General features: G+C 42.5%; 3 protein-coding genes across 3 annotated transcripts; all 3 read right to left on the reverse strand.

Moving 5' to 3' along the window:
• Positions 1 to 53521: 53521 nt before the first annotated feature.
• Positions 53522 to 81367, reverse strand: dbpa (D site albumin promoter binding protein a). The gene is made up of 5 exons (XM_041053065.1): positions 80362 to 81367; positions 74788 to 75056; positions 74049 to 74247; positions 57559 to 57812; positions 53522 to 55614 (listed from the first exon to the last, which is right to left on the reverse strand). Exons 1-5 carry the CDS (start codon positions 80555 to 80557, stop codon positions 55399 to 55401), a joined length of 1134 nt encoding a protein of 377 aa, XP_040908999.1. The 5' UTR covers positions 80558 to 81367; the 3' UTR covers positions 53522 to 55398.
• Positions 81368 to 85134: 3767 nt separating this feature from the next.
• On the reverse strand, positions 85135 to 96185 carry LOC121191958. The gene is made up of 3 exons (XM_041053452.1): positions 95637 to 96185; positions 95116 to 95240; positions 85135 to 91056 (listed from the first exon to the last, which is right to left on the reverse strand). Exon 3 carries the CDS (start codon positions 90572 to 90574, stop codon positions 86423 to 86425), a length of 4152 nt encoding a protein of 1383 aa, XP_040909386.1. The 5' UTR covers positions 90575 to 91056; positions 95116 to 95240; positions 95637 to 96185; the 3' UTR covers positions 85135 to 86422.
• A 3968-nt stretch (positions 96186 to 100153) lies between these two features.
• Positions 100154 to 114705, reverse strand: shisa7b (shisa family member 7). The gene is made up of 7 exons (XM_041053479.1): positions 114290 to 114705; positions 112241 to 112483; positions 111831 to 111947; positions 111207 to 111352; positions 106949 to 107185; positions 103258 to 103636; positions 100154 to 102511 (listed from the first exon to the last, which is right to left on the reverse strand). The coding sequence occupies exons 1-7, from the start codon at positions 114703 to 114705 to the stop codon at positions 102055 to 102057; spliced, it is 1995 nt and encodes a 664-aa protein (XP_040909413.1). The 3' UTR covers positions 100154 to 102054.
• Positions 114706 to 137781: the final 23076 nt, after the last annotated feature.

Below are 137781 nucleotides of genomic sequence, written 5' to 3' on the forward strand. Positions count from 1 at the left end.
CCTAATAAAATAATGTGTGTACGTTTTCATCTTTGTGCCTTCAGCATCTGCAAACAGTAACACTCAGCTATAACAGCTGTATTTTGGTGCTTGTAACTTATTATAGGCATTTGTCATTTCTGTTATCATGGACAAGTTAATGACTAATGAAAAAATATATAAACTAATTAATAAAGGAACTATTATGAGGCTAACTTCAGCCCCACACTGTTTGTATTTGGACGATTCTCTTAGATTTTAGGTGAAGCTGCTCTACACCTCACTCTCCCTCTTTCTTTTCCCTCTTGTCTTCGTCTAACTTGTTAGTCTTCATTACGCTGCCATGCAGTTTTAACAGGAACAAGACGTTTCCCGTTTCAAATGCTGATTTTGAATCAGTATTCAGGCGCTGTAAAGATTATGAATGAACTCCCTGTGAAAAACATTTACTTCACTTCTCTCGCATCGTGGCTCAAATTCACGTTTTGTAATTTCGTTTCCTGACTGTGGCAACAGCGAAACTTTTCATTCTCGCCGCTGCTCTCTCTCCTGCTCGGATGGGGCTGGATGATAATTACCACGGAGGTTTGTTCTTTACAACCAAATCTGCCAACTTCTGTTTTTTCCCTCTTCCGCTCTTAACATATTCCATTCACACTGAAGATGATGACGGTTTCAGATTTAGCTGCCAAAAAGAGAAAAATCTCTGGTCAATTAGTTTAATCTAAAATCACTTGTATCTCCACAAATTATTACTTTCCTCTGTTGTCAAAATTATTCTGCTCCATGTGTAATCGCCACAAAACATTCTCATCTGAAGACACTTGCACAAAAAAACCTCATCACTGTTTTAACTCACCCCATCGTCAAGTGCTCAAAGGGCATTACTTTTTAAGATTCAGTAACTGTCAGTGTTGGAGATTATTCTTAGTGTTTTCCCAGAAACAGTGAGCAGTAATTTTATCTGTGAAAGGTGAAAAATGTGCTTTCATCTGTCTTTATCTGGACTCAAACCCTCGCCTTGTTCAGGACAGCCGAGTGTATGAAATGATCCTTGCTTTTATCTTCCTCCAGCCCATCATCATTAATGGATCTGTGTGTGTGTGTGTGGTGTGTGTGTGCAAAAATATAAAGACAAAAGACAAAAAGAGACGTTGCCGATGTGCGTGTCTCCCGTCCTTCCCTCTAAACACTTGCTCTTCCCCTGGCTGCCATGGTACATGTTGTCTTCTCGGCATAAATATAGAAAAGGGGAGCAACAGCCGGTAGCTCGGTCAGCCGGCCGACACGGAGACATTTAAAAATAGGCCCTAATTATGAGAGGAAGGTTCGGACGGACGGACGGGCGGCCATCTTTACTCTTGTTCACGCTGCCGAGCTGCTGTAGTAAATTGGACACCGGGAATCAGCCTCTGGGCTTTAAAAAGCTCGTCTGCGTCCCAGAGTACAAATAAACCGGACAGAGACCAGTGAGGAGGGTGTCCGGGTTCAGATTGAGACACTACATGGACGCATGCACGCACAAACACAGCCCAGTATGCACAGCCTCACACGTTTGCATGAGCAGGCAGCACTCACACTCTGACGTGAAGACTCACGGGGACACATCCATGAGCATTTCTAATTAGTTGTAATGTTATTGTCTACAAAGTTACGCGATGCTCAAACCGATGCGTCACTCCATCATCAGTCACCAACATTAGAGCAGTATTTTCATTTTAGTTTCATTCATAGTTTCATTCATAGTTTGCAGAAAAAGCACAACATTCCCTCTGAAACGTTGTAAAGCAGAGGTATTAAGAAGAATAAAATGGAAGAACTTCATGTACCTAAAACTGTAATTTACTCATGTAAATGTACTTAACTACTTTCCACCACTGCCTCCAGGAAACAGGCCGACACTAATCACATCAAGTCTCCCTCCTACTGCTGCACAGTTGGTCCGAAACCGGTCTCAGCATCCCATTAGGCATTTGAAGGTCAAAACACGTCTAGACATCTAGTTTAAAACTGGGAAAACTTTGCCTGAAAGTTAAATATTTGTTGGTTGTAAAGTTACTTACTTAAAATTAATATTTTTGTGACATGATTTCAGTGAGCAGCAGTTCCTGTCCACATATTACAATAAAAGCTGTAAAAACAATGGTTATATGCAGCCAAGACGCCTGGAAAACATTTTTCTGCCACTTGTTCCACGTCGGCATGCTCTGCTGTTTCAGACTCACTTCGATATATTTATAAATTTCATCACGTCACACCTGCTTCACTTCCAAATATGTTCACCAAAATTTGTCGAAACCTAGCCGCCTAAAGATCACACATCAGCCATTAAACACACATATCCAGACATCTTTTCACCTACCAGTGTTGTGGCACGAATCTAAAACGATGAGATCTCCACTGATCAAAGAACCCGCTCTGCCAAACTGGACGTTACAGCTGTCGAATGAAAAAGCTACGGAAGATTAACTTTTTTCTTTTTTAGACAGAGTGTGACTTCATTAAGATTTAATTCTCCTAGACTGTAATGCAATTTCCATCAAACCAAAAGTCACAACATGAAGTTTTGCATGCACTTTGTAAGGTGTTTCCCTCAACACTGTAACTAGTATGCAGGCACGGAAACACGCTTCAGTCCCTGCAGGAATTTGTGAACCTGCTGTTGCAAGAGTTCAAAGAGTTTTGAGCAAATTGAACCAATTTCCACAGACATGTGAGACCACAGTCTTTCCTCACTCAAGTGGTGAAACTGGAAGGAAGCTTGTCAGTTTTACCAATGTGAGTTGTTTTTCGCATGAAAACTAATCCAATTCAGAGCCGCATTTCTACAATCCAATACTCACAAGGAGCGAAACACCTGGGGCTTCAAACTGACCAAGAGCAGGTTTCCCACGGGCTGAACAGCACTCAACAAGTTAATGCTCTGACACTGTGTCATGCCTCTAGCATGCAGAGACAGAGGGTGTGTGTGTGTGCATTTCTTTCCTACATTCACTCAGTACCTGTGGGCTACAACTGTGAGGAAATTACCTCCACAGCTGGAGGAAACAGGAGAATGAATCACACTGGACTTAGTACACAACACATACAAGGAAAGGCCAAAGTTCGCACTCACTGATTACAGGTTGTAAATAGCAGCATTTTACTGCTGTGCTGAAAACAGAACTGATGCAGATGATGAACCAAAACTTCACACCTGCTGCAGGAAAGAGGGGGAAACACTGGTGCATGTGTCAGACAACCTAATGTGAAAACATCATCACGTTCATCTGGAGGTTGGGAAATGTACATAATATGCGTGTGTCCTGCTTCCACTGCTCCGCTGCTTATGCAGCGTACACTGATGGGTGAGCACCACGGTCTGAAAATAGCCTTTCCCTTTGACCCGCAGGATGGGTTTTATAATAACATCCTGTATAATATGTGCCGTAATGCTGCCACGGAAGATGATGTATCTGTGGTTGTTGGCAGAGGGAAAGGTCTGGAAAACACTGCTCCCGTGACCTGCGTACAGATCAAAACCCTGTTGTGACGAATGGTCAAAACAGAAGCCATTAGGGAGATGTATTATTAGTCACACATACAGTATTTCAAGGGGTTGTTTCCTCACTGTGGCTCTGATGATTTGGGATGTTTGACGTCAGACACGCAGAGCTGCTGCACGCGGTTTAAAGCTGCGGAAATGAAACAGGTCCTGCTGATGTACTTTAGATTTCTGTCATTTTGTTTGCGTGATGAATTTGCTTTAATAGCGGAAGGTTTTTCAGCAGCACTACACAGCAGTGATTTTCTGAACATCAAGGTTAAAACTGGGCTATATTTGTGTGTGACATGTACACAACAGTTGTTTCAATGTCATTTCAATAACTACAGACCAACAAGTAGTTAAGACCCTACTTCCTGGCCTGACTTCACCCTGTCCCTCCTCCTCAGCATCTGTAGTGAAGGGTTGTAAAAGCTTCTCTCTGCTTCTACAACCCGCAGCTATCTCCACGTCCTGTGCTCTCCCCCATTCCATCTGCCGTGACTTCTTCACCACAACCACCTGTGCTTCCTCGTCCACAAAGAGCAGCTCAGCTGCATCCAACCAGTTTGATAACCGTCTGCCCACAATGCCGTCCGAAGCTTTCCATGTGCAGCGGAAACCCTGCGTGTGTGGCCTGCGATTTTAATGGTTGGAGACTCCATCATTAGACCTGTAAAGCTCCATGAAACTGCTGCAAGCTGCCTTTCAGGAGGCAAGATGGCTGATTTTTCCAACTACTTCCAGCTCTCTTTGACATTCACCCCTCTGTCCAAACTGTAAATGTTCATGTTGGCACAAATGACGCCATGTCCCGACAGCTGGTCCAGATATTTTGACCTTACCTGACTGCTCTCTGTCTACTGGCATTTCTCCCTTAAATTTTAAACATGCATTTAGTCCCTATCGGAATCGTCCTTTGACAGGCAGCTGACTAAAGCTGTACAATCCTGCTTTGTGCAGCTGAGATATTTAACCAAGATCAGGTCATTCCTTTCAACTGCAGATCTAGAAAAGGTCATCTGTGCTTTAATCTCCTCCAGACTCGACTATTGCAACACCCTTTATTCTGATATCAGCAGGCGAAACATCCAAAGACTACAGCTGATACAAAACGCTGCTGCCAGGATTTAAACTTCTCTAAGAGAAGCAACCACATCCCACCAAAAATACAGACTATGAAAGCCTAAAACCCTTTGACTTAAAAAAAAAAAAAAAAGTAACTACTGTGCCAAAGTGCAGGTTCACAGATCCACTACCACTACAGCTGTGTACTCCCCATACTCCTTCTCTGACCCGAAACCTAAACCAACCTGAAAGACTGCTGTGTAAGATCACAAAACAAAATTCTGAAATTACAAATGTCTGGTGGACTTGTTGAGATTTAGATATGCTGCTATTACAACATGCTACATTATATGCTGCTACTTGCTATTACACTTTCTATATTTCTTCTATCAGGTAAACATATAGTATAACCTGCAAGATTCAGTAAGTTCAGTAATGTTTTTCTGAGGGAAACAATATGTTGGCAAATGTAGTAACAGTGAATACAGAAGGTGAAGGTAATAGCGTCACCAAGAAGGTGAAGTACAAAATATTTCATAGAACCTTAAAGGCTGATGGCACAATGTTTAACAGTGTAAGAGGATCAGAGGATGGATATTTTAATTTAGATTCTGAGCCTGAAACCGTCAGGTTCGGGTCGGCTCTTGTTCTGTGAGGTTTGATCAGATCAATTCTCATTTCATTCATCTTATATTTCATTATTTTTAGTCGAGAATTCGGAGCATGTTAAACACGTGCACCCCCCCAGTCCTTGTCGGGTGTAACACCATCAGAGCCTAGAAACCAAAATGCTCGCTGCAAATGCAGAATGATTACTATACACATTTTGCATTCACATAATAACCCATTGCATGTGGTTTGGCTGAGTGAACATACAAATACACACATTCAACACACATTCAACCTCGCACACGTTCATAAAGTGGCCTGAACACGGCAGGTTTGCCTGAAATCAAAGCCAAAAAGCTGGCGAATATCGGCCAAAGCATCTCAGCTGTTACTGGTCAGCGGGCAAAGTGGGAGATGCAGCACTTTCTTTAAGTGCAATCCACTGAAACAGCTCGTTGCTGGTATCTGAATCCTGTGCTCCACAACAGAAACTGGGTTCAAACAAAGCATTTAATGAATGCAGAGGTAAGAGCCGCGTGCGTGTTCTCTGTGCCTAATGAATAAAAGCATCACATTAAGCTAATCCTAAAGCTGCACATTTATCATCTTGGAAATTTAGACAGCAAAGTGGTGAAGTCAAAACAATCAGGGAAATGAATTAACTTGGAACTCTGCCACTAAAAACATGAATGCCTTCCTGGCCTATTTTAAAGGATTTTCCGTCTATATGGAGGATTACAGTGTACAAATGAAAACAGTATTTACATTTAGTTTCAGGCTCAGCGAACCCTTTAAATATCTCTGATGCATGAGGCACAGATATGGCACTCAATATTTGGCACAACATTTTATTTATTTATTTTTTTTTTCCCCTTTTCATTTGATTCAAAAACTATTATCTTAAGTTCAAATAGACATTCGGCCAATAATGTTTTAATTTGTAGTAAATGAAACGTGGACATCAGTTGCTGGGAAAATGCTTTGTTTTGATTTCAGTTTGGGAAAGTCATGAAATTCCAAATTGTTTATCTGTAAAGATTTGATTTTGAGATTTGCTTACACAGCTGCTGTGATACCAGAAATAACCACAGTTGGTTTGGAGTTAAACAGAAGGGCAGCTGCCAGTTTTATTGGCAGGGTGGAAAAAGTTTGTAATGATAAATATTAAAGAGTGGAAAAAGCCAATGTTCCTACGCCTTGTGTTGCTGTGCTGTTTTTAAATAGGCGTAGTAATTTCATAAAAGATCTGTAATCTTTAGCAACACTTACTCTAACAGGAGTAAATAGTGTATTCGTTGGGGACTATTCTCCGTTGGGGAAACTCCTGTGCAATCTTCTTGTAATACAGCGTCAATCTGAGCAAAACATCACAAACATATTTCAATACAAATCAATCCCACACAGCAGCAGCAGCAGAGTATAGCCTCAGAGTGTTCCACAGCATTCAATCTAAAGTGCAAAAACTACTTTGAGCTTTTCTAATGAGACAATATTTATCATAGAGCTTTTTTATAACTTTATTTTAGCATTGTTTTAATTATTTTACATAAGGAATCCCTCTTGTAAGATCAGAATGTCGTTTCAGATCAATTCTCTTTACAGGATTTCAAACCTAGTGTCAGGTGATAAATATAAGGAACATTTTATCTGCCACCTGGGTGTTTCCCCCGGGCAGGACTGTCTTCGTCAGGTCAGACCTGGCTCAGAAATCATTGACAAAAAGCCATTTGTGAAAACAGCGTGTCAGAGCTCAGAACAATGACAAAATATGTCCCGGCCGAAGCGAACACAGGGAGACGACTCTCGCCGAGTCTGCCTCAAGATCCTTCGTAATCACTTTAAACTCACCACGGGAGAAACTCCGAGAATACCACCATCACTAACATGCTTATTCGCCAGATCAAATCCCATACAGCTCTGATCTATAGAAATGTCATTGGAATGAGTAGAATGTCAGTTAGCCGCTGGTTGATGGATTGTATTTTTTATCCCTGCTTTTCGGTTCTTCCAGCTGCAGTGGCTGAACACCAGCGGCACCGCACTTATCAGCCACACTGATGAAAAGTGACTCCAGGCTTCCTCTTTTGTCTTCTTAATGGCAAATGTCATTTAAAGTGATAATCCATGATGTTATCATGTAAGTGCATGTCAGCTTTGATACTGCAGCTTATAAAACACAACAAGGATTCAGTTTCTATCCGGTTCATCAAAGCGTTTCTGTTCATTGTTCTAAACACTTGATGTCTTTTTGGTCTGTCTGTGAAAAATCCTCCGTCTCCCAGTTCAACAACAGTGAAAAGTAACTAAGTACATTTACTCAGCAGCCACAGCTGTGAAAATTTCAACATGTGGGCAAGAGAAACCCCAACCCTGCTTAGTCACAGCTAGCAGGAGATGAAACAGCAAGTTTCATGATACCTGTTTCATTCTGGGTGGAATATTAACTTTGAAATATTCGAAGGAGTTTCATCTTATCAAGCTGAGGAGGAGGATCACTCTGGCCTTCAAACCGAGAACCAAGGGAGAATTCAGCCTCTGAACTGGAACATCATCATGTGAAAGTCCATGACTCCTGCTCAGCAGCTGCTTTAAACAGAGGGAACTGACATTACCAGCAGCACAGGAAGCTGAATCTGGAAAGAGCCTCATATACAATAAACGAGTCTGTTGTGATGTTTTTTTTATTTCATCTAAAGATACTTAAATAAATTCAATGAATTCTAATTAAAACTAACTTTCTCTGAACAGTGAATTTCTCATTTTGAAGTGAAAAAGTGAACACGTTACATTTTCCATTTCACGTGCCGCAATGGTTTGCAACTGGTTCGTGAAGCCTGCCAGTCATGACTAACTCATGGCTGAAGGTCATCAAGCAGAGAGAGGACACACCACAGATGGCTTCAAGTACACTGAGGGGACATTGGAGCCATAAATGCTTCATTTGACGTATACTAAAAACACAGAAATATGTCCAGGTGGGATTAGCAGACCTCCAACATACATGGTGTCACGTGTGCTGGAAGTACAACTAGACGTCGCACACTCCTGGAGTTCAGCTCACAAATCATGAAACCTCAAAAATTAACCTGAGAAAATGGTGATTTGAGAACAATCACAGTTCTCATTGGTGTCAGTTCAGTTATATTTGTTGTAAAATAAAACAAACAAGCTTTTTTTGTTTTTGATCTTTTTGATGAGGCTGATTTAACCCAAGAAACTAGTCTGTTCACTGAAGCAGTAGATTGTTTTCATTCTAGTTTATCGATGAACTTAGAAATCATTATCCTCACAAAAGAGAAGCCATGAGGGCTTCTCTTCTGTCCTGTTTCCTGTTTGAGTTTAGATTAATGGGATCATTTTAGAATAAGACAGCAGCCGAACAAAGTCAGAGAAAAGTGAAGGGGTCTGAATATTTTCTGAATGCACTGTACGGTCCGTCTATCCCCCCTGGATAAATGAAGGATGAAAAAAATATATATATCCATCTATAGTCTGAACATACAGTACCTGTATAATCAGTATTATTCAATACAGTCAGACCCGGGAGAAAACCCGTAATTCAGCCTACTTTGACTTGGACCCGTGACCAGCGTGCTCAATGAGATTCCCTCCAGGCAAAGAGGGAGAGTTTTGGACTCATAAATCCTCAGACAGGGCTACTCCGCTACAATCAGTCAACACGGATCAATCCACATCATTTACAGGTGAAAAGCATATATCTAGAAAAAGCACTTCTCAGTAAATCACCAAAGAAATTCTCAGTCCTTTCTCTGATGCCTGTGTGTTTTCAAAATTTACTGGTGACCATTTTTTTTTTTTTTCTCCAAAGTTTCAAGTACTTGAAGATGAAAAAATTTGGAGCTGGAGGTTTTTATGTCAGTGCTCATGCCACAGGTACTGCGGGATGTTGTCTAAATCCCCGGCCTCGGAGGACGTGGCGTGCGTCTGGCGTGCATGCCAGGGCGTTTCTAATGAGGCAGATGGCTTCAGCTACTCTCTCCAGCTTGACTGTGATTTCACCATGTGGAGGAGCCTCAAAGCTACTTTAATCACAGAACATGACAAGGTCCTGGAGCAGAAATGCTGTGTGTTGTGTAAGTGGGCTGACAGATTTGTAAACTCGACATGAACGTCAATTTTTACCTTGTTTACTGTATCTTCCCTGCCATTATAAATTCCTAAAGTTAATAAATAATGCCTCTCCCTTCTTTCTTTCCTTTGTCTCGCCTTCCTTCTCGCACTTTACAGGTCTGCTTTCTTTCTATCCCTCCTCTCCGTCTTCCTGTGTTTTAATTTATTCGTTTCTCTTTGGTCCAGGTGAAGAAATGATAAGTAAACTGCTTCCTCACATGCAGGAGCATTTGTATGCTGCTGTGTGCGTTTCTGTTTACACAATCCCAATATGCATTCGCACTTATTAAAAGTGGAATTCAGGTAATTAGGATGCGGTTTTCGAACATGAAAATTTAATCCACTGCCTTTGATTCAAGGGTTCATAAGGGCGTGTGTTTGTGTGTGTGTGTTTGTGTGTGTACATGTGTTCTTGTACTTCTTTGTGAGCACATTTTATTTAGTCCTTATCAGAGTGAAATTAAGTCGTGGTTGTAGGGTTAAGGGTAGAAACAGGCGGCACTGTGGGGATGTAAACTGCTCACACAGCTGTGCTGCAGGGACTCATCTCCCAAAACGTGTTGGTCTAAGGTCAGAGAAAGGGTTGATAATATTCATTACAGGCTAAGGAATAATTACATAAATGTCCTCATAAGTATGCAAGTACAAATGGACGAGTTTGAGTTTCAGAACTCGGGTGTGAGGACATTTTAGGAAAGCGAGGACATTTTGGCTGATAGGAGGACCGTGCGAGGGTTAAGACTTGGTTTTAGGATTCAGGCTGGTGTGAGGTTCACGTTCAGGTTCAGGTTAGGGTAAAGGATGGGGTTAGGAATGCAGTAGTGATGGTTGGGGTTAGAGTAAGGGGCTAGGGAAAGCATCATGTCAGGTGTCCTTACAAAGACAGAAGCACAAGCGCGTGTGTGTAATTGAGATGTTAGATGCTGCAAAAATAAGAAGTAGTTTGACAATTATGCTGCGAGCAAACTCCATCTCTGTCTGTCAATTAACCAATGGCACTGCCTCTTCTTTAATGAAAGTCTCTCTTCGCCTCCAGCCAACATCAGGGATGATGGATTTGATTTCCAATGAAGTGGTCGTGTCCCTGACAGATTGGCTCCGACGCTTTTTTGTAATACTCGGCCAAGATGTGGTCACAGATGTGGATCGAGTCCAGGACTCGGGCAAAAAACGTACTGGCATCCGTTTTGAATAAAACATGAGGCACACTTGATTTGTCTTATCTTGTAAGCGGATACATGCACTTTTTGAGGCTGTTTCAGAGTCGGACAGTGTGGAAAAAATGTATTACGGATGCATCGCCCGTATTGATCTGCACTGCCTTCACATAATTAAAGCCTCACCTGATTTTCAGGGCTTTATATGCTTCTTTTAACCGATTCTCTCTGCTTCATCTGCATCAGTGAGGATCACAGCTTTTACCTGGATACGACAGAGAGGTCTATTAGAGGCTGTCAAACCTTTTTGGATGCTCGGCAGAGTTGTTACATACATTTTGATAACAACCATGAGGGTTTTATTTACCGTACTATACAGTAACCTGATGTAGGCTTTGCAGCTTTTCCTGTTTTAAACTCTAGCCTGTAAAAACGAATCCTCTTTTCTAAATAACCCTGCCATGACCAGCTCACCTCTGACCTGCAGTTAAAGAAAGTTTATTATAAATTATGAAAACATTTCACTCACCGCATTAATTGCCGAGATCTTAGGACATGGTGCGACAGCCATACAGGCTGAAAACAAACCCACAGGTTTGCCAAATTTAATTAGGAGGGAAACACAGAGGCCGGTCTCTGTGGTCTGATGGTCATTTTAAATCTAGATCCAGTGATTAAATTAAACTAAAACTGCTTTTTTATTTTAGATCTTTGCATCAAAGAAGTGACAGCGAATGTTACCTGTGTTATCTCAAAGAGTAATGAATAGCAGGGAAATCCTCCCATAGGTTAAATATACTGTGTAATGGTGGAGAATATTTAAGTCTACTTCTCAGTCTGGTCTCACTCTTATCTGCTTTATGAGCCTCCATATCTTTCCTCTGCATGGCATTATGGGTAACTGTAGCCTGATGGTACAGAGGTTTTAAACATCCAGTGAGGATTTTGTGAGGACTTTCTCAGCACCACCTTGAATCAAATTAGCTGGACACCTTTTCAGCGTGGACACTGTCGCCATCTGAACATTTTACTGATATGTTCAGTGTGAACATTTCTGTGACTTGCCACGAACAGCATGAACAGCCTGGGTTCATTTCCCTGCTCAGTGGCACTGCGGCAGCTCTTGACTGTGAATAACCCACATTCTCCAAGCTGCTGTGGGATTCATACAGACTCACTTCCAGTGATAAGCTCGCCTGTCTAACCTCTGTGGCAACTTTATAAAGATGAATTAAGCAGGAAGGAAACGGAAGAAAGAAGTGACTACAAAAAAAACATTTCCCTTAAGGAACATGTGTCTCTGCCATTTCGCTCCTGTAGTCTCACTCGATTATCCCTGTAGACAAAAAGAAAAATCACCCAGCGCTGTTCCCCTCTTCAGTCTTTGGTCGCCGGCTCCCCCGTTGCTGCTGCTCGGGATGTTTATAGATCTGAGAGGATCTGATGGGACTGCGTGGATCTGACAGCCACGGGGGATTCAGGCAAGAGCAACTGAAATGGAGAAGTCTCAACTGGAGCGACGGCTATAATGCAATCACTTGCTGTCTCGGTGGAATAATGATCGCAATTAGTGGTGAATAAAGGGGGGGATTACTGAAGGAGCTGCTGCTCTTAAGAGGATGTCTGGTTTTCAGCAGACTCCTGTCAGCCAAACATTATGTATCAGCTTTGGGGGAGAAAAAAAGAAATCATCACCTCGTGGTCATTTTACTTTGTTCAAAATTTCTTAAAAGTATAATTTCACATTGATAAATGTGTCACCTTTCCACTAACTCAGACCCTGTAGATTAATTGCTCAATTTAAAGTCTTTTAGTGGGTGTCCTCAGTCTGCAAAATGAGTCCAAACACTTAGTGCTCCATGCAACAACATTAGATTTCTCTCTCTCGCTCTCACTCTCTCTCTCTCTCTCTCTGCCTCGTACGTCAATAAGCTATTCATGTGAGGGAATAATAAAAGATGGTAAATGAGACTCAACCTTGGAGAGAAATCTGGATTCTTCTGTTTGTGAGGAACAGCTGATGAATGTGAAGGTACGTGGATGTAAAATCAACTGCAGTGTCAACAGGGGTCAGTCAGAGGTCAGTTACTGTTAAAAGGCTAAAGATTGGAGCCTGTTATCATCCGCCTCCTGGTTTCTACCTTTGAGACGGTCATTAAAGTCCTCCACACGCTCTGGCTTCAATGGTATCCTGATTATATTCTTAGCATTTAGTTCGTCATCATCAGACGTTTTAGTTGCCGTTTAGCACAGCTCACAGTAACAAAAGGGACTGATCTGACAGATGATCTTATAAAAATTATTTGTAGTATTTACAGTTCTGAGATACCATCAGATCAAATTATTATTATTATTATTATTATATTATAAGCGTTTTGAGCTCATGTTTTAGTTTTAGTCAAGAATTTTGTTAAAACGGGACAAATTGCAAACACAGTCTCATACTAAGGACTTTTGATCCAGGACAGTTTTTTCTCATTTCAGGAATTTGAGAATTAATATTAAAGACAATTAATATTCTAAAACAAAGACTGCTGCACAAGAAGTGCAAAGCACATTTTTTGTACACACATTTTTTGTACAGCACATTCAAGTTTTGTGAACTCAGCTCAGAAAAAAAAAAAAAAAAATGACGTGTTAAAATGAACTATTTCTCTGTTAAACCAAAAGCCTAAACAAGTTTTCATTTTCAAAGCACACCACACTATCTCCTCACAGCAGAACAGACTACCGTACGGTGCAGACTGATACCACGGTAACTGACATGTTGATGCGTTAACACTACTCATCTGGTGCTTGTCTCCATGAGGGAAAGCAGTTACAACGTTTTATATGAAAATTACAGTCGCAAGGACATAAGATGGACTTCCACGCAGCCCACACTCCCCACTCGAGTCCTCGGTTTTGGTTTTCTTGTCTGTCAAACAAGAAATTAGCGTCACCATGACTCAGTTCACAGCTTACAGCCGTCGTGAGGGCGGACAACTCTGCGTCAGACAAACTGAAATAAACAGGATCGTACCTACATCTGAAACTTTCATTCACTTTTTCTGTTTCCCCTCCTGTGAGAAACTTTCAGGTGTGTTTTAAAGCCGCTGTGAAAAAAAAAAACAAACTGTTTGAGAACAGTGGCGTTGGTCCCTGACATCTCTGTCATAAAATGTTGGTCTCGCTGCATCTCCCAGGTCCCAGCAGTGAGCTGAATAACGACATTATCTACTGCTTTTCTGACGTCTTTTTTAAAAAGATCTAAGATTTTTTTTTTTTTCACTTTATCACCAGGCAGCTGCAGGCACACAGAACAAAGAACATGTCTTTGTGAGGAGACGATAATGTCAAATCTGCACTGTCAAAAAATGATGACATCTATATATAATTCATCACTTCACATGATGTAGTTTCTTATGTTTAGTATTTATCAGTGCGATAATCGTAATCACGATCATCACGCTGAAATGGAAGGATCATACACTGAAACACACAAGTGACACAAAGTTATAGCACTAATTTTTTCTTTCTGTCAGAACTGAAGGATGTGATGGATCAGACTAATCATCAGTCTCGTCTGTCATGTGATATAATGATGTGCGGTCACACAGGGAGGTTACGAGCGCCCTGTTCTCAGGTGCGGCCTTCGCATCGGCCTCGAACACGCGCGGTGCCTGTCCTTTTCAGTGCATCGATTGCCCGCTCTGTAATAACACGAGCTCCTAATTCACAGTTTATTCATGTACAGTGAACAAAGTAAATATGGAAGCATCAAAGCAACGGCTATGAAAGGATCCAAACAGCCCGATAATTTCCAATCATTTCAGTTACAGGTTTTATCGACTTGGCAGGACACGCACAGAAAGATCAGTGTTAAAAAAAAAAAACACTTTGGGTTTGGCTTCATTTCTGATCTCATTGTGTCCGGTGGTCCATTATAGGACAGCTGCTGTCAGTGAATGAATCAGAGTGATGGAAAAAATGTGGTAAAATGATCTGATACTGGTTATTGTCTCAGAATTTTACAGTGAAAGACAATATATCTATTTATTGATCCACAGAGTGCCTGCAAGATTCATCACTTTACACTCAAAGTGTTTTAAATCCAGTTTTTTGCCAATTAGAACAGAAAACCTGCACATAAAATCATCACGCAGGATTTGATTAAAAAAATAAATAAAACTAAGCATAATGCTGGAATCAGACTAAACAATATTTTGTCTTTTGCAGTGATGACTAACATCAGATTGGACGATCATAGAGTCATGAGACGTGTTGGACTCTGACCTATCAGAGCTTAGAATCATCTTTCATGACTTGGTTTGAACCATTCGTGTTCACTGTGCAGTGAAGATGAGCCCCGTCTGTTTCCTCTGCAGAGAAAAAGGTGAGTGTGTGGGCAAACAGGGTGACATCTCTCACACAGCTGGCATAATGCTCCTGACCTGAGGCTGAAGGTAAAATGGCTACAGGCTCACTGAAATTAAATTATGCGTCATTGCTCTTTTGTTTTCTGATGAGCATGAGGCAGGGACACGGCGCTGCCAAGAAAAACTGCGTCAGTCATTTCAGCAAATTCCCAAGAACGACATGTTTAAATATGACGCTTTGTACATGAAGAGCAAAGCTGAGAGTGACGTTAAGTTACAGAGTCACAGAGGAAGGACGAATAAACACAGGAGGCAGCTACAGCGGCCATAGTTTCTCTTAACCGTGATGACAAAGCTCGCCTCGCCAAACGGGTGTCGTCATGGCGACTGTGGGCATACAACGCATGGGCTGATTTCATGCAGCCTGATCTCCGATCAGAAGTCTGGTTTGACTTGTCACCAAAAAGAGAAGCATTCAGAAAACTTTCGGATTCATCTGTGCTGCGTGATCCTTTTCTTCATTAGCGCTTGTTAGAATCAGATCAAAGGTTACAGACAGCAGTCTGCTGGTAACACACTGAACAGCAGAGAGGATTAAGTTAAAGAATGAATATTCATTTAATCAATAAAGCCATCACTGTGATCTGTGGAGTAATCAAAACTCAACCCCCTCCCACACACACACACACAAAAAAATAAAAAATAATAAACAAAGAATGAGGGCGGTGATTGAAGCGCACACCGGCTTACGAGGGCTAATAGAATGAGTGACTCTTGGGCATTTAGACGAGTCTCGTCTTTAATCAGAGCACAAACTAATAACACGTTTGCCACTGAAGACACAAGAGGATGAAAGACATGACGCCAGCCCCCTTTTGTTTTATTCCATCACTCATCTCGTCCCCCGGCACATTAAGGCACTCGTCGGCCCTAACAAGCTCTCCCACGACATTCACTTGGGCCTAATGGATAGAGAATGTGTGTCTAAGTGTGCAGCGCACATGTTTTACTTTTCTCTGGTAATGAATAGAAGCTTATGACTTACCTGGGCATTCTAAAGGCTACAGCTTGAATAGAAAGGAGTCACGAAATTGGTGTTTTTCAGTGACCTTAAGACGACTGTTGACGCACAAATAACAGCCACCACTGACGGTACAGTTAGGCCTTACTCAGGCAACACATTTGGCTTTGTGAAGAATATCATGAGGCAACATGCCCACATGGGCAGACAGTATTCTCAGAAACATTACTTATCTTTTCCCCTGAAACCTCATTCACACAACATTTAGATCCGTGTTCTCGCCGTGAGTGAGCTGCATGTGCAGCAGGCTGCTACAGCATGTTCCACTGAACCGTGTCAGAACAAAACACATGCGAATAGATCCATCACACAAAATCTACAGTAAATAAACTGAGTCTGAAGTACATTTCAGTGAAACACAGTCAGTCTATGAAATAATGGGAAAGTCTGAGGCTGATTTAGGTTTTGAAGTAAATTAAAATGACCTGGAAAATTTGAAAAGTAACATCAAAGAAAACAGGCGCAGGATGAGAAGATCGACACTGACTTAATTTCTTTCATCTACGCTCTTCAAACACTTCATTAATAAGAGGTCGTTCCCTCTTTGCTCTCAAACTCCTCAGTTCTTTGTGGAGTGTTGGAAACTTCCCTCTGAGGTTCTGCTCCATGTTGACATGACTGCATCACATCATTTCTGCACATCTGTTGGCTGCACATTCAAGCTGCCAATCTCCTGTTCTGCCACATCCCAACGGCGCTCCGCTGGATTCTGATCTGGTGACTGACCTTTTCACAAAAAAAAGAAAAAATACAAACCCAATCCGAAGAGGAGCCAAGGACAGAGGGACACAATCAGAATACATCCGAGACAAATTACACGCTATCCAAAACGTGTTGCACCCAAAACAGAGAGAATGCCAACAGCAACTAACAAGCAGCTGTGGTCAAAACTGCACAATTACATGTAGTTTTTTATGACTCCACTAAAACCTACTGAGGGAACTACAAACCCTTTTTTGCACGGAAATGATAACGATCTTTTTATTTCAGATATTTCAGATTCTTTATTAATTCTGTGCCAATATCTTTTGTTTGGTCATTTAATGTTCAAGGTGCCAGTGTCCTTTCATGTTGCCTCCATAGATAAATACATATAAATAAAGGCACTGTTAGAACGACGAAGGAGGATCTTCCCTGTGCGTCCCAGCCTCTGAAATATTTATTGGAGTAAAGACATTTCCCGGTTTTCTCTGGGCTCATTTTACTATAGATCATTAATTCAAGCTATGTTCTTTACTATCTGGGCCTCATTATAGAAAAAAGGCAGTAACTCTGATTGATGCTACATTCAACAGAGGGGGTGAATTTATATTCCATATTTAAGAAAAAAAATTATAAGATTCTCAATAAAAAATTCAAATAATTTTATTGAAACTGATGTGTAGCAGAAATTATATTAAATTATTGCATGCTTGGTGGTTTCACGTCACACACTGATGAATGTGTGTGAACGTCTTTCAACATACGTATCACTACCGTTACATGTAAAAGCACATCCAACATTTTAAGTGGAAACACATTTAGATTCACTTCCCATTGGAGCTTAAGAGGCAATTTAGGATTCCACTTATTCCTCCTGACACCAGAGGTTTTAATCAAAATATTTCACTTATGGTGAAAAACCAGGACCTTAGCAGAGACGCAGTTCCCATCTGAAATGCCCTCTGTTCCTATGAACACACTGAAAACATGTTTATCCTTTATTTCTTGCACTTCCTGTGACACAGGAATTCAATAACCATGGAGATACTGCATGAAAAATGTAATCCTGAAATGGATGTTTTTTTCTGCCACCGGTAAAATCTCTCTCAAACCTGTGTCTACTACAAAAACCTAGCATTTGGAGTGAAGTATTTTGAGTTTGGGAAGGTGCTGGAGTGGCCTTTCAAATAGTGCATTACTATTTGAAAAGAGGAGCCGGCACAAACGTATGGGGAATACTGCTGAGCTGATGTCTGACTCTGAAACCGCAACACTGCTTTAACACGTGAAAATAAGTCGTGTAAACGTCGAGATTACAATAACAATCACAGTTTCATGTCAGGCCAACAACCACCAGTCGAGGCTTTCAGAGCATCTGACACATTGTTATGGCAGCTTGTGCACCACAGTCCTGGAAACATCATTTCTTTTCATTCAGGGAGACTTCCAGCTGGCATAGCTGCCAGTGAAAATGTAATTTTCCAAACCTCCCAATCTCAGATCTGCTATCAGCCAGCGATAAGCTGGAAAGCCATTTTCTAGGAGCCCCATTCAGGAATAAAAGTTCTGGCTCCTGATGAATCGCTTGCTGCTCTCTCTCTCTCTCTCTCTCTCTCTCTCTCTCTCTCTCTCTCTCTCTCTCTCTCTCTCTCTCTCAGATGGCCTCTGATGAAAAAGCAAACAAATTCAAATCTCGGCCGTGAAAAACCCCGGAGTTTGTGAATTAAATATGAACAAAATCTGCCATGTAGACAGACGGGTGGGCTGGCAAAGAGGCAGACAAGTTGGAGATGTCACTGAAGATGTGGATGGACAGACAGACAGAAAGACAGGGAGACAGACAGTGGCAGAGAGAGGCGGACGTTAACAGGGTGAAAGGAAAACCAGCAAAACGGCACCCAAACGATGGACCTGTGGGAGGGAGGGAGGCAGTCTGACAGACTCAAAGAGGCGGACAGACGGACAGCTGCGAAGGTCGACAGGTTCGCGTACAGTGAGACCGTGTTACCACGGCAACGGACAGCCGATCAGTCTTTCACCGACTGCAGAGTTCAGTTCCGTAAATCTTTATTGTCCCCAGGGGATAATTAGGAAGGGCAAACAGGCAACACACGGGCAGAGCGACAGAGAGGACGGACAGGACGGCAGGTACAGACAGACAGAGACAGACAGACAGACAGACACTGATGCACAGTGCTGCAGCCATGCCGCACGCCACGCTGGTGTTGTCATAACAACTGAAATTTAAATCCACCTCAACAGCGTTACGGGAAGCGGGAAAGAAATTTTTAGACTGAGGTGTCTTGTAGGCTTTAGACGTGTCTGAGTCTCCTGTGAACTTTGTTTCTGTGCGCACGTGAACTGGGGAAGTTTCAAGAACCAGATGTGTCAGTGTCCCGTGCAGCTTGTCCAACATGTCCCTGCCAAAATGCCACCAACAGCTTCCCTGTACATTTACTGTACGAACATACATTCACTGGAGAGGAATTTGGGCTGTGACTCCTCTCTGGTGCCGTTTCAGGCTTGTTTCAGTAAAGAAAGGACTGGACTTTGATCTTTCTTTTAGCCGATGGCGATCCATTAAATTTTCCTGGATCAGCCCCGATAACAATGCCTCAGATCGGCTCAGGACATCTGTACTATTCACACATCCAGCAGACATGAACTAATGCCATTCATTTAGAGTTGTGTTCCTGAAGAACTGAAAAATACACATCCAGTATTCACTGTCCTTTAAGCTCTGTTTTAGTCTCCATCAGCTCCTGAGGAAAATATCTGGCTCTTTAGCAGCTAAATGATCCATGCTGTCTGTTTATTCCTAAAAAAAAGTGGCCTCTCAATCTTATTCCTGTAAAAAATGAAACTTTAACTGTGTCTCTAAATCTTTGTCGACGTCCCCAAACGAAAAAATATGAACAGAGCGGCCTTAAAGTCAGACGTGTTCATAAACAGGTGCAGAAGCAGAGAGGTCAGCGAGTTAATGTGGGATCTGACCGACGAGACGAGTCAATGACATCGACAGCAACAAAGAACAGCCCTCAGTAAATACATCGGCTGACCTTTGACCCTGACCGCCTGGGTTCCTAATGCAGCCTGGAAATGTAATCCCTCTGATTAGCATGCTGGTACTCCGCTAACACACACACATACACAAGTATACTTCCACACCCACATTTGGAAGAAAGTGCACCCAGAGGGTTGAGTGAAACACACACGAGCGCAGATTTACCTGCAAACACACACACACACACACACACTCTCCCACTTGATTAGCATGAGCACCTGTCCCACCCGCCTACAGCAGCACACGCTCCATGTTTACTGCTGCCATACGGACAATACACGGAGCTATTATAGCAGCTCAGTGACGAGCGACAAGGTAATTTCCTCCTCCCTCAGGCCTCCTGTGAAGGGAAAAATAAACAATGCATGGATGCCTCTGGAAGTGTGATCTGCACAATAGACCACAGGCACTGTCTCATTCCATGTGCTGCTCGTTTTCGACGCACAGTCGTCGAAGAGTTTGGATGGTTTGAGTTCTCGAGCTGCTTTGGCAGCGAGTTATCATGAATCATCATCAGAGACGATACTTTATATTCACTCTGGGAAGAGAACGAGTTGTTATCACTCAGTTTACTGATCTTTAGGACCCCCCCCCCCCCCCGACCCCCCCTCCCCGTGTATCACAATACACCGAAAAACTAAATACACAAAAGAAAGGCTAAGTCATTCCTCATTATTCTGAATACAGGTTTTTGTGTTCATGTGTCAGTTGCTGTAGTTGCTTTACATGTTGCTTTACATGTGCATGTTAGAATATTTATCGACAGATCCCTGCAACGTTTCCAGTTGTAAAGGCGTCAGTGCTTCTTGTATCCACATTTTAAATGAATCATGGATGACTGATTAACTTTTCATGAGAAAACGCCAAACATTTCTTGCTTTTAGCCTCTCAAATGTGAAAATATGCTAATTTTCCTGATCTTAAATTACAGCAAGTTTTTTCAGGTTTTGACTGTTGGTTGGACAAAACAGGAAAATCTGAGCTGTGGGTAAGTGGGATGGAAATTTCTCTCTGTTTTCTCACATTTTACAAACCAAACAATCAATGGATTGATCAAGAAAGTCCATGATGATACACAACCACAAAACAAGCTCAACCAACAAGAGTTAAATTCTGATTAAATATTAATGTATGACTAATAATCATCTAATTATATAAAAAAATAACTAGCATAACACACAAGAGCCCTTTCTCTGCATTATGAGTATTTTTACTTCTGACACTTTCATGACTTGGTGTAATTTCTTTTCTTAAATGCAGACGATGATTTTACCAGAGTTCATGTCGCTGTTTTCTGTTGGTGTGTGTTTCCTGCTTTGCAGTGAAGCTCAGTTCAGTTGAAGTGGCTCCAACAGCATCACTCAGAGTACAGAGGGGATTATTTCTCCAGAGCCAGAAGAAAACAATCCATCTTCTTCCAGCATATTGTTGTTCCAAACACAGATAAGGATTGTTTTGAACACAAAGTTTCGATAAAGAATGCAGCGGCTTCATAAAGTATTCAGACCCCTTCAGTTTACTGTTGTAGATTTAATTTAAATGTATAAAACAGCCGTTCTTGTTCATCAATCTACACTCAATAAGACAAAGTGAGACTTTTTTGCTAATTAATTGAAAACCAAAAACTATAATCTCTCATTTACAAAAATATTCAGACATGTTTTTATAAAAACATGTTTTCATTTTGTCATTATAGGTTATTGAGTGCAGACTGAAGGATAAAAATCAGAACAGGGTTTGTAAACGGTGAAGGGGCCTGAATATTTTCTGAAGCTACTGCAGGTCCAGTTGCACCTTGTTGGTTATAACATGAGAAGAATTTCGTTCTAGAAGCAGAAAACCACCAAGCGTCTTTTCCAAAATGTACATCACTTTAAGTTTGACATTTCCAATGGCCTGCAGATTCAGCCAGACTTGACAGGCAGATATATTTTTACTCTTTATAGTGGAGCCACAGTCTCGTGTTATTGCATTCTTCATCTCTTCCCATGAGGGCAAATAATGAAGGCCGCCGTATTGCCACCTCAGTTGGAAAACAGATTTACGCGCCCCATAAAGCGACAGTCCATGATTCTTGAAATACAGGAGGGTGTCAACATGTCCGTCCTTGGCTGGCCAAACTCCCCCACCGCGTGGCTCTGCGAGGACTTTGTGCCGAGGCTGCCGTTTGCCACGCCTGGTCGGCTCGCTCTATTGTCAGGCACCGGTGCCTCCTGGCCGTTCTCACTCGTTAATCATGATTAACATTCTGCTGGAAGCCATTCATTACCGGCTACCTCCCAAACACCTGTGGTTCTGGACCCCCAACACATCTCCATCAATTCCCCCCGGCTAACAGAGAGGATAACAGGAGGAAAGAGCAGAGAGCAAGGAGAAAAAAGGGAGGAGGGGAAGTAATATATCCATTTAAGTCACTAAAAGTGTTTAGTCATGCTACGCAGAGTTAACGGTCAGATGTGGCTGAAGCTCGTTTCAGACTGACATATGTTGCTGCTTTGAGGACTGAAGCTGTGAAAAACTGTTTTAGCAACGTGTTTATTTTCAAGTATAAATGTGACGAGACTTTGACCATTTCTACACACAGACGTTCCAAGACTTTCATTCTTATCAGGGTGGAAAAAGCTCTGAACGTGTCTGTGCACTGAACCACAGACGGAAGAACATCTGGAAGGAAAATAAAACTCATCACCGAACCTGATTTGACTTAATTTCACGTGTTGTAAACGTGGCACAGACTGTGGCCGCCGCTGACGGCAGGGCATTTTAGTACAGTATACACGTTAAACCTTCCATCCATCCATCCATCTTTAATGCTGCTTGTCTGGGCCACAGTCACAGTGGCAGCAGGGCCAGCAGAGCAGCAGGCGCCCTTCTCCCCTGCAGCCTCCACCACCTCCATCACCTAATACATTATACAACATATACAACAAACACAGCAACACTATCCACAAACTCACCGCACAGACACTTTGAGTTCAGCAGGATTGTGCCGAGGTTTGCATTTCTCAGATGAAAGGAAACAAAAATTCTCCACCTAATTTGTAACAATAAAAACGTCTTTTTTTTTTTTTTAAAAACAAGGTCAACGCGCTCGCTTGCCTCGTGGCGTTCCACGAGAGGATAAAAATCTCTCATTTGCGCTGCATCCTGGAGCCCATTATTACCTGTTCTGTGCAGTGGTAAACCAAAGGAGGCACTTTCCTGTACATACCCCTGTTTAATCTGGGGAAGAGAAATGGAAAGAAAGTGCTGATGTGGAGAACTAAATGAATCCTATACATAACAGCTCTCTGGCCTCTGAAGGATCTTTTGTTCTGTGCCAGGAATAATAAGTTCTCGTTACACTGTGTTCAAGGCAAAGAGCTGCTGTGACGGGTGCAGCCTCTTAACCCTTCCTTGTAACTCATTAATGTGGTCTGTGTTCATGTTTAAAATCTTCTGGGCCTTATAAAACGCTGTGGTACTTACAGAAGGCCAGTATCAGTGTTTACGACATTACTGAACCTCTGTCAGTGAGTCACATCTCCACTTCCACCATAAAGCCATATAATGTGGACATCTGTCTCATCCAGCCAACGGAAATCTGGAGAAATCCAAACAAAGAAGTGTGGAAATGCAGTTTGCATTTCAGTTACGCTACAGAGAAGCTGTTCGTAGAACAAACAGAATAATCAAACTGCTTCGTCATTTATTTTTGTTTCAGCACTTTTCTTTTGTTTTTAAATCTTTGTGCTTCAGCACATTGGAAAACCCCTTTTACGACCGCACAGCAAGTGGAGAATGCTCTCCAGTAAACAGGCGTGGAGGTTTCCTCCTCAGCGATCAAGAAAAGAGTTCATGACCCTAACTTCAGAGGATTCAACACAAGATAAAAAGACAAAAACAAAAAAAGGCCACACACAAAGAAAGCAGCAGAGTTCTGGAACAAAGTTCTATTAACTTACTCAACAAATATTAATTACTAACAAAATGATGGAAAGTGGAGAAAAAAAAATGGAACAGCTCATGATCCAAAGCCACCGTCTCATCTGTCCAACGCGGTGGCTTGGACATGTGCGGCGGCCAATGGAACTGGCACACGCACACATTTATTGATGATTTCACTGCTGACAGAAGTGACAGGATGAATGCAGAGGCACCCAGGAGCAAACTGTGCTCAGATTCAGCCAAATGCATCAAAACTCACTGGACAACATTTCATCATTCAGCAGGACAACAACACTAAAAACGCACAGCCAGAGAAACCAAAGAGCTTCTCAGGGTGAAGAGGTGGAAGATCTTCGATGGGTTGAGTCAATCGCCTGATCTCACTCCAGCTGAGCTGCATTCAACTGGCTGATGACCGGACTAAAGGCAGAGAGACAACACAACAGGCTGAAGGCAGCTATGGTGAAGGCCTGGGCGAACATCGCCAGGGAAGATGCAACGTCTGCTGATATTAAATAGGATTATTTTGTTTGACTTCACGTGTAACTGTCCAATTACTTTTGAACCACGAAACTCTGAGCACTTTGTGTTAAAGGAGCTCCCACACAGTTCTTTCTATATCAATGTGAGTCTGCTCAGATAAAAGCTGAGACTTGGCACTTTAATGCAGTATCATTATTTTATTTCAAATTGAATGTGCTGAAGCACAGAGCCTGAAGAGCAACAAATGTGTAACTTTCCAATTACTTACAGTCTGAACTGTAGAAAGAGCAAAAACAAAAATCAATTAAAGGAGGGAAAAAGCCAACAAACCTAAAAAAGAAAAAAAAAACATAGAATAAAAATAAACTGCTCAGTGTAATTACAACATTACAAACTCCAAATTCAATAAAAGCAAATAAAAATCAGTGAAAACACCAGCTGGAGTAAGAAGCTGATTCCAGAGCAGAGAACAGACCGAACAGCAAACTGAACACGAGACACTTCAGCACCTGCTAAAGCGTCTGTGGTACCAGTCAGGAATTCATCCCGGTCCACAGACACGGCCATTTTGTTTGTGTTTAGCGAAGGAGCAAGTTCAACCTTATTCTTTGCTCTTTTAATTTCTGTCAACGTTCTTCTGTATTTTTGGAGAATGGGAGCTTTGTCAGCTGATTTACACACTCTGCACCCTGCCAGTGAGGGGACTCCCTGAAATCTGGTATAAGAGGTGATTCCAGGTGAAGTGGAGGGGCGGATGGGCAGGTGTGTGTGTGATCGTGTGTGTGTGTGTGTTGTAATGAGTGCAGCTGCCCCGGGCCCTGAGCCCAGAAGAGCGAGCAACACAGAATCAAAATCACTTCATTCGACAAGCACAACTAATGAAGAGCTTCACTGCAAAGGAAGACATCTGCCATTTGAATCAGAATGAGCATTTCACCCCGTCGGCACATATTTGTAAATGTATGTTAAACAAGCAAACAACTGCAACGGGACATCGCTGATCCGTTTAGCAACCGTGCAGTTCAGCTTCACTTTACGTCCCCGAAAGCTTTCTGCGTGATTTTCAGGCCGAACATCTGCTGATCTGATCTGGGTTTCTTCGATGCTCCAACATCCAAGATGAGAATTTACTGATGAAAACCGCTGCATTCACACGCCGTTCTAAGCTACGCACACGGAAAAACCCGGAAGTCAAACAACTCTCAGACAAAGTGAAGAGGATCTCTGTGGTTTCTAGTTTTGTGTGGTAAACTTGCTCCAGGTTGTAGAATGAAGCCACCGGGCAAAGAAGCAGTCTGGGTCGTGTGCATTCAGATTCGAAAAGCATGGCTGCTGTGTGCACCAACAACCACCAAGAGGCATCTGTGAGCAAGACGGAGCTCTTCATCCTCCATACTGGGACCCTGCTGCTAAAAGGACACAGAGACTAACAAGAAATGTCTCATAAGGAAAAAATAAAGCTGGACTTCCAGCTCAGTGGTTCCTCTTCTCCCTGTTGTCCCTCCGTGAACACCAGCAGAAGAGAGTGACGCTCAGAGACTTTGTCCTACCTGCTGTATTTACCGCCAGTGTTGATTTACAAGGACGTCAATACTCCACAGCATGCTAATGCTCTCAGCTGAGCTTTGCACTGATGTCAATACACAATGCTAATGAGGTTGGGTGATTGTTTGCCGACAGCGTGTCATGACAGCTCGCAGGAGATTATTTCAGGGGCAATTTATCAAGGTGTCCTCTGCAGCTGAGCGGGTGAAGTAAGAGAGTTAACACGAGCAGAGTTTAGGGCTCGACTCGCTCCGAGGCTGAAGAGTAACTGTGCTTCTCCTTCTCCAGATTCAAGCATGTGTGGATGCGTCATGAGGCTGAAGAGCTTCCATTAAGCACTTCTTGAACTGCACATCTGAAATGTCTGTGAAATTAATTTCTAAAGGTCAGCTAATGATCCCAATTTGCTCATCCAGCAGCCACTTTTCAACTCAGTTGCGCTAGAAGACTGATTTCCCACTTCCCGTTTCTCTGAGACTGCTGCTAGAAACTTCTCTCTCTCCTTAGCTGAACGACTGCAGCGTCACTGGTTTCCACAGAAAGCTTGTCATTACAATATATGGACGGTGGTTTTATCAATAGTGTTACTACCATGAAAACTACATATAGAATAAATTTGGATGGGCTTCTTGAAGATGTTTTGACATCCAAAACATTTTAATGAATCATATTTCGAGCTCAGGAGTTCTCAAACTCGGAGATGATGACATGCTTGGCCAATTTAGGCAAAGTACACGCTGCATCTGACAGGATGTCAGTCCGTGGGACGAGTTTGCTCCCTCCCACCCGACTCCCCCGTTGATCTGTAATAGGACTGAGGGCTGAGCAGACAGGCAGCCTCATTTCCCAGGTCTTTGGCATGATTTGGCCTGAAGTGGAAAGTTTAGCAGTGTCAGGACACGTGCTGCACGATGACCTTAAGATGCACAGATGCCAGATGCTCGTCCTCCTGCATAAATTTCATCTGTGACACAAACATTTTGGGGGTTTTTTTGTGTTTTGATTTTTTTTTTAAGAAGTTGAACTGAAATTTGAATTCTGCTCGTCTGTGTAACATAAAATAAACTTCTGCAGCAGCTGTTGTGCATATTTCTCAATTTTTCAAAAAAACTTTCTTAAAACTGTTTTCAAGCTTCAAGCCAGCTTTACGTGGACATTTCTCCCGGCAGATGACTGAGAGTCATCTCACTGTATAACAGGGCTGTTCACATTTTCCAACCAGCCGCCATCAGTTCAACAATCGTCAATATTTTTCAATTTGCAGGCATCTTTTGTCCTTCTCCACCCACAGTACCTGTACTGTCGTAAGCCATCTGTCCCTTTACAACATTCTGTGTTGTTAAGTCTGTATTACAGAGGAGGCTCGCGCTTTCTGAGTTAGCCCGGCTTGCTATTGTTATCACTGAATCCCAACAGACATCACTTTTTGTTCATGTCATTTCAACTTATGCTGAGTCACCGGCAGCTTCCGCACACTCAGAGCTGTGTTTGTCCTGTATATCGAACTGCATTTACAGCTTTTATCTGGGAGAACTTCACAAATATTTTTTTTTAAAAGTAGCTTAAAAGATCACAAATGGCTCACAGAAAAAAAAAAAAATAATATATAGAGAAGATTTCTAAGATTTCTTAGGAAAAACAGTTTTTAAATTTCAGCCTGAATTTAACAGAAATTTCAAGGACAGAGAAATTAGAAATAAAGTGTCTGACGAGCATCTGAAGCTCGAGTACCCTCATTGTTCCAAACAAGACATCACGGCGTAATTTGTATGTGGCGAACAGCGAGGATAATTATCTCAATCATTTGGTCCAAAGGTTTCGTGCACCTGCACCCACATAAGCAACAAACAGACCACAACACAAACACAAACACACACTATGGAGGCAGGCTAATTCAAATATAAATCCTCATAGGTAGTCTCTCACACACCCACACACACACACATTCCCTGACTGTGGTCCTCTGGTAAACAAAGCCGTCATCTCCCATTAGCATCCTGTTGACCTGCTCATATCTGATAATAATCAGCCAGTGATTATGTGATCAACTGAAGCGCGCTCTCCTGCCCGAGAAAAAAAAAACAAAAAAAACAAAAACAGCATCGCTCTCACTTTTCCAGAATATTATCTGAGCATGTGTTTCATTTTGTTTTGCCGACTCGGTTCTTATGTTCAGCACCGCTCTGGTTTTCATTAATAAACTTTTACACATTTATACATGGACGCTTCTGAACTACCTCACCAACCACCGCCTAACCTCCAAACCAGCTCCACCTCATGTATCATAGGGGTCATTCAAGTACTTTTACTTTTGATACTGTGATGTGTATACTGATGTGCATCTTTGATCATTCTTTTCGATTTTTTTTACACTTTCAGTGTGAGACATTTTCTATGCTGTAAAATCAGCCATAACACGTGAAAAAATTCAATATAATAAGTAAATTAGAGTCCATTCATTTTCAAATTGTTAATAATCAGTTAAAACATCCTTGATTTGCAACTCAAGATATTTTAGACACACTGTGCAGCAGTGAGTCTCTGGATTTGGATTTAGATTTGCAAAAAAAAGGGGGAAAGAAATAAATAAATAAAATGGATCCCCGAGCTCCCATAGCCTTCTATTATTAATTCTTTCGTAGGCTCTTCCCTCATCTGCAAAAAAAATCCTTTTTCTCTGAAGCAGATTCTTGTTTCACCATGGCGCCTTTCTACATGCGCTGCTGCTATGTATAACACTGGTTAACTGCAGAGAGTCCACAGTAGATGTTTTTATAGAACAATGTTTAAAAAAAAAAAAAAAAAAACAGGCCCATCCCAAGACTCAGGAAGATGCTTTTTTTTTTTGGCAAATTTTCTGTAAGAAAACGAGCTGCTGGTTGACGGTTGCTTTTCAAGTTAGGATGGTCACACTGGTAATAAATATTAATGGAGGTAACAAACAAGCTGTAATATCATTAGTACTGTTACTGTCATACAAAATTTGTGGACACCAAACAGTCTCTGGGACAAAAACGCTGCAGCAACAGGTCTGATCAGGTCTTTGAATGACCTCCAGGGCAGGGAAGAGATCAAGTTTACAGAGTAAAAATGCTTTGAATAAGTGTGAGAAATGTTTTTTTGCACTCTTTATGCAGAATAATAAATTGTATAGCAGAGAAAAGTTGTGCAGTGTGTTTTAATTTTGATGGATTCGCACTGGTCCACTCCTCAAACTGTGAGTTCATCAAGGTTAAATGTTGAAGATGAGTCCTAAAAATGTTTTTATGAAAATAATCTGTCAGTGCATTAAAAATGTTTCGCTTTGTTGCTATAATTTTCTAGAAACACGTGTTTGTATCTGGAAGAATAAGCACTGCACGGCCACATTCTTTCCACTTGTTTTAAGAAAATAATAAATAAGGACTCAAATTAAAGACGGTGAAGTTTTCGCAGTGTTTTTCTGTGGTGAACTGGCAACTTTGATCAAGGATTTTCCGAACAGTACTATGTGTAAAAGATTTTCTTGAGCAGAATATAATAGTATAATAAAAAGTGAAGTGTAATAATAATATAAAGAAAAAATATAGCAGTTTGTATTAAAGAGTTTCTGCAGTGGTGAGAAGACACCAGAGGGTGGCAGCACTGTGCTGCAGAGACGCCAGAAACAGCATCCACGGGCTGTTATTTCCTGGGGTTTGATTAGTTTGTGTGGAAGAGAAAGAGTCTCTCTCTCTCTCTCTCTCTCTCTCTCTCTCTCTCTCTCTCTCTCTCTCTCTCTCTCTCTCACACACACACACACACACACACACACACACACACACACACACACACACACACACTCCATAACTATGAGAGACATGAAAAGCAACGTGCAAAGTTGCTTTTCCATCACATATAACTTTGTCCCACTCATGGTTTCTCTTTCTCACACACACACACACACACACACACACACACACACACACACACACACACACACACACACACACACACTCTTTTGTATATTTATGTCCATGTGTGATGTCTATACTCCTTTTGGGAAGTTGTGTGTAGATGTATGCATCTCCAGTCATACATATTCCCGCACACTCGAGCATATACATAAATACATAAGCAAACACACACTGAAGCCCTCCTTCACAACTGATGCGTTACAGGCAGCCAGTCTGTTTCTATGTGTTACACACACACACACACACACAGCGCACATCAGTGTGAGTGACTTTTTACACTCCCTCTCTCTCCCTCTCCCTCTCCCTCTCTCTCTCTGTCAGCCACCTTCCCTCTAACAGATGGGATGATGGGATGGGGCCGATGCCAGATTCGGCTTCCAGGCTGATGCCTGACAATCTGAGAGGTGACAAAGAGGAGAAATATGGTGAGGGACACGAGGGAATGACAGAGGAGAGGAAAGGCGGATTAGAGGGAATGTAATGTAAGAAAGAGAGACAGAAAGAAAAAGAAAAGAAAAAACTCTAGCTTACAGGTAACATACTGGGTGGTTTAAGTGTAAGAAAGCAGCTACGTGTTGCTCTTTATCCGAGGCAGGGACACGCATTTGTCAAACCAAACAGTCTTTATCCTGAACTGCTCTGTCTTCTAAAACTGAAATATATTTTTCAAGTGCAGAATGGGGTCGTTGTTACCACTCTGGCCTTTAGGAGAAGTAATGAGCCAATTACGTCTCTGCGCAGCAGCGTTTCTTTCTGGACCTGGCTTTGTGCACGAGGCCATTGTCATGTTGAGATAGGAACAGGCCTTCAGTGTTATAATAGCAACAAAGTGCACGGAATTCACCAAAGGAAAAAAAAACTGAGTCCACATACTGTTCAGCCTTACAGCCTCTTTTTGTTATTCAGATGAAAACGAAGAACGTTCAGACCTTTGCTGAACCATTTATACTATTTTATAGTCTAAGTACACACTTCATTCCAACTTTAAAAAGGGTCACAGCCCTTCATACATCATGACTTCAGTTTCCTGATAGCTTTCATACATTTTGAGAAATCAGCGTTTTATGAGTCTCGTTTTTTTTTTTTATTACTTCTTTTGAGACTTTTTCAGACTTAACAGATCTGTAGGTGATGGTGTATGTTGGTGTGTGGTACAGACCGAGACAACCACTCCAGCAGCTGCTGTGGTTTTCATATAATGTTTTCGTGTACACCGCAAAAGAAAATCTACCTGACACCTTAAATGAATGATTAATCACCTAAATGTAAAGACGCCTGCTGAGGACACGGCTGGCATCAAGACCCGGCATTAATAATTCAAACAGCATTTACAAGTAAATTAGAAGAAAAGGCATAATCAGTGTATTCATCACGGATGTAGAACTGGACACTGCATTCATAGATGGCGTCTCATTCATTCCTTTGAAAGCTGCGGCATTCGCTGAAAAGTGTCCTCTATGTTTCCGTGTTTTTGAGACGTGTGCACAGGGGTCGACTGTAAACAGCCGAGCTGAATTACTTCCTGTTGGCTCAGTAGATTATCAACTAAATGGACCTTTAAGGCAACTCAAAAAAAAAAACCAGTGAGACACCAAAGGCTTCTCTGGATGGTCTTTTCTGCTTCTTAAAGAGTTTTGCAATTTGTTAACTTTCAATTTTTCACTTGCTGTGGGTGGACATCATTTCCCACTGGTGTCCACACTTGACATTACAGTTTCATTTGGACAATTACAGCAAATCTATAGAGTCTCAATTACTTTAGAATAAACAATCTTTGCTGCCAAGTCCATAGTTTGTCATGGACTTAGCAGCAAGACAGAGAAGACACGGGATACAGAGACACAGGAGGTAGGAGAAATGAGACAGAGGGAGTTTGTTTGATGTTTGCTGCTGGTGCTGAGGGTCCACGAGGCTGCAGACACATTATAGATATGATGAAAAACACAAAGAGAGGGGAGGCAGAGGACAGGCAGATGGAGAGAGGACATTAAGGACTCAAGGAGGAGAGTGACCACATGGGAAATTTTTAAAGAGAGCAGAGGACAGAACATCCTGGTGGCTCTGGGGGGCCCAAAAAAAGTCCTATGTTTACTCTGTTAATTGCTTTTTGGCAATGCAAACAGGTGCTGCTCTCTTACCTAATGCTCAAAACAAAACTTCCATCGTAACTGGTTAAACCATTGCCATCCAAAGAAATCCATGTATCTCATCATCCTCTCTTTGATTTAACTTTTTCTTTGTGTGCTGGGAAAACCGTCCTACATGAAAAAACTAAATAAACCATTTAAAATCCAAGTGTTTAGCTAAAAAAAAAAATATTGTCTGAAAGCTGAAAACAAAGATGTTTTTGACAAATGCTACGAGAAAATTACCTTGGAAAAACACGCTCAGTCGTGGTTTATGTGAAGCACAGGTGAAGTGAAAAAACTTTGAATCTGAAGAGCAACAGAGAGGGAGAGAGGGAGGAGGACAGTTCAGCAGAGGACAGGCGCGAGGGAGAAGCACCTTCATCTCCCTTTCAATCAGCGTGTTAGCGACTGGCTAATGGCTTTGAAATGACAACCTCGCTGACACGCTCATCACGCATTTATTCAGCTGCAGTTAGCAATGCAAATAAGGAGGGTAAGCAGGGGGTTATGAGACAGAGAAGGGGGGATAATTTACATACTAAAATGTTCCCAATTGTCGATGTGTAGAATATTTCAGAACACTGAAATATGAAATCTCTAAAGACAGAGGCACTCCAGTGATGGAAGGGCGGAAGGCAGCTTAGCTTCTGAAAAGCCTAAATGAGCACAATTATGCGCAGGCTGGTGCTGCATATTAGTAAGCAAATGGGAGAGACAGGATTTATGCAAAGAGGGGTCTGGGAAATTATGATGGTTGCAGCAGAAGAAAAACACAGCATATGCATGTCAGAAGGAAAGAGGACGAGACAGATGCATGGAGATGTGGTGTGGAGGACCCTGCAGCACAATCAAATCAGTCTCATCACAATCAAATCACCCTGGCTCTTCAGAACAACGCGTGACAAAAGTGCTGCGGTATGGAGACACTTTAATTGTACTAATGACAAAACTTTCATGCAAAAGATGAGACGGCATCAGAGAGAGACACTGCGGTGAAGGACGCAGTGGCAAACGAAAACCTGAAGCATTTAGACTGCTCTGAGATTTACATATGTAATTTTAATTTTAAACAAATCACTTATTATCATTTAAAGATTTAAACCACTCCCGTATCTGTCCATTAAAGAAAGGTGACATATTATATCCACAGTTCCCTGTTTGAATGAAATATCTGAGACATGGTTTGGTCAAAACGCCACGAGGATCAAGCTCCTTCTCGCCCTGTGTGAACAGCCGTGTTCAGAACGGGCTGTTTGAGTGTCTGTTCCTCAAAATGATAATGAGCCACTGCTCGTGGGTGGATACTCAGCAGGTGGGTGGGTGGGTGGTGGCACGCTCCGATGTCGAATGCCATGTTTTCCGACCTGGGCAGAAAATATCCAGCCTGGCTCTGTCCAAACGTAGTAAAAGTCTCCGACCACCTTTGCGGTTCGCTAACTAACATTACTCATTTGCTCAACCTGTACAAATGTGCAAAGAGGACTCATTGCAGTTTTATTGGTGATTATACGTCAGTCAGTTTCTTGGCTGGGAGCAGTAACTTACCGTTGACTACTATAGTTCATGACTAATGACTATAATACAGCACACATGCAAACAATAAAGGGAATTAAACAGTCTCCTATTCAAATACCAGGTACTCTGAAATCCCAGGAACAATGGATCCAATCTGCCAATTGATCCCACTCTGACCACGCTCACCACTCTGCCTTTATTTCCATATTAATTACGTGAATTTGCAAAGCTGTTAGGGAACTCAGTGTTCATTCATTTCAGCTGAACGCAGCTGAATAGGGAAAGAGACTGTAGAAGAGCTACATGTAAGGGATTATTTATTGAATTGTGTTAAAGCAAGAAGAGTGAAGAACAGGGCATGGAATGAAAATGGAGAGGAGAAAACTAGAGAGAAAAAAGGTAGGCAGGAGGTGTGTGTGTGTGCATGTGAGAGTGTAGGTACAAAAAAGGGAGGAAAGCAAGGATGGAAGGAGGAAAAGGCCACAACAAGAGCAGGAAAGGTGGAAGAGAAGAAGAAAATGCAAGTGATCCACCCCTTCCTGCCTTCACTTTATCAGAAAGAAATCATCAGATCTCCTTTTTCCATGGACTGATGCACACAAATCAGTATGTGTCTGCATGTGTTTGACTGCTGGAGCTTCTTCTAATAGTGCGTCCACACTGAGCCACGCTAAATCTCTACAATGGATAAATCTGAAAACCCCAGCAGCAGGTTTTAGTGTGAACAAGAAAAAACGAGGCCATAAAGCCATCAGTATGTTTCGTTTGTCGGATCATCTAGTACTATCTGTGTGTGTGTGTGTGTGTGTGTGTGTGTGTGTGTGTGTGTGTGTGTGTGTGTGTGTGTGTGTGTGTGTGTGTGTGTGTGTGTATGTATGTGATAAGCTTCTGAAACATCTTTAACATGGACAATGGGTAAAACCACTTAAACTGCCCCTCTCCTCCCCCTCTCATCCGGCAATGGGCTTCTTCCATGAATCCTCTGTGGTCTCCTGGCATTCCATTCCTACCCATTCCTCTTCTTCTTCTTCCTCACTGAAATCCACATCTGACATCCTGCTGTGGACAGATGTAAGCAGAGGGGGGAGGGACATAACCAGAAGGATGATGGGGAGAAAAAGAAAGTGGAGGAAGGAAGGGGAGATCCTGAAGAGAGGAGGTGAAAGAAAGAGGCTTGGGCAAGGAGGATGGAAGATGAAGGCTAATGATGCATCATGATGAGAGGAGATGGAAAGAGTGACGAGTCACGGCGAGTGGAGAGCGAATGAAAGAAAATGGCAAAATCATTAAGGGAGATGCAAGAAAGCAGTCGCCACACTCAAAGAGGGGAGGCACTTTGAGGATCACAACAGGAGGAAAGTGGTGGTAAGATGGAGTGAAAGCTGAGAGAGAAGCCACACACACACACACACACACACACACACCATGCACACACATACACTCTCACATGCATACACACACACCTCCTGCCATCTCCCTGAAAGCGCACAGACCCATAAATCCCCTCTGAAGCCAGCAGCAGCGTGGCTCAGCTCCCAGCCACTGTATCCTCTCCTCTCTCCATATTGCAAATCCCATGATGGTCTTATTATTATAATCGGCTCTGAACAGAAACACTACCATCACACACGCACACACACACACACACACACACAGACACACACAGCCATCCAGGGGACCAGTCAGCAACGCTCCCTGTATTTTACCTAAATCATAAATCGAGTAACGTATACACTGTTGTCAACACAGGGAGTAATGCAGCATTAATGTGTTACAGCATAAAGTAAGACTCACTGCATGGTCACAACCTGTGGCCACGCCAACAGCGCACACTTCTGGTTGTTCTGGGCCCCAGAGGGTCTGTGGCCCCGGGGCAGTTTCCCTAACATCCCTGGTTGGTAATCCAGCCCTGCTTCACTCAGGCACGCTGTCAATCACATGTGTGGTCGACTGCTCTCAGCCTATGAAAAGGCTGAATTCATTTACATTGGATTGTACATTATATTTATGTATGTATATTTACAGCTAATTAAGAGCTAGAAGCAGGTAAACAGGCTTAATAAATCCCATGAAGTGGTTTGAGACCTTTCTAGCATGTTCTAGCAGGTCTGGAATCAGCCTGTGAATCAGCCTGTGAGTCAGTCAGTCAGTCCATTAGCTTGTCAGTCACCACAACAGCCAAACAGCCAGACAGCAGAACTTCGTCCTGGCAGCCTCTCAAACAGCTGACCTTGTTACGGTTTCACCTCGATGACATAACGCAAACACAAACGTGCTCACACGGACTCAGCTAGATAACAAGGCCTGCAAATGAGGCTAACCTCGTGTAGCAGAGCAGCCAATTAAACCCCCAGCAGCCTCACGCTAAACCGCTGCTGCTCATAATAACGATGATGACAGTGATGATGGCGCCTGCGCCGCCGAGACCAAACAAGACGTGCAACATCACCTCCCTCTAATCGCGCTGCGATTCCCCACAGAGACAAAAACATGAGGAGAGCAGGAGGAGGAGGGGTGACGGGAGAAGAGTTGAAAGGGTTCACTGAGGCTTGGTCTAAAATATGCTTTTTTTTTTTTCTTTCCATGAACTAAATTTAGATGCTCATAGAGCAGTCTGGCACTTAGCACAGCAAGTTAATGAAGCATGCAACCCCCCAACACCCTCCACCCCTGTACCAACTCAGCCCACCCTCAGCCAAGCAGTTATGAGCACAACTAGGAGGAAAATTGTAAATTTAAAACTGGGCCATAGATGCTTGTATGAGTGATTCTGATATTTGGCAGCTTTGGGTATGTTCACAGACTGTTCGGGTCATGTTGAGGTTTGTAAGAGCTGGGTTATACTATAAAAGACCATCAGACAGCCAAGGTGTTTATACCTGAGAGGACAGCCGACTCATGGAGGGAGGATGCACATGAGGATCTACAGGATCACCACTTTAAATAATTTCCACACTTCCGCTCTAAATCTTTTTCTTTGCTGCTGCCTGGACCAAACGTTCCCTTGAGAGGCTCATAAAGTTCAGATAAATATTTCACACATACTTCCAGGCAATCCTGGACAGTTCTTAAAATTCTATAATAAAGCTTCCACCTTATTGAAATCCTGTATTATTAATATTTCTACATGTTCTCCAAATGCATTAAGAAAGCCTGCACAAATGTGTCTTTTGTGTGTGTTTTATTGTATTTAATGTGCATACACAGTCTCTCAATTTAAAGATTAAGTGTGTTTTTGTTGTGCTCCTCTTAAATGTGGCTTTGAATCCAACAGAAAGCAGGAGTGGTGCTGCTGTTCTCTCTCTTTACAATCCATTCAATCCAGATTTGCATTTTCTATCCATCCGTGTTTTTCCTCAGATCGTCACCTCATTCTTCCTCCAGCCCTTCTGTGGCAGCTAAGGCCATGGACACATGCACATACACAAACAAACAAACAAACACACACACCCAGCTCCAGCTGAGCTGCTCCCTGATGTGGGGAAGGAGCCGAGGTGTGTGTGTGTGTGTGTGTGTGTGTGTGTGTGTGTGTGTGTGTGTGTGTGTGTGTGTGTGTGTGTGTGTGTAAGCTCATCTTGCCTTCAGCTAATACCACCCACTCATACATGGACACACACTCACACATGCAGAAAGTATGATTAGGTGGAAATTCAACACACAAGCACGTTCGCTGACATACATGAATATTGATGTGTGAACAGGCGGGCTGCTGTCTCACTCACACACACACACACACACACACACACACACACACACACACACACACACACACACACACACACACACACACACAACACACACACACACACACACACACACACACACACACACACACACACAGGTATGGCCAAAAAAGCTCTGCAGCAAGCACACACAGACTCACCATGGCACAGAATACTAATGTAAAGCAATGTGGCTGCCAAACGTGACATTAGCACATTAGCACACATACAGCTGTGTATCCAGAGGTGTAGGACATGCCTACACACTCATCATCCCAGGTGACTGAGCAAACAACATCCTCTCTCTCTCTCTCTAATTATCACTCCCTCTCACACACACTCACTTAAATCCATTTCACCTGCATCATTACATGCACACACACTACGCATGCATGTCAAGTACAACAAAGTTTTACACACTCATCAAGTACAAACACACACAGACGGACACATACAACACGTGCTCATGCATGACAGAGTATCACCTCGTCCACCGTCCACCGCCGCCCCCCCAACCCCAAACACAACCCCCCTTAAGCAGGCGTTTCCATGACAACATCCAATTGCCAGCCTGGTTGTGGAGAAAGAGCCAGAAGCATTTTAGAGCAGAGTGAGGCTGATGAATTCCAATGGAGAGGAGAGGAAGAAAGGGAAGGAAGGAAGTGTGGAAACATGTAGCATAAGTTCGGATAAGAACAAATCAGGAAGGGAAAGAACGATGAGAAAAGGATGGAAAGGAGGAAAGTGTAGAGGTGATGGAGATAAGGAAGAAAAGAAAGAAGAAAGAAAAGTAAAGTCTAAGGAAGGTAGAAGGAGATATGAGATGAAAACACAACACGAAAGATGTGAGGAAAGGAGGAAAGGAGCCAAAGGAGGGAAGGGTGGTAAGAAGGAAGAAATAAATGTATGAAAATTGGGGGGAAAAATTAAGACAAATTAAAGGAGACAGAGACCAGGGAAGGAAAGGGAAGGGAAAGGAATGTCAGGGTCAAAGGTCGAGTAAATGAGAATAAGAAGAAAAAGAGAGGTGGAGATCATAAAAGGGTAAAACGTGATGTAAGAGGATAAGGAAAAACTAGTGAAAATACAGAAGCCGTGTGTGTGTGTGTGTGTGTGTGTGTGTGTGTGTGTGTGAGAGTGTGTGTGCGTGTGTGTGAGAGTGTGTGTGGTCCCCGGTGTGATGTAACAGAGAAAATATTTATGGGGTCCCTTTTTCCTAGAAAACCTTTTCGCCTCTGAGAAAAGTCTTTTCAGGAAACGTGCCTTTGACCTGCGAACAGTCTGCGGAGTGTTTTCACCTGAAACTCTCCAAAGGACAACGATTACAGGAACGATTACTTGACTGAATCTGCAAAAGCAAAAAGTTTAAGATGCTTAAATTGAAGATTCGTTGTCTAATGGTGTGGTTTAGGTTTCAGTGCCTCTCCTCAATAAAACATTCATCTGTACAAAAAAACAAAACTTTGGTGACTTCCAGGTTTTTCCCTGAGGACTTACGAACCTCTTTCCCATCACTTCAGTCTAGGAAAACTTCATCAAGTGAGAAACATTGCTTTTATTCTGTCTGATGACGTTTTTTGGTGATCAAATGTTTTTACTCTGCATCGGCGATAATCTTTTTTTTTTTTACTAAACAACAAAGTCTTGACCTGCATCACTCCTCAGTTCTATCACTGTGACTGTGACAGCATTGTAATTAGCCACAGAGCACGCAGTGGTGATGTAGAGGCAAACGACTCTCTCAGAGGCAACACAACATTAATTAGAATCTGTGAAAAAGAACAACACAATTCACAGAGAGATATGGTTCAGTGGGCAAATGAGATGGCAAATGGGGCATACCAAAGTGGATGAAGTATACTCAGCATCTGTGTGTGAGTGGGTGTGTGTGTGTGTTCATATGCTGGAGGGAGGCCATGTATGTAAATTTACATGTGTGTACTGATGTGCATATACCTCATGGGGGGCATGTGAGGCAGGACCCAAAAGCCCCCCTGTTTGTAGGAGGCAACAGCTTCTTCAAAAGCTTTTCTCAGAAACCCATTAACATTCATTCACACAGGCAGCCTTCCATAAACAGTCATTAGAAGAGGAACACTTACTGTAACACCGGATCACTGAGCCTCTTCACACTTCACATCACCGCCTTATTCCTAAGTCACCAATTTAATTTGAAAATCTATCACGCGGCGTATGAAATGAATGCTTCCAGTCTGCGGCAGAGCTCGAGTTTGCAAACTTTTTTTTCCCTCCATGCCGAGGACCCCCCGGACAGAGACACGTTACGGTGCAATCACACAGTTTGTTCTCTTTGTTTTCTGGGAAGGAAACATTTTTGCTTTGTTGCCTTTCTGTTTTTATTTGGCTCGTTAGCCAAATTACTGCCTAGTCTGAAAAATGAAGCAGGGTTTGCACAGTTTTGGTAATCTGTCGTTGGGTCACATTCAGCAATGAATGATGGGCCTTTTTTTTTTTTTTTACTCTGAAGTTCAGATTCACTTAAAGATTAAAGCCCAGACGACAAATACCATGAAAAGACCAAAACCAACGATCATAATCAGCATCATCTGTGTGTTCAAAGACTTTTGCAGTTACTGTCAGAAAGGACTGAGACAGTCTACCCAGCTACTGCTTTCTGTTTTCTTCTGAGATCAGCAGACAATACGAAAAAGTAAGAATAACACCACAGCAGCTCAGTATGATGAAGCCTCAGGACAGATTAAAATTCATTAAAGCTCTCCAAGTATTCGGAACCAGGCGTCAATAATCCTTCTCTATTTTAACTAGAATAGAACATAACAGAAACAGATCCAGAAGTGATGTGCACATAAAACACACACACACACACACACACACACACACACACACACACACACACACACACACACACACACACACACACACACACACACACACACACACACTCTGATGGTCTTCTAGAATATTGCACATATTGCCTTGTTATAAATATTTGACTATGTAATATTGCACCAGTCGGAGATATGACTCTGGAATAGTGAATATATGCAGAGACGTTATGCTACAGCCCATCCACTGGTCAGAGTGACGGTTCCTGGCAGAGGGAACGGTTACAGATAGGTGCAGGTTTGGCGGAGTTCAGTTCACAGATGGCACTGAGGTAAAAACTGTTCCTGAGTCTGCAGGTGCAGGACTCCATGGCCCTGTAGCGCTTGCCAGAGGGCAGCAGGGCAAAGAGGTGATGTCTGGGGCGGGTTTGAGCCTTTGAGGATGTTGGTTGCTCTGCGAAGACGCGGAGAGCTGATAATAATCACAGAGGAGCCAGTGAAAAATAAAATAAAACTATTCTTCAAATATCTCTTCAAATTCTGCTCCTGCTGGGTTCTAACAAAAATGACTGCTACAGTCTCAGTTTGCTGAAAGTTTTTGTCAAAACTCAAACTGGCGTTAGCACTTTGTCCTCATCACAAAAGCAGCCCAGAAACCTCCCAGCATTGCTAATGCAGGCAACGATGCTGGAAGCTCCTCTATGTTTTTAAAGCCTGTTTAAAGGGCTCTTCTTCCACGTAAAGCGCCCTTGGCCGTTCCCTGTGGACCAATTAGACTCTAACTTGGGGAGTATCCTCCCTTACTGCTCAAAGCGATCCCACTGGCCCCATTTACTTTCATTTTATTTAACCGGGATAATTCACTCAGTGGTAAATTGTTTCTCGGGGAGCTGTGCTCTAAAATCGGCCAGTTTGAACTGAAAATCCACAGATGTAGTAAACAGAACGATTCGGATGTGTGTTAAATCCTTCACTGCTGCGGGAAGGGTTCATTTATCATCATAGGATAGTTTATAGCCTTTGGGAGGAAGATGTTTTAACATATTGAACCATCTTTTGAACATATTCACCTATTGATCATCGACAGCAGAGGACTATTAGATAACACTGCTGACGGGAGACCGATGAGAGGTAATTTGAAATTCGCCTGTAAAACCTGTAACTTTTGTGTGTTCTTGGCTGATTTGGCAGATGTTAGCCACAGGTGTGCGTACACACAGGAGTCACCTCTTTCTGTTTGTGTCACTGCTCTTATGAGGTGATGGTCTGATGGTCAGCAAATCCCTCCAACTTGTACGTCTGCCTGTTTGTTACCTGTTGTTTTCTATTTTTACATGAAGGCACAGCTGAGTAACCAAAGTAACGATTAATTTAAGGCATTACTTCTTCAGTGAGTAATGAGTAACTGATTACAGTTTAAGCAACTCACCCAACACTGTTTTAATCTTATTTAGACATTTGAATTCTAATCATTAACGGTGTTTGACAAAACACGAGCACAACAACGGACAATTCAGAGTTTTCAGTTCAGCCATTGGTCGTGTGAACATGGAAAGAGAATGAAACTGTTCAGACAGTGACTTTCCAGCTGTGAGGCCAAAGAGACGAACACTGAAACCACCAATGTCCACTGAAATAAGAAGGTTCACTCCCACTGCTCTCAGCATTGTTTTCACAGCAGGCAGCTGTTTTCTGTGAAAGAGCTCTAAAAACCCACAGCAGCAAACAGAACACACAGACAGAACTCAACAAGCCCTTTGAATGAGAGGTGAAATGTCTTCAAGAACCTTAAGAAAGTCCAGTTGCCTTTGAGACAACGCTTCTGAAAAGACACTGTTAGTGAGCAGCTGGTGAACATGGTGAAGCATTTAGCAGCTATAGAGCCAGACATTTCCCTCAGTTAATTGTCCAGTAATATGTTCCGTGCCGAACAACTTCAGCACGAACAAAATGACTCCACAGCCTGTCCGACACAAAGTGGAAGCAAGAACGAAGCGAGTACGAAGCAGCTTTTCTGTGAGTTTCAATATGTGGCTGGTGAAAATACAACTTTCTGTTTCCAGCACAAACAGGAGAGGAATCAATAGACTCCCTTAAATCTTAAAAATCTCCTTCTGTCAACAGTAGGTTTAAAATATTTAGAAAACCAAGAGTCAGACTAATGATGTAGTTGGCACTTGCTCAGTCTTTACAGGTAAGCAGTATTATATTATTATCCAAAGACATTTTTTTTTTACCTTCTGTCTAATAAACATTCAGTCCTAGAGCTCTGCCTACTAATACTGCAGGATTCTTTTCAGTTTTGTATTAAGGTGGATTTCCACAGCACCCACACACGATTATATTTAATTACACTCTATATAGCTTAAACCAGCCTTAGTTCAACGCACTCTAATGAAGAAAACTGAAACTAATTAAAGAACTCTCCCTCGGCTGGTTATTTGCACCCATGCAGTTAGCTGCGCTTGATTTACCCGTTTTCCTGTGTCTAATAATTCTTGTTGACAACCAATATTGGCAATATTCACTGTATATTTGGAACATTTCCAGCTGCTGTATTTCAGAAGTGCACCTAATGAGGATAAATCAAGCAGATCGAGGCCTCCCACAGCTGCAGAAACGCACAAATAAGCGCTCCGTCACATCGTTAGCAGCCCCCAAGTCCACGTTGTTATGAGGCTCAGGAACAAGAGAAGGACAATTGATTTATCTGTGGTCACATGGAGGGATGGTATGGAGACTATTGAATGTGTGAGACTATATGTATGGGTGAGTTTGATTGACTGTGTGTGTGTGTGTGTGTGTGTGTGTGTGTGTGTGTGTGTGTGTGTGTGTGTGTGTGTGTGTGTGTGTGTGTGTGTGACCCAGCTGAAGCCCTAATGAGCTGTGGTTGATTTTTCTGTCAGTTTGCAGTGGATGAAACCTCGATGGGCCTGGTTCTCAGTATTTACAGCCACAATGAGGAAGATTTTATCTGGACCAAGGCAAAAAAATAAATAAATAAATCTCAACTGAAGCTCGTCACAGACTTTCACAAAGATTAGATGTTTGGGAGTGCCAGTTTCTACCTAACATGCAACATACACAACTCACGAGTACAAATGTTGCACAGGACATTTTAATTTGTAATGCAGAATAATAATAAGTGTGCACAAGTTATTTAAAAATTTAACCCTAATATGTGTCAGGCAGAGCTGAAATCTCAGCTCTTACCCAACAGTTTTGCCCACTCTCTCCACTTGTTTGAGCTTGTTTTGCCCGACACTTAAAATGACTGCACTCTGAGCACCTCATTCTAAAGTGGAGGTACTGGGGATCGAAAAGCTACGTCCCAAAAAAATAAATCAGTAGCAAGTATCCTGGAGCAAAAAGCTTTTTGGATGTGAAAACATTTACCAGCTGTGGACCTTTCATAAAAACCTCTCAGGCTAAAAATCTCTGAAATGAAATCAACTATGCACTGAATTACTCTGTGCTCCATTTGGCATTAGTTTCTGGGTAATGATATTCCCAATATATATACTCAAAGTTTTGGTCTCATTAAAAAAAAAAAAGTCTGGTGCACTGTCAGTGTACAGGCTTTTTTTCATCCCACCATCATAATGTTTTTCACAAAATACAAGAATTGTTTTTTCTTCTGGGAATAAATTCAGAATCATAGAAAAGAAAAGTGATTCTCAAGAGAAACAGTTCTTTCCCTCATTCCTGGCACTGAGTAATCAGTAACCAAACTCACTGGTCTAACTGGACAGAAATCTAATGAACCAGTCCTCAAAACAGGTGAACTCTGCCCCAATTCAAGCGTTGAATCACATCATAATGAGCAAAAGGTTTAAGTCATCATCCCTGGAATGGACAAAAATACAACCATCCCAGCTTCCACGATCATTTTTATCATTAATAAAAATAAAACATTGTCGACTCCTGTAATACAGCAGGTCTTTGGCTGATCAAAGTCATCAGGAATGAATGAAATGCAGTATCACATTTTAACTGTAATTACATTCGTTCACAGGATCTCCAGCTGTGATTGGCTGGAGGTCGCTGTTGCTTTTCATGTACAGATTAATTGAGGCTAATTGTCAGTGCGCAGAATGACTTTTCAGTAAAGAGGCTTATTGCTGCCTGTCATCAGGACACAATGGGCACTTTCTTTTAGTCATTCAGCTTTTCATCTCACTGGGTTTCATTCTGCAAAACCATTTTCAAACAGTCGCCACGTGTCTCTTTGGGCTGCAGTCGGGATATGAATGCTTCATTCACGTTTTCTGTCTTTTCTCACACGACAAAGTCAAAGTACAAAGGAGAAAGGGAAAAAAAAAAAGGTCGGCCAGATTTTGATTTTTAGCAACATAATGTGGAACTGTTGTTGCTGAAAATGTCGAATGACAAAAAATGCTAATTATATCAGTAAATTGTTGACAATCTATTTCATTTCTTTTCCTACCATATTCTCTCACAGCAAGTCGGTTAAGGCCTGGCAAAGATCACGGTCTTTGGTTTAATATGAGAAAGATTAACAGTGGTTTGAAGCACAAGACACAGCAAGTTGACTTGATTAACATTTAACTGAAATGACTGTTTTTTCCCCAAATTTAACCAAAGTGCTTCTGTGTCCTCAGCCTAACCACAGCCGGGACACGGATCTGAAGCCCAGGCTCTGGCATCAGGAACGAGAACCCATCCACAAAAAAAAAAAAAGAAAAAGAAAGAAAAGAAGCGAGTTACAACAGTCAGTGAATCAGAGCCGCGGTGTAAAGTGTTAATAGCATCATTATGGCTTTAAAAAAAAAAAAAAAAAAAAGGCCACATCAAAGGAGAGCATGTGAGAGTGCTTCAGGCTGCTCTGTCAGAACAAACCACAGAGATCACATCTGTCTCCTCCGCACATCAGCACCGACGCCCTGCTGTTTCAGATTCATCCCTACCCCTCCTCCGACACTCATCTCTCATCCCTCCCTCCGCTGTCGTCCCCCCGTCCATCTCCTCATTAATCACGCTTCACCTTTCTGTTAACTCTGGTCCATCCAGAGCCTCCACAGAAACCAGGAAATGTCAGCAGGCCCCGACAAGACCACGTCATCACAGTGGAAATGAAGGTTACTGGGACTAAAACCACTGGATTTTTCACTTTGATCAGGTTGTTGTCATTAAAATCCGAGCTACGATGTTCCCACAACTGAAAATAATTTCAGTTTGTAGCGCTTCAGCTCTTACTTTCATTAAATTGGGTAGTTATGTCAACACTAGACCCACTTTGTTAAGAGCTGTGACCTGTGAACAAAGCAACTTCCCTGAGAAGAAGTCTGATGACGTCAGACAGGTTGTAAACAAACTCACAGGCTAGTCAAACTTATCTGAAGAAAATAAGGTGCACAGTCAAATGATTGCCTGGTGTAAACTGCCAACTGAGTATATAACCCAGGGGAAGTAGGCGCGCTGAGGATGGTGCAGTCCCCAGCTGGCTTTTCTATTTGTGGACGGTTGAAGTTCAAGGATATTGATGAGGTGTCTAACTTTATTCAGGTTTCTGGAAAAAACTGTACAGGCTTGTCTTTGACTCCGTTACATCTCATACAGCTATTCCACAGCTTACATTAAAAAAGAAAAAAAAATCTAACCTATGTCTAAAACTTTTTCTGTTGTAGGTTCCCATTATATCTATAGGTTACAGGTGCAAAGCCCTGTGAAAACCTCGTATCTCAAAAATGTTATCTTTAAAATATAATTAATTATCAACTAAATAAATATATGTACGACACAAAACAAACAAACATTATGTTTTTCAGTTTCTGATTAGACAACTCATCACCGAGTTATCAGAGTGAAAACCTGAAGACTGAGAAATGCATTGTGGGACCTGGATTCTGTCTGACTGAGGGCCGGCTGCAGCAGCCCAGAGACAATTAGATCAGACCACCTGATTCTCTCATCAGTATGCTGCCACTGACATCTCACTGCCTGGTTCATCATTAAATACACGAGCACACAGACACACAGAAATACAGCAGACCAGTCAGGTAAGAGGAGAGGTGAGTGTGGGAAAAGTACACAGAAGTATGTGGACATCCAAAAATACAACAGCAGCATATTTACTGTGGTTAGAGACTCGACTCCACACTCTGATAATGTGACTTGTCATGTTGCACCTGTACCTGGTTGCTAATGTGTTTTCATTCCGAGATGCTGAAGCCAAAGATTGGAACATTCATACAGGCTGTCTGAGTAATATGCATCAGCACAGAGCGCCCACAACTACAGAGCCACTGCAAGCCACCATCTTGGATCGATGCTACAAGCATGTTGCCATTTCCTCTGAATGCTGGCAAAGCTCCTCTCATCTAGGACGAGCTCAGGAAACATCCTGGCTGCCCTCATAAACACGCAGCAGGGTACTAAACAGGGTCCTGACCCCTGGGGACAGCCAGATACAATAAGTTTATCAATACAAGGGAAGTATTATACAACTAAACTGAAATACTGATGTTGTGTACAGAGAAATACAAACAAGCAGGCCTACTCTCACATAAAAAAACAAACAAACAAACAGCAAAATCAGCAAAAGCATGGGTTCAGAAACAGATGCCATAATATTATGAACAGCCATTAACCATGTTTGAGTAAATACTCTTGTGATTAGTTAAACAGTTTGCAGGAAATAACAGAAAATCCCCAAAACAAAGTCCAAACCGCCAAACGGGGGAAATAAAAACACCCGAAATCCAACATGAGCATTCAAACTTATCGCTTTAGGTTTCAGCAACATGAGAGGCAGATGGCAGGTAACGGCATTTGAATGCAAATGAACACAGGAACACCTGCAAGCCCGCAGAAGCAGAACTAAACCCAGAAAACAGCCAAACAACAACGCAGCCGCAGCTGACCGGCACCGCCAAGGAAACACAACCTGTACCGAGCCACAAATGAACGACACCACAATCAACACAGCAGCAGGTAGGTACCTTAGACCCGGGCGTGGTGGCGAGTCCAAATCCAGCGAACAGGCCGCTGACAGAGTGGTGTCGGTCCGACTGCAAACACAGGAAACTTCGGTTGTGCAGCACCTGAGGCGATGGATGTGTGACGGCCAGAGGACGGTGCGATTATCTGCTCCTTCATCGAGGGTCCAAACCAGAAGCAAAGGCCGCGGCGGGTTAAGAGCGTTTGGTTTGATCAGCGTCAGGTTAGAAAGCCCGCGCTCCTCACCTGCGTTAAGGTGATTGGACGCGACAGTTTTTGAACGAGCCAATCAGTGCGAAGCATTCTGACACCTGTTCGGTGCACTGAGTGAATTAACGGAAAAAATGGTGTCAGTGCAGTGGAAGAGGAGAGTCTCACACCGCGGCTGTGTGTTCATGATTATTTTATTAAACAGCAGGTTCCCGAACAACAACTCTGTCACTTCTGAGGCAAAAATAAAGCATCAAAGGTTCATTCATGACTTTAGAAACAGAAGTTGGAGCCACTTCAGTAAATCAGACCCGATCTTTTGCCTGGAACATGAATGATCTGACACTGGCTGTAAGAAGCACCAGTTGTGAGCAACCTCATAGTGTTGGTTATCAGCCCTGTAAACACTCCTTTAATAAACTGTGTTTCATGTTGACAAACAGAAGCATTAGATCATGTGACGTGTTATTTATTTACAAAAATAAATAAAACCCTGGCAACACTGGAGCCCAGCTCAGGGTTTGTGGGATTTTACATTCCCTGACTGTTCCATCCTCCTGCTGGTGGAGGTGAGTGAATAAAAATACAGTACACACACACACACACACACCTGCCCTGCCTGTTTGTGGACCTCACAGGGCCTGGGGAGGCAGTTTGTGATTGACAGCTGGCTGGGATCAGGTGGAGCCGCCGCTGAAGGTTTTTGAGGGCAAACGGAGCCTCAGAGACATTTAGACTGACGTCCTCACAGCGAGACGGAGAGCGACACAGCAACAGATGTGACAGTTAAACCCCAATCTGACCTGCTGTCTGCTCACACACACACACACACACACACACACACACACAGATACACATAAGGTCAACTAAATGACGATGGTATTTTTGATAATATCCATGAATGATTCAAGAGTCTCCCTCCCCCTCGCTGCCTGTGTTAGACAGAACAACTCACAAAGACATGTTTACCAAAGAACGTATTGAAGTGGGCTCAGACAGCAGCTTTTCGAAGTTTGTGTATTTCGAGGAAAATAAAACAGCCTTGGCAGTTTTTGGAGATAAAAAGATGTCCCTGAATGAGTCTTTAAATGGGCCTCATCTTAGTTTCTTGACTTGACAAAACAAGAAGAAAACAATAGTCTAAAGATTGACTAATTTCATTTCTTCCACCTAAAATGTGCCAGTTCGATCCAACAGGCCACCACAAAACCAGACCTTGAACATCACAAAAAGTCCTTAAGTTTCTTATCTGAGTGAGTCAGAGTCAGAGTCATCAACACAATCCTTTAGTTTGAATTCAGCACATTTTTGAGGGAAAAAATTAGTTTTTGGTCTAAAAAGATTTAACACACACCTCACACAGAAATGCTGCAATAACCAATTCACATAAATAAGCAGAGAGTACCTGTGGAAAGTCAATCGATGCCACAGTTAAAGCTGCACTGATCAATTTTCCTACATCACCAATGGATTAGTGAAAGTTCTCCCTCAGAAGTGACAAAGCCACACGTAGTTATCTCCTGATAATTATCATTTTACAGCTCATTGGTTCGGTTTTCCAGCGACTTTTCTGTTTTGGTTATCTCTGTAAAATACAACTCAACTGAAAATTTTTTATTCAGAACTTTCATTATTAATAGAAAAAGTTCATTTTTTCTTAAGAAAAAAAACACCTTCAGTAAACAGTTCATACAGTTTTGTGTGAATTTTATTTCATTTAATTTAAAACAGAGTTGATTACACTGCTGCTAAACTGTACAACCAGCCATTAGCCTCAGATCTATAAAGTATATTTTTCTGTTTATATTCTATTGTTTTGTTGCCCTGCAGCCTCCTACTCCTCTCGGCTTCCACATGGGCTGCAAGAATTTTGTCCGTTTCTTTTAACAGCTGACCGCCAGGGGGCGCTGCAGCTTCCCAAAGGATGATTTCAACATTCACAAGTTACCCTGAAGGCACTTTCTGTGGTGGTCAAGTGAGTAGAGATAAAAGGAAAACATTTCCTAGAACTGGCCTGAGGCTGTGCATGTATGTGTCTCTGCACATACATGTGCTGCCTGTGTGGTTGTCAAGGCAACCACAGAGACTAAATGGATGTTTTGAGATCTTTCTTTAAGCCGGAGAAGAGGGGATGTATGTATTTGTTGTGTTTCTACAGTCTCAGAAATAAATGACTGACTGATGGACTATTTACAACATCTTAAACACTCATTTTAATGATTATAAAAAAAGCTTTAGTTAAATTAATGATGTTACAGCCGGATAGGGAACCCTTACTTACACTGAACCTAGGGAAGAAAGGCATACAGAGGTAGAATGCCTAAACTCCACGTGGGTATGTGTGTGTGTGTGTGTGTGTGTGTGTGTGTGTGTGTGTGTGTGTGTGTGTGTGTGTGTTTCACAGTGAGGAAGGTCAGCCATCTGGTTCCTATTGAGACTTGAGGTGGAACATTGAACTCACCTCTCACCCAGTTCTGCTCTGGGTCTGAAGGAGACGTCAGCACACAGCACACACACACACACACACACACACACACACACACACACACACACATTCCTTGTTTGACTATATTCGTGGGGACCCGACACTGATATAATTCATTGCTGAGCCCCTCAAACAACTTTAAACTTGTGTTAAATGGTCATGTAGAGAGAGAGAGAGAGAGAAAATGGCAGCATCTTTTTGGGGGAAAGTTGTACACACACATCAAAATCACTGCGATGGTTTATAGAACATAACAGAAAAAATATAACAAAATGACTGTGGATATATCAGGTAACTTGTTTATCATGTCTTGTCTGGTGATTAAAGTGAATTTTACCTATAGAAAATGTTATGAAATGAATTTCAAATCCCTGTTCTGTGGGACTCCCCTGGGCCAACGTTAAATACATTCAGCAGCAGGGTTACAGGGCCTGGCACCACCTGGCACAGCTCGGCACAGTGTGGCACGGAGTGGGCCGACGTAGCACGCTTTGGCTTGGAGTATCGGCACCAGCTTGGGCAGATGGTCGGCGGCGTGACGAGGGGGAGCTGGTGACGCAAACATCACCGAACAGCTGAAACAACCCACCACATACAGGTGGTAAGGCGATCCACTCCCACACACACATACACACACACACACATACCAGGGCCACACAGACCAGGCTGGTGTGTGTTACATAACTGAGGTTGATGGGCTTCACAGTGTAATCTGTTGGGGACCCACAATTCATAGCAGTCGCCATGGAAACACACACGTTATGACATGCCTCCATTCAGACACACTCGTTAAGAAACACACACACACTGAACATGTACATACTGTACATGCACATGGAAATGATGAGATCACACACACACACACACACAGGCGACACACTCCGTCTCTGTGGATCTTATGTCTGAGCAGAGAAGCTGTCAGAAGTGTCCGAGTGCCTCCCAATGGTCTGCCGTTGCACTTCCTGTGTAAAACATTCAGTTTACTATTGAATATCAGACACGTACAGTGAGAGGGAGGCAGAACTGTAACATCAGACAGATTATTATACCCAGGTATTGCAATTAAATTTCTTGTCAAGGTTAAATAATGAACACACACTCAGCTTTGTCTGGCTGGTTACAAGACAGACGATCTCACAAACAGGGGCTTTATATCCACAACTTTGTTCAACCACTGGAATGAGCAGAAAAACAATGAATGAATGTCGTGTCGGTGACGTCACCTGTTTTCTGAGAGATTGGACTTTCCACCCTCCACTACATTCTTAGCTGTCTGGAAACTACAAATCCAGCTCTTGGCGACAGTGTGCAGCCTGGGTGGAGCTGAGGAGGGACAAGCAAGAGGACGACAGCTGCAGACGATGATAGAGCAAAACCTTAATGTCAACAAATCCCTTGAAAACAGCAAAACCAACAATGTGTTAGTTCTTCTTTTAATACTCTCCGACCCAAAACACAGAAATTCATGTCAAAGAGAGCTGCATTACTGACACTTGATTTCATGTATTTAGAAATCTGAGGAGAATGAAATGAGGTCTGGACAGTTGTTCATATTCAGCACCTGTTCTTAAAGAATAAGGCCCACATTATTCTATGTTCCTCTACCATCAAAAAAATCCCTTCAGCCACAACCTCACTGGTTCCTACTGAAGATGATTTTACAAAATGAATCACATCTGTAAAGTTAAATTTAACCAATGCATGTTGGGAACTATTTTAAGCAGCGGATTGATATACATTTGTTCTAATGAGTATTTGGGGCAGCAGGACAGAATATGTGTGAAGGCAACACAAACTACATTACAATGAAGCAACATGTCACCCAGTGCAACAGTGTGGTTAACTGACCTGTTTTCAGTAGTTGAGCTCTATGGCACAGAGGAATTAGATATGTAGATAATATTTGTGAATATGATGAGTTCAGTGGTTTTGCTTTTTTTTTTTTTGTTGGGTTTGTTGACAAGTAGAACTAGCCTTATCTTTTTACATACCTCTTCTTTAAGTGTTAGTAGTTCCTAATGGAACAATACAGATTTGAACCATCAAAGCACACATTAGGAAAAGTGTCATTAGATATAGAGAATCTAACTTCTACATTTCTTCTCTGTGTTATTTGATTTTTTTGGATGCACTTTTCTGGACTGTTGGGACAAAATTCCCACATCAGCAGTAAGTGTGGTGGCGGCAGTTGTACACACCTTCAGATCACACAGCAAGACACCAGAAAAAACTCTGTCGGTGAGTAAGGATAAGCCTTTATTGATGTTTGGAGGGAAAAAAGCTGGATCACATATGCCCTCATCTCTGTGGACAGCACACAATACTGGTGAGGAGTTGGGGTAGTGTTGCGCTCATGGGGACTTGTAGTTCATAACAGTCAGTCACAACAAGGAGAAGTTAGCTGAGAATCCACAAAGTTGAAGGAGAAATAACAAGGCTGTGTACATTTGTTATCAATGTTATTATTGTTTTCATTATTACCCGCAATGCCGTTTTATCGTACAGCAGCAAACTGTCACTGCCACCATGTGAAGAGTGGGCCTCAAATGCCCGCCAGAAAAAAGTTGTAACACGTTCAACAACACAGTTACATAGAAAAATAGCACTGTCAAAAAGTTTCTGAAACTTCTGTGAAGAAATCCCAAAATCCCAGATATCAAAAAAAAAAAACCCAAAAAACACAGCTTCCTTCTTCCATCAACAGATGGAAGCGTAAGAAGTTCTGAGACTTTTCTTCCTGGGATTTAAATTCAAATGTCTGAGTCTCTATATCAGGTTTAAACATATTCCCAAAAAAGAAAACACAAGTAAAAAGACATGTGTACATATATATATATATATATATATATATATATATATATATATATATATATATATATATATATATATATATATATATATATGTACACATATCCAGGATAGAACTACAGCTCCCATGATACATCTGGGGCACAGGTAAGTCTCTGTGGGCGGTGCCAACAGCAAACACGATCATGGGAAATCAAGAGTAAAAGTTGTTCTTGGGAACCAAACGGGGATTTACGTGAGAATCGAATCACAGCTTCCCCTGAAGAAAACAAGCTGTTGAATGAAACGACTGAAAAGAAATTTAAGTCAGCAACAAGAGCCATCACAGAAGTAGCAACTGTGAAGAAGGTAACAAGAACTTTCAATTCTTTTAATCATTTGGATTTAGTTGCCATCTGTAAATAAAGACACAAACAGATCTAAATTAACCGTTCACTAAACCCCGCCCCCAAACACCAACTGTCCAATCATTGCTTAGACACCATAACTTGGTACGGCAGGTCTATCGAGCTTTGGATATCTCAGCATGCTGACGCGGTGTGTATGGGGCTGTAGAGTCTTTTTTACACTGCACTGAATTTGCATGATATGAATGTAGCCGAGCGCAACGAAGGAACTTACATCATCGTAACCTGGTTTTCCACAACAGACTCCAGACTGATACGTCATATCCGTTACTAAGTTCTGGTTCTGGCGGTCTTTGGATCAAACCATTGAAGGGTTTTTATGTAGTGACTTGAGCAGTGAACGAGTTTACATTTATCATTTCAGACGCAGGAATGGAGCTGATGTCAGTTAGCTAGCTAGCTATCATTTAAGCCGGTTAAAGCGACGGTCAACTAAAAATAAAAAACTTGCTTTTCTTTATCTCCGTCTGAAATCAAGGAGCCACTGAAGAAAATAACTCGAGTGGTAGATCTGCCGCTGTTACCATAGCAACCATTAAGTTCTAGAATGCGCGGTTCAAAAGGCATAGCAACAGTAACTACGGGGGGGGGGCGGGGCTTAGTGAACGGACAGGCGGCCTGAGGAGAAAGTTTTCTGTCCCAGGTAAGATAGTAGCTCTGAAATGCTTCGCACCATGAAAAAAAAAAAAAAAATCCCCCCAGAAAACAAACAAAATAAATCAAACCACAAATTCTGTGTCGAATCAAAGACTTTTTTTTTTTTGCGTGTTTTTTTTAATATGTGTATTTAATACCTCAGACAAAAACACCTGAGAAAAAACTGACAAAATGATTCCAATGGGTTTTTCTGTAATATTCAATTATGTATATTACAACTATAATCACATAATTCAAGCATATATCATATACACATATATATCTAGTGAGAGAATAGTTTAATATTCAATAGTACAGTTGTATGGTACAGTAGCAGTAGGGTGCATTTCTCGTTTCTCATTGGGTAAAGTTTAAAGGAGAGGTATAGACAAGTGTTTGTGTGTAAATCTATATACGATTTTTCAATACAATATGCAACAAAAGAAAGAAAAATAAAACTAAAAAGAAGGAATAAAAGACAAAGAAAGGGTATAGGCAGTTCTGTACTGTGTTTGAGATGGTGGACGTGTTTTATTATGTGTGTTTGCATGTGTGTGAGTATGACTTTTGTCAAAGTGTGTGCGTTTGTGTGCGTCAGGTGAAGGATCAGATCAGATCAGCACCATAGAGGTCCATAACAACATCAACAACAACGATAAGGGTTAAAACCTGGGTGAGGACTGTGCATGTCTGTGTGTTTGTTTGCTGTGTGTCTACATGCGGAAGGTTTCAGTCACTGTTCAGTCTGGGCAAATCAACCCTAAACCAGTTAGCATTTCATTTTTGCACTTCCTGGACAAATCGAGGAGTAAATAGAGAGAGAAAGACCACAGCCATGTTGTTATTATTAACAATTTGTGTGTCAGTGTGAGTGTGTGTGTGTGTGTGAGTGAGCAGTCCACGTTCACCCGGCTAAATGCAAACCTGCCAGCGAAATTCTCCATCTCATTTATTCACGAACATCTGCTCACATCCAGCTGTTCTGATGGCTAATTGCTTCCTGTTTTTCTCTCTCTCTTTCTCCTTCATCTTCAAAAATAAAAGCCCTGCGATTATTTCAAAATCAGACACGGAATCAAATAGAAGATAACAAATCAAATGCTTGAACGAGCCCACAAAGAAAACAAACGAACACAAATATTTCTTAAAACTATACAATTTTTTTGTTTCACCGTCTTCCTCCAATGACCCCCTACACCAAAAACAATCGTTACTAAGATACCTCACCTCGTCTCACACCATGTGAAATACCTGATTCAACCATGATACATTCTCTGTTATGCCTGCGCCTCCAACTAACCTGCTCCGTGAAATCGAAAATAGATTATTTGTTGTTTAGCAATAAACAGCTGGGAGGAAAAGAGCTTTGTCTGGCCCCGTGACTGTCCAGCTAACAGCCCCTACCCGCCCCATATATAAAATATACAAAAGATTATCTCCAAAATCCTCCTCCTGACTATCTCTGCTAATAGAAAAATATACAATAATCCTATGTCAAAATCTCTTTGCGTTATGGACGAAAACCCTGCACCACCTCCTCCTCCTCCTCCTCCACCTCCACCTCCTCCTCTTTGCTGGACTAGTCTTGCCTTCCTGCCCAGTTCAAAAATATACATGTTTTTTTGTCCTATTTATAGAAAAGAATTACACATCAGACCTCTCCTGGCTTGTGTCCATGCCTTGAGCTTAAAAAGTGAGATTTCACTAGCGTAACGTGAAGTCAACACCCTGTTTGAACTGGCCGGAGCAGCACTGGGACGCACTACCTGCAAAAACGCTGTGCAACACCGGGCGCAAGCACAGCACCGAGGGTGACGTAAGCTGCCCAGGTGACACACGGTGGTGATACAGTACGTTGTGTGGATTCAGCGAAGCAGCAAGTACGAAGAGTCAAACTGGGGGTGGGGTGGGGGGGTAAAAGTGGTGTCGCTGTGCTTTCCTGTCGTGACATCCTGAAGCACAGCGCACACACACTAAAACACATTTTTCGTGTTTGCGCCCGATGTCGCACGGTGCTTACTGCAGATCTACGCCGGCCTTCCCCCTCGCCACTTCAACTAAAGTGCTGCCGTTGTTGGGTTGCCTTGTACCCTTTTCTCATCTCCCGTTCCCCTCTCGCACCTTCCTCCTTTGACTTCTTCTTCTTCCTCCCCCACCTCACAAGTCTCCGTGCCTGCTCTCATACTTGTTGATGATGTTCCTGCAGCGGCCCAGCTCTTTCCTCATGTCGGCCACCTCCTGGCGAAGGGCTGCGTTCTCCCGCTCCAGGAAGGCGGCGCGCACCGAGATCTGGTTCTCCTTCAGCCGCCGAGCGTCCCTCGAGCGTTTTGCCGCCTCGTTGTTCTTGACGCGCCGGTTCCAGTACTTCTCGTCCTGTCACCAGCAGCAGCGGCGGCGGTGTGGTATGTTGGGGTGTGTTGGGGAGGAAGGTGGGGGGGAGGAGAGAGAAAAACAGAGGAGAGAGTGGGATGAGAAGGGTCAGTTATGTGATGAGAGAGGAAGGATGGTAGGAAAGGAGGAAAGGTAGCAACAGCTGAATAATCGCAGCTACAGAACATGAAAACCACGAGAGTTTACTGGACTGTGAGAGCCTCTGCGTGAAAATGATTATTATTTTTATACTGCAGTTTAAACAACAGCTCTTCTTCGTGTTACCTAGTTTTGCCTGTAGTACGCGACCATGGTATAAGCAATAATACACACCAAGATGTTCTGATCTAGGAGATAATGGACTCCACCGCACCCATTACTTTCTTACATCAGAGCAACTCCTCATGTCTTATTATTTGAAGGACATACTGGTTTTGAGCAGACAACTAAAAGCTCACGGACACATGAAGAGACAAAGCTTTCGAGGTTTACATATACATACAGGTCCTACACATCTGATTAAAAGTGTTTGAAACTGCTAAATTCAGTAATATTCAATACTTCTTGCAAAGCGTGGGATGGGATCAATGTGAGATGGAAAAACAATAGTAATGATTCAAGTGAAAACTGGATTAATAAGCGTCTATGAGCTGCAGCTGTACAGTCCTGCCCTGCTGAGCTGATCAGCTGAATGAATAAACACGCTGCAGTCGTGCCCTGCAGCCTCACAAAAGTCCGCAACATTGTTTTTTGGGGCATGAAAGAAATTTGTTGGCAAATGACGGTCTCATGAGAACAAGACTGGAAACAACCGAGATGTTGTGTTAAACTTTTGGACTCTGAGTGCAAAGCAGGAATCCGGTTTGAAAGTAAAACCTTGTAGAGATCTCTCCCTGAAAGATTTATGCCACTGGAATCACTGAAGGCCCAAATGGTTCACATTGTTTTCTCACAGAGCCTTTTACTGGAGGTGTTTACATTTGGCGAAGTTATAACGTCATTCAACAATTAAATTCATCAGCAAAATCACCATCCTTCTGGAACATTTTAAAACGGTTCAGTGCCTCGAGGTTATCGTATTCTCCTCGATGTTGTGATCCTGGAGTATCTTTAATTTTTTAATCCTAGCCAGATTTTCCTGCCCCTCAGTGCGGTGCTGGTATTAAACACAGACTCTAAAATCTCATTTATGAGGAGCTGCTGAGTAATCCGAGTTTCATTTTCAACTCTGGTCAGAGATCATTCATCCAAACCTGCGTACAAATGATTTATGAAACCAGCTCCGACTGAACGCTGAGGGTGAGCGCCTTCATCTCTCCATAAATTACAAATGCCTCCGGAGCTGCAGCTGCTTTGCGCTGAACTATGAAAGTGTGAGCCATCGATCAGAGCTTCTCCAATTGTGCAGCGAGCTGAGTACAAAATATTTTAGGACTCTTGTCAGGAGGCACCAATACGAGTGAGCGTCACGCTCCTTCGGTTTTTTCCACATTAACACAGGAGCTGTCAGGAGCTGCAGCCTTTGTCATGATGAAGTTCAGGGTTTTAAGGTGAGTCCCTCTGCAGTATTTATCTTTAGAAACCTCGCCGTAACTCACTGGACCAGGTTCTTTAGTGGACTGAATTTTTAAAACCCTAGTTTTCTGTTAATTCTTTTCGGTGATGATCAGTGATCACTGACCTGTGAGGCGTGAATTTTGTTTTACTTTAGCCGTATCCAGTGCTGGTTTTTTTTGTGCATCAATGAATTCCCGTCTGGGTCCCAAAAAACCCGACATGAAAACTAGAAAGGCAGGTCTCTGCTCACACATAAAAACCATGTGTCTCTAACTCGTCATACAAAATTATAAAGTTCATCCTTGATCATTTTTAGCCCACATCAATCCCATACCCACACTGAAAACAGAGACTGCTGCAGAAAACTAAGAATTGTGGGAGATGTAGTACCTTCTGCTCATCGGGGACCAGCATCTTGCGGGCCTTCTTGATCATCGGCTGAGGTTTCAGCTCCTCCTCGGTGAAGCGGTGCCGCCGTGGGTCAAACGCCTCCTGGCCCGGCACGCTGGACAGCGCCAAGTCCGCCGGGTCGGGGTCAAAGTTCACCATGATGTCGCTGCTGCCGTTGGCCACCGCTGGAGGTCCAGTGGGTCCTGGAGGGCAGGTAGAAGAGGGTGATGGGTCCTGAGGCATCGACTGCCCACCTGGGACGAGGAAACAGAGAGAGATGTTATATGGATTACACATGATGCAACACACGCTCTGGCAGCCATACTGGAGGAATGGAGGTCTTGACAGTAAAGAGGTAATTAAAAAATGTCCAGCTAATTTCAGTGTCTCCCAGAATTAATCAACTTTATTACACTCCTCCATTTTCACTAAGATCTGAAAACTATTGCAGCATATGTGTTGCTTTCACCACGATCATGCAGGCTACTGAATAAGGCAGGGTTGTCATGGAGTGAGAGAGTGTGCTGGTTAATCATATCTTTATTTCCAGTGATGTATAATCTGTTTAACAGTCCATTCAGATGTAATAAACACAGAGTCAGCAGGACTGGCTTAATTACTCGTTTAGCCGTCCAATCATCATCATCTAGTTTTAGTTTTAACTGCAGATTAGAGCCCATCTGCCTCCAGCGAGGACGGTCACATGTCAGAGAGCAGCAGCAGAGCTAAAGGCTAACGCACCGAAGCTGATGACGAGACACAGTCCCCAGCAGAGGTCTGATCTCAGCGAACAGGACAGTTAAACTTTGGACATCACTGTGATCACAGCCCGGGACGTCATCCACCAGTGGAGCCAAACATGACAACAGCATTGTTGTATTTTCTTTCTTTCTTTTTTAAAGAGCAAACTGAACAACTTTCATTGAAATTCAATTTTAAATTAAAGAATTAATGCCTCCCACATTTTTCCCACCAGCTCCAATGATAAAAAACAAACGACAAAAATAAAAATATTTTTTTCTATTAAAAAGCCTGACATCTGCCAAGTGAGTCTAATTAACCAGGATGGGTAAGTAAAAAACCGTTCTAACGATCCGTGATAGTTTTAAGTTTATTCCTTTATTGTCCATCAAACGGGGAAATTCCTCTCTGCATTTTACCAACACCAAGTGGGCTGGGGTGGATCAGTGCCTTGCTCAGGGGCACCACAGCCGTGGTCGCAGAGGGACCATATCCATTGTGTCCCCCATATGTTGTTTTAGAGGTTTTCTACACAGCAACATTATTAAAAGATGAATTTATTCATTTTCTAATGTTTCATCATTTGTCAATCTCTTACATTTATTATTGGTTGTAATTCTATTTCTTTATTTTCTCTTATGTTTATGTTCGGCACATCGTAACTGATTTAGTTTGAAAGCTGCTAAACAAATAAAGGTTAGTATTATTTATATTAGCAGCACTGGTATAGTGGTAGTAATATTACTAGGACATGAAAAGGATTTAAATCTGTTCTATACCAGGCAGTTTCACCGGTTTGGGTGTTTAAAATCCCACACAGGTCAAACTGCACAGCATCAGAGTGGTGCTCAACCACTTTCCATCGAGAGGCCTCCGGCTGCAGTCACATGTGCTGCACACAGTTTCTCTCTCCGCTGCTTCATCCAGAGAGCAGCGAGCCAAGAATGAGGCCCACTGAGATGAGTGGAGCATAAAGAGGATTACCCTATAGACAGTGGACAATATGGTCAAATTAAATTCAAACTGGGGGGGGGGGGGGGTGGGGTGGAGGGGGAGAGTGAGGATGTTCGTTTTTCCATTAAGTTCATCCATCTCTCTCTCCTTAGTTGTCGCTTGCATGTTTAAAGGCAGGCGGTCGCCGTGACCTTTCATATTTCCCTTTAAAGCTCTACAAGCAAACAGCATCTTACAGTGTTTGTTTCCCACGGCTGCTGCAGTGACACTGATTCACCACCAGGTGTCAGTATCGGGTCAGAAACGCTCAGGAGGGCAGCGGGTTCACATCATGCTGGATGTACAACAAGCAGGAAAGATCAGGATTTGGTTTAACCCTTTGTGGTGCTTGATGGGAGAAAACCAGCTGGTATGACTGGATGCAGACTCAGAACGACCACATCTGAACCTCAAATAGAAAACTAGAGAAATCTAATCTGAAATCAGGTCTGTTTGGCTGTTTACACTGAAAAAATGCTTTGTCACAACAGATAATGCCGATATTTTTTCAGATCAAAGCTATGAAAAACAAATACAGTAAAAAGACATAATGTTCTGCTCAGTAATTCTCAGATCCTGATAGTAAATCATGTGGCAGTGAATGTGAAACTCCTCCATGATGCTTTCACCCTGCAGCCATTCTGCATTAGCACTGCTTTTGTGAATGTAACAGCACAGGACCGAGAATAGTGACTCTATTTTCGGTCATATCTCTAAAGCAGCTGCTTATCAGGCGTTTCTTTCCCATTTCTGACACCTGAAAAAAATAAAAAATGACACAACTTCATTTTCCCAAACCTTTCCTCTTTGGAATACAACTGTTCGCTGAGCAATTATCCAGCTCCAGTGAGTCCTCTATTGTGGCAGCATTTATGAGACGCTTTTTTGGAGCTCTAGGCTCCGAGCCACAGATTATAAATAACTGCAGAGCTGGTGACCAATATTGACTGAAACAGTAGTGGAAAGATTTCACATACTTTAGCAAATTAAACAGAAAAGAGACATGTTTACAGTAAGTAATTCAACTTATTTTTACCAGCAGAGAGGGAATTCTGTCTGCTTTTTAATAAACATATCCAAAATCCCTTTCATTGATGATAGATTTGAATGATTTAGCATTACTGACATGTCTTAATTTGGTTCTACTGCATCAAGAAAATCACTCATGCATTTGTCACATCATAGAAACCCAAAAACGTCCTCTGCCATCCAGGCCTTTGTGCAGCCGGAGCGTTTTTTTGTAAACCTGAAAATGCCAGTCTGTCAGAGCAGCACGACTGACACTGATTTGCTGCTTGACTGCTGCTGTGAGCTGTCAGTCATTTTATTATGCACGTCAACCACAATACCACAGCCGAACCCTCCGCAGGCTCTGAGAAATCAAGCTGACACTCTGTGGCAAGCAGGGGGTGGGATATGTGAGGGGAGAGAGGCAGTCGAAATACCCCCACGTTCCCCCCGAATTCCAGCTGAAAGCACTCGACTACACACTGAGCATGTAAGAGTGGGAAATTCTGGGTTTATAAACTTTGTGAATGGTGGTGGTTACTCTGCCGCTGAACCCTGAGATAAAATCTTTTTTTTTTTTTTTACAACTGTGTTTACATCCAATCGTTTGACTGCTCAGTGATTTTGATCTGCTTATGAAAACCCTCAGGGAGCAGAGGAAACCGACATTCGCCCACACTTTTACACAATTTGTTACGCAAAATAAGAGTCGTGACATACCAGGTAAAAATATATCCCACATTTCCTACTTGTGTCTGTCAACAGAAGGTGTATCTGAATGTTTTTACCAACTGAGAGATTGGATTTACAAAACCTTCAGTGTGACATGAACGCATCACCCTTTGGAGTGGAAACTTCACTTTTTTTGTGTGTTCTGGGTTCCCTGTGCCCAACTGCAATCAGACAACGGCTTGTAAACAAAAGTCACATGGACCCACAAATACAGTTGCTTGTTTACTGGACAGAGCCTTGGCGACCTGACATACTGCGGAGTTTGACATTTTGGCAGGAGGGACGAAATCTGATTAAAATTCCTCTTCTCTTGTAAAAGGCTTCAATTTACAGCCATCTCAGTGTTGTTGTCTGGTGCCGCTGCTGTTCCAACGCCACCGTTTGCTGAACTCCACAACCTGCCCCGGTGCAGTAATACAATAAACTGCTCCAAACACACTTTTCATGTTGCTCTTACTGCTCAACTTACCCACATAAATAATAGATAAACCATGAATCTACTCTCTGAACCAAACACTCAGGGTAGAAAACACCAGTGGGATAGTTCCTCTGTACAACTGCGTATTGATTTCACGAGTTAAACCTACTCCAGGTACAAATATGCGACGTAGGAAGAAGCGAATGTAAACAAAAACACGAGTCCAAAAGAACGCTAGCGTTGCCCCGTAGCAGCTGGATGTGTAAACAAGCAACTGTTTGCTGCCAACTTCACCATATCAGCTTTCTATGATAAGGATAATATGTCAGTGTGGCGTTTACAGCAACCATGTGCAAAACTAAATAAATCAGTTTAAAAATACAGAACATTTTCTCATTTCCAGACTGGCCTCAGTGAGGATTTCCTGCTTTTCCCTGTTTTTATCATTGTGATGGGAATATTTTTGGATTTTGGACAGATGGTTGGACAATCTAAAGACATCTCTAAGCTCAACTATGCATATCCATGGCTTTTTGATATTTTATAGATGAAACAGTTGACTCAGTAATCCAAAAAATTAATTGATACATGACTAGATTATGAATTAAATCTTTATGGTTAAAACCCTACATCTATCCATCCTTACAGTACACACTCCATACAAACTGTACACGTTTATACAAACATTCATCGTGAATCTCTGTGGATACGAGTGCTGTCTACAACACAACCCATAATGCAATGCTCCATACATCCTCCCTCTTTATCCGTCTATACATCCTCCGGTCCATCTGTTCGAAGCAGCGACACCATCAGATCAACTGCTGCTGGCTTGATCTGACTCTTTGGCAGCTGGACAGGGCTGATCCTGGATAAGTCTGCCCAAAGCCCCATCCTAATAACAACCATTTTGGGCAAAAAGTTGAAACTGATTCAAGAACACGGCTCCCACTGCTGCCGGGTAAACCGCCGCCAAGCCGAAGCTTCGCCTGGCTTCATTTCCTGTCTGTGAGCAGGAGCCATTTAGAGGAAGCAGCCACCGACTCTCGGATTCTCTCTCTGCTTTCATTAATTTAGCTGAGATTATGTGTTTTTCTCTTTCCTCCTGTCACTCTCTCCTCTCTCCTCGGTCTGCCCATGTCTTTGATCTCAGCTGAAAGGCTGAAATGCTGTGTATAGTAAAGTTATTTTTGGATTGAAGCAGCTCTCACTCAGCACCATGATATTTGGGTAATGCTTTATTTCACAGGTCCCATATTTCCCATAATCTGCTGAGAACTTTCTCCTAATTTCCTGAAAATTAGCTGGTGTTTTACGCAATATGACACTTTTTATAAAGGAAATGGAGAAAATGTGAGTTGTTACAGTTATTAAAGGTGCTTATATCCTTTCATGTTGGACGGAATGACAGACTGGACACTACAGTGAGATCCGGACAGGTCAGGGCTAGCTGGTTAGCATGCTAGCTAAATTTCCGAATAATCTTCTCAGAAGTTTCCGGACATAATTTGGAACTAGTTACAGCTAAATTTGAGACTTTCAGTTATTTCTAAATACTAAGCAAGCAACTGAGCATAAATGAAAAATAAAGTTTAATATAAGGAATAAATAATAGTCACTGTGGTTTAAATGGACCAATGTCTTTTATGTAAACTAAAATTATAATTAACAGCTAAATACCTGCTAATTTTTAAGAAATTACGAGGAAAGTTTCCAGGGAATTATCTGGAAATTACAGGACGAGTAAAAGTAAAGCTTTATTTAAACTGGACAATTTTCACGCCAAAAACTTTACGCTTCATCCAGTGTTTCTACCAGAACTGCAAAACTAAAGTTCCTCCATTAACTTTGACACACTCAAGACTTCTCAAGGTCTTTGAAGGTCTTGTGTGGTGAAATGCAAGGACTTAAAGCTTTGGAATTAGAGCCTCCATTTCTTGTTCACATTCTTGTCAAGTTGAGAAATTCTGGTTGAAATCCCTCATTTTAAAACAGCTGCTGTATCGTCTAAATTCTCCATCACAGGATTCGCCTCAGGATGTGAAGTGTTGATCCTCGGTTGGAGCGAACAGAGGCATACTGATGAACTCGGATGATATATATCGTAGTTTGAAACATTTTGAAGTTCTTGCGCTCAAACTTTTGAGAAACTGTTCTGAGGGCCAACGGTTTGACGGGAGAAAATGTTTAAACGATCTAAAAACACTTGACATTGAGGAGAGATTTTTTTCTTTTTGTTCTTCTGTCCTCTAAAATCAAACTGCCTCTCTCTTTGGCCGCCATTTTGCTCCGATGTTCTGGAACCAAACAGGAGAAATGAGCTGCAGTGGGCAGAGACGCCCACGGAAGCAGAAAATAGACAAGTTGAGGTTTGAGAGTCAGGTGAGCAACTCTTCCTCTCGACTAAACGCTTGCTTGATCTAACTATACTTTCACTTGATCCACCTACACATCAAACCAGCAGCTGAATGCAACAAACTCAAGGCAGTTTTCTGGGGAGGTGGGGGGGGCGTGGAAGAGGCATTATGGGAAATGTAGGAAGCTAAAAACTGAAGTGGAAGAAGGTGAGGAAGGTAAAATAAAGACATAATTACAGTTTAAAAGCCTCCTCGAACACATTTAACTTCAGACTCATCATCATCATCATCATCATCATCATCACTATCTTCCAATAAAGCAGGACAAAGCTTTCCCCTGTAAATCTGTTTAAGCCTTTTCCTGTTTCACTACTTTCTTATGTAATAAAGGGAAACAATGGAATCACCAGGAGAATGGTAATTATGCTAATTATACAAGGATGGAGGTAACAATTAACATTCTCATTACTGTAATTGAGTAGATTTGTGTGTACTTTTTCAGCGGCTTTTAAGTCCGTTATTTTCTTCTTCAGTGAGTTTTCATTTAAGTTGATAACTTCACTGCATTTAAACCGCAATTACCAGCTCCATTAACTGAGATGTCCAGTCTACATCTTTTTATTTTATCCTTTAGCTGCAACACATAGGAGTTACAACAACTTTTAGCTTTTCATGACAAAAAAAAAAGACTTTTTACAATCTTTTTTGTTGTGTCTCTGTGTCCTTGTGATCTAAAGGACATGACACGTAACTGCTTTGATTTGGACATTTATTGCATGCACTAATGTTTTCTGAGATACCACTAATGTTGTGACAATCACTTTTATATTTTAGACGTTTTTAAACAGAATGCAAAAGGAAAGATTCGATTTAGTCGCCAGAGCAGGTACAACAGCGGAGGAACAAGCTGACACACTATAATATTTAGTCCACAGTCCACAATGATGTTAAATCTTTAAAACTAAACTATGAGAAAACAGACTGGCGCACACGCTCTGCTTACTTTAATCTGAAAAAAAAAAAACCAACTAAACTAAACTAAATCGAGAAGCCGTTCCACACCAAGGAAAATATTATTCAACGAATATCACAGCAGATTACCATTTCCATTTGGATAAGATAAAACCAGCAAAGAATCATTTACAATCTTAATTAAAACAAAACAAGAAAAAAAAAGATTTACGATAGAAGAAGTTAAGAAAAAAGCCAAGAACAAGGGTGAAAAGAGGGAGTATAGTGGTGGTGGTGGTAAAAGTGGGCAATTGTAATTGTAGCAGGAACAGTAATGCTAATGGAAGTAGCAGTGACAGTACTGTTAGCTACAGTACTTCCATCAGCAGAGCTAATGAGATAAAGGCTCAGCGTTTCGTTTCCTGCTCAGTTTGTTTCTGAGTAACGTGGAGATGAACCGTGAGCAGCTGTTTGTGCAACACAGAAAAACAGGAGCTGGAAATACAACATGTTATGTGATATAGGAAGCGTGTTACATAAAGAGGGCTCCCCTCCCTCTAACGTAAACACTGAGGCGGCTCCTCGAACGCCTCACCACTGTTCCTGTCTGCTGCCAGCTTTAACCTCTGCCTGTCTGGCTCTGACACGTTTTCTCTGACTGTAACTATTAACTCAGTTATTGCTTAATCGATAAACTACTTCTTCAGCTCCACGCTCATACATACAAACACATACATGAACACATACATGTCTAAACATGGGCACGGCATGTTTTTTTTTTTTTTTAATTAAAGTTTGGGACTTTTCAAAACTTTTGTTTTTACATTACATTTTTAAATTTTTAGTTTTAAATTCTAATTTTCAATGAGCATAAAGTCAAAGAAAATGAAAAGAAATCTTACTCATGTTTAAAAAAAAATAACTGCCCCAAGCTGTTTCCACTCTAGTCATTTTTACAAATGCACATGATCGTTTCAAATCAGACTCCGATTTTATTTTTATCTCGGTTAACTGCATCTTCAACAGCTGGTTTTCGTCTCTGTGCAATTTCAGCTTCACTGTCAGACACTGAACACACACACACGTGCACACACGCACAAACAAACACACCGGCAGGCACGTGCATGTTCACATGAGTGTGCAAGAACAACAACTCACACACACACACACACACACAAACAATACAGTCCAGGTGACACACCCCAGGAGTCTTGTTCCTTATGTCAACACACTGGCTGGGAGTTATGTCACCGCAGTGTGCAGATAGTAGTGACCTCCTCCCTCCCTCCCTCCCTCCCCCTCTCTCCCCCCCCTCCCCCTCTCTCCCCCTCTCCCCCTCATCCTTATAAACCACTGCTCACACTCTGCCTTTGGTCAGGTCAGATTAGGAGACACTGGGCCCCTGGACACATGATGAGACACGTTAAAAAAAAAAAAAAACAAGGGCCCCCACGCAGTGCGAGATTTTGCAGGTTAAGCTCTGAAGTTCTGCTGTTGTTTGAAAACGGCATTTGAATTTCAGTATTTGTGTTTGTTCTTTAGATGAAAAGAGGTTTTTCCAAGTCCAAACAAAGAGATCCACAAATGTCATACTAAAGCATAGGAAGCCACCAAAAGAAACCTGTAGCACACTGCTTTGTTAGTTTAACACAGACATTCTTCACAGATTAATGAGTATGAAGGTTTCTGAGACAGAGACGCCGGATTTTACAACTCTGACAAGTTATCAGCCATTTTAGCCTCCATCCGTTTAGTCATCTAAAGGAAATGTGCACACATGCATTTGATTGGCCAGTGTAGTACACCACGTTAATAAATTGTGTTTTGACACGGTGTTAATGTTGGTCGGGACGTGACCTTAAAGTGTTGCGTTACGTGTCAAACATCCACAGACACCCAAACGTCCGCCGTGTGTCTGAAATCATTCAGATGGAAAAACAGTTGGAATTCGCAGATTCAGGAGAGGAAATGTGACAAAGCTGCTTCTCTCCTGAAGAGCTAACGCACGTCAGTGCTGAGACACGCGACAGCGGTGTGTGTCCCCACAGGTTCATGCACACTTTACAATGTGCTGCCTTTAACCACAGAGGTGGCCAATCAAAACAAAGGTCATACTATTCAATTTTTTTAAAGGTCATTTACACTTTTGGAAGGCTCTAACAAATGATGTGGCACAGTTGATAAGGGCTTCAGATCCAATCAGATCAGGACTCATGTGGTCTGCAGACAGGCAGACATTCTGTGGGTTAGTCTGGAGGACCTGTTGAGTCCAGGACCAGGAAGTGCTCTGTGGCAGAGGAGGGACTTGTTTGTTGACATGCTGATATGGCAAATATGTGAATTTGTACAGTAAGTAGATGTATTATATCTTTTATTTTAAATAGTAAATAGTCTGATGAATAAAGATCAGTTTTAAATTTAAATTCACTCCTTAAATCACTGTTCATCCTAAAAAATCCTCCTCTCTGAATCTTCTCCTTTTTTTTGCTTCAGTGTTTATTCGCTCTGTAATCTCCACTGTTTCCTCTCGCTCTCTCTCTCTTTATCTCCCTCCATTTTCCTCCTACCTCGCTCTCTTTCCTCCTCCAGCCCCTCCCTTCCCTTACCCCCCCCCCCCTCCGCATGCTGACTCTCTCGCTCCAATACTTTCTGCAGCAGCACGTGAGGTGGCAGCCGCACATGGCCCGAGCGTGTGAGAGACTGAGAGAGAGAGAGATTTCAAAACATGCAAAGCGAACGCTCTTGACTGGGCTCTCGCTCTCCCCCTCCAGAAGTGCTCCCTCTCCCTCCCTCTCCCTCCCCCTCCCCCCTCTCTCCCTGTGCAGTGTTACAGAGTGCAGAGTCAGTGTCTTGTTTCCCTCACCAGGATTAATCACAGCCCTGAATGTTAAATCACTGAATGCCTCAGCGTGGCATTATCCTGCACTCTCTTCTTTTAAAGAGACAGAACATCAGCTCATTTCCCAAACAATGCACGTTCCAGATTTGGCTAAATTCATTCTTTTGATGCCTGTATGTCAGATTTCAACTCTCAACGCGCGTCTCATTTCACTGGTCGATGGTTCCTGCGGGGTTTATCTGGGATTCCTCTGGTCTAGACGCTGGTATTTGGTTTCTGTTTGAGGTGAAGCAGCCGTATTTTTTACTCTACATCTCAGCTGGAGAATTTATATGCGCCGTTCCTAAGGCCAAGTGTGATCTTAGATTGTCTGTGCAAGCGAGTGCAGTGACACAGCATGGGCTGATTCTTTCCCGCGTTTACGTTTTGATGTATCTTTGGTTCAGCAATGAAAAAATTAGATGTATAAGTTGCAAAAGGCCATTATTCTGTTGTAAAACCGGACGAATCCGACTATTCTTACGTCTTAACTACAGAACTAAGCCCTTGTGAAGGAGCACTGCAGCAGCTGCATCATACTTTTCTACAGCTGAGTGTGATGACATGTCTGTACTGATCAACACTATGATGGCGCTGATTGCTCCTGCAGCCAGAGGCAGATCAAACACCATGGGATGAAGGAGTCGTCCCAGCGTCGTGCGACTGCTTATACACGTCAGTGATGCTTGTAAATGAGCTGATTTTCTATTCTGGAAAAAGCAGCTTGACACAATAATCCCAACTCAAGGACGACTTACTTGCTTTTCCAGAGCTTTCACCTAGAGCTAATCTGAGAAATCAGCAAACGTTAGCTGACCTCAGGCGTGTCTGTGTCTGTCTGTGGAACTTACTCATTTGTCACAGAGATGGACGGATGAACTATCTGCTGATGATGACAGTGTGATATGGTTAAGCTACAGCTACAGAAAAAGCGAGTAAGAGGACCTTGAGGGGCATTGTTTTGTCAAAATAAATCTCATGTTCAGTAATGTTCCCATTCGATCTTCATCTCTTTGTCCTCATTGTTGTCTTTTTGTTCTGATGCTAGCTGACCGAGCCTGGCTAACCCAGGAAGCATGGCCTAGCTAAGGGCGTGTTTACGTTACAGGGGAATAACAAGGGTCTCGATGTGCTGTGCGATCTTTGGCGCAGTATTTACGCCTCTGGACCTGATAAATAATGCAGCTTAAACTGAAATACAACACTATCTTACTTTAACTATGTTTACTACCAACAGAGATTATCAGAAAACACGGTTCACTTGATCATCTCTTATTCAGGGTCTTGCTTTCCTCTGCTTACATTTGGGATGCTGAGCTCTATTTAGATGTACTCACTGTGGTTGTTCACACTCACAGACAACTAGAGGGCAAAGCGATACCTGACAGCTGAAAATCAAGCCATTCCCACTGAAGATCCAACCTTGGATGAAACATGATTAAATGATGAGGCCTGAAATCTAGTCCAGCCCCTGAATAAATAAAAGCGAATCAAACGTAAAAGTCAGTTAAAATAAATTTATCTGCTGCGTGTGAACTCTGGTTTGTTTGCCTGTTTAGGTTTCTATAAATGTTTAGAAGTATAGAAGTCATATCCTCAAATCTGTACTTCCCACTCAAGCTTCACCACTTCTGCTTTCACTGTCAGCCTCGTTGTCTGTCTGCAAGCAGGATGCAAAAACTGAACAGATTCCCGTGAAGTCTGATGGACAGAAAAGCCTCAGGCAAAACGACCAACTGACAAGATCTGGGTGGGTTATTTGGATTTGGGATTTCTCTCCAGATGCAGTTTCTCATGTGTCAAACTGAGCTGACATCAGGGAGACAATTTTCCTGTTTATCCATCAAATTCTACGTCTGATGTTTTTTTTTAGAAGCTTTATTGTCATTTTATTAAATTCATTTAAAATACAGCAGTCTCTGCGTGTTCGGTGCGGTGGCTGATCGTCCTTTGTAATAGCTGTGAAAAACTTGTGCAGCAGATGCTTTCACATCGCAGTTCAATGAGTTCATGCATCCACAGGCTCATGGGAATCTGAGGTTAAAAATCTGTTTTTGATTAGAAAGAAATTCAGCCCTGGACTTATCCGCTGAGAGGGGGGTGGGGTGGGTGCTTAGGTTGGGTCGGTGAGGGTTGAAACTTGGTCATGATTGGCCACTGAGCTCAGTTGCGGGACAGACACGCAGTGGGCTGTCATGTACACCCTGAATAACAGGTACACAGAGGTGGACCAGTAAAAACTTTTTTTTGAGGGTCGCCGATGCAGCAGCCCACCGGGACTTATCGGGGTATGTCCGGGGGCCAGTCCGACACTGGGAAGGTTTCTGACTGACTGGATTGACCTGAAAGTGTCGAAGCTGCAGCCTGATGGGAATGAAAGTGAAGGTGATTCATGATTAATTATTCATTTCCTTGAGCCAAGGAAACACGGAGGAAAAAAGATGTTGCAGAACCACACTCCTCTGCTGGGAACAGACGATCGCACAGTCTGGCTTCGACTTGGTGCCACGGTGGTCTTTCTTTAACTTCTTATCAATTCTGCCGAACAGCTTTTTACTGTCTTTTGTCACGAAGGCTCATCGAGATGTTCACTTCACCGGCTGTGGCTCAGTGGGCGTCGAGAGCATCGGCAGTGGGTGTCTGAGTGGCTTTGCAGGTGACTGGATCAAAGTTAAACCTGACAAATTCGCTCCTGTACTCGCTGAAACATCAACACTAACACCTCACACACCTGTTTACACACGTGTAACTGCCCGGGCAATCAGTTTCACATTTTTTAAACCGGGAAAAACATTCTGTTCTGCGGTTCCTTTATCCAGTCAAATTAATTCTTGAACAATACTAACGTGTCAAATGGGCTTTGCAGTTAGAGAATCATGTTTCATTTGGAAGCAAAAACACTCATTTTCAAAATCTGCTCATAATCTGGCTGAAAATACCATCTGCACCACAAACTGTTTTGCATACATATTACACTGCATATTTAAGAGACATGATCAAAGGCTCAATAGAATTTTCTGGGTTTTTTCTCCCTATATTTTCTTGTAAAGTGTAAACTGTGCTTATCAGGTTTTCCTGCAGCAGAAAACATCTGGATTTGTGGGGACATAAAATCCAGTTTAAACTCGGTTAAACGACTGTGGCCCTGTTATAAAATTAAAATGTATGTTCGTTGAAAATCAGGTAATTCTGAAAATGATGAGCTTCATTCCAAAGGTGTGGGGTTTTTTGGGAGACAGTGTCTGGCCTTGGTCCTGGGCTCAGCTGTTTCTCAGAGGACGTTCTTCAGGCTAAACTCGTGTGAGTTTTACCAGGTGCAGTCCGACTCTGTGAGGTAAGGAAAAGCCGCCAAGAAGAGAAAACATAATCTCTCTTACAGTTACATTCACCCAGCAGCTGGTTTAGTAATTCTTTTATCTGCACAGCTTTCATCTAGTTTGACCACTTCCTGTTTAAAACCTCAGTTTGTTTCCTCACTAATGCAAATATTTGAAATTTACGACATTTTTAGGACCAAACAGGTGAAAAATGTCATCTGATTGACTTCTAAAGCCGCGGCTCCATCCATGTCTGTGCGTTGTCCCTCCGTCTGAACCGCTCTCCTTTTTACCCAGAATGAATTAAAATCAAACTAAAACATGTGCATGTGGATCGGATTATTATTTCCAGTCTATTTTCCATCTATTTCTCCGGTTGATTCTCTCGCTCTCTCTCTGCAGCTCTGTAGTAACACTTCAGCTCCACAACGACCTGAGGGATTTCTGGCTGGATGCATCATGCTCAGCCCAGTCACGTGTTCATAATTCAGAGTAAAGAGCACAAACACACACACACACACACACACACACACACACACACACAGATGAAAGTATGTTCACATTAAAGCCTACACAGTTGCATGCAAATGCCGAAACAAAGAGGACACTCTGATATGCATGTTCAAAGTTCAGTGCGCACACACACACACAGACACACACACGCACGCAAACACCCACACATCACTACAAACGTGCACGTGTAAAGGCACGCGTGCACACAAACACACACCAATGGTGTATATTCATAGACACTTGCAGAAGCTTGCAGGGCAGATATGAAGACACACACACAGACACAGTGAGAGCCTTGCAGCAGTATCCAGTGGTATTCTCTCCTCTGTGAAGCAGCTCTATCCAGGCTGACGCTCTGCTGCTTTTCTTTCATGCATCTCTTTTTTTCTCTGTGCCTCGTTTTCCAGTAGGTTTTTTTTTGTGTTATATCTTTTCTTCATGCTTCTCTGCAGCTCTTTTTTCACAGTGAAACATCTCCTCTCTCATTGTTTATGACTCAGAAGAAAAAGACAAACAAAATGTCCCAGTCAGACTTCTCAGAATCTGATCCTGCTGGGCAGTTTATCTCTCTTTCTCCCTCTTACACTGTCTCTTTCTGTTTTTTTTTCTCTCTCTCTCTCTCTCTGCCTCTGGCTGAGTCCAGACTCCACATACTCCACACACATAGTATTCAAATTCTGTGAAAGCTTTAAATATGAATACAGCACGGACACAAAGACATGAAGTACGGAGCTGATTATCACCACAGGAAGTGACCCAGTCAAGCAAAAGTTTCTGAACAACCTTTTTAAATTTAGAAGCGCCCACAGGAGTTTTTATCCTTACACATTTACTCTGTGCAGCCAAATATATTCAAACCTGCAGAACTATTTTACACCAGCGTGAAACATTTCAGAGGAGCTGAATATATCAGGCTGTATTTCTGACTAATGTGTGTAAAGAATCACACAGCTTGAACAAGCTGATAAAAACTCTATACGCAGCGCTGCCATACAGCGCAGGAAGACGGTGCACGTGTGAGATATTCTTTTTTACTTCAATAATGTGCTTGGATGTGTTCGCGTCATGACTGCTGCTAGCTAGTACTATTAGCGGCACTGATCAATATCTTTATATTAGCGATGGATCAAATGACTGTGTGATGTGAAAAGGAGTCGAGCTGTAATGAGCCGTTCAAACTCAATATTTACCGTCTCCGAGCGCATCGGTCCGTGTGAACTAGTCTGATCTGTGGTCCAACAGAGGGAGCTCTTAAAATTCACTGTGAGCTCGGCCTGTTTATTTTTGGCTTGTGTTTGAATCAGTTTGAACAAATTCTGATCCATTTCAAATTAATTCAAATTTTATTTCTTGAAAAAGTGACTCTTTAATCGAGTGCTCGTCTCGTGACTTGAAGCTTAATTGTAACATGATTGGCAGTTAATACATATTTTTAGGTTTACATAGTAAATTACTCTTTTCCAGTGGAGGGAAAATGTCGACTATACGCACTTGAATTTGTAAAATGTGATCAGACGATTTGGACTCAGTCCCTATCAGCTGATGGCAAGATAAAAAAGGATTCATAATTACTTAGAGATGCAACAATGTGAAATAGGAAAAAAAAAACTGCTAAAACAACCCGACACAGATCAGGCAAAAAAGTTTGCTCTCTCTCTCTCTCTGTCTCTAATCATCCGCTTTAGGCACTCATTCACTCATCGTCTCATCCTTCCTTTAAACGTCTATATGGTAAGTGGAAATCTGTCATCAATAAATCATCGTGAAATTAGCTGTGGTGACTCATTCGATGGCTCACATGATAAAAAACATGACCCTCAGCATTATAAATAATAGCTTTGTGGTTTCAATTAGTCAGAATTGGATGTTGTCAGACTTGTGAAATTTCCAAAAGGGAAAAAAAAAAAAACTTAAAACAAAAACAAAAACAAAAAAAGACAGAAAGGCACTTCTGATGTTCTGGCAGTTCTGGTTCACATCAAAAGCAGCACAAGGAGGAAACAATAAATTATGAATTCATAACGGAAGAAAACAGGCTGTTGGATAGAGCAGAGGAGGGACGGAGAACAGGGTGTCAGCCACTTATCACGCAGAGATATAATTAGAGACAATCCTACACTGGTTATTGTTGAAGGAGTCGAATGGTTGAACTGGGTTCACTGTATCGGGGATCTGCGTCCTCATTACTGCCAGATCACATTGAGGCCTTTGCATATGCGGCTTCATACATGTCTGACTGCGTTAGCTGGAGCAGAAATGCTGCGTTCCCATGTGAAGATGCCAGTTTTAATCTCGCTGTCGAGAAATTAAGCAAAAACTTTCTCATTTCTAACAAGAAAGCTGTTTTATTTCTACATGTTTTAAAGATTTTAAAGATATCAAACCATTTCCTCTTCAGCCTCCTGCTTAAAGGTTTTTGACTGAAGCAAATAACCGATGAACAATGTATTAACATGTGGAATAGATTAAAACATCCACCTGAGGAAGTCAGGGTGGAATAAAACTGCCCGATAGCACCTCCAGACTCGACAACTTCCCCCTGAACTCACTGCTGTGATGTTCTGAAATCCACAATCACTCACCATGTAGACACTCGGGTCCTCCCATCATGCTTTGCTGCTGTTGAGGTGGTGGTGGTGGCGGCTGTGGCTGGACGGTCTCCAGTCCCAGCAGTGAGGAAGAGGAGGATGAAGAGGACATGGAAGAGGAAGAGGAGGAGCAAGGTGGAGGAGAGGTGGGAGGGCACTGAGAGCTCTGGTTGGGCACCGCTGACTGGGAACTCTGGGAGAGGAAAAAAAAAAGAAAGAAAAATATAACTCATTCTTGATAGAAGATAATTAAACTCATATTAAATGGATATATTTCTATACTGTCAAAGCAAAGTATTTCTAACCCTCACGAAATAAAACTGTAAACTATCTGAAGTTGTCAGAAGATGTGAACACAATCTTTCCCACGTCTACCATCCTCCCCATGTAACATCAACGTGGCATTAACGTCCATTGTGTATTCAGCTGCACAGACACACTATCATCCACTTTTGTCGGTTTGGAAAGGACAGTGGTCACATTCAGATGAACCCTTGAATAAGGACAAGCCTCTGAACTGTGCAGTGGGACTGTTCTGACAATAAACACGTGTCAGTTCGACCGAACTCGCTGCTCATCCAGCAGGAGTAACGCCTGTTTTTAACTTTGTTCCTTGTTTAGATTCATACTAGTAGTTGAGTGCAAAATAGGCTACGCCTTGTTAAATAAAACGGGCCAGTGTAGTTGAAGTAAAGTCGGTAAACCTGTGGGTGGTGGTCTCCATCAGACTTACCTGGGAGGGGATCTGGGCGCTGGTGGAGCTGGGCCCGTTGCTGTGCATCCCCATCCCATTCTCGGTCAGGAACTCCTCCAGGTCCATGTACTGCAGCTGGAACAGGCCTCCATCACACGGCAAGGTCCTTTCCCACAGCAGCGGGCCCAGGAAGGCCGACTGGGAGTTGGGCCGCACGGCGCCAGAGCCCGGGGCTCCTCCCACCCCATTAGGCCCTCCGGCATTAACACCCAACGAGTCTTCATCAGAGTCCAAAGGCTTGTCTTTGTCTGGAGAGAAGCAAGAATAAAGAGTCTGTTACATTAAGCTGCAAAGAGATTTCATCAGGATATGAAAACAGGCTGCGTGTGTGTGTTTTGATTTTTTTTTTTTTCCTGATCACAGGGGGTAATGACACTTGTTCCTCCACCCTCTCTCTATATTTGTGTTGAAGGGCAAAGGGAAAGATAAGAGCCAATAACAACTGATATCCAGCCTGAGCAGGTAAGATAAAGTGAATCTGTGCAGCTAGAAATGTGGAAGTGGATTGAGTCTTAGTGTCAGAGGGCAGAAACATCCAGCCGGTTTCAAACTGTGACTCAAACTGCGCAGTGAGAGGCTGATAATCTCATCCACAGTACACTCATTAGTTTACTGTAATTAAACTGCCCTCAAACTAACGTGGCAGTGATTTATTGATGTTAGAATCAAACCCTACACGAAGCACTTGTTGGGCTAGCGCCTTTTGTTCCAACACAGTGTGTCCACTTTAGAAAAAGTGTCACAACATGAAAACATGACTCAGATTTGTACTGAGTTTTTTTTATTCATTAGATCTCAACTAAAGTAAGTTTCCAGTCCATGTTGCCTCAAACATCTGCCCCATTTCTCTGATACACACATGTTTTTCAGTCCCTAACGATAAGTGATGTTACTAACGTGGTTCAGTCATGGACACGTTAAAGTCTGGAGACAAATTCATGACTAAATACTTAGATGAAGTGCTTCAAGACGTGTCTGGAAGCCAGACGGTCCTGAGCTTGATCCCTTAAGGGCAACACGCACTGGGCGGAGTATGATGCACATCAAAACAACTGTGCCTTTTGTTTTCAATGTAAACCTACACACAGGCATTTTCTCCCTGGATCGGCACGTCCCGGCCACCGAACCTTCCCGTCTGTTTGATGCGCTCGGTGTGTGTTAAAGAGAGACTGTGACTTTTGAATTAAGTCATGACAATTTTTTTCTCTTACAAATAAAAAGTTGAATTCATAAACAATAAAACACCCTCCTGTTCAATTTGATCCTTGGGCAACGTACAAAATTGACATTTGGTTCCACGAGCTCTGGCGTTGCAGTTGTGTGAAAACAATACGAGATAATCATTTTAAAAGTCACAAAAAAAAAACAACCACCGACAAACAGCAGCAGAGGATGCACCGCTGTTTGCTGAAAAGGTTTGTGTTTCTGCCTCGTGCTCGTGTCCTTTGCTTTCTGTAAAGCACTTAGCTGTGATCATTAAAAGGCATCTATAGAAAAAGCTGACTTGATTGACCCTGCACTTTGACCTCCCAGTGAGGGAGGGAGTCCAATGGAAAGATAGATACAGACTTCAGGCATCAATAAACCATCACCAGAAAAAAAAATAATAAGAGGAAATCCTGCAAATAAAACAGAAACCTAATTTTATTGAAACACTGTGTGGAAAAAGCTGGAGTGATTGTTTGGCTCGCTGATGCTTTGGTAATATTATTCTTAAGAATTGTGTCTCCTAAAGTGCATACTGAATAAATGGCACACTGAATATTAAAACCCAATAAAATAGTAATAAAAGAGCATATTTAACTGGGCTGGGATGACAGAGCAAGAGAGAGTAATGAGAAAGAGGGAACGAGCTACAGAAACCGAGGGAGAGGACTGGGAAGGCCGGAAATTTAAATTTAAAGGGATTAAAGGACATAAAGACGTGAGAGATTACAGCAGGAAAACAGCAGAGAGGAGTCAGGGAGGTGGATGGATGAAGGGAGGAGAAGAGCAGAGAGTCAAGGCCATCACATTTGTGTCCCTCATAATCTCTCTGCCGTTATCATCGTCCACATCTTCCTCATCTGCCCCATCACGAAACTCAGACTAAAAACACACAGATTCTGATTATTTAACAGAGGTAGAAATAAAAATGGGACGCAGCCTGGGCCATTTCCTCACAAACAAGCACAAACACCTTTGCTACAAATGCTGTTAAACTACTTGCTTACATTTTGTCGTCAGCAGATGCAACAAGTGCACAGAAATGTGTTTGAGTGCTTTATTTCTTAGTTAAATGAAACAGATTTAACAGGCTAAATAAGATCAGCTGTGGTGCTGTTGGAAGGCACACTGTTTACTTAAAACAGAGCGATACAGGCAGTTTAAGATGCTTGTGTGTACTAAGCTAAGCTAGTCCGTCATGTACCTCGTGTTAGATTTTCTCAAGTGACTGAGCAAGACAGCGAACAACGATTTCTCCAAATGTTGATCTGTTCTTTAGGACGTGGCTTGTTTACGTTGTGACGGAGGAGATGTACATGAATCTGACTGAAAGCCCGTACGTCTCAGACAATGGTTCAGTGGACTGTGGCATCACAATGTTGAAAATGCGATGACAAAATTCAGAGGAAGGAATGAGCTGACTGTTTGCAGGCGTCTCTATACCGAATCACAGAGTCTTTGCATGCTGCAAAGAGCGTGTGTGCAGAGCCATAATCGACCGGTGTAACCACAACAACCTGTAACTTCCTGTGAGTACATTCACTCGAGCACTGTACTTAATACTTAAGTACTGTTTAGAGGTACTTTACCTGAGTATTTCCATTTTATGCAATTTAATACTTTGCAATACACCACAAGACTTTACTGATCCCCAAAGTTCAATTCACAGGCTACACAAAGTAATGAAGGTATTCCCACCATCATCAGCCACAGCACTATATATCGATAATTAGAATCCAGTGTCTGTAATGGGCCATTCTGCAGAATGAGTACTGGTACTTTTCTAAGTATATTTTGATGTAAAAGGATTTTTACCAGTTAAAAAGTTTGAATGCATGAGTTTTACTTTTAACTGAGTATTTCTACACAGTGGTTCTAGTATTGTTGCTTTTGCTTAAGTAAATTATCAGATTATCTTCCATCTCTGTTCAATCCCTATTACTATAGTGACGTGACAGTAATTCAAGAGCAAGAATTAAGTAATTTGAGATATTATTTACTAATTTGTGCCCACGAGTTTGCATAGGATCTCCACAGGAAAGGAAAGGAAAACAAATGAGGAAATCCCTTTGTTAAGAAGCAGCAGGAGCAGAAAATGACAGAAGAAGTGAGAGGGACATGGATGGGAGGAGTGAGTGGAAGTGACACAGCTTAATCAAAGTGATGGTGACACTTTGAACTGGAGTGGACAAGTCATTACAGCCCGATAAACTGGGAACTGACCACAGTACAGAGGAGAGGAGAGGAAACGCTACAGTGGGAAGACAGAAAAAAAAAAGGATTGGAAAGAGGAGAGAGAATCTATGCAAATTTGATAGAGATGTGAGAGGAAAGGGGAAGGAAAGAGATGAATGCAAATAAAATGGGTTAGGAAAAAGAGACGGAGAGGAGAAGAAAGTGCAGTGCAAGAGAAGGAAGACAAAGCCTGAGAAAATGTAAATGAGCAGAGGAACTGCAGAAGAGAGTGGAAGACGGAGTGATCTGATGAGACAGGAAAGTGTGAGAGGAAAAACTCAAAGACGTGTGAAAGAGAGAGAGATGTGATAGATAAGAGTGGGTGTTTGTGAAGGCGTCAAACAAAGCTAGCCAGCGAAGGAGTGGAACGTCGACTCTGCATTGTGGAACGAGGGAACGGCAACGACAGCCACGGGCAATGCAACAACATCACGCACAAACATCTTTTTCACACCCCTGAATGCATCACCTATCATTAGGAGAATATGGCTGCATGTGTGCTGACAATGGGGCTATAGCAGGGGCCTCTGAGCTGCTTTCTGACTCCATGGAGAGCCTGTCAGCTGGGCTCACCATCATCCCTCCTCCTCCTCCTCCTCCTACTCATGCAAGGCAACAAAAAAAAAAAAAAGAAGAAAAAAATCCAAAGAAAGGAACTGCAGCTGCACCAAGCGGCCACCAGGGGCCGCCAACCACCAGGCAGCGTTTGGACAGTGTGATTTCTTTGTTTTTCTCCCTCTGTGTGTAGATGTGTGTGTGTGTGTATGTGTGTGTTGAGCTTCACCTACACTTATGAGGACTGGCTCTTGCTGTGCTTGTGAGGGGATTTTATCGTTGTCCTCATGGCGACAGAAAGGCTGACTTTAAGGTTAAAACTAAACATGCACAGAAAAGTAAGACCAGAGCAGTCCTCACGGGAATCAGCGCACGCCAAGGCAATGTCCTCACAAGCCCAGCAAAACCACTGTGTGTGTGTTTGACAGCAGCTGACTAGGAGTTATGACATCCCCACAGCAGAGAGAGGAAGGAGAGGCAGCCTGGTTAATATTTGTCATGGCAGCTGGTGGATGGGAAACAATTCAATCCCGCTCACTAACCTTTATTTAAACAGACCAGAGGATCAGATTCAACACAAACGACTGCCTCTACTGCTTCTGCTGCTTCTTCTTTGTCTGTATTTTTAATGGCATCCGCTCCAGACTGTGCTTTTTTTACTCCCTCTCTTCCCTCCTCCTCCTCCTCCTCTTGGTCATTTCATTTCACCACCAAATGCAAAAAGGAAACGTTTAATATAAGAATCCAGCCGGCCAGAAGTAGGAAGGCTGAAGTGAAAACAGTGTGTGCATGTGTGTGTGATAAGCAAGGCCTCTGTTTTTTACAATCACACCTGCCCACTCAGTCTCATGCACACACACACACACACACACACACACACACACCAATGAATAATCACTGCAATATTCATGTGATGTTTCTGCACAGATTCATACTGACTACAGGCTCTTTAATGAACATTTATTCATTTCTATTTCATATTATGGCTGCAACCAATGATTATTTCAGCTATCTATGAATCTACCAATCGTTGTCTTGATTAAAATGTCAAACAAAATTATGAAAAATGCACATTATAACTTCCCACAGCTCTGTGTGATGTATTCAAATTCCCTGTTTTATCCCAACCAGCCATCAAAGACCCAAATGCATTCAGTTTAATTTCACATTTAACAAAGAAGAGCAGGAAATCCTCACAGTGAAGTAGCTGGTAACAGAAATTTTCTGACTTTTTGACTTGGAAAAATTACCAGATGATGAATCAGCGAATGGTTTCAGCTCCATTTCACACATCACTACACCATTAGCATTATATTTCAAATATGGGGGCTACAAATGGGCTTTTATATTTGAAGTTCATAGTACATGTACTTGTAGATTTTCATGATGAGTCACATTAAAATGTTATTATAGAACAGCACATTCAGAGTGTATTTCTCTATAGTATACCAGGAGTAACTTGTTACTTGTTGGTTGTGGTATTTGCACTAGTATCCCTTTAAGAACACCCCCCCCCCCCACACACACACACACACACGCACACGTGCACACACTCACCTTTCATCTCGCAGCAGTCCTTGGTGCCTCTCTGGTCGGTCTTGATTGGCAGCTGGAGCAGGGACTTCAGGTTGGTCATGGAGGTCAGGTGTCCACCTTGGGGGCCACTTCCAGCCGGGTTGCTGGCCCCAAACTGAGGGCTGGTGGCCCCGGCAGGGAGATCCGGCGGTAAGAGCTGAGAGAGAGGCCTTGACATAACTTCTAGGGGAGGAAGGGGGAGGTGAGGGGAGGCACGGGGGGGAGGAGGCGGAGTACAGCAACCTGCAGGCTGTAAGTTCAAGATCAAAATAATCCAATTAGCCTAGTGATAGTCTACTAATTGACAGGCGCGCCGTCAAAAGGTGCGCGGACAGGTGACGCGTTTGCGCGCTCAAGATCTCCACCTGATATCCCGCTTTTCCGCCCGTCCCATGAAGAAGTGTGAGTAAAGAAGCGAAATATAAGACGGGGATTTATCTCCAAAATGGCACCATGTTGACCGAGCCTAATTCATCCTCTCAGACTGGCTGAGCCTCCAGGAGTTGCTGTCACCTTTTTCCTCTTCAAACAAACTCAGCTCCGCACTAATAAACGCACACAGGAAGACAGATTCAATCCCGGAGGCGCAGGAGTGAAGTACCCTTTGAGTTTGTGGAGATAAAACGGCGGCTCTCGGTCGGGTCCGGTCCAGTCCGGTCCGTCGGTCGGTTGTTTGGTCGGTTGGCTGATCGCTCGGGGAATTTATTTAGTCGGGAAGAGTAAAAAAAAAACAAACGAAAACAGAAATAAACGCGGATGTCTGTAGTCCCATGCAATGAGTGAAGAGAGAGGATTAGAAGCAATAGAAACAGAGTCGAGTCGCGGCGGTGGGAGAAGTCTCCAGGATAGAAAAAAAGCTGACCACAAACAAACAAGCGAAAAATACAAGATGAAGGAAATAAAGAGATCCCCCCCAAAAAATAATAACATCCAATAGTATGAGAGTCAGATAGATGGGGCTGATGGCTCCTATTTTCCTCCCCCTCTCTCTCCCTCTCTCTCTCTCTCTCAGTCAGCTGGAACCAACACGGGCCGCTCGCGTGACGTCACCGCTCACGGGGGAAAGGCGCTTGGAGGCGTGGTTCGGTTGCATTCAAAGGCCACGCCCCCTCCGGCGACGCCCCCTGTTACTTCTAGCCGCTGATGCTTTCGCGGCACATGGGAAAGCTGGTAAATAAGAGCTCCCATATGCAAACCACTGTTTAAATTACGTTTTAGGTGCACCAGGCTACAGGAAATTATTCTTTAACTAATTTTGAACGAATTTAGTAGTTGTGGTCATTTTGTGTTCAACGTTGACATATAATGTGGTAAACTTGTTGACAAAAAGTTGTCTATTTACACATTCACCAGTTAGTCTACAACAACATTAGCTTTCAGTTGGAGTAGAAAATATGCCTAAGCTGGGAAGCTGACTGAAAAATTTCAGATTGAATTTTTATGGTTAAAAATAAAATAGGCCACAAATTTAACAATATGCCACTATAAAATATTTTCAAAAGTTACTAAATGGCATTACTTGCAAGTCTGTAAACATATAATAAATGTTTTTTTTAACATTCTATAATAGCCTTATAAGCAGCTGTGAGTATTTATAAATGGATTTGTTGACATCTAGTTTATAACTTGTCCTGTGGACACCGACAGGTGAAGGCTGGTGTATAGTCAGAATGATTTGTATGACAATAAAGTAAAACACAGGTATAATGAGATAAAATACCTTCATAGGAGAAGATATAATTGTTGACAAGTAATAAGCTTTTAAAATGTCCCCAACTGCTTTCATATACATTATGCTTTTGTGTAATAAATCATTTATTAAATGTTTATATACGCCTTACAAAGGTGAGATTCAGTGTTAACCGAATTACTACACCATCATGAAATGGTATTTCTGTTGTCTGATATAATGAAAATTAAAATGAGCAGCTCATATGCGTTCACTTTTCTCAGTTCCAATAGCACATCAACTAACACTACATTAAGTAAAAATTTCTGTATAGTGAACCCAAAATGATTTGTGTGGTTGTTTTTAACAGTAGCATATGCATGCATTTCTGTTTCCTCCTGTAGTACCTGAACGCAACATATATTTGCCTTAAAGTACAACGCCTCCTTGTAATTTCAGCCAATAGCGAACAACAGCAGGGACTGTTGCGTACCGAGCACCAGCACCACATCCCCACCAACCCCACCCCGAGCTGTACTCCGCTCCCCGCCCCTCTCCTCTTCTCTCACGCTGTCATTTAAACCGAGAGGCCAAAACAACAGCGAAGAACAGGGATCTATAGAGAGACTAAAATCTGGTCTTAGACGTCGGGATGTTTTCTGTTTCAAACCACCACCCCGCTCCCCCCACTTAATCTTTGAAATGCGAGTAAATGTCATTATTATTTTAACCCACAACGTGACAGGACTGTAAGAGTGACAGTGAGCGGTTCATGCGAATCAAACACAGGTGTCAGGTGTTTTATCCCACGTTATTTCGTACATAATTTCAGTTTGTGCAGTTACATATTCAACCGCCAGGTTTTCATTTGTTAGTAGCCATAAGCTGAGAACTGATATGTTTATCACAGTTTCCTTCAATAGTTTGACTGGCGTTTTTACTTATTCAATAACCTTTAGCTGTTACGTTTTTAAATCATCCCATTTAAGGTGGTTAAACAGTGTTTAAACAGTATTTAATACCATGAAAACGGAGGGAAAAGCCGCGGCTTGTCTGCTTCTCTCCCCGCCGCCTGTCCCCAGCTCAACACAAAAAAAAGCACATGGCTCCGGCACGCGCCGACTGTTGCCTACCGGCGACTCTGCCGCGCCGCGATTGGCTGAAACTAGGTCACTCGCTGCAGCTCTCGGCCTCCTATTGGCTAAAAATAGGTCACAGTCTCCGCCCACAGGTTTCCCCATGCCATTGCCGCGTGAGGGGCCGGCTGGAGGGGGGGTCAGGAGGGAGGGGGACGTCCGTTAAAAATCAATTAAATAAGGATTCGTTAAAAAATATAATAAACTCAAACTTTAAAAAAAAACAACTAAAATTGCATTAATTAAGATAAAGTAATATAAAAAAAATACCTACCATATCATATAGTATTTTACTACTACTGAAGAAATATTAAACTAAAAACTATATTTAAAAAAGAACATGCTATGCTACTTCACAATGCAATTTAATGTCTTGTATAACGCATATTATCTTTACTAACATTAATATTTACTTTTAAAAATATTTCTCCCCATGCTTATATATGTCTTATTTCAAAAAGCATTTTTTTCAAGGATTATTCTGTAACATATGTCCAGGGACTAGAGTTGAAAATAAAACAGCCATGATAACAGCCTGTAAAAGAGCCGAAGGAGTAAATCAGACATAAACAACGTCATGTGTTTGATGTTGGTACTAATCTGACTGACTCATGAATCAGTTGCAACAACTGCACTGAGGGAGCAGGAGTTCCTAGAAGGACCTGGAGAAGCCTGAAAGTCCTATCTGGTGACAGAGTGCTGTCAAATATACATGACAGGAATGTGTTGGTAGTAAGAGGCCAAAATAATCTCTGTCACTCACACACACATACGAGTCGGAGTGTGTGCGTATTCTGGCATGCATCAGGGAAAGTGTGGAACAACAGCTTGACTCCACTAATGTGTGATTCGAGTTTCATGAGCCGTTTCGAATTTAAATTATTTTCCCCTCGTTCCTTTCCTCCAGACTTGGGAAACAGCCATGGTTTACTGCATGTTGCATTTAAATGGCGCCATCTAGTGGCCATTTCTTGGTGATGCACCAAAACATTACAGTCCCTGTTTACCTCATATTCTGACCCTACATAAGACCCCACAACTAAAAAAACAAGCAAACAAAAAAATCAAGGGGCATCTGGGTACTCAGAACAGCTCACCTGACCAGATGCTCCAGGTGCACAACACCTGACCTCTTGTCACTGCTTTACCTGGAGCTCTCGAGTTCCTGTAGTAGAGAAAGGTGGGTAAAAATACACACAGTAGATTAATGATCTGAAACAAGCTTTGAGGGGATGAAAGTCGTTGCAGTTTTCATTGCATGTTATGGAAAGACAGAGGTTGGTCGCCCATTTAAACTGCTGGATACTAGAATATCTGTTGCTAGATCCTTACATTGACCTTAACCACATCAAACTAAAGCATTTTAACCATTTCTAACCACTGTAAACCTAATACTGATCAGAAGCCACTTCTCCAAACTGCCTTCACTATTGTACCATTTAACTACCATTTTTTTTGCTTGCTCACCAATACAAAAATTCAGTTTAATGATTTTCAAACACTAACAGATTCTTTATTTAATCTATAGAAGGTCGTTCAACAGGAAACTGTTGACAGTGAACTCTTATTTTTATTTACTATGAACTTATTATATAAATCATTATTAAATTATTATTTATTTATTATCAATTATTTTTGGAAAGGTGAGGCAGAGAAAAGCACCATTTCTCCACTACCCTGTTTTATCTAAAATAATTCTGGTCCAGCTTGACTGATGTCTATTGTCAGGTCACAACAACTTTAAGGGATTATATTTTGTAATTATTTACAAAAAAAATTCCAAGATGTTTCCTGGAAAGAACTGTGTTTTGGGAATTATGAAATTATAAAATTATAAGGTTTTATTGCCTAAAGTATTATTTCACATGTTTGGACAGGATTCTTGTCATTTCTCACAACCAGAAATAAGCCTTTTTGGGGAAATTTCAAATATCAGCTGTCAGCAGAACATAACATTTCAGATTTTTTTATTTGATTTGAGGGTTTTCAACAACTCACTTTTAGGAAAAGAAAAGGATAGTAATTTAGTAATATTACATGTTTTAGTTTTACAGAAAAAAAGAAAAACACGTCTGGACAGGACCTAAGTAATGAACTATGTGTACACGCTTTTGTTACAAAAAATGGGGCATAACTGTGGCAATGAGGGAGTAGGTAAAAGGTGTTCAGGGAGGGGAAAAAAATATCACATCGATACATATACTCATCCCGCTGTTTTACAAAGATAGTCCCCAACTTGTTCCCTCCCACCCATACAATACCAACAATGATAAAAGAAATGATACTTGGAGTAAAAAACAGCAAATAATCAATATATAATAAAATATAATACGAATTGTACAGTACACTCCGGTTATTTGTGTTGTCCTTTTTAAATCCTGAACACATTAACAGTTTGAGTCGTGTTTTCTCTCCATCCACGCCTCTTTAAAAAATGACAAAAGTAGTGTACATTAAAAACAAGGTCACCAACACTTTACTGTTTTGTCTTAACTCCTTTTTTTCCTTTCAGTCACTCAAGCGCATCAACTAGTACTGCCTTTTGTGCCAGATGAGACTATTTATGGTTGTAAAAGCCACTTTGATGAGGCTCTTAGTCAGGTCAGAACTTCTTTTTTCTTAAAAGATAATTTTATCTTGAGGGCAGATTTAATCTCAATATAAAAAGAGAGATTCTCCACTGGGGTAACAAATAAACACATACAGAGCAAGAGACGAGGACTATACTGTTTAACTGTGAATAATGTGAAAACAATTTGTAAAAAATAAATTGGTACTAAAAGGTACCTCATTTCTACAACAGGCATCCAATCCATGTTTATGCGCAAACACTGCTAATGGGAAACGTTGAAATTTAAAAAAAAAAAAAAAAAAAAAAAAGATGATGGAAAGTGGATGAATGCATTTTTCAAACAGGTGCTACTAAAACTGTCTCATGGTCCTTCACCTTTGGGGAAGAGGAGACACACTAAGAGTGGTTCTGATTTAGGGCCTTTTGAAGTCCACACTAATTTATCAACCACCTCAGCTGTAGTACGTTAGGATTGTATACAGATTTCTCCGGGGAGGGGTGTGGGGATATTATGAGAGTTACACTAAACCCTCCACATTCTCCCACCTCTTTTTGTTAAAAATGTGCTAGCTCTTGCTTGCTGCTTCTTGGATTATTTAAAAAAAATAAACATCAAAACAATCTATTCTAGAAAACTTTTTTTTCGTTTTTTTTTCTTTCTTCTTTTTACTGACTGTACTCAGTCAGAACTGTTGATCTCTCAGGCTGGACCAGAACTGGGGCCGTCAGCTGGATCGGTGAATGGTCACTCTCTGACTGGTCATGAGACGATGGAGATTTAATCTTCATCAGTCCCCAGTTCCCGCCCATCCCCTGACAGGAGAACTTGTGGCGGGCCAGGAGCTGGGGGTTCCAGAAACGGTGACGGCATTTGTGGCATTGGAATGCAGCTTGTTTGAGATGCTGGCCCCTGTGTTTCAAGGCTTTGTGTAACGAGCTGGTGCGTCTTCCACACACCTGGCACCGCAGTCGGGCGTGGCGGCCTGAGTTTCTCGGCGGGTGCCTGATGGCGTGGTGGACCAGCAGAAAACCCTGCTTGGTATATGTGGTGCTGGGGCAGATGGGGCAGGGGAAGCGCTTGATTTGGATCTCCATTGAGGTGAGCCCGGTGACTCTGACCGCGCCCCCGCACCACGACTTCACTTTCATTACACCGCCCTTTCTCCTCAGCTGGGTCAGGAGCTTTTTTTTGTTGAGCTGTGCCTGCAGTTTGCCTCTCTTCTTCCTCAGAATCATCAGCTTCCTGCGAGTGTCTTTACTCAGGGGGACACCCACCAGCTTTCCATCTCTCATGATGCTGTGGATCACCACTCGCCTTTTTTTCTTTCGGTGCTTTCTTGTTTGACCATGTCGCTTTTGGAAGTTTTTTGAGCGGTAGTGAAAAGGGTGCTGTAGCTGTTGTTGTTGCGTTTGCTGTTGTTGTTGTTGCTGTTGTTGCTGCTGCTGCTGCTGCTGCTGCTGCTGTTGTTGCTGCTGCTGCTGCTGCTGCTGCCCAGTGGTCCCTTGCTGCATGTGAGATGACCCAGTGTAGCTGGAACCTGATCCTGACTCATAGAAGAGGGGCGAGAACCCAGTGGGTTGGGACTGGCTGACACGCTGGCCGTTGCGGTCGATGCCATGCTGAGACAGCTTGTGCCGCACTAAGCTGTTGGAGTAGGCAAAGGCTTTGCCACATACTTCACAACGAAAGGACTTTTCCAGCCCTACCCCGCCACCGTGGACAGTCTGCTGATGTGCTGTCAGGTGGAAATAGTGGCGGAATGATTTCCAGCACACTGTGCAGGTATAAAGCCTTTGGGAGGGGGTGCCAGATGTTGGAGACTTTTCTCCTTGGGAGCAGGATGAGAAGTAGTCAGAGTTTCCCGAGGTGGCCACCTGACTGATGGCAGCAGCAGCACCTTTTATTCTTCGCCCCTGGTTGTCAATCTCCCCTTTTCTGTGCAACTTCCCATGTCTCACCAGGCTCTGTGCATAGGCAAACATCTTCCCGCACAGATTGCATTTGTAGTTCTTTTGACCAGAGTGCACGGTCAGATGCTTGGTGAGGTGGAAAGGCTCGCGGAACATCTTGCCACACACATCGCAGGCGTGAGGTTTCTCCCCCGTGTGGACGCGGTTGTGGCGTCGCAGGGTCTCCGCCCTTCTGAAGCGTTTGCCACAAATCTGACATCCATACGGCCGCTCCGAGCCGTCCCCCGGTGGTGCAGGGCTCCTTCTTCTCCTAACGATGGTGCTCGGGTCCCTCTTCTCTCTGGGCTTCCTTGGCCTCCTGGGCTTCGTGTGGGGTTGGCTATGGTGGGTTAAAGGCATTGTGGATCCGTTGAGGCTGGAAGTGGATGAGGGTCCACCCAAGTTACCAAACCCCAACCCCCCCAGTAGGCCCCCAATGATATCCCTCCTCTCTCCTTCCCGACTCTCTGTGTTTATATCACACGAAGCTGCAGCTGCAGCAGCAATGGCCGACATCGCACTGCTGGTGACCTCATCCTCCGAATCATCCAACAGGGAGGAGAGGGGGAGGTGTGGCTGCTGTTGTTGCTGTGGGTGGTGGTGGTGCTGCTGCTGCTGACTTTGAGGATGGGGATGAAGAGTTGGAGCTAAAGGGGCCTTGCGGAGAGTTTGGCTGGACATTTCACTGGCTAACGTACTCTCTGAGGTGTACAAAGATGAAGACTGCGATCGTCTGTAGTCATCAACCCCGCTGCTGTAGGATGACTGGTTCTGGTAGCGATTTCTGGAATACTCTGGTGCATACTTGTCATTAGCCATTGCCGCACCATTGTTTGATATGCCTACCCTGTCTCCACTGCTTTCCATTTTACTGCTCCCCGGGTTGGACGAATCACCCCCTCCAGTGCTGGCCCGGTTTTTTGAACTCCGGGGAGGTTTGCCACAAGCACCTGAAGCAGCATGGTTGAGAAGAGAGGTGCTCTCGCGGAAACAACGCCCACAAGCTGGGCAGCGGAAAGGCTTCTCATCGTGGATCTTCTCATGTCTCGTAAGTGACTCTCGACGGTTGAAGGACTTCTGGCAGATGCTGCAGACAAAAGGCCGGTTTTCTGAGTGGGTGACACTGTGCTGGATGAGGTGGCCCCTCTTTTTAAATCTCTTCCCACACTCACCACAGCAGAATATCCTCTCTGGGCTGGGGGAGTTACAGTCAGACTTCCTGTTTTGGCTTTCTGGTGTCAAGCCATGACTGCGGAGATGTCTTCGAAGGCTGGAGAGGTGGGTGAAGGTTTTACCACATTCACCACAGTGGTAAAGGGGTTCTGGTTCAGGCTGGCCAGACGAACTATTACTGTGGCTTTCTTGGGATTTGGACAACTGTTGGTTACCATTGGCTACAAGAACAGAGGTGGAGTTTGAGGAAGGAGGGGCAGACGAAGAGGAGGAGACAGTGGAGGATGACTGCTGTTGCTGAGAGGACGATGAGAGAAGAGAGGAATGTTGTGGCTCGCTTCCAATGCCACTTATCCCAACACCCCCAGATCCTCCTCCCACAAGGCCTGATGAGGAGCTCTGACTGTGCCCACTCGAGCTGCTGTTATGGCAGTTACTAACACTGCTGCTGCTATGGCTGTGACTGTGGCCACTACTGTCCGCTTTCCTCTGGGGCAGGTAGCCCGCCATTGCTTTCTTTCTCCTGCTTCCTCCGCTCGAAACTGACGTAGACGAGCTGTCTCCTGACTTTGATGCATCGTCTTTAGAGAGGGACAGGTGCAGAGGGAGGGGGAGGGGAAGGCCAGCCTCTTGCTGCATTAGCGATGCTATCTGGTTAGAGGAAAGGACTGGAATGCCTTGGAAATCAAAACCGCCCAGTGGGGCAGGCTGGGGGGCCGGGTGGAGAGGGTGCGGGTGGTGAGTGTGGCTGTGTGGATGAGATAAGGCATGAGGGGTCAGCTGCTGTGGTTGCTGCTGAGGCTGTGGAGCTGTGTGGCTGTGGCTGTGGGAGGAGTGGAGGGCGGGGGGAGGCGCCAGGGCCGAGTTTGACTCAGTGGCCCCTTGGCCGAGTCCCAGGCCCAAGTGGTTGTGAGTGCCTTGCTGGACGAGGAACTGCTCCAGGCTGCTGTTGGTAGGGACTCCGGACAGGAAGTACTGGTTGGCAGCAAGCATACAGCTGAACTGCTGGTGGAGGCTGCGGGGATCAGACTGGCTAACTAAGGGGACTGCAGTGCTGCCGGAGGGGTTGTTGGAGGCTGAAGCAGAGGTGGAGGGAGAGGGTGAAGAAGAGGAGGGACCAGGGGAGGGCTGGGGGACAGAGAGACCTGGATGCAGCGGCGGAGGTGGGGGCGCAGATGTGACGACACCCCCGATGACCCCTGCACCCCCTCCACTGCTGCTCCCACCAAAGTCAAAACGTCCCATGCCAGAATGCAGCTGCTCCTGGGCTAGCGCAGCCTCGGCTGGGTGAAAAGGCCGCAGAAACTGGGGGTATCCCGACGAGGAGCTCCCACTCCCACTGCTACTACTACTGCTCATCTTACTGGACTTCCTGGAGCTGTGAGACGAAGAGGACGACTGGCTCTGATGGGAGATGGATGGGGGCGGGGCGCTCATTTTGGCAAATAATGACGAAGAGTCAGCGAAGGCGTTACTCCGAGAGCTCTGGAGGGATCCCAGGCCGAGGCCAGACAGGAGGCTTCCAGAGGTGTCAGCGGAGGGCTGGTGCTGCTGCTGGAGCTGCTGCTGATGCTGCAGTTGGACTTGCTGTTGGTGGCTCAGTTGTCGTTCTAATCCAAGGCCTTTGAACTGATGGGCTTGGTGTCCACTTAGCATCTCTAAAATGTCCATGGGGTACTTGCTGAATTGGAACATCTCCCAATGCAGCTGTGGCAAAGCGTCCCCTGGCCACAACTACCCCGTAAACTAAGTCTGAAGATGCTGGAAACAGCAGTGAACCCTTATTAAACTAATAAGGTCTGATTTTCAGAGGTAGTCCTGATGCGATTTCTACCCCAAACTTCAAACAAGCTGCTGTAATCCACCAAAAGCCGATGCTTGATTTTCTCACATAAATGTATCAATGGAGAGTAAAAGTATTACTCTCCATCCAAGAGCGAAGCCTCCAAGTGCTTCTGTGGGATGTTATAAAAAGGGTCATAAATAGACAATATACTAAATTATACTAAAAAAAACAGAGTCTGTAGTGTTTCTTTAAAGTGTTCCATAACCGCATGCTGAATTTGAAAAATCAGGTCAGCTGTCCCATGCAGTGGAGTGTGTCTGTTATTTCAGTGGAGGATGAACCACTGGTTTACTGCCCTCCTGTCGCTTCATGGAGATGGAGTTCTGTGAGCCTGAGGAAAGAGAAGGGAAAAACAGAATCAGTAATGTCAGTAAGTGATTCAAGGACTTTATTCTGTGCAGATAAACTAAACGGTTTTGGCACGGTTAGTCCAGCAACACTGGACAGCTTGTCTTTGCCCTCATTACCTAAAGCCAGATGCTGAATGTCACAAAAGGAACCCCACAAAAAAAACGACTCACTTTAAACACAAGCAATTGATTTAGCTGAACTAGATGCAGCTATGATAAACATATTTTTGCAGCTGTAAAATTATGCAGTACTCATTATTTACCCCGAAACTCAATTTTCTAACGCTGGCAGTTTTTGGTGATGTTGTACTACTGTATATTACAAATTTAAAGGTTTTACTCTAAGGGAAGAAAGTTTCATGTATTTATTTAGCCATGGTCACCTCATCTAAAAATACAAGCATGTTGACAATGTCTGACTCACAATAAGTGGAAATCGGGTCACTGCCTTCCCTCTTCATACTGAACACGCACTCAAACACCTGAGCAGCTGAGGCACTATTATCTTTGTACAGCTCTGGAAATCTTGGAAAGCCCTCTGTGTTTGATTATTTGCTCAACCAGGGAAAATGGTTTTCTCCAGCTGGTTTACTAATATCAGACAGCTTGAGCCCAGTGAACCCGGCAGCTGCCGTAAACTTATAACTTGACCTCGTGCAAAGTGTTTTTCTAAGTGTTTCATTTTTAATCTTTGTTGTAGGAAAGCTGTGCAGCCATATTGCATTTTTTATTTTGGACATTTAAATGCTTCTTTCTGTCACCGTTTTAATGTGAGAGTCTTGTTTTAATCACAGTGTTTAGCTAAAGAATTCATTACTAGGCACAAAGCTGACAAGTGATAAACTAAACACAGCCATCAAGAAAAAATAAACATTCGAGATAAAATTATTCTGATTTTCTACTTTATAATGTGTTAATATAAACATGTCAGTCAAACAGCAAACTTCTGTTTCTATCTTTGGTTTCTCGTCTTTTGGTTGGGGAAAATACAACAAGACTAAAAAACATAATCTGAAAAATAACCAGCTAATTAAACTGACAATGAAAGTTACCATCAGTTGCTCTTAGTTGCCCCATTCAAGAATTTAGACACTGGTGAGTGTGGTAAATAGAGCCAACAGGGGGAGAAGACAGTGGTGGCTCAAAATGCCACATGACTCTCGTCCAGCTCCTGCAGGATAACATGGCTGCCTGTTGCCCCCAACACACACACACACACACACACACACACAAACCAAATGCCAGATAAAAGACATAAGGTGGTCTGGAGAAAAACACGAGCTGCTGAGAATCAACATTCAAGCTCCAAGAACCAAAAACGCAATCTGATATTTAGAGACTGACGTGTTTTATTAACTGATCGTGTTCATGTTCTGTTTCGCACTCTCTGAGGTTTTTATGACCAATGAGGAAGAAAACATATTCATAACTATGTGGGTCACTACATGGAGCAGTAACTCGATACTGTTAACCCACTGAGGAATGAAGTGCTTCACTACCAATATAGAAACTAGCATCTTCAGTCCTTCATTCTTTAAAGAAGGAGTCCTCAACATTTTTAACCAACAGACCGACAAGCAAGTGGAATAAATTTATGTGGCCTGTCACTTGGCCTTTATTCAGACTCAGTGCACACAAGAAACAATTTGATGGTGTTATAATTCGCATTGTTTTAAATTCTGTATAATAAAAACTGAGGTTCAGGCTGCTCTTGATGCTGACCTTCCTCTGCTTGTGCACAGAGCGCTCAACATGAACAGTTCTCCCCTGAGACAGAAAGCAGAGAAGACAAACATCCTCACATCTGAGCGGAGTCTGAGGCATAGCAGAGAAACATGGGGGGCTCATCATGTAAGATAATCATGCATCTAACTTAGATTTCTTAGCGGTCTAATTGAGCGCGTCTTCTGTTTATTATCAATTAATCTGCTGATTTTGCTTTCATGATAAGTGATCTCACAATGACTGAAAAAACTTAAATATCACATTGACGTAAGTATTCAGACAGTTTACTCAGTGCTTAGTTGAAGCACCTCTGGCAGTGATTACAGCCTCTTAGGCACACCTGGGTCTGGGGACTTTCTGCCATTCTTCTCTGCAGATCCTCTGGAGCTCTGTCAGGCTGGATGGGGACAATCAGTGGACAGCCATTTTCAGATCTCTCCAGAGGTGTTCACTTGGGTCAGGGCTCCTGCTGGGCCATTCAAGGACATTCACAGAGTCGTCCCTAAGCCACTCCTGCACTCTGTGTGCTGGTCTGCTGAAAGGTGAGCCTTCAGCCCAGTCTGAGGTCTTGAGCACTCTGGATGAGGTTTTCATTAAGGAGCTTCCCTTCAACCCTGACCAGTCTCCCTGTCCCTGCTGCTGAAAAACACCCACACAGCAGGATGCTGCCACCACCATGCCTCACCGCTGGGATGGTGTTGAGCAGGTGATGAGAGGTGCCTGGTCTCCTTCAGACATAACGCTTAAAATTAAGGCCAAACTCTTTATTTTATTTATTTATTTATTTTTACAAACCCTAAGCAGCTTTCATGTGTCTTTCACTGAGGAGAGGGTTCTGTCCAGCCACTTTGCCATAAGGCCACAGTGATGATGACTGTTCCTCTGGAAGTTTCTCCCATCTCCACAGATGATCTCTGGAGGTCAGCCAGAGTGACCAATTGGCAGTTCCTTTAATGTCATGGCCTAGTTTTTTCCCTAACATGCATTGTTATCTGTGAGACCTTATATAGACAAATTGTAGAAACAGCTCAAAGATGATCAAAGGAAATGAGAGGCACCTGAGCTAAATTTCAAGTGCCATAGCAAAGTGTCTGAAAACTTATGTCAATGTGATATTTCAGGTTTTCCTTTTAAATGAATTTGCAGAAATTTCCGGTTTTGCTTTGTCATTGTGAGGCACTGAGTGCAGACAGATGAGGGGGAAAGTGAACTTGAACAATTTTAGCATAAGACTGCAACATAACAAAACGAGGGAAAAAAAGTGCAGGGGTCTGAATACACACTGAATGAAAAAATTCAGAACTCACAGCTTTATTCGGCACAAGTGGGGTTTCTCAAAAAATATAATACTTGCAGTCTTGTAGTTTCAAGCTCAAACTAGATTACAATGAAATGAGATCATATAGTAACAGAAATTTTAGAAATCTCCTGCAACCTGGACTGCATCTAAAGCTTTCCCTATGGAGGCTGTGAAGCTCTGTGGTATAGACCATTTAAAAAGATACTCTTCTGAATGACTGTGTTTTATTGATGCACAGATTTGCAGTGTTTTGGTAGCTGTTACACTACTGACAACATCATGAATGAATAGTAAGTACTTGGAAAGGTGCTCTGGGGGGCTAAAACCAATATTCTTTTCACTAGCGATTAATCTGCTAATCATTTTTCAGTTAACACATTAGTTGTTTGGTCTATAAAACAGCAGAAATTAGTAATAAAAAATTAACATGATCATTTCCCAAAGCCCAAGGTGACTTTAAATAGCATTTTGTATCCGAGCAACAGTCCAAAACCCACAGATATTTAGTTTACTGCAACAAAAGACTGGCCAAAGTGGCGAATCCTCACACCGGAGAAGCTGAAGCCATCCAGTGTTTGACATTTTAGCTTAAAAATTGCCACAGTGATTAATCAGGTATCAAAATAAGTGCCACTTCCCTTTCTTTCTAATAACTAATAATTTCAGCTAACACTCTGCATCGTCCTGTGGTTTTTTTGTAGGACCTACAAAAACATTTGTTTTTATGTCTTCTTGATGATCAAACAACTCACATACAAAAAGTAGGCAGCAGCCTGTGGAGACTAGGATAAAAACGTTGCATCCTGTTGGGAAATAACATCACACACACACACACACTTTCTGCAAAATGCCATGGCCCTCCAGGTATGTGCAGAGTTTAAAACGACATGTGCCCACACTCTTGATAATATCAAGTAATTTGTGAGGAGAGCGCAAGAGCCAAACTGAGGCTAATCAGACAAACTGTTAGCTTGACTATTTGGAGCTGTGTGGTTGCATGTTGTTTGCATCTTACCGGCTGATCCGTAAGTCTGGAGCTCCCTGCTGAAATCTCAGATGTGTGCATGTGAGAGCTGGGAGACGGGGGGTGGGGGACTGTCCGCTTTCTCGGTCGACAACCGGTGACTTCAGGCCGACAGTCTGTAGCAGATGCACCGATGTCCGAGCAGGTTAGACAGAAACAGAATACCGTTACCACTCACTGACCAGGGTTTGCTAGCATCCATCAATCAACAGTCAAAATACTACTCTAACGGTTCAAATATTGATAGAAATCACAATATTTGAGCTGCACATGAACACTCGCACATACTGGGTGTTTTAGATGAAGCTAAAATATGTGTAACAGTGTTATACTTCTGATAATAATAACTAAACTGACATAAAGGAGGCATCCCGGCTACATAGCATAGCATTAGCAGCTTTAGCCGAGCCGTTAGCTGCGCCTAGCTTGGCAGCTAGCACATTAGCTGACACAGTACCGCTGGAAACGGCTTGTTTGTGTTTTGTTTTTGTTTTGTTTGCTTTTTTTTTTACCTTGCAACATACGATGTCTGCGTGCAAAAAAAAGCTCAGAAATGCGGGGGTAAAAGTGTGAAAACATCGAGGTGGGAGTGCGCCGTGAGAGCGGGGTCCCTACTGCCTGTCAGCGGGGCCTTTTTCTTCATCCATGGAAAAACACACAGAAGGGCCTGGCTCTCCATCGGCCCGGGAGCGCTGGTTGTCACTCGCTAACAAAAACTGTTTCCGCTGGCCCGGCCCGCTGTGTCCATTGTCTGCCGCCACGGTCCCACTGCTCGTCCGGCTCACGGCTCGTCTGCACCCAAACGGCGCCTTTGTTTTGTTTCCGTCGTGTTTTTCCCTCTTTTCGCCTCTGCTGGCTGTTTTCCGGCCCGTGTCGGTTTTAAGTGCCCCCCTCTGTAGTCGACGGCTCGTCCGATGCTGCTAGCGTTAAAATGGTAGTTTCCTGTCTGCATAATGGTTCCGGGTAGAGCCAGGCACAGGTTGGTCTGTCCGGCCGCGACCACACCGCCGCCCGTCCACTCACATGCACCTCTGCCCCTCCGTTTGCAAAATATGGATCCTATCCAGCATGATGCTCATGAATAAATAGAGCGCGCGCGCGTGCGTGTTTAGGTGTATGTACACGCACGCGCGCGCATCCATGTTTGCGCTCCATTAAAAAAGAAATCACTGCATTCTGACACTGTCTGTTATTAAGCCCCCTGTGAGTGTGTGTGTGTTTGTGTGTGTGTGAATGTGTGTGTTTTCACACTAAGTGTGTGAAATGTTAATTAGTCAATTAAAGATATCATTACGGCGCATGCTGCATAACATTACAAAATCTGTGTGTGTGTGTGTGTGTGTATGTGTGAGCGCGCGTGTGATACATGTGCTGCTGTGTGCCTTGTGCTTAATTTGCATTCAATTAAAGTTACCATTACAGTACAGTGTTTCTGCCTGTCGCTGCTGTGTGGGTGTGTTTGAATGTGTGCACCCGTCTGTTTATTTTGTGTGTGTGTGTGTGTGTGTGTGTGTGTGTGTGTGTGTGTCAGAGACAAAAATAGTGAGAAGTTGGCTGCACTTCTGCTTGAGTGTGTTAGTGCGTGGACGTATTTTACACATGCACACGTACCAAGTAATAAACATGTTGGATTTTTTAAATTCCCTGTTGTGACAATATTAAACATTGGATCATATTTTGTGTAAAAACACTGAATAAATAAAGTCCTAAATTAAGGCTCATGAGGACTATTAAAGGGTCGGCTACAAACTACACAAAGAGCCATTTATTCATCCTGAGAGTTCTGCTTTGATTCACCAATGTTTGGAAATATCTCTGGTCACCCTAAAACAAAAATCAATAAATCAATTAACCAATAATTTTATGAGTGTAGAGCAGGTATATGGCTTTGGGTATCCCACTGGTACCTTTCACTCACATTCTCTACTTATCAAAAGCACTAAATGTCTATAAAAACAAACAGAAAACAAATGGATGTTCTAAGTCCAATTTAAAGTTCTCCATATATTCAAAAAAGGTCAGAGAGGTGCTGAGTAGAAAGCAGAAATTCTCAGCCTGGCTTTGTAATTCAGCCGTTTCTTTAACTCCTCCAGTAATTTTCTAATTTTCTTACCTTGATGACTATAATGAATTTAATCATTTGTGCTGAAGTGGTGGGTGGGATGGGATGGAGAGTTGTTGTTCCCCTGTGTGGAGACTTAAATTGCTCCCTCGGGTGTAGAAACACAGGGAGGTGGGACTGATTATAGAAACACAACAGTGCAATGAAAACAATTCTCCCACTCGTACTGTGGATTCCTATTCAAAACATAGTGTGTACTGCATATTTAGGCTTGATTATCAACCCTCAGTAGTTCTTTTGTGCATAAGTGTGTCCTTAGCATCGAGTATCGACATCTGTCAGGTACTGAAAAGTGACATCTAAGATGTCATCAGACTTTTAGTCTTGTTTACTTACTTAAAATTGATCAAGTTCTGTATTTTATTCAGACAAAGTTGACGTTGTTTCTGTTGCCAAAATGCCAAAGACTCACTAATTATATTTTCTTTGAGTTTTGGACTGTTAACGAAAGTAACAAGCATTTTGGTCACCTTGTGAGTTTTTCATTATTTTCAGAAATGTTATAGACTGAAGAATAAAAACATAATGTATTCAATTCAGTACTTGGTTGTAGCCCCAGTATCTGCTTCACTTTATCCAGTTTCTCATGTGATAAGATTTCTTACTTTTCTCGATTTTATGTACAAGTTGCTTGAAAATATTAAGATTTCAGACTGTTGACTGGACAAAACAGGCAATTTAATGTCCCACTGGGAACCTGTGAAGGTAAATTTTCCTTTTTTTGTGACAATTTACAGACTAAAAAACTAAGAAGTAGCTGTTTTATGCAGCCCAAAAAGCAGCCAAGCTCTTACAACATGAATAAGGCTGCAACCAATTACTTTCATCATCAGTTAATGCAGCCATTATTCATTTGTTTAAATTATAAATAGAAAATTATTTCAACTATAGAATATTTTTAAAAATGTTTGTTTATGTAGGCTACATGAAAATTTTACATCCAAGTTGGTCATTCAAGCTTATTCAACTCAAACAGAAAGAATCACACAAGCCATACAAACAAAGTTTCGTGGGATTTTTTTTAATTGTTATTATCAATTGAACAGTATGATTTCTACAAACGCAAGAATTGATCACCAATAACAAAAGGGTTGCACATCTGTGAGACCTTTGTTTGGATATTCTTGGAAATAGACATATAAGGGGATGTAATAAATAAATGTATCATACATTTTGAGGTATGCAGAGTAGCTTTGAGAATACAAATATGCCCATGCCTCCCCCCCGTGGTTAACACACACACACACACACTCAGTCATCTACACACATACAGACACACAGTTTTATCAGGGGGAGCAATTAACCAAACATGAATAACAACATCTGTATCAGACCTTTGAAAGTATGAGGAGAAATGAGAGACATTAAAAATACAACTGAATTTTCACGTGTCATTTACATTTCCCTTCCTGTTTTTTTTTGCCTCTTTCTCTTTTAAATATTAATCAGACGTTTTCATTGTAAAAACCACAGAGCCTTTCCAGTCCTATCAGCCAAAGGCAAGTCACAATACATTCTCTTCCACAACCCACTTAAGAAACAACTGCTGTCGCTAAAAACACAGCTTGTTTATCCCCTCCACATGTATTGCAACTTTAAAAAGCTCTTAATCCATTTTGCGCCTTTAAAGTTCAAATGAGCACAAATGAGAAAGTTGCTTTCAAAAAACAAATAGCTTTTCGCAAATACACAGTCAAGTCAAACAGCAGCGACACAAACTCATCAACTGAGTGATAATTAACACACTCAGCGGTTTCACTTCTATTCAAATACCAAAACCTGACACAATGTAAGCCTTCAATAGTTTACATTTTCAAATGTTTGAAAAGTCCTCACTTTGGTGAATGTAGCTCGACAAGAAAAGCTGTGATTGATCAATGTTCCCTTTTTTTTAATTAAACAACAACAGGCCTTTAAAATTTCATTACAAGTTGATATGAACACGTAACGAGACTTGGGTCTTAAAATCGCCTTCGTGTGCGGAAGACATGACCCAAGTTTGGTCAAAAATGAGGTTCAGCATTCCTAAGAAGAAGAAGAAGAAGACACTGAGAGAGTTACGCACACGGGCACACAAATTAAAACAGACGCATGTACATTTACACACATACACGCCGTGACATCATGAGTCAGCACTATGACATCATCAACACTGGCTTCTGACATCGTCATGCGGTTTGTCTTTTCTCGTTGATTGCATCGGCTCTTTTTGTTGTCGAGGATACAAATGCTTTTCTTTTTTTATTTTTTAATTCCACTAGAAAGTTTGAATATTGAAAATCCAGGATTATACATTAAAATTCACAGAGATTAAAAAAATAAATACATGTTTAGACAAACAAACAAACAAATAAATAAATAAAAACGATCATGATAAGAGCGTTCATAGCCTGATCAAGGGGGAATCTTTACACGCATGATCATAAACCATTAACATGTGAGTACATGTATCGTATTAAAAGACTAAAAATGGCTGGCAGCAATCATGTCTGTCTTTATCAATGGGAAGCAGAAAACCTCAAACAAGGCCTCATGAGTCCCTTAAACCCCATAAAGGGTAAATCCAGCCTGAACGGCTAGAAGGTCCATCTCACAGCCAGAAAAACAAAACAATTGTACAAAATATGACATCATTATGGCCACCGCTTCTCCCGCAACAATGCTATCAAGAATTCATGGTCGTGTGTTTTTACATGTTCCACAAAAGTTCATTTACTTTGAATTTCCTTGCATCTTTATATTTTCTCTCTACACAAGAAGAAGAAAAAAAAAAAATCGGTGAACGTATGCACAAGCATGCCTCCTGACACTGACACACAGAAGAAATGAAAATGAGACGGAGACGCTGTACAGAGCACAGACACACAAAGATAATTCGGTATAGCCCTTGGTGTGAAGTGTCCATTGTCCCCGGCCTCGAACCCGTCTGTCCCCCCCTTCCCTTCATACGAGGTTAGCAGCTGAACTCGCAGGTAACATGTGGTGTCGTAGACATACGAGAGGGTTTGCTTAATAGCAGTCAGTTGCAAAAAGTAACCTCTACGACTCTCTACAAAGTCACAATGAAAAGTTTAAAACAGTGTTGAGAGATGTTTGCTTTGCCAGGGTCCATATTAAAATGTCTGACCCATACAGAGTCTGCACAAGCTTGAATCTTCTAATTAAAAGAAAAAAAATCGGACTAATTATTACGCAAAGGGTCACAGCACAATGTTTCATAGATGATATACACCCACTAGTGTTCACTATACAAAGGCTTTAAGTTAGCTAAAATCAGACTGCAATGTGGATTTTAGTGGCTTTTAAGGCCCGGTCACACCAGAAAGAGACACAGCAAAATTCATCCATGTCTTTGTGAAATATCTGGATTTAAAAAGCTTGAGGAAGTAGTGACTCCTGACACGGTTTGTTGCTGAATTACAGTAGCTGGCAAGCTAACCAATAAAATGTTCGCCAGCTGCGACACAGCACTGGTCAATACTCCTACAATACTCCTGTTTTCTCAATGTCCTTTTATTCTCCTCTGGCATCTTGTTGTTAGGATTGTACAGAATTTCATCCAATAGAGTAACAGAAGAGGGAAAAAAAGGCGTAAAAAGCTAACAGACAACTGACAGCTAGCTGTCAGCTTCTTATCTTGGTTGCGACAATTTCACAAATTCGACAAGTTCACAGTTTCTTAAAAAGAGGTATTTGTGTCTCATAATTGTCTAAAAACCCTGCCTCTTCTGTTGAGAGGTTTATACTCCAACAGACAAGGTAAAATAAAAGTGAATGGCGCAACATGCCACTAATTAGCTACGATAGCTTCCTCCATTTTAGACTCCCCCTAGCTCTCTGAGCACTGCAAAAATTTCACTGAAATGAATTAATTTTGCCACAGCATTTTAGCGTTTAAATCATGGTGTGACTGGGCCTTTATGGCAGCAGGTTGTGTTGACATAGGTTTAGTTTTTGTACCTTTTTTGTACCTATAGTGAATCACGCCATAAAGCAATCAGGTGACAGCTAACTGTGCTTGGCTGGATTATTTTAGCAGTTTTACTTTCATGATAGTCCAATCACAACAAATCACGTCCAGCCTTTGGCTTAAGGATAAATATGTTTTCAACCAAATATACACAAAGTCCTACAGGGCTCAGTAATGTTAATACTATCATTATCATCAGGTTAATTTCATATAAAAGCAACTTGTTTGGTCTTAAATACTTTTATAAATACAAAGACAAGCAAACCTGTCAGTCTCTGCCTCAGCGCTCTCTATCATCCACAGTGGATTCAAAGACAGATGAATCTCTGTCGGAGCACTCGAGGACTCAGAGGACAGTGCAATAAAACTCAAGGATAAGTCAACAAATGAGACTTAGCAGGTATCCTTCAATAAAAGTCACAGCGAATACCCAGCAGCCTTCAAACTGCACTCATACGATATTTTTTGCTCTTTTTAAGTGGACATTTCTGTCTTCCCTTTAGAAAGAATGGCTGAGTATTCTCTTTTTCAACACACAAAGTGACAAGGAGAAAATCAATTGGCTATACTGACTAAGAGATTGTTTTTAACCACCACTTTATGTTTTATGAAGGGGCGGGGGGGCTGTTTGCTGCTCGTTTTCAGGACACAGAGCAGTCCTGTGAGGCAGCCAGCAGAGATCAAACCTCTTCCTCATTTCTTTTTCAGTTACCTCGCCTCTCCCTGCTCATCTCTCTGCTTCATCTTTCCTTTCCTCATCCCATCTTCAGCTTCTTTACAACTTTACAGCCTTCACCTCTCTTCCCTCACTCTTTCTCTTCCTCTCTTCCTCCTTCTCTCACACTGTCACCTCGTTCTTACTCCCAGTCCGCAGTCCCTGCCCTCCTCCTCCTCCGGGGATGAAGTGCAGCTGTTCGATGGTGTTCTGCCTCTTGCTGGCGAAAGCCATCCGTCGGGCGTTGGGGTGGCCTCCGACCGGTCCACCTCCGCCTCCGCTGTGGCCCCCATGGGGGTCCCAGCCACTGTGCATGCCCATTCCAGGCATGGCGGCAGAGCTGCGGTCATGGTCGTGGCCTGATGTGGGGTGGGAGTTCATCTTGATCATGTGGTGGCGGTCCATGGATGGAGTGACGCAGATGTTCTGCTGTGACTGGGCTTTCTGGTGGTGGCTGAGCCGGCCCATGGTGGGCACCATCCCACTTCCTCCTCCTCTGTCACCTCCTCCTACCATCAGCCCCATCGCGATCAGCCGGTCCTCCAGACGGTCAGGTGAGACCAGGAGCCTCTCATGGGACCTGAAACCAGAGACTTGTTTATCCTCTCTGCTATTAGTTAATTACTTAGATATTCACTGAGTCATGCACGTACATGTGCCCAGTCCACATGGGATAATAAGACACCAAAAGTATACTGTTGCAGTGGTGACACGTTTGTTGAACATGAACATGAACATAACTTCAACATTACACTGCAAACAATCAAGTCTGTCTTATGTCCCAATTCTCTACAAATAAAATCAGATACACAAGAGGTTCCCTTCCTGTCGCACAACTCAAGTTTCGTTTAATCAGTCATCCAGAAACCTTAAATACATGAGTAATAAAATATGAAAGAACAAGGTTAAGAAAGAACCGTGGAGCTCGTTTAACTTACTGGATTCACTTTTTCAAGGAAGTTAAATGAGGTACAAGGTTTTAAACTGGACTGAGCAGAATTTCTATGTTATAAAAGTTAATAGAGTGTACCCTCACCTTGTCAGACACTTTAAATTTTAATGAAACTTGACATTAATGTTATATTCTCCGATTTCCTTTGCTCTTATTTTTTCTTCATTGAATTGGTCTCATTTCTCCTCCATCGCCTCATGTCACCTGATATCATTATGATCTCTTCTGCTTTCCTGTCATCTCTCACCTTCTCTGATCTAACTCCTTTCTCTTTTGCATTTAATCTGTTCATCTAATCTGATTTTCCTCTCATCACTCGCATCTCTCATCTCCTTCCTCTCACCTCTGCTCTCCTCTATCCCGTCCAATCTCACCTGCGGAGTGTCTGCGAGTTGGAGCTCCTGCTGGTGCTCATCATGGCTTTGTAGTACTGGTGTTGCTGGTTCTTGGACAGGCGGGACAGCGTGTTGCCCTCCCCAAGTGCCAGCAGCTGGTCCTGGGAGCGGACGCGCCGAGGTGGCCTGTCGAAGGTGGAGCTGGTGTAGTGCGTCTGGGTGGGCAGCGGATAGGGGTTCGGGGTAGAGGCGGGGATGTGGAGACGGGGCCGGGAGCCGTTGAGGGGCAGCGTGCCCCTAGATCCCAGCGTGTAGTCACCTCCCCAGGGAAGGTGGTGCTGAGATGAATGGAAGGATGGCGGAGCGTTGTTGGAGCGACGTTTGGTGTAGTAGCTAGAGTACTCATCGAGCTCTTTCTCTGGTTCAACAAAATACAGACAGAATTGTACAATATGTACATTAGGCTGCAAGTAATGTCAATAATATGTCAATTATTTCTTCAATCAACAGCTGGGAAAAATCTATCAGCTACAGCTACTAAATGGGCCTTGTGGTGAGACCGCTTTCTCAACTGTAGTGTCCAAGGTCAAGAATGAACTTTGAACTTGAAAAAGAAAAGAAAAACAAAAGATGAGTATGATGATAAAAAAGAAAATGTGTTGCAGGCGTGTGGCAGGAAAATGAAGTTAAATACTTTGACTGTGAAGAGAGATGCAGTGGTAGAGGCAGAAAGTGAAGACAGAAATGGCAAGAATGGATAAAAAAAAGAGAGACACAAAATAGGGGCGAATCACAGATTTACTGTATATTGCATGAGGCGTAACAGGATAAAGGTAAAGGAGAAGCCAGCAGCCAAAAATAAAAGGGGAAAAGACAAACAGACCGTGACAGAGGTAGGATGTATGTTCTGATGTAAGACAGAATGAAGAGAGAAAGAAGTAAAGAGACACAGACGTGGATGGAACAGTTAGTGTGGTTCATTAACAGTGAAATACAGTGTTTCTGTGCTTTCTGCTCCATAGCCTGAGCCTTCTTTAATCTTCAAAGCATTTCCATGGAAGCAGCTCCCCAAGAGCCAATTTAAACCTGACCTTTAACCAGCCACCTCTCTACATCTTCCTCCCCTCTCGCCTCTTCTTTTCTCTCACTGTCAGGTCTCTTCCCCTCCTTTCTCCTCTCCTTCTGTTTGTTCCTTTGTTTCCTTCACTCCTTTGCTCTCTTGTTTTCATCTTTCTCCTCCTCTTCTCTTTCCACCTTTTTTTTTAACCCCTCTTCCTCCTGCTCTCAAGGTTTTCTGTTTCTTTTCGCCACCACCTTTCTCCTTCTCTCGCAGTTTGTCTCATGTCCTTATCCTCTCCCTCCTCTTCGTCCCTCTCCTCTCTCCCTCTCTCTGTTTACTCCCGTCCTGTAAGGCCAAATTATCTTGAGGTCTGTCTCTGGCTGCCGACTGCAGACAAAGAAGCCTTTATCAGTGTCCTTTCTGCAGTGCCGTATGGGGAACTACATCAAAAGGACCAGGTTTCATACAATGGCTGGTGAGAGGCCACACTCCCTCTCTTTGAGTCATAATGACAACATTTTAGTCTCCATTTGAAGGGGCGTTCCACCAAAACTGACATTCAGGGTGTTTTTCTGAAAAAGCAGGAATTTAATAATCAGACAAGTAAAAATATAGCTTTGCTTTGCAACTGAGTGTCACTGATTCACTGCAACAGTGACTCAGCCTGTATCTGGTTTTCCTGTTGAAGCAATCAGTGTCTCATAGCTCTATTCTGGGAAATAAAATCATCCGCTGCAAAGGACCTGATTTGGTCTTATCTTTCTGTTCGGCTTGGTTTTACCATAAGAAAAAGAAAAAGACTGGGCCCTTTACGGACTCGCAGCTTCTAAACACTATGATGTGTCAGGTCAGCGACCTCAACTGTTGCTATGTTTCTGTTCAATCCTGAGATCTTGTTTTTTGAGTGGCTGTGACTAGAATTCAGTTGGCAACATATTAGTGATTGAAATCTAAATTGTGTCTAACGTATTAGTACACACTTTATACTTTATATTATTATCATCATCATCGTTATTACTATTATTAAGAATTAAGGATCATCTTCTGAGGTGGTTTGATAATGTCAGTAAAAAGTCCCTTTGTGGACTTGATGATTTGTGGATTTGGACAGTAGTGTTACTATTGTTGTTTATGTCCACTGATTTGTTTACAGCTTCTCTCTTTATTTTCCTGTAGAACATTTTTTGGACACATTCAGTCCGACTTCAGCTTGAAAAAACGTGGACCCACAACTCATTTCAATGAGGCGAGTCTGTCAACACAGCAAAGGGAATCCAATACGTGCAGGTGCACATTTCAGGTGGATTACTTAATGACTGCTGCCATGATAACTTTCCAGAGTTATAAAATCCTGTCTCATGGTATTATAAACCTCTGTGCTGTGATCTGGTATCTGACCAGCCTTCAGACTGTAATGATTTAATTAAGGGATCTAATTTAATCGTCTCACCAGCACTTGAAACAACACGCCTCCACCAACGCAGCCCCATGTGCTGCTTTAACACAGGGCTGTTTTCTGTCTGAGCAGCCGCTAAGTCTGCAAGTGACGGAAGCTCGGACAAATGGATTCAGCCAAGGATGAGAAGCGACAGCCACTGATGAAGGAAAGAAAGAGCATCTCTTTCTATCTGGGATTTATCTGCTGATTCCAAAACAAAACAAAAAACAAAACCTGCCAGTCAGTTTTGATGATCTGAACCATAAAAAGGCTGCAGGACAGCTGCCACTAATGCGACAGAGACACTGTTTCACAGATGAGAGGATGAAGGGAAGTGGGGTGACCTCTGAGGGTCTGATGTGGAAGCGTTTTCCAAACGCCGCACGGCGTCACCTATTGAAGTGTTTTCTCCTTCTGACTGAACTGAAATAATAAAGAGCCCCATCTGGTCTCCGCTTTCACCTCATTATTGCTTCCACTTCCACGTATAGCCATGCCACACGCACGCACACACACACACACACACACACACACACACACATGATCACCCATGTAGTAACCATCCATCACTGAGCCTGCAGAGGCGACTCCCCTCCCCCTGCAGTCTTCAGCAATCACAGGGAGAGAGAGGTAAAGACAGACAGAGAGAGAGGTTGCCAGCCACTGCCTCTCAAACGTCTTTTCTTCCCTTCGAAGGCAGCCAGGCCCCTGCAGACCAGCCAGCCAACGCCCCTCCCCCTATCTCCACATCTCTTTCCCTCCAATCCTTTCTTCCTTTCTTTCACTGCCTCTCCCTTCATTCTTCTCCTTCTGCTCCGACGACCTTTCTGCATCTCTATCTTCCTGAATATCTATTTTTTCTTCCTGCTGTATCCTTATTTGCCCTGTCAGCTCTTTCACTGCCTGCCCCTGATCCTCTTTCTTCACATTTATACTCTGCCATGTTTCTGTGCCGCATTCTCCATTGTTTTTTTAACCCTTTCTTCAATCTCTGTGAACTTCCCCTTTCTGTGAGTCTCCCTTCTTCTATTTTTTACACTTAGTCTTTAAATTGCAGCTTTTCTTTACCCTTTTTCCTTTACCTTTATCTCTCACAACTCCCTCCAGTTCTCTGAATTCTCTCTGTCTCCCTCTATCCCGTTTACCACCCCGCCCCACCCACTCCCTCCATCTCCCCCTCAGGTTTTCCTCTTTACCTGCCTTGTTCTCCCTGTTCCCTCTCATGCACTCACCCAGCCTCTTCAGAGAGCTGTAGCGGCTGATCTCGGGTTTCATGGTGGCCTCGTAGGACGGTGGCAGCTGGGCCAGGTTGTGGAAGGAGTGGGAGAAGGATGGGTGGCTGCTGTTGTGTCTCATGCCGCCTCCGATAATGCTGCCACCGCCAACGCCGCCAGGACCTTTACCGCTACCTGAAAGCAATTTGGGACCAGAGGAGAGCTGGGGGGTGTTGTTCATACGGGGTCCACGCTCTGGAGAGAGACAATGAGAGAAGGACAGAGGGACAGGAAACAGGATAAAGAGAAAGGACAAAGGGGGAAAAGAGCAGAGAGAAGGGAGATGACAGATCAAGCAAGTGGAGAACAGAAGGAGGGAAGCAAAATGGAAGATTGGAGGTGAAGAAGGGGAGGAAAAAGAAAAACAATGAGGGGAAAAAGAAAGAAATCGTTGAAGAAATGGAAAACGGAAAGGATTGAATGAACAACAGGGGTATGAAGAAGACAAAGATGGTGGATAAAGGAGGGAGAGGATGGGAACAGTAGTGGAGAGGAAGGGAGGATATATGGGGAATAAGGAAAAAGAGAAATCGAGTGTAGAGATAGAAAGAAAGAGAATAAGAGGAAAAAGTAAAAGAAAAAGGGAGGAGAGAACAAGAGAAGAAGATGCAAGCTGGTTAATGATCAGCAAACACAGGAAGTGCCTCCGAGCTCCATGGCGACCATCTATAAATACAACTCTGTACTGTTCATCTGAGGCTCGAACACTAACATATCAGCCACATGTAAATACATAGAAATACACAGATAGCATTAGGAGGGAATCTATATATGCACACACACATTCACATTTATGCAAAGTGCAGAAGCAGCACATCGATCAATACACATAAAAATGATTTGTCTTATGTAAGATCAGAGGTATGGGGGAGGGGAAGGTGTGTCTGTTTTTGCAACATGTATAGTCATATCACTTACATCACACGGTGTACAAGAACATTCGTATTTTCCAAACAGCAAACAGACAGTACTTTAAATGACCCAGCATGTACTGTAGGTGCACTCAGCCGTGACCTAACGTGTGAAGGTTCTGTACATTTAAACAGGGACAGTGAGTTCACATCCAAAAGGTACATGTGAAATTGACAAACGCGTGCTGGGTCATCATTATCATCGTCATCATCATCATCATCATCATCATCATCATCATCATCATCGCTGAGGAGTCATTTGAGATGCAGAATTTATAAAAAGAGGGGAAACTTTATGAACTGCTGGGAGTCAGCAGAGGATGTAAAGAGGGATAAAAATGTAAGAATGTAAAAATATAAAGCAGCAGTAAAAGATTACGTAACAGTGGAAAATTGGCCATTTGCTGTTGTTTCCTGTGTTTGAGACAGACACAATCGATGTCGAGTCCATTCAGGGTGGTAATGGTTATGGGCTGCGATCTTGTTAAGATTACTGCTGGACATATACTGGTCATTGACCATTGACAGTAATGGGCAATAATGGCCAATAATGTCTCTGTTAAGCATCACCCAGGGAACACACACCACATTGACTGTACCGTGCATGTTACACACACGGTGGCAAAAAAAAAAAAAAGCAATGCCAGCTATGAGATCATTTAGTTTTTAAAAGCATGAACTGAGCCTGGTGAAGGAAAGGCTGCAGGAAACATAACTAAAAACATTTTAAATATGCTGTTTCCTTTGTGCCACGCTACAGAATTAGCCTGGTCATTTCCAAGAGTGCAAGGTAATCGATTTTTTTTTTTTTGGAACACCTACCATGGCTGACAGAGAGGTTTGATAATGGTGTCATGGAAAACTTCAACGTGTGCAGAGTATCTGACTCAGAGAGTTGAAGTGTTCTGTTCTTGTATCCTCCCAGGAGGCTGTTAAAATTATCTAACACAGGAAGACTACGGACAAAACTTATTTAAACCAAGTACAAAAATCTGATTAAAGGTCTAAAACCAAAATTGTCAAGAACGAACTGGAAAAAATGAAATGAAATGATGGAACTGATTGCGTGAATAAATTGAAAAACAAAATAAAGTAAAAGTACATAATTATTAGTTTAACTGTGTATCAGTTAATAAATAAAAGGGATTTGATTTGCTGGTTAACATTAGCAACTGAACGACTGACAATCTTTGCTTACAGAACACATAAAAGCACTTTTTATGCTAAACTTGTAGTTTAATAATTACTCTAACTTGGTTTTATTCTTTGTGGCTGTCTTCTTGTGTAATTCGAACCCCGAGGGACACGTGTAGGTGTAATAGCTTGGAATAATTGGCACTGAAACCATTTAAAAAGTTCAGTGAAAATCAAACTCGTCATCTTCATCCTTTGTCATATTTCCACAGAAACCTTCTGAGTTGTGTGGCAGCCATGTTAGATGCCCCAAATTCGCCTTCTCAGACTTACAATAGCAGATCAACTTGTTTCCTGAGTGCAGTGAAATTTTGTGGGGGAGATGCATCTCTTGTGCTAGCATTCCTTTTTTGTTTTCTTTGTGCAAAGCCTGGGAAAACAGACTCAGGAAGTGCAGTGACCTCGCTTAAGCCAAGACCTCCATTAATGTGTAGTGTCAGCTGTAAGCACACTTGCACATCACTGCTACACAGAGAGAAGAAGAAGAAGAAGAAGAAGAAGAAGAAGAGGCACATTTGGAAGCAGGCTTGTGGTGGTAGAGGGTGGTGGTGGTGGTGGGGCACACAGGCTTGCATTAAGCAGAGGGCAGGCCAGACAACTTTTAGCTCACACTCTTAAAGATGTGTCAATTTCAACACGACCATGTCACAAGGAAAGTGAATCATAAGCAGACAGATATGTTTTAAAAAGCAAATACGTGTGTTGCCACAAGGCAGTGTTGACAATGGCACAGCTGTTGTAAGAGCGCGGTACAACAGGCCGTCAAGCCAACAACAAGACAGACAGACAGTGTGGTAGTAAGGCCGTTCACCCGGCCGGCAGCTCGCCGCCGCCTGTGCTAGGCTGCGCTGCTAACCACGAGGCTTACCGATGGTAGCAGAGTGTTTGGGGCTGGAAGCAGACCCCTGCTGGTTAAAATGGTGGTGCAAGTTCCCAGCTGCAAAGAGAGCAGAGCTGACAAACTGATGGACAACCACTCGAGAGATAGAAGGCGTGTGTCGAGTAAGCATTTGTGTCAATAGAGAGACAGTGGGAGAAACAGGACAGAGAGAGGAAATGACAGTCCCTCCAGGAGTTAGCTTATTTTTGTCTTTACTTACTTTACTTAAATGTCACACAGCTAATCAGGTCATTTTGAGTTCAGCTTTGTGGTTCATTTAACCTGTTTGTTGTTTGTCGAGCTGCAACAGTTTTTCAATTAACTGTCAATTAGTCGACTGTCAGAAAATCCATCTGCAGCTATTCTGATAACCAATTAATCATTCCAATCATTTCTGGAGAGAAGGAGTATCTACAATAGGTGTAAAAAATTAAAAATATATCCAACATTTTTTTGTGTATTTAACATTTTAACATTTTAGAATTTTATTCACAGAGCCACAAAACAAGTCAAATCCTGGAGAGTCTGTGAGGTGAGAGACAGTGGCAGAGCGACAGAGCAGAAGTAAAGAGAGAAAACTGTGTGTTGTCTTTGTGTGTTCAGACTGTAACTGTGTGAAACGTTAGAGTACAACAAAACAAATACATTCTCCGCCACTCTGATCCAAAGCTTTGTTAAACGTCTGCATTCTTTTCCCTGAAGCCAGAGAAGTGCGATCGTTCCAACTAAAATCTGTTAATGTGAGTGACATTTTTGTCTTCTCTGTAAAAACAGATGAGAATGTGAGAAAATAAAAATTAAACAAAGACTTGTTGAATGTCTCTTTGTTTTGCAGCCACTGTCAAAGCCCCGATTACCTCAAACACAAGAGCTAAAAGATTCAACAAGTGAATGAACTGACCTGTTTACATTCATTACTCTACAATACATGAAATATGTGGTTAGATTTAGAGGTGTTCCCTCCTAAATACAGAATAAATAAAAACGCTAGAATCAACCAAAAGGACAATTAGACATTTACTAATGAGTAACCTAATGTACAAGGCCCACTTTCAGCCCCAGCAAATGTATTCCACCTGAAGTGTGATGTGTGTTACTGAAAAGTTGAATAGAAGCAGTTTGTGATAACCCTCCGTGTCACCGGGGAGACGAAAAGATGCCCAGAATCAAATGTTCATTCCATCATTTATGTTTCCACAGTGAGTTCTCTCCACGAGTCCTCGTCACTTACTGCGGTTGTCTTTGCTCTGCAGGATGGGGGTGTAGAGGTTTTTGGATGTGCGTCCGTCTGAGGTGGTGGTGGTCAGCACTGTGGTGTTGTTCCTCTCTCCCTGCTGCACAGGGCTCGACTGGTGACGCAAGATATCCACCAGTGATCTGACACAGCAGAGGATGGATGGAGGGATGAGAGTGGGAGGAAAGGACAGAAAGAGATGTGAAGAAAACAGGAAGGAGAAGGGCCATGAGAATGTGGAGGATACATCAAAAATATTCAGCCACCGCAGACTTCACACTTTGGATGCTGTCTTTTTATTAATCCTTAAAATCAAGACAGTTTCACATTTCTTAAACTAAAAAAATAAATTTGATCGTACACCAGTCGTCTGATCCTTATATTCTAACATTCAAGTTCTTCATGCTTTGCTTTATCTCAAGTTTTTGATGAAAATCTCAGGTTTAAGCTCCTTGGTAACAGGTGACATGTGGGTCATGTGACTTCTGTTTGCGATGCCTATCAACGCTTGCTAGCCCACCAAACTAAATGCTAAGATACAAACAAGTAAACTTTCCATATTAGTTCAGAACAAAGCAAACAAACTGTAGGTTCACTCCCTGTCCTCTAACCGAGTCTCACCTTGGCATGTTAATGTCTCTGTTTCGAGGCCGACGCGCCACCTTGCTGAAGGCAATCCTGACGCCCACAGCCACCACCAGCGTGAAGGAGATCACCCCTCCGATCACATAGGCCGTACTGTTGTTAGAGGAAAATTACATAAGCTCACTCAGCACAACGGCAAAGGCAGAACATGAAACATTTTGAATTTGGGCTCTGTAATGTTGGATGTCCCCACTGTGACTAGTAAAGTTAGTTTATCCATTTATCTCTGACTGTATGTAAAGAACCATGTTGCCGTACTGCAAACTCAGGAAGTGAGTTCGACCAATTTTGCACATTATTTATTTGTTTCTGCTTAAAAGAAAACAACAAAATATTGTACTTTTCCTAAAATGGTTTCAGCTACTGCCAGCAGTCCAGCCTCTCACCTGCTGTTCTGCTGCTGAAGCGTCTCGAAGTCTGGGTCAGGCTTGTTGCCCGCGGGCACAGTGACGGGGACCTGTGGGTCGGCCCAGACGGGGGACTTGTAATTGGTGCAGGACTCCTGGTCCAGCCGGTTCCTCTGGTGCTCGCAGCAGAAGCGGTAGTGGCAGGTACCACAGCAGTAGATGTAGCTGCCCTTGGAGCAGTTGAACGTGCTGTCAAAGTGCCCCATAACGTCGAAGTAACCCCTGAGGAACAAAGTTTAACAAAGACATTTGTCACCCATGTCACAGTATTTGATGTCTCTGTCCCTCTTAGGATTCTTCTGTTCTTCTGATTCACTGTTATCACAGTGTACTTAAATTATCAAAAGTAAAACTCCTCCTCATGCAGAATTAATGCGTACGTCACTTCAGTGTTGCAGCTGGTAAAGGTGAGACTAATCTTAATTACTCTGCAGATACTGCACCATGTTTTTCCTGAAAGAAGCAAACTCCAAGGAGATAAATGCTTCAGGTCACTGCTGCATTTTCTCTGCCGTCTAAAAGGTGCAGGGTTAAGACTCAACCGCTGAACGGTCAACGGCAAAATGGAGGAAAGGCTTCTAGTTATTGTTTCTGAGCAGCAGAAATGACGCACACGTGAAGTTTAGAGGACGACTCGTGAGCCATTCTGAGCTTTATGTAAGTTACGGATCTGTTTGTCTGTCATCATTGCAGTTAGTGCTGCTTTCGACTGCCTGAAAGAGCCTGGTGTTAGTAGTTGTGGTGTGTAGCTGCTCGCCAACACGCAACTGATTTAGAGCTGATTACATGTTGCCTAGCAACAGCAAGACGCCTCTCAGTGCAAAATATGAGCTTCAGTGAGATCAAGATCAGAGCTGCAGGAGGAGAAGAATCATGATGCGCCTCGCTTTTATGGCATCTAGTGTGATCAACACATCACACAGATGGAAGTAAATTAGTGCTATGAAGGAGAAATGAAATGAAAAATGCATTTTCCAAATTCTAACCCTGTGTCCTTGTGTTAGCTGTTCACACACACACACACACACACACACACACACACACACACACACACACACACACACACATCATCTCAGCTCCAACTCAGGGGGAATTACAAAAATGCATCCAATCAAATGCGATATGAGGTGACGAGCTTAACCACACCGTTGGTTAGCAGAGCTGTATCATAGTTGGGGGTGTGTATTTTGATTTCAGCTGACAAACTTTGTTTATATTTACAAAGAATGAGGCTCAGGTCTAATTTATTCATTTAACACTTATCCTCCTTGTTCCTGACAAACAACACCAGGTGGGTTTCCATCCAAATGTTCACAGAATTTCAAGAAATTCAGCCAAAGAAAATATGAATTAATACACATTTCCTTGCACTGATGTTATGTGAATATTAGGAGGTGGTTTGTTTAACAAACATCTACTGTCAGTCAAGCTCCATTAAACCATTGCAGGAGAAGAGGGTGCAACAAGATGATGCAATTAAAAGGGTGAAAGTCATATTTCAAATGGTGAAAAAAGATGTAGAAAAACAGTGTTTTCCACAGTGGTTGGTGGTGCAGCATGTGATCCGTGTGCATGCAGAGACTCGTGCAATGCAGAGGGGGAGAGTGTGCTTTAGAAATTCTAGTCTTTAACTCAGGTTTGTTTTTAATGCCTAAATTGAAAATGCACAAAGACACAGGTGGACAGAAATCCACCTAATGCACCTGAGGGAGTGTGTAGAGGTGAACAGTCCTACAGCTCCATGTCTCCCCACAGTCTCCCCACAGCTCTGTTAGCAAAGCACGCTATAGTCCCCTAAGCCATGCCCATATTTTTTCACAATCCAATCATATTTCAGGGATTTCACCTAAATCCCTCCTATGACTAAACCTCGGCCACATATAAAACGTTCGACATTAAAGATGCTCCAACTTCTGTTTCACTCTGACTCTAGCACCCAAAAAAATTAGTGACAAATAAAAAAAGAAGAAACATCAAAAACAACCACAGGACACCAAACAACAGGAAACAGATTTGTTGGGCTTGTACCTGCACACGTCCACATCCACCAGCTGTCTGGGAGGTGGAGCCACCTGGGCCGCTCCGAGTGGAGGCTTCAGGGCGTCGGCCGTCATGTTCCTTGGCAACATGGTCTGAGGGAGGGGCTTCGGAGGGAGTTCGGCCATAACTGTTGGATCATCCCCGTCCTCCACCTCGGCTGCTTTTGGTGCCACCTTGCGTCCGGCGGGCGGCGGTGGCAGTGGTGGCTTGTAGCCAGTCAGGAGGAACAAGGTGGTGCCTGTTTTACCAGCTGCAGTGGAGCCACTGCTGCTGGTCAGAGTCCTGACATCGCCATCAACAGCGCGTCGCTCTGTGGTGATGGTTACCGTGGAAACAGTGAGGCAGGAGAAGAGCAGGACAGCAAGGGACGAGCAAAACATCCCTCTCGAAACTGCAGATCTCATTGTTTTATCACAAAGTTCTTGAGCCGATGTTGAAAAAAATAGTTCACTGGGAAGTGTCAGCGTCCTCTTCCAAGATCCAAACTTGGTGACTTATAAAAACCCTCTGTATGAAAAGTTTCACTCCAGTCTCATGAACTAATGCTTCTCGTGTTGTGCACACTGCACAGGTGCAAAGTGTTCCTCTTAGAGTTCAGCAATGTCTCGTGAATGTGTTTGGCATTTCACTCCTTCACCTTAATGTAAACATGTCTCTGTGAATACAAATCCTTCCATTAAGCAGCTTTTGTAAACATTGAGGTCTTTCAGAGTTTTTAGGCCCTATACGAACTGCCTGCCAAATGGCTATCGATCTGAAATAATCAGTTTAAATGAAAATTTCGACCAATTACGAATACAGAATATTATGGGTTTGTTATATATGGCAGCGGGTATCAGATGTTTAATTTTGGTCTGTCAGTTGACAAAGTGGTATTTTACAGTCCATTGGCCAAAATTCAAAATCTTCAAAATAGGCAGTAATTTTTTGACATTTCCGTAAACAAAATGTGTGAAAACTGTAAACTCTTAATGTAATGACCCCTCCAAAAAAAGAGGCTTACATCTCTCACTAAAGAGTTGTCTGGCTGTTGTTTATGGCACGAAAGTTACGATTCACATAAGAAACTGTGATGGAAAATGTAGTCTGTAAACATTTAGCGCTGTATGTAAACTTTATCTTTCACGTTTGATGAGCTTTAACAGATGTTGGAAGAATTCTTGTTGGAGTTTGGCACTTCTGTTGTCCTGCGTGGATAACTGATGTGTAAAATCATACAAGGAAAAATAAGGTTTTTTAAATCAAATCAAATATTCAAGCTCTGTGCGTCTCGAGTGTGTAAACAACACTGCTGGCAGCTTCAGAGATCTCAGCTTTGTTTGGTGAACAAGCTCAGTTTGAATTTGGCACAAGCTGTGACTGAAATTTTCATTTCTTTTACATCACACTCACAATTTGCCCCAAAACAAGCTCCTCCTTTCAAAAGATTTAGAGGAAGAGAAGCAGTAAAGGTCAATATGCTTGAAGTTTTGGTTTAAATTATATCAGATGAGTGAGTTTAGAGATTGTGGACAGTGAGTTTGGCGTATAAAGGTTACTGCTAGATGACAGCATCAAATCTTTAAGAAAAAGTCCTTCCAGCAGCTACCGGAGGACAGAGATCCGTTCAATAAGTGAGCATGTCAAGGCATTCACAAAAGAGTCGCAATTATCGAGAAACTGGTGACAAAATTACAGAATGAGAAGACAAAAAAACGCGAGGATCTATGTGCGATCGATACCCTTGTGTGAGTGTCTCTGCTCTGAATTTAGCTTGGCCCAACAGAAGAGAACGAAGGAGGGCTTGGGCCCGGTTCTAGCAGGGCAGCGAGGTTCTGCCCACAGAACAGACATGAAAATGTCCGGATTCATCCGTCAACACAGAGGAACACGGAACGACGACGGGAACTCGACACGGCCACGTTCACTGCCACACTTGACGCCGCGGGCTGTCTGATCCGGTTCAGAGTGCGATCTGGAAAGACGCAGGTAGAAAAAGTCACAGCTTACAAATCTGTTCATCCAAATGTATGAAACTCAGGGTTCTTCGCATGAGCAGTGACTCCCTGAATGTGTATGTGCTCACTGATGTGACTAAAGTTCACTTTGTTGGAGAAATCTTAAACATTGTGAGGTGCTCTGTAAATGTGAAAGGTATCAGTATGGCTGGTGTTCAGTATGGCTTTTTTCTGTTTTTTGTTTTTTTTAATTTTTTACAAACTGGATCTCCTTCCACATACAGTGAAAGGTTTTAAATTGCATGTTTTTGTAGAACAAAAGGAAGAATGCAAAAAAGGTTGAAGAGGTCACTGGGATAAGATAAAGGGGGCTTTCAGGTCGTTCAGTGTGGCGTAATCGAGCGCCACGTGTGGAAGAAACAGAAGGCGACGAAGAGTGAGAGGCCTCTCTCACATAAGCAACTGGAAGAAGGAGATAGGAAAAGTGTCAACAGTGTTTCACAGCGCAGAGACTGAGACGACGGTATATCTCCAAGCCTTTGAGATATCAGCAGCAGTAGCAGCGGCGGCAGCAGCGGCGATGGTGGTGGTGGTGATGGTGGTGATGGTGGTAGTGGTGCCTATATTTATCAGGTTTAGATGTGGCTTGTGTAGCTTGTGTCAGTCAAGCCCCGTCCTGCTGAAGCAGACGACGAAGGAGCGCGGCGTGAGTTATCGCTGCTTACCACGCCACCAACTACAAACAAAGCATCAGCTGGAGGATCTGTTTATAAAGCACTTTGAACCAGTAATGCACTGACGATCGTCCCACAACGAGAAGTCTCGCAGTTTTAGCATAAAGAGCAGCAAACGCTGACCAAAGACAATGGATATAATCGTTTACGGTTGTTTTCTGTAATATCGTTAATCCGCTGTCGTGAATGTGTTGACAGTGAATATGGTTTTAGTGAGATATAGGATGATGTAATGCGTTTGTGGTCTGAGGGAGGGAATTAACCTGCACTCTAGTTACTAAATCAGGTTTTCAAAGCTTGATGACTGAATAAACCCTTCATATGATGATTTGGTGACGGTTAGTCTCAGATTTTTTGCTTCGTCTCTTGACACAGTCAGTTTGGCACCTGGTTTTGGTCTCGCTTGGAACAAAACAGCAGACGAGAAGGGAAGAGGTCTGAAACCTTGATCCCAACAACATCAAACAGGTAAAAATAGCTGGAATGGTTAGTGAGGAGCTTCGGCTCTCAGGAAACCTCCACGTGGTACGGGGACAGTCCTGATGAGATCCAAGTCACTTCCACCTTCTCTCTGTTTCTTCCAGTCTCTCTTTCTGTCACAGGTTCACGTCCACAGTTTTCACACTGTAAGAGAAGAACACAGCACGCAGGGAGTTTGTTAGGACACATGAGCTGTAATCCCGAATCAAAAACCAACTCCACTGTGTAAAAAATGCAAAAATGTCAGGAAGAAACTTCCATTTGGAATTTTTTTCCTTCAGTATCCTTAAATCCGTTAATGTGATGCTGGAAAAGACCCTTAGGATTTTACTTATAAGTTTGACTTTATTACTTCCTGCGTGGAGAGACACACAAACACAACACCAGAGTTTAATCTGGGCAGAGAGGAGATTTCTGCAGGAAGTCTATTATTAGAGATACTCTGATTTAGGCTGGAAGGTTGGAGGTAATTTTATATAATGCTCTTGCCTTCAGCAACTTTAAGTACTACTTATTGAATGCTTGATTAAATCTGAAATTCTGCTTAACTGAGGGACCTATAGCACATATACTAGTTCCTACAACACACACCCACCCTCGTTTTACTATATTCGTGGAGACCTGTCACTGCAATAATGCATTCCCTAAGCCCAACCCTCACCCCATCCCTACCCTAAACCTGAGTCCAACCTGAACCCTAAAACCAGCCAAAATGTCCTCACTGCATAAGATTATAACTCAAACTGGTCCTTGCAAAGACAGAAGTATAAGTAGCAAGTAGACACACACACACACACACACACATCTGCGGTCCCTTTCCTCTGCCCCTGTGTCAGATGAGTCCATATGGCAGCTGTCATGTCGCCTGCTCTCTTTTTATCAAAGTCAGATCACGGCTGCTCCCATCTCCTCTGTCAGCTGATGTTTTTTTATATATACGTGTGTGTGTGTGCGCTCTGTTTACAGAATGAGGCCTGCAGCAGCAGGAAAGGGAGGGGCACAGCCTAACTGTCAGAAAAAAAAATCTAACAAACACTAAAACTGATGTTTTCTTACTCTTATTTAGTACTCGTAGTTCATGTCGTCATAAACTATACGTACTGAGTGACTTTCGTGACCTTTGACCTACGGACCCTCTGAGACCAGATTCTGTTTTGGCCCAAGCATAAGACGATATGTTTTTCTGGGGATAAGGTTTGAAAAAGTAGCATCGACAAATTTAATTCAATTCCTGCAGCATCAGACTTTTGAATGGACTGAGCTGTTTGTAGCCTTAATATTGTTCAGCTAGCAAGTGTTTTCATCTCCATTTAGTAACAAATGTTGATCAATTTAGTAGCTAACACTAAAAACTGTATTTCTCCTCCAGCAGCAGGTGAGCACAGATCTAAAGTGAACCTGCTGTAGTCATTTATGACTTTAGTTACTTGCACCTGAAGAAATCTAAACTTTTTATAAAGGATTTGAAGGCGTTTAGATTTGATAAGAGGATTTGGATTCAATAAAATGATGTCAAAGCCCAACCCTACATTAACAGTAGATCTAACAATGATTTCAACTGGCAACGATCAGACTCTTGCAGACCCTCCTGGTTTCTTATCTCCCCTGTGAAGGAAATGTACTTTTAGATTTCGAATTTCTCGTCTTGCTGCTGGTTCTTTCACCAGAATTGCAAGGTTCAGTCCTGGAGCAACAGCCTAACCCTACAGCCGACAGCCGTGTCAGAGCTGCAGTTTAAACAGACAAAACGTGTAAAGAGCCATCAGAAAAATAAAAAAACTGCAAGCTGGAGAATAATTAAAAGCAGGAAATGATAAAAAAGAACCTTATACTCTCAGTGCATGCTGAGGAGAAAAATATATGAGAACAGGACGTTCTGATTCCAGGGCCGAGGATTTGACGGGAACTATTTCCTGGATCACAGTAACCTAAATGGCCCGGTCCTCTCGGCTGGAAAGTTCTGGGCGCTCTGCTGCCCTGACAGCCTGGCTTCACATCAGTGTGTCTCCACCCTCCGGGGGCTTTTCCGACCCGCTTCCTCAGATGTTGTAATTAAGTAGCCCCCACTGACAAACAGCTGAACTTCCACTGGCTTTCTAGGCAATAAGTGCATAAATTCAATGAAAATAAAAATAAAAGAAATAAAAAACACTCCAGTTCTGAATGCGTGCACACGCAGATGCAGATGTTGTGCTCTTGTGTCCATTCATGGATTAAACATAGACTGGGTGTCTGCAGGTTTCACAGAATAAAAATTCTTAATGACACTTGCTAAGAAATGTAACACAAATTTAACAGCCAATTAAAACCCACACACAGACAAATTCTAAATGAACAGACCATTAAAATACATCAGGCTGAGTCCATGTTTCTTTCTCGATTCGACATTATGTTTTATGTTTTGCTAAAACAGGATGTAAGGGACGGGGGGAGGGGGGTGGGGGGGCTGTTCAAACATCTCTGTGACACTTTCATTGGCTGTTATTTTCTATGCTTATAACAACACAATGCGGTAACACTGAAGACAGCACTGTTATCCAGGAAGTTAAAGTAATGGGATTTTCATTTCACTGTGAGCGTGTTTATTAGAGGATATTCTGCTTGTTATTCAGCTTGTTTATTAATCTTAGAATCTGCTCATGAGGGTCAAACTAACTGTGAGAAAGTAAAGTCGTGATCATGGTTACTATACAGCATAAGCAAATAACACAAAAATCTACTCCTCGCCCTTTTACACCTCCAAATAAAACATTTGTTACATGAAATCTGCTGTTTTCAGATGATAGACAGAAAGAGGGCTTTATTCATCCTACACAGACAGAAAAACAAGACATTTATTATGTCTCCCAGCAACTTGCTTATTAACCATGTCTCCCTGTGTTCTTACATACTGTATGTCTGCCTGTGTTTATGGCTCACATGCCTGTATGGCTGCATCGGTATCTGTCTGTCTTCCTGCATAAACGTGAGCTGGTCTCACTACATCTTCCTGCGTTTCCTGTCTTCCTGCTGAGCCTGGCCGTTCGTCTTGCTGTGTGTGCTGCACACATGTATGTCTTGCTGCCTATGTACCTGCTGCTCCGCCTTCCTGCCAGCAGCATGTGCCAGAATACTATAGCTGTGTCCCATTTCCATACTATACACTAAGTGTTTAGTATTTACAATATAAAATGTTCCATATTCTATTTTATGTGCAAATAGTCTATAAAGATGTAGTTTACTGAATAAGATTTTTGAAGATTTAAAGCCTGACTGATGTAGGATTTTGGATTTTTTGAGATATCTGAGATTTTACACCATCCATAACAAAAATCATAAACCTGAAATGTGTGAGTAATGCCTCCGTGAGTGATTCAAACATTTAGAAACGTGGTGCCAGTCTGCTGATTCGCTGCCACGTTGTGCTTCATTTACAAGGAACGTGACAACTTACAGTACAGTTCAGAAGGCACATATGGAAAAGTCAACCCCCGGTTACCGAGTGATTTGAGTTGATGATATTTTTCTGTTAGTGGTTAACTGTAATACTACTGTCGTCTGAATTATTGATTCCAAGCAAACTGAGTTCTTTAAGTTGTTGTTTAGTAGTGCTGTGATAATTAGTCAACTAATTAATTGAAAAGTAATCAACAACAATTTTGATTATCGGTTATCAGTTTTAGTGATTGATCACGATGTGAGTATTTGACGTCTTTCTCTGTTTTAAATCATTTTACAGTGAACTCATTTGGTATTTAGACCATTTGTCACTATCTGATATTCTGTGACCAAACAATTAATTCATTATTAATAAACAGTGACTGACAGGTGGATCAATAATAAAAACATTGTTAGTTGCAGCCCTACAACAGTGTCTCATGCGATGCATTAGAGCTGAACACAGGTCACTGCATTGAACATCAGATTGATTATTCATACGTCATTTTGTATTATACGTCAATACTGAAAAAATAGTATTAATATCTTCACACTGATTTCAGCTGTATAGCCTGGTCCTACTACTTATACACGTGCCTGTACATCTGTCTCCATACATCCTGTATATGTGCCTGTATATCTGTCTCTCTGCTGTATGCCTGCCTGACTTTCCCTTGCAGGGACACATGAGCTTTAAAGACACAGAAGCCCCCCAACAGGCAACGAGTTAGTGCAGCAGAGCCCCGTAACACACACACACACTCTCTCTCCATCTCTTCACTCCATCCCTCCATCCATTCACTCCCATCCTCTCTGGCAGTGCGTGGGCCGAAGCGTCTCTCTCAGAATAGCAATGCAGCATTGAAAAGAGAGAGAAAGAGAAAAAACAAGGGAAGAAGAAGAAGAAGAAGAAAAGAGAAAGACGTTTGTTCCTGTTGTTACTATGTTTTTATGTGTCATGCGTGTTTTTCTGTAACGCAACACAAACAAACGTCAGTCGCTCTGGCTGGCGTCCATATCAACACCGTCGCCGGCGGAGCGTTTGAATATGAACACACCACACACCATCTCTATCCACCTGCCTCCTCTTCCTACTACACTGTATTCACCTCTCTCTCATTCCTCTCCCATCTTTTCTCTCTGACCCTTTCTCCTCTCTAACCCCCATCCTCAACCCTTCTCTCCTTCCCCTCATCTCTATTCCCTCCCTCCCTCCCTCTCAGAGGCATGCTGGGAAATGTGCCAGCACATAAGGGCATATAGCAGCAGTAGCAGCAGCAACAGTATGGCTCTGTAGTCTAAAATGGACTGGGGCGAAGCTGGCAGGGCCGTCACCGCTGTGAACTGTGTCCGTAAAGGTCAACGCACTGCCCTTGGTCCTGACGCAGCGATGGCGGTGGTGGAATAAAACTGGTTTAAAAATAAAAATCCATTAATGTAGCCTAGTTTTCAGACGATAGTGTGGAGTGAGAAGTATTACAGAAGGCACATGCTTCCATTAACTCTCATCACAATATTACATAATGTCATAATGATTTATTTCAGCCAGAGTGGAGTAATCTGGTGTTTGGTGGGTTGAGTCGTAAACAACATAATTTAACTAAGTATGTTACATCTTCACCAACACATGGAATCAGATTAAAGCCAAATAAAATCCACAATAATGAAACGTAACATAAAAACTACCAAGCTTTTTTTTTTCCCTGACTGTCAGCAGATACTCACGTTTGAGGAACTGGAAATTTTTCTGTGACTGAGATAGACTAATCGTACATATTGGCTGCAACAGCATTATTCTCTCTTCATTTGTAAAAGGCAGGGCTGCGATGAACAGTTATTAGGCTTCGTCATTTTTGGGTTGCGATTCTCTCCAAGAATCCTAAAACTTCTTAATGACATGAGCACAAATCGTTTTCCCAGTGAGGTGAGTTAGTTGTTGTACCATGGTACACACCACCGAGCACACACAGGAAACACATAACACAACTTTAAGGTGCTGACCCCTCTGAAGCTCCATTCACTTCAGTGACAACTGGTAAAATCAAATCATTTTCACAGATCTGAATATTCTGCACAAAAACAACTTGTTGACTTGTCCTCTGGTCCAGCTGACCTACTTTTACACAGTCTCTCCCTGCATAACATTCTGGACCAACTCCTGAGGACAGACACATAAAATGCTTCAACGTCAAAGGATTTGCAGTTTTTGAGTTGATGAGAGATACGTTAAAAAAAAACTTATTTCAAAAAGAGACAGATGACAGACTAACTGATGAACCTCTAACAACCAGTGTAGCTGTACAAAAGGTTTAATATTACCCACAGTCAGTTCTATATAATCCTGCAAATGATGTCTGTTCTATTGTTTAGACAAAAACAAATCCTTTAAAGTCTCATTTCTCAGTCTGATCCTGTCAGTGAAAACCTTCCCACAATGCTCCTGTTTAATGTAACAAAGGCTTCATTTACAGTATGACACTTTAGTCCTTTCACAGTCCGACGATGTGACAACACAACTGAGCCTGACAGGACCTGAACTGGATCCGTCAGTCTGAGCACAACTAAAAGGTTAATAGCAAATGTTAAATGTTACTGTTACACATTGCTCTAAATATTATCATTTACATGACGACACAGAGTTATTACTGAGCGCCACGGACACAAACACATGCAAACAGGAGTGATGCTACCACAGATATGTCTTAAATACTGGGTTGTCAGTTACAGTCAGATAAGTGAACCAACCAAGAACACATAACGTGCAGAATGAGAGACACGAAAATGTCCAATAACAGTGAAATGACATCGTCCGTGAAACAGCTCCACGAGGAGAAAGAGTTTAATCAATCAACAGAGGTTTAATCAATACTGAGAGGGTGAGTCACTGCGTGTCAGGAGCTATTATGTGATATGTAAATGTTATTATTGATTACATGATGCACTCTAGGTTTATTACACCACATGCTCTCATCATAATAGTGAAACAGCCAGTGACAGCCACTGTGAATGAGGACCATTGTGAGACATCTCACAGATATCACACAGACTTATTTGCTCTGTTAGTCCCCATACTGCCGGCCTGCGAAACCACTTTGAATATTTTTTTCAAAAGATTACCAACTGTATAATTAGTCAATCTGATCCAGGCGATAATTATTTCCCTTTCCACGGAAACAGTGGCGTAATTTTTCTGGTGACAGCTTCAGAGGGCGTGAATTGAACATAATGTTTTGCTGTCATGTATGTGCAGCAGTGGGATGTTGCCACGCCGTCCCATCTGTTTGAGGTGGTTGATATGACTGAGAAACAAAAGCCCCCACAGAGAGAGCTGCACCTCCCTCACAGCCAACTGGAAGGTGTCGGTCCAGCGACGGGCATTTTCAGCTCTCACCGCGCCAGTCGTACACCACTCCAGGCCTGAGTGCCGTGACTAACCGCCTGGTAAATAACTTCAGTTTGAACAGTGGCACTCGGCGGCCGCTCGGCTTTGCTCAGACGTTAACACTGGCAAGCAGAATCGACAAAACAAGTCAACAAACAAATCTTTGCAACAACAATCTCTGCTGCCAAGTGTCTTCCCAGGAAAAAAAAAAATGAAACAACAAAGTTGTGGGAAGATCCCAGATAAAGTCATGACATGAAAGTAAGTGAGGGGTTGCACTTTGCATGGGAAGCACTGCGATCGTAAATAAGCAAATACTACAAGCTGCACCTGTACTACAGGAGCAAACACTGACTGTCACACAATGTCACTCGGTTCAGCACCAAATGCTTTTACATGTATTAAATCTACCGACTAACACTCTTTTCAAAGACTGTTGATTTTGAATAAAGTGATTTCACACTCACACAAACACAATGTCAGTGTTTTTCATGCAGGAGAAATTTAAGATGCCAAACCCTGAACTGAGGAAAGTTTGAATTTTTACCTCAAAAATGACTTAAATGATTCATTAATTATCAAAACAGCTGCAGATTATTTTTCTGTCGATCGATTATTGGATTAATCTAGTAGCTGCTTCGGCTCTGGGATCCATAGCATCAGGGTTTGGTGGGTTTGGTAAACAGTCCAGCCCTGCTGCCAAACTACTGCCACCTTATTGTGATTTATTATGTTGGAGACAGTTTCTTTCATTCACAGAAAACTATGGGAGCTGTTGGCATCGGGAAATGTGTCAGATTAAAACTGGGTCTACATATTCAGAAGCTGAGAAGTTCATACAAAAAGCGTGTTTTCCATTCAGTGGTGACGGGATCCAAAAATACAAATGTAGATTCACTTAAATTCCAGGCGAAGTGTGAATAATAGGCCATGTTCTGCTTTGTCTCTGCATAAGGGATGTGACTGGCTCTAAATAGCTTCCAGTCCTGTCATGCAGGCTCTGAGTCTGCTCCAGTGTCACTGTCTACACTCCCAGCTGATCTGGGAACAGCCAGCACTGAGCCCAACCAGGTCAGCCACATGTCAGCATTTAAACTGGAACTTTTAATGAAGACGTGCTGGGCGACAAATGGGTCATTACAAAGTTTGACATTAAATTGAACATTTTGGTTTGAACACTTTTCGTGAAGTCCCGCAATTTAGCATTTATAAGCAGCATATAAACATTTAATAAACGATTTATAACACACTAAAATTAAGTTATAAGCATATATAAGTGTTTGGTAACGTATTTGTCAACAACTATAACTCTTCCTGTGGGCGCCTGTAAGTAGTTACAGCTATAATAATATGAAATGTCGTCAGGAGAAGTTATAATTGTTGTTATCATGTATCAAGTACATGAATACGCACTTAAAATGTCCTTATAGCTGCATAACAACTACATCGTAGTGCATGAAAAACATTTATTAAACGTTTGTATTCTTCTTGAGAACTTTAATTATAATTATTAATTTAATTATATCATGAAAAGGAAAGAAGGGAAAGAAAGCAGGTGACCCTGGAGAACAGTAAATGTTTTGTTATGAGTGTGCTGCATGTCTCAGAGATCATCATCTAAAAAAACACACCTACAGATACTGGATCAGTTTTTCCACACCTGTAAATAGGCACATTACATTTCTCATTCACATCAAAGATGCAGGGGAGGAGTTCCAGGAAGACAAGTCACTGTACAGTACAAATACAAAAGCGATTGTTCCTGAAGGTTGGTGTGTGCAGAGAATACCATCAGTCATTTGTACCCACACCCCCGGTGATGACATGAGTCTCCACAAGCTGCCAGTAAAATCCCCCAGCATCCGGGGGTGCACTCAAGGCCGTACGTCTACGTACGAAGCCCATTTACAGCTCGTCGTCTGGGGGAAAATGAAAGCCTGACCATCACCTATCAGATTAATCACCGCTGACTCATAAAACAACCATGATGGATGGTGAAGCCACAGACGATCCACCTCCTCCACCATATCGCAAATGAGCAGAACCACATGTGAGCTGAAGTCACCCATCATGCTGCAAGGGACACTAACATGAAATCACTGTCTTCGCTGCTTTTTAAGACGATAAACTCTGCAACTGAGGTAAATATCACCCACAATGCACCACATTTTAAGGAACAACCCCCCTCTGATACTCTGACACTGTTATATCATCCATTTGTGATGTGCAATGCTTTTGTCATCAACCTGCTGAACCGACGTTCTCGTCTGCTTCCACTTCAGTCAGTGATTCCCTGCTTTTCCCAGAATGCCTTTCAACAGCCCCCTGAGAGTGGGCGTGAACTTGTTGATTTCACTCAAAGGTAGGCGTACACAGGCATGCAAACAGCTTCAAAGTGTGATCATTCAGCTGTAGGGTTATACGCTTCCATAATCGCAGCTATGCCCCTCACTCAAACACAGCACGTCCTGTGGCTGCAGTGCAGTCTGGTCTATGGAGGCTGCTGTGGCTGTTCACACTGCTCGCTCTCTCTCTCTCTCCCTCTGATTAATCAACTACTTGGTACACAGAAGATCGATCTATGCACAGTCCTGACAATCAATTAAGCCATTTATTACTGCAAAGTATTAATTGGTTTCAGCATCTCAATTGTGTGGATTTGCTACTTTTCTCTGTTTTATTCACTGTAAATTGAGCATCTTTGGTTTATGGACTGTGGCTGAATAAGTAATTGTACAGCATCATCTTGAGCTCTGGGAAGTTGCGATGGCCATTTTTCAGAATCTTCTGACATTATATAGACTAAATGATTCATCTATCAAAAGAGAAAATAATTTCTACATGAATTAATAATGAAAATAACTGTTAGCAGCAGCAATAATCTGTACTCTACAATATTTAATTTATAAAACAGCTTCAAACAAACCAAGTAATGTCAGGACATTTTTCACCTTTTTCTGACATGTTTTAAAAAAAAAAACAAATAACTGATTAATCGCAAAAACAATTAAAAGATTAATCAGAAATAGAATTTAATCATTATTGCTGCCCTTTCCCACCAAACTCCAGAGAGGCTGCTATACATATCTAGATGTAAAGTAAAAAGTTATGTTCAAAGCACTGAAACAATTAGTTTATTAATCAGTTAGCTGCTTTTCTCTCTTTAACATCATTGTAAATTTCATATTTTGAGTTTTGGACAGTTGAAAAAAATAAGGAATTTAAAAATGTCACCTTGTGTCTGGGGAAACTGTCATAACCACTTTTCTCAATTTTCTGACATTTAACAGACTAATTCTTGGCCAAACAGTAATTATCAGATAAATTGATAATGAAAATTATTATTAACTGCAATCCTACTTCAGTGTCTGAAACATTTCCTTTCAATTTCTAAAACCTTTACTTCTCAGAATATCTGCATGCTGTGTGTAGAGGATACATCACTGACGTTTATAGTCCCAAAATGTTTAGTTAAAAGCCAAATATTTTTACGATCAATTCATTAAGTAATTTAAAGCTTCTCAGATGTTATAAACTGAGGCCTCTATTTGCTTACACACAGAACATCTTTGGTTTTTTGACTCTGTAAAGACATCATGGGTTCTGGAAAACAGGGCGGCCATTTTTCTCTATCAGACATTTTAGTGACTAACAATGAATTGACAGATTAGTCAGTAAATATGTTATATGCGTTGTAGTCCTACTTCGCTCGCTAAAACATTTCCTGCTACCAAACTTAAGTGTAGCTGTTTGTAATATGTAGGTGTTATGTGCAGATGTTAAATCACCCAGGTGTATACACAGGTATATGCTTATCAAAAAAACCCCACAGAGTTTAGAAATGCAGGGTGCGTTGACAAAAGCTGCTCACAGATTTTGTGTTTCCAGTCATGTTTAAATTTTAAGTTTTAATTAGTCACCTTGCTGCAGGCGAAGCACCACACCGGAATTTTCAGGTGGCCGAAAAGGGCGAATCTAAGTGTGTCAGTTGTGGAGGATGGGAAGCACTTCTCTAATGTACCCTCACTTTAGTAACCCGCTGAGGCAGGTGTAGGTGTGCAGCTCTAAAAATCCTGCTTAAAACACATCCTCAACCACACATGGCCCTGCAACCATATGCAAGGTGATATCATCCACAAACACTCACCTACACAGACACCTACACGCGTGCATGCCCAAACACACACACAATCACACACGCACAAATTCACACAGTAAGTTAGGTAAGGCTGGCCAGCACCTGTGAGCCCATGAGGCAGCGGTGCAGAGGAGAGCAGTTAGTTTGCGGTGTTTCCGCATTAGCATGATGCATTAGCATTCATGAGGCAATTATGCTCACACTGGAGCCAGCCATGGCACTCGTGTGTGTGTGTGTGTGTGTGTGTGTGTGTGTGTGTGTTTGTGCATGTGTATGATCTGTCTTTTTCTGCATGACTCTAATGTGGCACACACAGACACACACTCGCACACACATGCGCACAAAAACACACAATTATTCAGTTTTTTTTTTTAAGCTACTAGGTGACTCCATGTATGAGTGATGTTGATGCTGCTGCCGCTGCTGCATTCAGGGATTCAGTGAGACACAAAATGGGAGGGTTTTGTTGCATTGTGCCGAGGCGTTACTGTATTGTATGTATGCATCCACGGCAGCAGATGAGAGCACAGCCTCATGATAAAACCTGTTCGCCTGTCTAACACACTGCAGCACCACAACCCGGACAAAAAGGAAGGCAGCAAAAATACCTGTTATGTCTTTTACGCAGGGGCTCCACGGAGAGGATGCTGATCCTATAGATGCGGCACCCGTCACCATTTTCCCCCTTTGAAGAGAAGAAAACAGTGCCTCGTATGAATTGAACTAAAATGCGGTGGAGACAACAGTTTTTTTTTCCCCCCTTCAATGAAATAAATGAAGGCTCAACAAGAAAGCGCAAACATTGCAGTGCCACACATGCGCCCTAGAGCTGAGAATGTGGCATCATTGACGCCTCGAAGTTAATATTATTTACCAGTAATGACAATTAAAAAAAAGAGAGAGAGATAAACGCCTATGGTCGACTGAGGATGTTATGATGAAAACTACGACAAACACTGATCCGTTTTTCTCTTAACCAAATGTGACTCGCTTTGAAGTTACGCAGGGTTAAAAACACGACATGCCACTTCAATTCACAATTTCTACGTCTTCTTAAACAAGAAGCGCTCGGTGTGACGGATTTGTTTATTTTTATTTGTATTATTTATTTACCTGCTGTCTTCTTCGCCGTCTTCGCTGGGATCCTATTGTAATTCCAGCTCTGTAAAAGAAAACGTGTCACCTACATTTTTCATTGTAATCCCCAGGTCTGGAGGAGGAAATTGATTAGCCGCAGTGAAGCCTCGCTCGCTGCTCCTCTCCAGGACGAAAAAAAAAAAACAACAAAAAGCCAAAATATTAGGAACACGGAGAAAGTGTATAAAATCAGTGGGAGGACGCGTTTCAAAAAATAAATATATCTTTCGAGTCTGGTCACGTTGGTTCAGTTTCGCCGCCGCGGTGAATGATCTGAGCGCTCTCCCGGTGATGCTCGGCAACGCTGCTCAGTCTGACTGTCCAACGGAAGCCGCTCTCGCTCAGGTCCGCCGAGCTCCGTGGCCAAGTCGCTGATTGGACGACGCGGCACTGGCCCACGTCTGCATTCCTCAAGTACGGGAAGTGATCGGCCAATCCCGAGGCGGATAGTTCAGGTCCTCACGTCTGATTGGTCGAGTCGCGTTCGAAACCGTTGGTCAATTCCCGATACACGCGCACCTGTGACTGCTTACAGTTCGTGTAAATATTAATACGCTGACCGTTAATGTTTTAAGTATTAATGCGCTGACCAGCATTATTTAGTCATCATTTAGGAGCAGGAAGGAACATTAAGTCATATATATATAATATATACATTTTATTTATTTGCTTAATCAACCATAAAACCAGGTGTTTGTTTTCGTTAACAGTTTGGTGGCACCCCCGTCACTGCACCTTTATAGTGCGCTAACGGCTAATGTAGCTAAACACATTTTTAAATATTTGACTAAATGTGAAATATTTGGATTCTTAAACGCCACAAAGTGCTCTGTCACCTGCAGTCTTGACCAGTGTTGATAGTTTAGCTAGCTGATATCCTGATTTGTTTGTTTTACGTTTCTTTTTCATGTTGTTTGTTCGCGTGGTTCCTGATGTGTAAAGACGTTTACAGCGAACCGACGGTTAATGACATGTTTTGTTGTTGCTGTTGTTGTTGTTTTTTATTTGACAGTATCTGTGTTCTGAATCACCAGGCTCTGTTTGTTTTCATTAGCAGCTCTCCCTGTAGATATCACCTGCTATCTAAGCTAACGTTACTTAGCCCACTGTTTCCATAGCTGTAGTTATATCCTAATGTTGTTTCACCTCTGCTGGGAAAAGAAAAACCACAACTATACAAACGACTAGATACTTGAAGTAATTGACAAAATGGGCTTTTCTATCATTCGGGTGAGCCCACCCTTGAAAAGAAAATAAAGTGTACAGCCAAGAAGCACGGTTTATGTGATAATTAATTGTTTCCCATGCCCACCACTCCCTATTGTAATGAGTAATAATCTATTAGGTAAATGTCTTTACAAGATTAATACCAGACTAATAAAAGTGTGTGAACTCTCTTCTGTGAATACATAGGAGTTTAATATGAGCTTAGGTGTTGTTGCCCTCCCCTTCCTCGCTGCTTGGAGCCGTTCAATGGCTGCTTGATGAATGAGAGGAAAGAGGGAGGATGCAGAAGCGCCAAGTGATAATGCGGTGTCATCAGTTACCTTGACAACCACAGCCTCTACATCTAACATGTTAATTATGAATTTTTGCCAGGAAATTAGCAGAGGCTTGTTCCGTGTTCTTGGCCCAGCCTCTGTAGCTCAGGCCGTTTGCCTCCATTACTCACTGCTGACTTCAACAACAAGACACAAAATATAATATGCAAATCTCTACAGCGCTCTGCCTCAAGCCCTGGCTTATATTCCTCAGCAATGAATAGCTAGTTCTGATGCAAAACCTCCAGGCAGCACCATCTTAACCCTGCAGAGGCAACATTAATTACAACATCATTTTGTTTAATTTGTTGGACAAGACATTAAGCACAAACGAAACCACCAAGAATCGTTTTAGACATTTGGTCCAAATGATGGAAAGTGACATGAGTGGATTTGGCAAGAATGAGTGTTCACACTTCAGCTGCAGCACACACGTTGCTTTTGTGATATACACACTGGCATGTTAGTGGAAAATAACAGATCAAATAAGTGACCTCTCAGGTCAGTAGGCAGTAAGTAAAGTGGAGTGTTTCATGGCAACGCTGGTCAGTGATTCAGCTTCTTTAAGGCTGAAGTAGTCAGGATGTTTACAAATATAACAGTAGGATTTTTTTTTTCTTTTGGTTAGAAAAGTGACTTGTGATTTGGTTATTTCCACACAAAGGTTTTAGTACATTACAAAGAAAGATGTGTGTATGAAAGCAGAGAATCTAAACATGGTTACCGGCTGCAAAAACCTGTCCCCCAGAATACTAAGGACATGACCTCAGTGTCCTCAGTGGTCAGTGTTTGTGTCCTGACGTCTTGGTTTTAAAAGGTTTTATGCCCTGAACACTCCGAATTTTCTGGCAAGATAAAGTCATGTTCTTCAAATCTGCTGTTTTGTATTCGTTCTTGAGTTAGATTCTCGCCAGCTGCCTTCGAGTTATCGTCCATTTTCATGCAGATGAATATTTTATTCCATGTCTGTAGGTTTTAAGTGGAAAGAGAGGCGCTGACCTGAGTTCATCAGAAACACTGTGGAGGAACCGCAGATGGAGAAGCTACATGTTGGTCTCTGCAGAAATAGCCAGAGGAGCTGGCATACATCTACCCAACCGTTTGCCAGCTGTTCCCATACCAAAGATGACTCTGGTAATAAATAAGTATTCCACAATAATATGCATAGGTCACAGCTCAGAGAGCAAAAATACAGGACAGTCACTAATGTCACTGTAAAGTCAGAAATGGTCCCTGCAGATGCATCATAACAGCATGACAGTGATTTGGGTTTGAGCCTGTTTCCAGTGAATTTTCAGGCTTAAAATATCAATAAATCAATACGCTCACTAAATTTGCAATCAATACACTGCAGGAGATCAATTCTGTGCAGCACACTGAATTAAATATGTTTGGTCTTCTCTGTGCGTGCGTGTGTGTGTCCTGCATCAGTGAAGACTCCACCATTAAGTTTGATTTCAAACAGTCATTTAAAAACCATCTTGACAGATTTGGTTTCATTTGTCATCGTTAAGAATTTATATCAGTCCTAAATAATTAAAGCTGGGGTATCCACCGGTCACGTTCTCTAAAGGAAATCTGTTTCCATCGGTTGATTGTATCGAAACAAAGCTGACACCAGAACAGTGACTGGAAACCTTAACCTTAAAAACGATTAAAAATCTTTTAAGGTCATCTGATTCCAAAACACGGAGAAACTGAAACCACACAGCTTAAAGCTGTTTCATATATCCACCAGCTCACCGTAAATTATTCAGTATTTACTCATTATTTAGGAGAAAAAGACTTTTGTTTACCAACTGGTAACAGTTTGGAGGCTGGAGTCACACCTGCCAATAACAACTGATCAACACATTATATTCTTATATTGTGCATCATTCATATATGTGATCCATGTTTTCCACAGAGCGTCTCATAGGAAATGCAACAGCAGAGTGAGCTTGAGTTGATCGCCATCAGTGAAGAAGTGTTTCTGTGAGCAATGTAACAACAGAAAGCTGGAAAAAGAGAAAATGCTCAACTGAGAGAGATTTTTTTTTTTTCAAGAGCAAAATTAGAGCATGTGGAGGAGGAAGATATGGCCAAGCAGATATGATTCAGAGGGGGCAGCGTGATGTGAGGTGCTTCTTAAAGAAATGAACCTTTAATGATCCCCTTGGGGATTCAGTCCGACTGGCAGCAGAGGATGAGGAGGGACTGCACTGTTCTGATTAGAGGAGGAAGGTCAAACTCCCAGGTCTCATGCAGCCCACAACACGGACTTAGTGGACACCTGATTTGTTTTCTCTGGCCTTCCTCAACCTCCACCACCTCCCCCACTCTCTCCTCTGGACAGGAAATCAGTAGAATTCCCCGGAGGGTTTGTGCACACAGTACGGCTGCTGTTGGTGAGTATGGGGGAAAGAGCTCTGTCATATAAGATAAGTTTAAAGATGCGAGGATGTGATCGAGACAGTTATATCAGGCCTGTGTGAGACGTATGATTGTGACATCCATCACAGTGTCTCCGTCTCTGAGATGGTGGAGGTTCCTCCCTGAACTCAGACATGTGATTCCATTTTTCCATTTTTCCATCGATCCAACAAGATACAATGACATGGCACAAAATCGGCACCGTACAACTTTGTTCTCGGTGCTGGTGTTTTCACTCAAAACCCCATACTGGTCCAATCCTGATGGGGAAATGAAAAAAAAAAAAGTTTAGCTGCCATTGTTTGTAATGCAGCCAGCACTAACTGAACTTCTCTTCAATAGAACAAAGGGAATCTTGGAGGAGTTTCTTTCTTAATGCTAAACCAAATATCCAATATAGAAAACACAGAACAATCAAAACAAAACAGCATTGTCAGCCAAGGTTTTTACTTTCATTTTGTCAGAGCAGGTTTTGTCAGGTTTTGTCTTTACTTTAGAAACAAGCTTGTTGTGTCTCTGATGGTCTGCCTAAACCACATGGTCATGGAAATCTCGTCAGCTTGTTGCAGCTCCTCGGCCGTCCTCTGGTGTGACTTTTATGTCATTAAGTCATATTTTAGTTCATCTTGTCTCATAAAGCTGAAACTGCTTCAAACTGCTGATTTCTGAAGCTGTGTGTTTTTTTTTTTTTTTCACAGTGAGCAGCTGTGCGGAGCCTCCGGCGGTTCAGACTGTGATACCGCAGCTAGGAAACTTTCTCTGGGCATTTTCCAGACTCTGCTTCAGCACCACCACCTCCAACGCTCATCTCTAAAGTAACATGTATGAACGGATAAGCGTCAAGACGGCAGAATGTAGGTCAAAGCCAAGATGGCGCTCGCAAGCTGCAAGGTACGAACGCGCAAGAGCGCGAGAGGAGTGTTCTTAAAAATCAGAGTGAAAAGGTTTTTTTTAAATTTTTGGACATTTCCAGCATTTGATACTGCACCTATTATTCTATTCAAGTCCTCTTTGAGCAGTGAACTATTTGTGACCTAGTTTTTTCACACATTTATACAGAATTTGGAACAAATCCATTAATATTCTGTGACTGAAGTAAAGTCAGTTGTTCTGTTTCAGAAATTGCAGAAAAGGGGACAAAAATGAGGCCTTTGTTTCTGTTCCTCTTGTTTTCTCCTCCTCTTTTTCTCATCGTGTTCAGCTTTTACATCACTTCCTCCAGGGCAGGAGGGAGGGTGGGAAGGAAGGGGTGGGGTGGGGGGTGCGTTTGACGCTGCAGTCAGCGCAGCACTGCTCTCAGTGGTGGACCTGCCAGACCTCAGTACAGTCAACAGACAGGGATGAGTCAAAGTGTCCTCTGGCTAGCAGAGAGTGCGTCACTCGTACACATGAGCAGACACATGGATGCACACATGCACAAACACACACACATGTGCAACCCATATGCAAAGGTACCAACGCTGTCCTGTGAGAGACCCACATCTCCAAAACGTCAGCAGCTTGTGCGAGACCGGACAGGAGCTTTGTGTTTGTGTTGTGGGCCTGAAAGGTTTCGGAGGATAACAGAGCCTCTAGAAAACTCTTAAAATCAGTTCCCTCAGTTTTTACATTTCATTTACAAAGGTCCTGAATATTTTTTCTTACCTGCTAAACATTAATATGAGCTATAATTTTTTTTGCATGTGGTTACAGGCTGTTACACATCTATGGCCTAAAAGTGAGACTGGTTCTACGGTGGACATGTTATCACTATTTATTATTATTATTTATTCACCATAGTAGCTTGGAGGCCCATCAGCTCATAATGGGCAAGTGGAATTATTTTTCATTTGTCTTATCTGGGACAGCTGCTGCAACAAACACTGAGAGGAAATGACTGGTGAACTCACAGTTAAATATGAATGACACACACACACACACACTCACACAGACACACACACACACAGTAACAAGAGCAAAACAAACACCTCCAGTGCATCCAAACATCTTGGGAAATGCACGTTTGCTTTCTTGCTGAGAAGATTGACAGTAAATGAAATTAAGAGTTAAGGATCCTCAGGGAACAAACTCTCATTTAAAGCAAAGTTGTCATTATCATGAATGCGTGAGCCTTTGATTAAAGGGCCACTCCACCATTTTTACAGAGGTGGATTCACCGGTCATGGCCAGAATTACTCAACCCGAGTAAGAGCTTTAACCCTGGAGATGTTATTGGGATTTTTTTTTTCTGTGGTTACAAACTGGGAGTGTGGAGTTTAAAATGTTTCAAACAAGCAGAAACACACTGATAAAAATATATGAGTGTTTTCATCATAGGAAACATGGAATCCAGAGCATTTGGAGCTTGACCAGTGTGAATCCATCCGAATATCTGTGGCATGAGATGCACAACGTCAATAACAATGACATATGGTTGCATACACTCGCACACAAACATGCACACAGTGGAACAGCAGTGCGCCAACTGTAGCCCATGTCGCACTTTTACACACACCCCCATGCTTTCTCTCACACGCACAAATCCATTCACACATTTACACACACACTTCACAAAAATACACACTTGAGACTTCACAACTTGTGCCAACACCCCCCCCCCCCCCCCCCCCCCCCAAAAAGAAGGAAAAAAAAAAACATCTGCAGGCGCTGACCTGGGTTAAGTCATGTTATGATGTGGCGTACATGCAGCCAGTCATCCAAGAAAAAGAAAGAGAGCAGAGAGTCTCTGCAGCCGTCACACTGCCAAACAGCCAAACAGCAAAACACGGCCATATGGCTGCACATCTCCATATGTCGCGCTGCAGTTTACACGGGGTAAAACCGTGTGAGGAGTAAACAAGCATCGCTCAGGCTCACGAACATGAAAGCAGCCAGAGTGCAAATAAGTGGGGCGGTGGTAGCCCAGAGGTGAGGGAGGGGATCTGGGAAATGTGTGTGTGTGTGTAGTGAGGCGGGTTGAAGGGGAGGGTGAGGGGGGGGGGGGCTGATACTGCTGAGATGCCCTTTAGCAACGCAGTTAACCCCTGGTAGCTGTGAAGGAGCCTCTCAGTGAACAGCAGAGGGTGTGAATCTATGAACGACGCAGGAGTCGACTGTTTTAATGTCACTTCAGGGTTTTTATCTCTTTATGTATTTTATGCTTTAATCAGAACAAAACTCTCCTCTCAGACTCGAACCAGGGATGTTGTGGCTCATGGCCGGGGCCTCATGTCGTGCTCCTTTATCACCAGTTTCCCACCAGTAAACATCGTTCATGTCAACGTCCAAGTTGTTGGTTTTTTCCTGCTAAAACGTACAGAAGTGATGCCAAAGTCTGTTGTTATAGATAATCAAATGCTGAATTCCATCCACTTAAATCTCACACGTCCAAATGCAACCTCCAGTGATGAGTGAGACGCTGCTGCACAAGGCGACTGGCGGCTGCCTCCTTTAGCTTTTCCCTCTTTTTTAGCTCTGTTTTTGGTCTCTACCGACTCCTGAGGGAAAGATCTGGCTCTTTAACTGCGAAATGCTCCACTCTGTTCACACACTAGTCTCTAATTTGTCTGCACAGCAGGTTTTAAGAAAACGAGAGCAGTGAAAGTGAACCGCGCGGTAAACAACGAGCAGAAACTCAGTATAAAGCGCAGTGAAGCCGCGGGGAGCTGCAGATTCAGCTGATCATCCTCTGCAGGCTCATCAATACAAAATGACCCCAGGAGCTTTTCCTCTTTTAGTTGGGTTCAATTAGTGAGATGAGGACAATGAATTTTAAACTGAGCTGGCAACAGGACACAAAAAAACTGAAACCGCAATCGCAACACAACTTTACGACGTCCTACACCTACCATCCCTGTTTCACTGCACCTACTGATTCAACACAATCAGGAACAGATAATGATCCAAACCATGTTTTCAGGTGCAAACAAGGTGGAGGCTGTTTTGGAAATAAGAACTCATTAGTCTGAATAAACAACAATAGTCACTGTAACTGAATGAATGAATAAAAAAAAAAAAAAAAGCAGCAGCTATAAAGACCGAGAGTACATGAACAGAAAATCCAAGAAATGGAAAATAAATTTCCCTTTTTCTTTCTTACATGTGCATTAACATGCAACATAAAGTATAAGTGGCCTGAACTAGACCAGATAACTGATAGATAACAGAACTAATAGATGATGGAGCTAATTGATAACTGCACCGTCGGTCAAAAGTTTTAGAACATCGAAACTTCTATGTCCAAACTGTTCACCACAGAGGAACTGCTGCTGCGTGAAAGCGAGTCAGTGAGCAGCAAAGATGGAGACAACGTGAATCTAAGGG

The sequence above is a fragment of the Toxotes jaculatrix genome, chromosome 13, assembly GCF_017976425.1.
Source record: "Toxotes jaculatrix isolate fToxJac2 chromosome 13, fToxJac2.pri, whole genome shotgun sequence".
Lineage (NCBI taxonomy): Eukaryota > Metazoa > Chordata > Actinopteri > Toxotidae > Toxotes > Toxotes jaculatrix.

Excerpts from the sequence above, each read along its gene's own strand:
- dbpa (XM_041053065.1), bottom strand. The coding sequence starts at position 80,557 with ATGTCAAGGCCTCTCTCTCAGCTCTTACCGCCGGATCTCCCTGCCGGG. Across the intron at positions 74,248-74,787 it reads GCGCCCAGATCCCCTCCCAG|AGTTCCCAGTCAGCGGTGCC; the intron begins GTAAGTCTGATG and ends TTCCTCTCCCAG. Across the intron at positions 57,813-74,048 it reads AGGACCCGAGTGTCTACATG|GTGGGCAGTCGATGCCTCAG; the intron begins GTGAGTGATTGT and ends TCCTCGTCCCAG.
- LOC121191958 (XM_041053452.1), bottom strand. The coding sequence starts at position 90,574 with ATGTTCCAATTCAGCAAGTACCCCATGGACATTTTAGAGATGCTAAGT.
- shisa7b (XM_041053479.1), bottom strand. The coding sequence starts at position 114,705 with ATGAGATCTGCAGTTTCGAGAGGGATGTTTTGCTCGTCCCTTGCTGTC. Across the intron at positions 111,353-111,830 it reads AGAGACATTAACATGCCAAG|ATCACTGGTGGATATCTTGC; the intron begins GTGAGACTCGGT and ends CTGCTGTGTCAG. Across the intron at positions 102,512-103,257 it reads AACTCGCAGACACTCCGCAG|GTCCCATGAGAGGCTCCTGG; the intron begins GTGAGATTGGAC and ends CTCTGGTTTCAG.